General features: G+C 38.5%; 2 protein-coding genes across 3 annotated transcripts; both read left to right on the top strand.

The window, feature by feature from the left end:
* The first annotated feature begins 4440 nt into the window (after window positions 1-4440).
* Window positions 4441-33488, top strand: NUP155 (nucleoporin 155). Of its 2 annotated transcripts, XM_062615407.1 has the most exons (36): window positions 4441-4619; window positions 6026-6163; window positions 6517-6613; window positions 7734-7804; window positions 8393-8485; window positions 9280-9446; window positions 9900-10005; window positions 10534-10607; window positions 10909-11000; window positions 11141-11238; window positions 11326-11478; window positions 12223-12323; window positions 13340-13510; window positions 14626-14736; window positions 15595-15689; window positions 16653-16732; window positions 18099-18161; window positions 19250-19312; window positions 19418-19559; window positions 20193-20259; window positions 21096-21214; window positions 21412-21515; window positions 22165-22298; window positions 23445-23636; window positions 24877-25015; window positions 25673-25808; window positions 26235-26388; window positions 26655-26759; window positions 26895-27049; window positions 27139-27268; window positions 27572-27685; window positions 28144-28264; window positions 29181-29291; window positions 30444-30580; window positions 31297-31397; window positions 32632-33488. In XM_062615407.1, exons 1-36 carry the CDS (start codon window positions 4484-4486, stop codon window positions 32768-32770), a joined length of 4209 nt encoding a protein of 1402 aa, XP_062471391.1. In that variant the 5' UTR covers window positions 4441-4483; the 3' UTR covers window positions 32771-33488. The 2 variants fall into 2 exon arrangements, with proteins under 2 accessions (XP_062471391.1, XP_062471392.1); XM_062615408.1 differs by lacking the exon at window positions 18099-18161.
* Window positions 33489-36540: 3052 nt separating this feature from the next.
* On the top strand, window positions 36541-99851 carry CPLANE1 (ciliogenesis and planar polarity effector complex subunit 1). Its single transcript, XM_062615406.1, has 52 exons — window positions 36541-36672; window positions 37531-37663; window positions 37877-37996; window positions 38853-39082; window positions 39491-39597; window positions 40776-40932; window positions 41698-41801; window positions 41925-42107; window positions 43524-43773; window positions 48149-48301; window positions 49590-50350; window positions 52866-53050; window positions 55124-55204; window positions 55924-56088; window positions 56763-56936; window positions 59847-60075; window positions 60301-60434; window positions 63065-63282; window positions 63560-63724; window positions 64661-64799; window positions 65215-65324; window positions 69103-69261; window positions 69423-69531; window positions 69888-70191; window positions 70672-71605; window positions 72784-72947; window positions 73775-73905; window positions 74465-74625; window positions 75235-75317; window positions 76732-76800; window positions 78301-78493; window positions 79077-79334; window positions 79529-80278; window positions 81169-81332; window positions 81957-82086; window positions 82952-83006; window positions 84112-84216; window positions 84697-84789; window positions 85863-85975; window positions 86214-86412; window positions 86726-86964; window positions 87763-87856; window positions 88926-89048; window positions 90456-90474; window positions 91520-91651; window positions 93459-93624; window positions 95241-95302; window positions 95724-95888; window positions 96937-97049; window positions 97392-97475; window positions 98441-98610; window positions 99298-99851. The coding sequence occupies exons 1-52, from the start codon at window positions 36592-36594 to the stop codon at window positions 99436-99438; spliced, it is 9561 nt and encodes a 3186-aa protein (XP_062471390.1). The 5' UTR covers window positions 36541-36591; the 3' UTR covers window positions 99439-99851.
* Window positions 99852-103497: the final 3646 nt, after the last annotated feature.

Genomic DNA, 103497 nt, shown 5'->3' with positions numbered 1-103497 from the left:
AGGACATCAAGACATCTACTTCCAACCCCCTCTGCCATGGGCAGGGATGCCTCACACTAAACCATTCTACCCAAGGCTCTGCCCAACCTGGCCTTGAACTCTGCCAGGGATGGAGCATTCACAACTTCCTTGGACAACCCACTCCAGTGCCTCACCACCCTCACAGTAAAGAACTTCTTCCTCACATCCAATCTTAACTTCCCCTGTTTACTACTTGTCCTATCACTACAGTCCCTAATGAATAGTCCCTCCCCAGTATCCTTATAACCCCCCTTCAGATACGGGAAGGCTGCTATGAGGTATCCATGCAGCCTTTGACATGCGGATAGATTCCACAACTCATTAAAGATGTAAAGTAGGTATGCGTTTATTCAGCGCTGAGGCACATGGGGGATAGCTCCTCCGAAGGCATGCTCACCTCAGCGACATTTCCCATTTACATTTATCCTCTAAAGTTATACATATGCATGAGGTTACACAACACGACTATACATATTCATGTCCTATCCTTGCTTCGAATTATAATGAGCTAAGAAGTCCTTTGCATCTGCACAGTGCCTCCTAGTGGTCGTGGGCAAGGGTCTCAAAATGAAGTAAATGAGTCTTCCTCAAGCGTGAACTTTTCACCTCCAGTCGTTATGCATGCTCCCTGGAGGCTTGGTCATTGTCCAAAGTGCAGAGCCAATTTCAGCTGGCCTAGGCGTCCAAAGGACTGGAATCAAGTCATGGTCCTTACTTCTTAACAATAGCTATGTCCTTATATCTTGTTCTAGCATACATGGCAAGTACTGTAAGCATGAATGAGCAGTGATATTGTTAAGTAAGTGGCTTGATTTACCCTCTTGTATATTGCAAGTACGATGAGCATGAGCAAGCAGTAACACTTAAGCAAGCAGCTTGACCTATCCCCCCGTACATCGGTTAACCCTTCGCATCACCTTCTCTTCTCCAGGCTGAACAGCCCCAACTTTCTCAGCCTGTCTTCATATGGGAGGTGCTGCAGTCCCCTGATCATCATCATGGTCCTCCTCTGGACTTGGTCCAACAGTTCCACATCCTTTTTATGTTGAGGATACCAGAATTGCACACAATACTCCAAGTGAGGTCTCACAATAGCAGAGTAGAGGGGCAGGATTACCTCATTCGACTTGCTGGTCATGCTCCTTTTGATGAAGCCCAGGATATGGTTGGGTTTCTGGGCTGTGAGCGCACACTGCCGGCTCATGTTCATTTTCTCATTGACCAACATCCCCAAGTCCTTCTCCTCAGGGCTGCTCTGAATCTCTTCTCTGCCCACCCTGTAGCTGTGCCTGGGATTGCTCCAACCCAGGTGTAGGACCTTGTGCATGGTTAAACTTCATGAGGTTGGCATCAGCCCATCTCACAAGCGTGTCAAGGTCCCTCTGGATGGCATTCCTTCCCTCCATCATATCAACTGAAACACACAGCTTGGTGCTATTGGCAAACTTGCTGAGGGCGCACTCAATCCCACTGTCCATGTCAGTGACAAAGATGTTGAACAAGACCGGTCCCACCACCGATCCCTGAGGAACACCACTTGTTACTGGTCTCCAGCCGGACATTGAGCCATTGTCCACAACTCTTTGCATGCGACCATCCAGCCAGTTCTTTACCCACCGAGTGGTCCACCTATCAAATTGATGTCTCTCCAATTTAGAGACAAGGATGTTGTGTGAGACAGTGTTGAACACTTTGCACAAGTCCAGGCAGACAACGTCAACTGCTCTACCCTGTCCATCGGTTCTGTAGCCCCATCATAGAAGGCCACCAACATCCCAGACAACATCCCCGTATTCTTCCCAGGCCGCCTGTCCTTGCTTCCACCTTTTAGAAGCCTCTTTTTTTCCTTCGAAATTTCCTTAGCAGCTCCTTATCCATCCAAGGAGGTCTCCTGGCCCTGCTGCTGCACTTCCTTCTAGTTGGGATGCAACACTCCTGAGCTTGTAGCAGGTGATCCTTGAATATCAACCAAGAGTCTTGGGCCCCCCTGCCCTCTAGGGCTGTATCTCATGGAACCTTACTAAGCAGGTTCCTGAAGAGGCCAAAGTCTGCTCTCTTGAAGTCCAGGGCAGTGCGATTGCTGCACACTCTTCCCACTGTCTCGAAGATCTCAAACTTGACCATCTCATGATCACTACAGCCAAGGCTGCCCTGGAGCGTCACATTTCCAATGAGCCCTTCCCTGTTGGTGAGCACAAGGTCAAGCATGGCACCTCTCATTGTCGGCTCCTCTATTTCTTGCAGAAGGAAGTTGTCTTCCACACAATCGAGGAACCTCCTGGATTGCTTGTGCTGGGCTGTACAGTTCCTCCAATAGGTGTGGGGGTGGTTGAAATCGCCCATGAGAACAAGGGCCTGCAAGCATGGGGTTGCTCCTATCTGTCTGTAGAGTGCTTTATCCACAGAGTCCTCTTGATCAGGCGGTCTGTAACAAATCCGCGCAGTAATGTCCCCCATAGCTGTTCTCCCTTTAACCCTGACACGCAAACTCTCTGTTGACTTCTCACCTGTCCCCAGACAGAGTTCCATACTCTTCAGCCTATCCCTACCATAAATAGCAACTCTCCCTCCCTGCCTGCCCGTCCTGTCTTTTCTAAAGCGCCTGTAGCCTTCCATTCCAACACTCCAGTCATAGGAGCCATCCCACCATGTTTCTGTGATGCCTATTTTATCATACCCCTGTAGATGTGCACACATCTCTAATTCCTCTTGTTTGTTCTCCATGCTATGTGTGTTTGTATAGAGGCATCTGAGCTGAGCTCCAAATGAAGCCTGCTCATTGGCTGGAGCAGCTGTAATATCTCTACATTGCTCCTAGCATTTATTATAGGTACTAGCAACTGACTGGGTGTGTTTTGGATGGAATGATACCCCCTTCCCCCAACACATCTAGTTTAAAGCTTCCTTGACCAGTCTGACAAGCCTCCTACCAAAACCGCTAATGGTAATATAAGCATTGGGCAAGAATTGGTGAGAACTGACCAGGTGGTTACTGACATGACAATGATCCTAAAACGAAATGACAAAGGTGTGGTACGATGTTGTATGATGTACTGTATAAGTAACTGTCCTGGTTTAAACCCTGCCAGCAACCTAGAACCACACAGCCACTTGCTCACTCCCCCCTTCCTCCCCCTGCTCTCCGAGGGTTGGGGAGGAGAATCAGAAGAATGTAACTTCCATAGGTTGAGAGAAGAACAGTTCAGTAACTAAGGTATAACACAAACCACTACTGCTACCACCAATAATAATAATGATAAGGGAAGTAAGGGAAGAGAATACAGCCGCTCACCACCCGCCAACCCATACCAGTCCGACCCGAGCAGTGATCTAACCTGTCCAGGTAACTGCCCCCAGTTTATATACTGGGCATGATGTGCTGTGGTATGGAATACGCCTTTGGCTAATTTGAGTCAGGTGTTCTGTCTCTGCTTCCTCCCAGCTTCCCTCCTCCCTGGCAGAGCATGAGACTCACAAAGTCCTTGGTCAAACCAAACCTTACTTAGCAGCAACTAAAAACATCGGTGTTATCAACACTGTTCCCAGGCTGAAAGTCAAAAACACAGCACTGCACCAGCTACTAAGAAGGAGAAAAATGACTGCTACTGCTGAATCCAGGACAATAAGTCAATGAATGTATATGTAATCAAATGAATGTGTATGTTTAGGGACAATATAATCACAGCCTGGTTGATGCTTGAGAGAGAACTGCTACGAGGAGCTATCCCCCCTGTCTCCCTGCGCCACAATAAAGAATACCTGCTTGTCAACTTGAACCTTTGTTAGCGAGTTCCTGGAGATTTTTCTGAACAACTCATCACACTTGTACTCCAGACTCCTCACCAGCTCTGTTGCCTTTCTCTGGATCAGTTCAAGCACCTTAATGTCTCTTTTGCACTGAGGGGCCCACAAGTGAACATGCGTGCCTGTGAAGGCCTGTCTCCTCAGTTTAAGCTGACATCACTACACTTAAAATCAGCGCATGTTCGAGTAAGTTTAATAGATGCAGTTTCGCCACAGTACCACAGCGTGCTCGCGGTGTCTCTGGCTGCACTGCCAAGCGCTCCCCGCAAGAGCGCAGTGACTGCCGGGCAGACAACAGGCTACACAAGGCTGACGGGAGCAGCTTCCCGCCCCTCTCCTCGGGGCCGTCCCGCGCATTTGAGGCCCGCCACAGCAGCCCGGGCTGGTCCGCAGGGATGGCGCCAAGGCACGTGACGCGCCCACGAGCCAGCGCAGCCACGAGGCGGCAGCCCGCCCCCGACTCTTCTTTCAGCCCGCCCCGTCGCTGTTCCCGCCGGCGGAAGCAGCCGTGGGCGCAGTGGAAGGACGTCATGCGCGCAGGGGCTGCCGGGATTTGGCGGGCGGTAGAGCAGCAGGTGGGCCGGTCGCGCCTTGTCTCTGTGCGCGGAGCCCGGGCCCCGGTCTCGCCGTTGTTGCCGCCGCCGCCGCCGCCATCGCCATGCCTACAGCCATGATCCCCGCGGCGCCCACCCCTCAGGAGGCCCTGGAGATCGCGGGCCGCATCATCGATCGGCAGATCCAGGATGATCGCTGCTACCCGGACCTGTCTGAGCTGCTGGCCGTGCCGGCGCCTGGTGAGCAGCGCTCGCCTGCCCGTTGGCTCTGGCACTAGGCGTCGGAGCCTCCCTGCTTCCCAGGCCGAGCCGAGACCTCCTGTAGGGCGACCTTGGCCGGCGCTGTCCGGCCGGACGCGCGGCATCTCTCCGTCTCCTGGGCGGCTACCGGCCGCCCTGGCAGAACCCGGGGCCGGCAGCCGCGGGCCCTGCGTTCTCCGGGAGCGCGTCAAGGCTGAGCCCGCGGATCCTGAGGCTTGAAGGGTGGAGGGAAGAGAGCGTGTAGTGAGCGCTTTGGCGCGGAGTGGAAGTGGTGGGTGTGAGATCTTTCCGTGGCAGGTTCTGCGCTGCAGCAGCAGTGTGCTTGGGTTGGCTCCGCAGTCCCGTTTCTCTCCAGCAAGTGAATAAAATAGCTCTTATTTTATGTCTATTCTGGCGACTATTCAGAATGTTCTTAGGGTCACTAAATGTCCAGCACCATCCTTAAATTACAAGCAGCCTCAAAAACTCTCTTAAGCCTCCTTAACTGGTTTTAATTTTTCTATAGCTGTATGTCACACGTAGTTACAGTGTAAGGTATATCTCAAACATTGGTTTTGTTTTCCTTAAAACATGCCAATATTTCCTACTTCATTGGTGCCTACTGTCTGGCAAAGTGGGCTGTGAAGAGCTGCTCCAGAGCTGTATGTGACCTAATGAATACAGGTGTAGGAATGCCAGGTTGCAACAAAGAGTATGTTTTCTGTTATGATACAATGTGATGCGAATGGCCAAAGAGTAACTGCCTTAGCAGCCTCATGGATGCACATCAAATAAAGTAATGGGCATATATGGGTACTTTAAATTGTACTGGGAGTACAGATTAGCTCTTAGGTGAAGGAATTTGCCTTGTTGATACGCATATTTAATGTCTGGCCGCATGAATGCCTTGGGTGACATAGTTTAGTTTGACGCGTCCCTGCCATGGCAGGGGTGTTGCAACTAGATCATCTTAAAGTCCTTTCTAACCCTAACCATTTTATGATTCTATGTTTCACAGTAAAAAAGGGGTAAAGAGTAGGTTGGAATCCAAATGAGTTACTGTAAGAGTTTGCAAATCTGTTTGCTCACATCTGATTTGAGATACAGGTTTATTGTTGAGGGCCCTGCGCCTACACAATATCACATATCTTGTGAATAGTGGTATTTATATGTTTAAAGTCTCTTCAGATTAAGGCTTTTATCTTTTTTTTTTTTTTTAATAAAAGTTTGAAGGTGTGTCCAATTTACCTGGAGTAAATTGAGAAATATGATTAGTCTAATTTGGATTTCACAGGTTCAGGAGCAGTTGGGTTAAGACAGAGAACAGAACCTTTTGGGGGGGGAGGGGGAAGAATTTCTCATTCTTTATAAGAAGCCTGATCTTTTTTTATTGTCATTACTTGCAGGTAGCCCTACTGTTTCTGGTATGTCAGATATGGATTATCCTTTGCAAGGACCAGGTTTGCTGTCAATACCTAATCTTCCAGAAATCAGTGCAGTCCGCAGAGTCCCACTTCCCCCAGAGCTAGTAGAGCAGTTTGGACGTATCCTTGTGAAAAATAATGTTAGATTGCCTAAGTGGTAATGTTAGAATCAAACCTTTTTTTTTTTTTTTTTTCCCTCCAGAATTTTCTTTCATGTTATTTCTGTCAGAGTCCCATAGTGAACTTTGATATTGTTCACTTTCCCTTTTTAACACTCTAAAGTGACAACAAGATCCACTTTCGTAGAGTTGCTGGTGGAACTAGTTTCTGTATGAAGAACTTCCAATGTTTATGGTAACAAGTTTGTGTACTACTGCATGTAAAGTAATACTGTTTCTTTTCTAAATGCTCCAAAGGGCATTTTGCCTTTCCTAGCCAAAATACATTTAGTCCTTACATCAGCAGAACTTCAGATATGCAGTGCAATTGCATGATGGGAGTATTTCCAGAAATCAGTAGAGCTTGGCTGACTATTGACAGTGACATCTTTATGTGGAACTATGAAGACGGGTATGTAAAGAACGCATTCTTGGCGGGCTTATGGTATCATTGGTATTATCGTGGAATTAAGTGACTGCAGTAAGGAGACATTGTTTACTGGTAGCTCAGAGGTGTGGCAGTCAGTTTACCTGATTTCTTTCAGATTTTACTAAAAGTTTTAAGTAGTAAGGGTTTAAGGATTTTTAAGAGTTAGTAATATTGCTGCGAAATCATCTTGAGGTAAAAGAAAGGGGTTTGCTTAGGGTTAGACATAGCTAACCCTAAACTTATTGCTATATTTATGCTGTGACTTTGCTTATTCAAAGAAAAAAAAAGTAGAAAAACATTACACTAATTGCCTAAGTTTTCTAAGTAGATTTAGTAAGTACTCTGATGCACGTACAGTTGCTGATCATTTCCACAATGGTAAGTAATAAAGCATTAGTACTTAGAAGTATTGTGATTGAGGCTCTCCTGCCTAGCTTATTTTAAAGATGTATAAAACTAAAAATAACTTGATTATATTTTCAAATGGCAGTGATATGTTTGTAATTTGCAGGTTTTCTTCTTTCTTTGCCTATGTAGTAAGAATTCTTTTAGTAAGAATTGCTTTCTACATATTGTTGAATTTCCTGAAAAGACTAAGGTTCATGTTGTGGCTCACATAGCTCCTATCCATGCATTTACATTGTGTCACAGTGTATCAAATACGTTCCCCAAATAAAACAACACTGGATGTTGTTACTCGTAAGGTGCTGGGTAGTAGGTTAGGAATTCTTCATTTGGGTAATTTTAGTGAGGGAGGATCTTTCTCCGTCTTGATGTGAATCCATATTGCAAATGAAGCACTGTGTAATTCATAGTATGAATTAACAAAATCAAAAACTCCAAAAAAATGCAGCTGGGCATCAGTTTTGACACTCAGCTATAGGCACGCCAAGCAGCTCAAATGATTGCCTATATAGTTTTGTTGTGAAACTTCTCTGTCATTCCATTCTGCTAGACCTTTCATTCAAAGCAAAACATGTAGATGGCTTCAGAGTGTTAAAGTAATTCTTGTTTAAATATACAGAATCTGATTTACTTTATGTGATACTGTACGACAAGTTTTATGCAAGTTGGTTTGTTTGCTTTTCTTGTTTGTTGACAGTGGAGATCTGGCTTATTTTGATGGACTTAGTGAAACTATTCTTGCAGTGGGTCTTGTAAAGCCAAAGGGAGGTAAGAAGTACATGACAGTGACTAGAATTAGGCAGTTACTGCACCTTCTATATGCGTTTTATATATGTATATACACACATATGTAAAAATCTGGTTTGTGTGTATATATGTAAACACGATACATGGGTTTGTTTTGGGTTTAAAAACATTAAATCAATCACAAGCAAAAAATAATACATAGTTTATCAATCATTTCTTTTCCACATCATACTCTAATATTGTGTTGCTCATAAATTTACACATTCAGGTGATGATTTCCATGAGATCCTGGTTTCTAGGTGTTCCAGTTCTTTTGGTAGCTAATGCCCAGATAACATTGAAGTCACAGCTGAATTGGCAATAGGACTGAGTTTAGAAGAAGTATGTTTATTAGAAAAATGTAATTTTTAAAGAGCCTTTATTTCATGAACTGGAAGCTGAACCAATGACTGAAACGCCTTCCTCATTCTAGAGTTTTGCAGCTCATTCTGTCTTGAATATGATGTATTTCCTTTAATCAGTCTGTGTGTCTTTCTCCTGGACACATTGGATATGACATTTGATCTGAGAGGATGACTGCATACCAATATTTTGTTTCCTCTTTTTTAGGTATCTTCCAACCACATGTACGACACTTACTTGTTCTGGCTACCCCTGTGGATATTGTGATTTTAGGGCTCAGTTGTGCTAATATACAAGGAGGTAATTCTCTCTTCTTCCTGTTATCCCATCTCAACTATCAGTGCAGTTGTGCATTAACAAATATACAATATTTTTTTATTAGCAACCATTTTAAAGTAATAACAATAAAGAAAATGACCAAATGACCATGTGTGAATCACCTTGCTAATTTTTAAATTGTATTATGGACAGGGGAAGTAGTTTTCATGGGGCATGCACTTGGCTGAAACTTGGACTCCCATAGGAGCACTGAATTGCATTATTCACCTGTTTAACATAAAAAGAGTTTTTAAAAAACAGGTACTCCTGTTAATTAAGCAGCATATTTGAGAGACAGAGAAGAGATGGAGCATGAATCTTCAAGGTGGTGAATGCAGGTCATTAAGCTGGTTGGCATTTGTATAAGACTTTTTTTTTTTATGCCGTATATATTAATAGAAAAAATACAAAATTGTTTCAAGAAAGTAAGAGGATTACAATCTTTTGCTCTATCTTTATACTATCTTGATGTGAAAAAAGTAGAAATCTGTGGTATGGACTTTTTGCGATTTAGAGGAGATGACAAAGTATAGAAATCAAAAACATTGCATTTTCTTATTTGGAAACTTACAAAGAGAATTTGCTGTCCTTTTTTTTTTTTTTTTTTTTAACCAAATTTGTTACTCTGCAATTCACTTTGGCGAACACCTATTCCAGAACATGTTCAGTATTTATGAAAATTACTCTTCTGTTTTCTGAAATCCTTCTTATCACAGACCCATAATATTTATTACAGCAACTTAGAATCTTAAAGAGGATTTATTGATTTATTTAAGGTGCTGGATCGCTCAATGACAGTATGTCTGGTGGAATGCAGCTGCTACCAGATCCTCTCTATTCACTCCCAACTGACAACACTTGTGTTATGGCAATAACATCCAGTGATAACGGGCGTATCTTTTTGGCTGGAAAAGATGGCTGCTTATATGAAGTAGCATATCAGGTGACTATATTTTTCATTATTTCATGGTTGTGGCATCTAGGCACTAAAAGTTCTAAACCAGTCAGGTTTGCCATCTTTTTTCTTACAAAATTGTGCATGGCTTGGTTGTACAACAGTTCTGACAACTTAGTGTAGATGCATTTTCTTTGGAGGAGTAGTAATTACATGAGGAATAGCAATGTAGCTTTGGTCAACTTCAGAAATAAAATTGTGACATCCTCCACCCTTTTTCATGTAAAATTTTCCTTTTGATGGTCACCTTTAATGATCACCTGTTTCTTTCACTTGAATAATACATACTTTTTCAATTAAGTCAATGGTGTGTAGTTAGATTTTTGCTTGCTTCCATACTTGTCCTGCTAGTAACTTGTAACTACTGTGTTTTTTGGGGGTGGAGGTTGTGTGTGTGTTTCTTTGTTTTTCTTTCAACACAATGTTAATTTTAAATTGTAGGCTGAAGCAGGCTGGTTTAGCCAACGCTGTAGAAAAATTAATCATTCAAAGAGTGCGCTGTCTTTCCTTATTCCTTCATTGCTACAGTTCACATTCTCAGAGGACGGTAAGTACTGATATTAAAGCCATAGCTAATAATTTTATGTAACCTTTTAAAATAATACTACCACGAAGTCAGACTGAATGGTTTCCTCATTTGAAGCATTTAGTTACTGCCAATGACACTTGCAGTGGTTGATGGTTATAAAAATCAGGTCACCTGTGTATGTAGTTCCAGATATAGACACAAAAGCCTGGAAAGTTTGACATTTATAACTAAAGTTAGTGTTCTCTAGTACAAAACTAGTATGTGCCTAATGGGATCACTGCAAACAGTAGAATCTGTGAGTAATGATTTTATTCTGTCTCACTGCTCAGTGAAAGATTAATGTGAAAATATATATTTTTTTTTTTTAGTTTACTAATGGTTTGTGAAATTGATCGTATTTTAAATCACTTCTGGTGGAAGTCCTGTGTGCAACTTCTGAAGTTTTTGTTAACTTATGATTAATTATTTTATATTCTGTCTTAAACTTGTTTTCACCAAATTCTGTGTTGATTTGCTGGTTCTCCCCTTTTCCGGCTCCCTCACCAGATCCTGTAGTTCAAATCGCCATTGACAATTCTCGAAATATCTTATACACCCGCTCAGAAAAAGGAGTGCTGCAGGTATGTGCCTTCTTCTAATGAATATTGGCTGTGTTAATAATGTGAATGTAACTCACAAGTTTTCCTCAATACTCAGGAATTCCCTGTAAGTCAGGATAATAATCCAGTTTATGTTTCTGTAAAAAGTGTGCTGAAGACCTAAAATACTTCCTTCTGAGGAAAGAGTGGCCTTTTGGTCTTACCCTCAATTTTATGTTAATGTGAGGATTAAGTAAAAGCAGAGTTTGAATTGTTGTTTGATTGGCGAGGCTGTATTAATTAATTCACCTGTAAATCGCTAAGCTGTATTATTGAATTGCAGGTTTATGATCTGGGACAAGATGGTGAAGGGATGACCAGGGTTACTTCTCTTTCACAAAACGCTATAGTGTCTGCTGCTGGGAGCATTGCCAGGTATGTTTATGACAATAGTAAGGTCGGAGGTTCTCTTTAAGGCCAATAGTTTCATGCTGTATTTTTGAAGACTTTTGTTTGCTTATTTCTTTGCATGGAGAGTATATCTTTTTTTTTTGTGGTTTGCTTTTGTTTTTTAGAACAATAGATCGTTCTGTATTTAAGCCTATTGTTCAAATAGCAGCAATTGAAAATTCTGAATCCATAGACTGTCAACTATTAGCAGTCACACATGCAGGTAAGAAAAAAATGCTAATTGCCCCCCTTTTGAGCTGATAAATGGCATTTGCATAGAAAAATTGTGACCTGTTTTTCTTTTGTTCAGGCATACGACTGTACTTTAGTACTTCACAATTTAAACATCCAGCAGCTCGTCCCTCCATGTTAACCTTGGTTCACATCCGTTTGCCACCTGGATTTTCAGCTTCTTCTAATGTGGAGAAGCCCTCAAAGGTTCACAGAGCTCTTTATAGCAAAGGTAAGTAGTGGGGCACAGCTCAGGTGAGACTGACTTTTCTCTGTGTATGTGTGTGTCACAGTCATTACCACACTGATTTTACATTAATGGAAGATTTTTTGAAGTGGAAGGTTGTCATGCAAAGAACTCTGTTCATGTGTTATTCAACCTTTTTTTCTTCTAATCTCCCCCTAAAGTAGACTTAATGTGTTCAAAATTCGACTACATGTCCTCCCTAGCCATGTGTGGTTAGTTCTTGAACTAGTGCCTTTCATGCTGAGTTTAGCATTTGCTGGTTATTTTTTAACTGATTTAGCTAACATTACCATGTAAGATGCCAAACAGATGCTAGATGGTTCCAGTTTTGAGTCACTTCTGATTGTAAGCTGCTTTTTAAAGAGTGCTGCAGAAATTGGAGGGGACTTTGTGTCTCTGTGTTGCTGACCCTTTTAATCATATGTAGTGATTTTTATCCTTTAAGTCATTTCCAGGTATTTTTTCCTCCATGATCAGTTCAAACATCTCATTTTTGAGTCAAGTTCCACCTATTATAGCCTCATTTTTGTTTATACCTGTTAGAGTAGATGGCAAGTAATGTTAAAAGTGACTTTCTGGAGAACCCTGTGACATACAAACTCAGGAGATAACATTGTATCATTAGGACTTAATGATTGATTTTTACTAAATGAGGAATGAATAAATGGATTTGGATCTAATGCATGATTACTGCTTCTAATGCAAGCTTAATATTTCTCTTCTTGCTAGGAGTCCTTCTGATGGCAGCTTCAGAAAATGAAGATAATGACATCCTGTGGTGTATTAATCATGATTCTTTCCCTTTTCAAAAGCCAATGATGGAAACACAGGTACTAAAGTGAACTTTTGTACAGTTTTGATGGAATCTAGATACTATTTTTTTTCTTTCTGATAACAGATACTTGAATAATGCTATCTGCATGAAATGGGTAGTTCATAGAGAACTTTCATGAGGGGTTTGGAAACATTTACAAAGCTACTAATTGATACAATGCAAAGGAAAAAAAAAGGCAGTTTTGTCAGTGAATGATATCTTAATAGGAATTCCTAGTTCATCCATACTTTCTAGCTTTATGCAAGCAAGCTGTGTATCAAAAGTAACTGCCTTGACTTCTAAGACTTCTAATTAATATATTTGAAAGTACTGTTATCTGTAATATGCTGCGTATTTTGTTCAAGCTCGGGAAGACAAGGATCACAGTCCATAGTGGTGTTTGCTCATTATAAAATTTGGCAGAAATTGTTTAAAATGTAGGTGGTAGAGACTTCGGGTTTCTTTATTTAAACTAATACGCTACATCTTTGTTAAATTTCAGACAGATTTGGGGGGTTTTAATTTATTTATTTATTCCCCCTTCTGTTTTTCCTAATTGTTACATTAGTAGGTTTGTAAGAGGTGGCTGAAGCTGGGTAGTTGCCCTCTACATCAGTTCAGGGAGAACATTTCATGTACTGCAGCTCTGAAGGAAGCTTGAAGTCTTGTGCTGAAGTAAAGGAGTAGTGTCAAAAATAGTATTATGGGAGGAGCAGTGATGGAGTGAATGGGGAGAATGTGCAAGTTAAGTTTCAAGGTCAGGAGAGAATATGCAAGTTAAGTTTCAAGGTCAAGTTTTTATTGGCTGTTAGGAGTAACTTACAAAAGAGTTTTATAGTTAGTCCAAATCCCTTTCCTGCAAAAGCTTACCCCTCTCTTTTTACCAAGGCAATTGCTTATTTTCTTTTGGTTTCCTCATGTCAAGAGTAGTTTCTATTCTGAGTGAATTCAAATGTAAATAGTAAAACATAACCATGGATGTACAAAATCTATGTCTGCTACCAAACTTTTGATAATATATCTGTTGTTCAGATGACCACCCGTGTTGATGGACATTCTTGGGCTCTTTCTGCTATTGATGAATTTAAAGCTCAGAAGATAGTAACACCACTAAATAAAGACATTATTCCAATAACTGATTCACCTGTAGTTGTGCAGCAACACATGCTGCCATCTAAGAAGTTTGTTCTGCTTTCAGCTCAGGTGAGTATTAATTTTCTAATATAGGGAATCAGTAAAGGAAATACGAAGTTGGAAGTCTGACTTAAACCTGTAAATGGTTTTTCATTTTGAATATGTTTTAAGGATTATATTCTGAACATAAAAAGAATTACGGAAGAAGACTGCTGAAACCGGTTGGAACTAGGCATAAGATCCTTTCCAACCTTAACCGTTCCATGATTCTACTTAAATTTATTCAAAGCTTTTGGGCCAGCTCCCTTTGTGCAGTGTATCAATAGGTTTTACTGGTCTCCAGAGACTGTTGCATCTGAGAAGTTATTACAACCTTGGTTATGCTCTGGATTATATGAAGTTGAAACAGACATTTGGCTGCCCAGAAAAAATAGCTTGAGTAATACTGTTGGCAGTTGGAATTTCAATAAATAATTTTTGTCTTTGTCATAGAAAAAGTCCTAAAGTTTTTGTTTTGTTTTGGGCTTTTTTTTTTCAAAGGGCTTTTAAAAAACAAAACCCACAAAAAGAAAAAAGATATTAACTTGCCTAATTCTCTTTTCTGATTACATTGAGCAATATTTTAGGTCATTTAAGTATCTTAACTAACAGGCAAATTTAAAAAAAAAAAAGCTTAATCATTAATGTCTTGTAATTTCTAGACTTAAATCTGCCTTTTTTTAGAGGCAGCTGTTTTGTTAAAGGCACTAATTGGACCTTCTACAGTTGCTAGTATAGATGCAGGCAAGATGATTGAGTCTAGAGTCTTGCCATGAGTTTGATCCTTAGTTTTTCAAGCATATTTTCCAGACAGTTTTGAGGATTTGCAAGACATATACAGCTTTGATGTCATGTCTATACTTCCTGTGTGTTACATTGCATGCTTCATGTTAGGCTAAGAACCTCAAAATTAATTCCATTTATGGAAGTTCATAACCTTTGCAGTGTTTTTCCAGCCTTCCCTGGACTCACTAGAGAATTTTCCACGTACAAATGGGGACTGGGCTTTAGGCACCGCTCATGTTATACTTTGATCTGCTGTGAAAGAAAATTCAGAATGCTAAAGATAAGCATTGTGGGAAGCGGATGTTGGGATGGCCAGAGTAAAGACAGCTTCATTCTGACTTATTCTGGGTTACTTTTAGGGGAGCTTTATGTTTCATAAGCTCAGACCTGTTGATCAGCTGCGCCATCTGCTTGTTAGCAATATAGGTGGAGATGGAGAAGAGATTGAAAGATTTTTCAAGTTGCATCAGGTAAATCTATGTAAATCTAATCACTTTCTTTAGCTTTTTTTTGTTGTTGCTATAAACATCTAGTTAATATTTCCTTCATTGGTTAAAGTATCAGGTTTTTCTCCTGTATTGTCTATGTAAGATTGTATAATAAGAATAACTTCTCATTTTATGGTAGCTAAGAATGCAAGTCTAATTCACTTTTCCTAAAATTCCCGTGTCTTGTATGCAGAAGTATAATGTAGTTCTTGGTTTCAGAAAAGCATGCATCTAAGAGTAGGGGGGGAGGAGTTTCTAGAAAGGCTAAATTCCTGCCACTGCAAGATGTTTTTACATTTTGAAGGCCAGTAAGATGTGTAGTATTGGTCTGGTTTTCTTTTTTTGTTTATGGCGAATAATAAATAAGCAGGAAGGAAGCTGTCATGGGTTAGAGTTTTGACTAGTACTGGTTAGTATTTGCAGTGAATGTTCACTGTAATCTACTCTCTTGTACTTTGATAGGATATACTTAGTGATATTTTAACATGCCATTAGAATATACAATCCATTATTTGTCTAGTTGTTTTCTTAATATATGTTGATGTAGAAAATGCATGAGTCTTAAGTCATATGTAGTTGACAGGCATGGGGAAGGAATGTTTTCTACCAGTAGGCATACTGAGTTTTCAAAAGCTGTGTAACTGATACTTACCTGCTATGATGGCATGCCTCACTATAATTCACTTCCTGTCTGTATTAATTGGGAAGAGCTGATTTCTTTGCCTTCTAAATAAAATGATGCAAAAAGTATTTACTGTTTAATTATTGAGCAACATAACTCCTATATATTTCTCACCAACTTGATAAAAGCTCTTACACTAGTAATATAATATGCTCTAGGAAGATCAAGCCTGTGCCACTTGCCTTATCTTGGCATGCTCTAATGCTGCCTGTGATAGAGAAGTATCTGCCTGGGCCACTCGAGCTTTCTTCAGGTAAGTTTCAATTCTGGGGGTTGTTCTGAATATTGTACCCACTAAGTAATTGTACGGGCTTTTTAACATACTGCCTGAGGCAGCACTGTTTCAAAATAAGCATAGACTTGCTAAACCTGGTAGCATACGCTTTTGCGCTAACTTAGGGCTCATAAACAAAGGAAGCTTCCTATAATGATTTCTGCTTAATACTCCTCTTGGATACTTGCATTCCACATGTAGAGGAGGCTACTGAAAATGTTTAATCTGTTTGAACTGCAGTTATCTATACTTCACAGTACCTCTGATCATTGAAATGCAATGTGTAGAAGTGTCTTTAATGAGATCAACTGACTACAGACTGAGTGAAGAAATAGTGGTCTCCATTCTGGAGGATTCATTTGTAATCTATTATATTAAGTACTGCATATTTTAGGTATGATGCAGACTATGTATTTTAATTAGCTGCCTTAAACAACTTGGTATATTGTAGGTATCTTGGCTGTCCTCACAGGGCATGTAGTCTGGAGGAAAAGAGGGTTTTGATAAGAAACAGCTGTTGAGAGTGATGATAAAATGTACAGCTTTGACTGTATGCTTGTGCAAGAGTTTGAATGTTGTGTTCACAAAAGCTTGCTTGTTCTTTTGCGGAACTTGTGCCTTTGTTATAACCAGTCATCTGTTCTCAGTAGGCTGCGAAAATTTGCTCTTTGTTATCTGAGGGAAAATGTGGGTAACTAGGAAGATGGGTGTTAGCAAGGAAAGATACTACAAAGTGTGCATGTAGCACTGTTGGAGAGAGGTGAATAGAAATTATATTCTTCTGACAAAAGTATCACACAGAATATTTCTGAAATGTTATGCTAATGGGTTTTTATTCCCCATTTTAAAAGACCCTCAAAACTATTAATCCTCAAACACATGAAAATAAAATGAAGTCTGTATGAAGTGTGAGGAATTTTTGTCTTTTCACATAAACTTTAGGTATGGTGGAGAAGCACAAATGAGATTTTCATCAGCTTCAAGCAACATCCCACCTATTCCTGGTTCTCCTGTTCCTATGAGTAAGTAGCAACCATTTCGTGGTTTGGACAGGGTTTTTTTTCCTCCTTAAGTATGCTGTATTTTGTCTCCTCACAAGTACCTGTGTTCTTACTGTCTGAAATGGTCCTTAATTTTCCACTTATTGTCTACTACATGGCCTTTTTCAATTTCTCTTGACTGATTTTTGGCGTCGGTGATAGGGTGATGTGATCTCAAAATACGTCTGAATGTTGCATTTAATCTGTTAAGATTATGTGAAGAAGGTATGCATTTGTTGCTGCCAGAGGTACTTCATCAGCCAAAGATCAATTCATCAATGAAGTTCAAAAAGTTCAAACTTTACAAAGATTGTTCTGTGGCTGTAACAGTGTATCTTCTGACAGTGTCATTGTCATACCTCTGCAAATACTGCTTATGACAGGAAAACAAAAGTTTTGGTCAAGAAATGGGTTAGTCATTTGGAGTGATTTCTTCCTGTAAAAGCTTCAGCGTTTGGTATCTGCTTGAGTTGTCAGTGCTACCTACAGATGAAGGTCTGCTGTTTCTCCTCAGAATTTGATGCTAATTGGAGTGGAGGTCTTTCTGTATTACTCAGGTTCATTTAAATTTCTACATTGATTCAGGATTTACTCAATTCCAGATCTTAAGGTTTTTTTAAAATAGAAATTATGAATTTGGAACTTGTAATTTTGAATTACCAAATTTAATGGTTTTTTTTTTTTTTATCAATCAGGATCTCATTGATTTCCAAGCTCTTAACCCTTACTTGATACGTAGCATTCCATTTTACACATCAGACTTGGGGAAAAAACTTGATTGCCTAGAATAAAAAGAAATTCTATTTCAATCAATTTTTGACATATATCCAAATTCCTCAGTTCTGGAGCAAGGTATGCTGAACTGGGATGGAGTTCTGAAAAAACAGTTGACCCGGTTTTGGTGGGGTTTTTTTTGTTTGTTTTTTGTTTGTTTTTTTTTTTTTGTTGGAGTTTTGGTTGTTTTGTTGTTTTTTTTTCAGAATGCTTAGCTAGTATTAAAACACCAGAGGGAGTGGCTATTTTTAATGCATCAGTGGCATCACTTTCCAAGCCTGATATTGTGGAACAGTAGCAATATGGGCAGGAGCTGAGGCAGGGCATAAGAATGTAAAATGAAATCTGATTTGGAGAGGACAGCAGCTATGGGAAGAGCAGGTGCTAGAAGCAGAATGAGAATGAAAGTAATGTCTGAGGGAAGTTATAAGAAGCTCTGTAATCAACATAGTGACTCCTTTTATAAGTAAATGTATTTTTCCCAAGTCTAAATGTTTGAATTATTTTTATCATTTGCTGTTACACATGCCTTTTGAAATTAAGTATCAAACCACATTTTTCCATTTCGCTTCAGTGTCAGCTCCACATGGAAGATGGCACCATTCTTCTGCAACTCCTTACTCTGTTTGCTCAAAGGGTAGAGAACAGTCATGTGAAATTAAGATTCGGATATTGTGGTGTCCTGTGTGGTGGGTCAGACAGCACTGACAGGAATTGATTAAAACACCTTGAAGTTTTGCATGTGATACTACATTACAGTAATGTTAGCATTAAAAAGCCAGGCACCTTTAACTTGGTTCCCTCTTATTCTCACTGTTAAAAGTCTAGCTGTGCATTCGCATGCTGCTTTTCTGCAAGTTGATGGTTTGGCACACAGGAGAATGTGCTCTGAGAATGCATTTGCACTGTTTAGGGAAGGACTTTGTTATCCTTCATGCAATTATGTGTTGCCAGGTTGAGAGAACTGCAGTGACTAAGGCAAGAGAGACAGATTCACTGATGAAAGCCAGACGTCCAGAGATGCTTTTCTTGCCCTTTTGTTGTGTATCATCCTATGTGCTGGTAGTACACCAATGTTTCTGTAGATGACCACATGTGTTCCTGATATTTTGGGGTTTTAAGTTAGGTATTCAGACTTAATTTACAGAAGGGTTGAGTATTCACTTCAGCTGAATCTGTGGACAGTCTCAAACTGAATATTCTAAGTTAACAGTGTTGCTGTGGTATTTGATCAACTGCCCTATGTAACAATTAAGAACAATAATACCAGTTTCTTTGAGCTGAGTGCTTTCACGGTAAAATTCATACTCTTTTGGAAAGATGTAAATGACTGAAAGTGAGTGCTTTGAGAATATGTGCCCATATCAGGAATGGGAACAGTCAAAATGTACTGAACAAGAAGTAGTATATGGACAGTACTGTATTGACTGCAGGAAACAGATGGTGTGCAATAAAATGTGAATATTGGGAGAGAAAAAAAAAATGCTTTAATAACTGCTCTTGAAGGAAGCATATCCATTTGGTTCACTTACGGAGTACTGGGTTGACAAAGTGAGTGCAGTCTGGTGCTTAACTGTAAAAAAGCCCTGTTGGAATAGTTCTAACTTTAAAGTACTTGATTTAACACTTTTGCTGCTCTTGCACAGGGATTTTATGGGTTATACTTTGGTTCAGTTTTGGTTGGTTATTTTAAACAAACTTACCTTTACTTCTTTCTCCTTTTAGGTTCCTCCTTGTCTGTTGATACTCCCTGTCCTAATCTTAGCTTTCTGACAACACCTGGGCAAGGTAACAACTTTGCTGGCCAAATGAAGAAAAAAAAATTTTTTTTTTTTTAACCTAGGCTTTCGTATTTGCATTCATATGAGTGATATATACCTGCTTTTACCCTAGGTTTACAACCTCGTAGTATGTCAACTCCCATATATCCTTCTGGGAATTCCATGTCTCACCCTGCTGCTGGAATGATGAGCCCTGAGATAGTATTTTCTGGAAGGCACAATGGCATCTGCATATACTTTGCACGGATTATAGGGTGAGGTGTTTGTGTATAAAGCGGTTCTGTCACTCAATTTGTTCCATAGCTTTTCTTTCCCTTAATGCTTGTATGTGGTGAGTCCTATCTTAATAGCATTTAAATTTGAAATCAGTAAAGTGCATTTTGATGTTGTGTTTGAAGTACCCATTGATATAATATGTTCTCTTCTTCGCTGTCTTAATAATACATTCAGTGAATAGCTGGGACAGGAAATTTGCTTAAATGTTGATGCAGCAATTGAGTGTATATGCACAAATCAGTGCAATGTAGTGAGACTAAAGAGGATTCTGTTGAGTCCTGGGTTGCTAAACACCCCAAGCAAGAACAGAGCTCTTCACATGTTAGTCATCTTTTTGCATGCTCCCTACATTATTATGTCCAGAGAATAATACCAGCCTATATTTAAAGTATGATTAAAGTTTTAAAATTTGAAACTTTCTCAATTATCTGGATCTGTACCGTTCAGAAATGTATAATGATAACTTCTTTTATTGTTGGCATTCAAATTAAATCCTTGTTTTACACCTTGTAGTAAAAAAATTACGATTTCTTTCTGAAGAAGTTATATATTACTTAAATTAATTGGCATTTAACACATCATTAACACAGTACTTTTTTTTTGTGTTGCAGAAATATTTGGGATGGCAGTATAGTTGTGGAGAGAGTTTTCAAAAGTGGCAGTCGAGAAGTTGTTGCAGTATGTAAAAGATAATTTTGTATTTTTAAAAGTTCCTTACAGTATATGTCTGAAACCCTGTTATACTTATGTTCCCAACTGTAGATCAATGAGAAAAAAAAAATTGTCATTTCAATGTTTTCTTAAGTTCTGTGCTCTTTTTAAGGTAATTTTAGGTTTTAATTATTTTTAAGCTACTATTTTAAATTTTACTTTTTAGGAAACCTGTCTGTAATTTGATCTTTGTTGTTAATTGGCAATGGCCAGTCTTCTCCATGTTCAGTGATTGTACTTCTGTCGTTTATGCTTACCCCCTCCAGACAAAGCCTGAAATTTAAATGGGTTACAGAAGCATTGCAGTTACGTGACAGTATAAAAAAAATGTCAGCATCTTCCTAACATAACCTCTTAGTGTTTCACTTTTTGTCCATGTCAAAATAACAATATCTTTTCTGGCTGAGTAATTTCAGCAATGCAAATTAACTACTACATGAGCTTTCCTCCTCCAGTTATAAGGTAACTGGGAGATTCTGGAAGATGTTGACAGTCATACACTGCAATGCTCAGTCATTGTTTCAGTTCAGAGTTGGATATAGTAGAACACAGCTTATTTAGGTATCAGAAGAGCAAAGAAGGTGACAGCTTGAATACTGTGTACCTTCAGTGGACTATTGCCTCTTCACCTGTGTCCCCCCACCTTAGTGACTGGGGTATAACAATGTTGTGCTCTAGTGGCAGTATTACTATTCTTCTAGTTAATTGCTGAAACCTCTGTTTGTATTTTTAGTGGCTTTAGCTTAAAATTGTAAATGTTTGGAAACTACACTTTCTGTAAAGAAGTCTGTTTTCTTTTGCAGGTAGAAAGCAGTGTTCCATCCCATGTGCTCGAATGTGTACTACAGGAACTAAAAGGTTTACAAGAATTTCTGGATAGAAATTCTCAGTTTGCTACAGTGGGAGCCCTTGGAAACCCAAGGTATTATTAACTCTGTTATGTTTAGCAGTGGTATTTCATATTCAGCTCTTGAAAGAATATACCATGAGTGTCTGTGTTGAAGGTGTATATATGGTCTCCAGCTTCAAGTATTCGGATGCTAAAAATGAGTGTTAGACTTCGCCTTTAAAAGATTCAGTATTTCTAATCATAGTAACATCTTTTTATTTGAATTGCAGTTTTGGCACACCAGCTGATCTACAGCAGAGGTTCCTGGGTTTTATATGGCCTGATGGTGGAAGTTCTCAGCAACTCCAGCAAGAACTCCAGAGGAAATACCATGGTATGCAGTTACTTCTGAACAGGAAGTATGAGGGAATGGTGCATTTGGATGTTGCTTTTCTCACCCTTTTTGTTAAAACCTCTAAGTAAAAATACGTATTTTTTTTTTCAATACAAATTTGACATTAATCAATGTAATGTTCACTTTCAATAGTGGGAAGGTTTTCTGCTTTGTTTTTTTTTGGCAGGGGCTGTGAAAGTGTTAAGTCATCAGTCATTATGTAGAATTTGGTAGATGCTTAATTTTTTTCCCCTTTTTTATGTATTCCAAAGCCCATAAACCTTTTTGGATTGCTAAATGACACGATATAATCATTGCTGCCTTATTTCTGAACTGCAAGCACTCAAAAGTAAATACATGAATTGTTGCAATTCTGTTTCACTCAAGTAATAAGTGTGCCCATACTATTCTGTCAGTGAATATAAAACATCTTGCTACACTTAAGTGTTAACAGATACTGTATGTCTTGAAGAAATTTTAATGTGGCACTTTCCTCCAGAGAGAGCTAAACAGCATTAATCAAGAACAGCAGAGGGAAAAAAAAAAAAAGGAAATTTAAGGCAATTGTTATTGTAAAACCTCAAAAATTTCCATGCTACTTTAAAATGCATAAAATGGTTACTTATTGACAATCTCTTTGTTTTTCCAGCTGAGGCACAGCTAACTGAGAAGACCTCACTTCAAGGCATCCAGCAGCTTGTTCGCAAAACCTGCCAGGCATTGGCTTTATGGAAGTTGCTGTGTGAGCACCAATTCAGTGTTGTAGTAGGTGAGCTTCAGAAGGTACGAGCTGAATCATACAATTTCAATTTGTTTGTATATGACATCTGACTTTCTTCTGATACCTAAATATTCCCAAAGAAGTATTACTTTAATTCATTGGGAAATATATAATTAATTTTAAACTACATACAGATTTTTACTTGGATTATGTTTATTTTTAAGAGACTGACTTGAAGTATTGACCTCATCACCAAATTATGAAGTGTCACCATAGATTTTATTGTACTTTTGTTGACAGTTGATAATGAGTATGGTTTTATAATCACTTTGTGCACAACGTGCAAATTGTGCTAAAATTTATAGACCAGTGTTGTCAGCCGAGAGGAATTCACTCTTTTCCTTACTGTTGGTAACCCTTCAACTACTGTTGAAACCCTTGCACTTTTGTGTAAGTAAGGGTCTAGAATGTATCTCATAACAGCTGAGGCTGGAAGGGACCTCTGGAGATTATGTGTCCCCCCCTGCTCAAAGCAAGGTCACCTAGAACAGGTGTCATGGTTTAAGCCCAGCTGGTAGCACAGTACCATGCAGTCTTTTCTTCTATCACCAGTAGTTTCAGAGCTTTTGTAATATTTTTGTAATAGTATTTTCTCGATTCTAGTGAACATCCATAGACACTACACAGCCACTACTGGCAATTCTATGTAAGCAAATACTCCTAATAAGACAAAAAGAAAAATCAATGTAATTTAATATAAAAAACATAAAGAGCACAGACTTCAAACTCTTAAGATTCCTCCTTTTTATGTATCTGTATTTTCACCTATGACAGTACACAAATTATTAAAATCTGTGATACACTCATTTTATAGGGTGTGCATTCTGACAGTGCCCTGTGAAGTAAGGGGGACTGCTAATTTCATTCGTACAGATAACTGAAAATGGTACATAGGGAAGATGTGTCTGCTGAGAGAAGTTCTTGCTGTCCTTTGGCATCCCAGAGTCCCCCCTCACTGACAGGGCTTGCTTTATTATTTCCATTTTGATATTTAATGTGCATTTTAAATAATTTATTTAAATCATTTTTGTGCTGTGCACATTGGCGTTTCTATTCACTGGAAAACAATTTTGCTGCCACATGGTGATGTTTCTAAACAGAATAAAGTAAAAGCTTTGGTAAACTAATGAAATTCTGTCTGTCTTCAGGAACTTCAAGAGCATCTAAAGATTACTGCTTTTAAAGACTTGGTAATTAGAGACAGGGAGTTGACTGGAGCACTGATTGCTTCTCTTGTAAACTGCTACATCAGAGATAACGCTGCTGTGGATGGCATCATTGCCCATTTGCAAGATATCTGTCCTCTTCTTTATAGCACTGATGATGCTGTGTGTTCCAAGGTAAGCGCGCTTCCAGATTTGACAGCACCAAACCATACTTTAGAACATGTTCAAATGAGATGACTTGGGGAGCTAGTAAACAGTTATGCTCAAGTAGTTTCAGGAGCACAAGAACTAAGGAAGGCAGGTTATGTGCATATTTGTGTCTTGTAGTTGATTAATGCTGAAAATTATGTGAACTCTGGTTTAAAGCATTTGCAGTTATTTGTAGTGTTCATAGGGTCTTTATCTCAAGTGTTATGTCTAATAAAACTGTCGTCCTGATGTCATCCAGGCTTTCCTCAGCATAGTCTTGTTTTCTGTGTTTCCTGATCTCATGGAATTTCACAGAATCAGAGAACTGTTTGAGTTGGAAGGGATCTTAAAGATCACCTTGTTGTAAGCTCCCTGCCATGAGCAGGGTCACCTTCCACTCGACCAGTTTGCTCAAAGCCCTGTTCAGCCTCACCTTGAATACTTCCAGAGACAGAAGTTTCAGCCATAACTTCTCTGGGCAACCTTGTGCCAACGTCTAACCACCCTCACAGTAAAGAACTTCTTCCTAACATCTAATCTAAATCTCCACTCTTTCACCTTATTGAAGCCATTCCCCCTTGTCCTATCCCTACATGACCTTTCCAGTTTTCTTACAGACCCCTTCAGGTACTGGAAGGCTGCTCTAAGGTCTCCTCTGAGCCTTCTCCTCTTCAGGCTGAACAACCTCAATTCTCTCAGCCTGTCCTCAAAGGAGAGGTGCTCCAACCCTCAGAGCATCTTTGTGGACTCACTCCAACATGTCCACATCCCTCTTGTGCTGTTGCCCCTAGAATTCAGTGCTGCACGTAGGTCTCACCAGAGCAGAGGAGCAGGATCACCTCCTTCGACCTACTGGTCGTACTCCTTTTGATGCAGCTCTGGACACGGATGGCACACTGCCAGCTCATACTGAGCTTTTCAATTTTATCAAAAGATAGCTGTGCTAAAGAACTGCAGTCTTAGAAGCTTTTCAAATAAATTTGAAAAACTAACTGGTGAGGGGAGAATGGGGAACCACTTGGTTAAGTCTTAAGCCCTTCTTTCTACTGCTGTTCTTGAGTCCTTTCTGCTGGAAATTTAATGTTACCAAGTGATGATGGAGTGTTTTTGAGAGGATGTATTCTCTGTTGTTCCAGCTTTGAAGTTTGGTATGGTAACCACTTGTTAACAGTATCTGTGTTTTGTTCATGTGAATAATTTCCATTTTCCCAATACCTGACTTTAGGCAAATGAACTGCTTCAGCGCTCTCGACAGGCTCAAAGCAGAATGGAGAAAGAGAAGATGCTAAGAGAGTCACTGAAAGAGTACCAGAAAATCAGCAATCAAGTAGACCTTGCTAATGTTTGTGCACAGTATAGGCAAGGTAAGAGGAAATCACTGGTCATGTTCTGGCAAATACTATCTGTAGTATCCTTTTGGGTCATCTTATTTTTTGTTTGATTTGTTTACCAACTTTCAACTCATTTTATAGTGTTTTACCATAAACAGTTTTTAATAACACTTGCAATTAGTATTTGTTATCTGTGTTTAAAGCCTTTCTAGATTTCACCAACCAGAAAAACACTTCTGTGTAAAAATATTCTCTCCCACTTATTTCATATTGCACTGTCCCATTTTTTTTATTTCATATATATGTGGTGAAAATATTTTTTGGAAAATTGTTGGGCTGTATGTAAGCAGGAGTTAAATGACTATTTTGCAGATAAGGTTTCATACCAAATATGCTGTTTGAAAGATGGTTCAGAATCCTGTTTTATGCATTAGAAGCTAGTACATGATTTAGATATGGATATAAGTACTGTAACAGTCAAGATTTTAGCCTCTACAAATACGTAACTTCAAACTTGCACAGAATCCCACAGGTTAGGTACAGGTGTAAACTTCTATATGATACAGACTCAAGTGAATAGGGTTTATATGTTCTTGCTTGCTAAAATGGGAAGTGTTTGATGTCACCATTTTGTCATAGGTTTCATAGCTAATGGTGATATTGTTTTGTTTTTTTTTCCGTTTTCCCTAGTGCGTTTCTATGAGGGAGTAGTGGAGCTTTCTCTCACAGCTGCTGAGAAGAAGGATCCCCAAGGTCTTGGCCTTCATTTCTATAAAAATGGAGAACCAGAAGAGGATATTGTTGGACTTCAAGCTTTTCAAGAGAGGCAAGTATTCAGGATACTTTACTGCCATTATATGAGGTGCTTTTTTCCCAACTGATAGAAAAAGTACCTTGGAGAAGGTACACACAGTAATGACAAACAAAACCTTTCATAATGTGAGATACAATAAACATGGTTTTGCCCAGCATGCTCTTCTTGATTATTGTTAATATGGTACCATTAATAGGAAACAGAGGGTAAACTAACAGATGCAGAAAATGCTGTGATCTGAACATTACAGAAATACTTGTTTGAGACATGGTTGAGAACAAACTAGATTGCAGCAACTAGCTGACAATAATTTGTGACCTTTTGAGATTTCAGAAATTGTGTTTGGAAGGCATAAAATAATAATATTTGAGAAGAGTATTTTATAGATAACTGCAATGGCAGTTGTAAGGCTTGTATTTTCTTTTGCTCTGTTCACAGATTGAACAGCTACAAGTGTATCACTGACACCCTTCAAGAGTTAGTGAATCAAAGTAAAGCTGCTCCTCAGTCTCCCAGCGTACCCAAAAAGCCAGGTCCTCCAGTGCTGTCATCTGACCCCAATATGCTAAGCAATGAAGAAGCAGGGCACCATGTAAGAAACTCAAAATTACTACTGCCCTCCATAAAAAAGTGTTATTTGAAGGGGTGTAGAATTTATTATTAAAAAAACAATACGGAGTAGTTTAGCAAAGTAGATACAAGTCCAGCTTTGCCATGAATTGGCAGCTTTATGTACTGAGTGTTCACAGAAATGATGACATGCAAATAATGTGAACTTAAGCATTGTCACATACATTATTCAGTGCTTGATGTAATTAACCACTTTGGAATAACAGCTTTGGCATTTTCTTCCTTTAGTTTGAACAAATGCTAAAGCTCGCTCAGCGTTCCACAGATGAACTCTTCAGTACTGCACTTTACAACTGGTTGATACAAGTTGACTTGACAGACAAATTATTACAGGTGAGCTCATCTCTTTACAATTAATTAATTTGTCAGAAGGTTCCACTGAACTGGAAGAGTAAATTGTAATAATGCTGATGCTTTAAAAAAGAGAAGAGAGCAAGAATATAAATATTATCTTTACAACTTCTGCAGGTTACTGCCCCCTTTTTGGAGCCCTACCTTGTGCGGATGGCCAAACTTGACCAAAACAAAGTCCGTTACATGGATTTACTGTGGAGATACTTTGAAAAGAACAGAAATTTTAATAATGCAGCCAGAATCTTGGCTAAGTTGGCTGACCTGCATAGGTATGGATTATATGAGACCTATTGCATATACTGTGGTAATTGGGGGTGGGGGAGGAAATAAACTAATATTTTGAATATTTGTTTTGCAGCACAGAAATTTCACTTCAGCAGCGTCTTGAATACATTGCACGTGCCATTTTGAGTGCCAAAAGTTCCACTGCTATGTCCTGTGTAGCTGCAGATGGTGAATTCCTACATGAATTAGAAGAGAAAATGGATGTAAGGAAACTATTAATCTAAGCTATACCGTGAATGCATTATTTCACGTTGACTTACTGGCACATGATGTTTTTATTACCAATTCTGTAGAAAGTTTTGTTTTTATTACCAATTCTGTAGAAAGTTTTCTGTGTTTTCCTCCTGATGCGGCAAAGTTATGCAGTTGATAGGAGACTCTGTTGATGCGCAGTTGATAGGAGACAGTAATGTTTCTACATTAAATAAGGTAAAATTAAGCCTGGGTGTATTTGTAAACTTAAATTAATCTGGGTTTGAAATACTGTATTTTTCTTTTTAAACAAGGTTGCAAGGATTCAGCTTCAAATACAAGAAACATTACAACGGCAGTATTCCCATCATTCTTCAGTGCAAGAAGCTATCTCCCAGCTTGATGCTGAGCTGATGGATATAACCAGGGTAATGAAAATTTGCATTAGAAATCAACTTATCACATTTTTGGGGGGAGGGTTTTTTTTGCAGAGGATGAGCATATGCAGACTAGCAAAAATAAGTTACGCATTCCTGGTATAAGAATGTCTGCCACCTTATACTTTGTCTTTTTCTGTACTTCGATACTCCTTCAATCTACAGTACTTTAATTTATTCCACGTGTTTATCTTCTTTAATAAGTCTCTCACATTTATTAATTTATTGGGAAAATTGTTAGAAAGTTAACAGTATTAACTGAACTTCTAATAAGTTTGGGGATTGTATTTAAGAAGGGAAACTAAATGTAGTAAAAAAAAATCTAGTGTTTGACAACAGTTATTGAAGTTGCATCTTTGCTAGTCCGATGTCTACCATACAAAATAAAGAAAAGCTCATTTCCTTTTCATCCTGCTTGCAATGTAAACCTGCTAAATTTTTTTTTTCAGCTGTATGGAGAATTTGCTGACCCTTTTAAGCTCTCAGAGTGTAAGCTTGCAATTATACATTGTGCAGGTCATTCTGATCCTATCTTGGTACAAACTCTCTGGCAAGAAATTGTTGAGAAAGGTAGGTCTTAATGGACTGGCAGTAGTACAATCTAGAGCTGTAGGAAAATGGTATAATTAAAGCTATTAAGATTGACTGTGTGCTGTTACTGATACGCTGTCCAAGTTAGATGCATCTTTTTCTGATCTATTCTGTAATGTATTTGTTAAATGTAGTTACCTAGTAGTTCTTTAATGTTACTAGCTTTTTATTTGTGTGCTTGAAGGACAGAAAAGTAATATTTTTATACATATGTTGGAGTATATTGCATGTATGGATTGAAGAATCACATTTCAGGTAACATTTAAGTCATTTCATCTCTTGTTCTTAGATGCCATTATATATGGACTGTAGAACATTTTAAAATTTTGTGCAAAGGTTTCATGAGTAGGAAATTTCAAAAAAAAAAGTTAATTTTTCTGTGACAAAGATTAAAGAATCTTTAGGGAGATCAGAATTTTTATAATGTTGACAGGAGTGGAAATGCAAGAGCTTTATTTATAAAGCAGAACAGTAGTGGGCACAGCTGTACAAGCCTAGCCACTTAATATGATCGTCTGCCCCATCCTTTACCATGAGTTGGTCATTCAGTCTTTTCCTGCACAACCCCCCCCCCCTTTTTTTTTTTTTTGTGGTGGTGGTTTGTTTACTTTGATTTTGTGCTGGAGTTTTCCACTATACAAACAGTGATTGTCAGTTGCTGTTGGGTTTGATGGTCAGGTTTTAGGGGGCTGGTTTGTTTTAAGTAGATTTGCCTTGAACATCAAGGAAACAAAAATTTGTGAGCATACATATACATACACACCAGAAAAAGCTGTATTTTCACTTCCACATGCTGATTTTTTTTCACTGACAATAGCATAACATTTTAACGTGTTAGTACCTCAGTATAGTTGTATATAAATGTGCAACTTCCATGATTTCTTTTCACTTTCAGAATTGAGTGATAGTTTGTCCCTGAGCCCCGATGACAGAATGCAAGCACTTAGTCTGAAGATGGTATTGCTTGGAAAGATATATGCTGGCACACCTCGTTACTTCCCTTTAGGCAAGTTGTTTCGCCTGCATAGTAAATAAACATGAACCTTATGTGAATGGGTCTCAGCTTTCTTTTTAGCCTCTTAAAAGAAGTTTTAACCTAAGAAATGTCTAATTTTTAAATCCTAAAGGAAAGAATATTGATAATTTTGTGATATGTAATTACATGCTTATGATACGTAATTACTGTAGTAATTTGTTGCTTCAGCTATGGTGAAAAAATTCACCAATAATTTAAACTGTCAATAGTGATGGAGTTGATCATGAGGTATGATTACAAAACCATTACAGTTTTTACATGTGCAGTTTTTTTCTAGAATGTATCTAGGGATTTAACCAGGAGTTACAGTTTTTCACCCTGAACAGGGAAGTGAAGCTTAGAAGGCAGCAACAGTTATTTTTGGATAGCTCTGCAGATCCCATTTTCAAAAGTGATACAGTTTGTTTGTATCAAAGTACAAAGTAAAAATGTGTATTTATACATATAGTAAGATTTTAGTCCGCTGTCACTTCAAGTTATCTAATGTTATCTGCAGGGGCTGATTTTAAAGAATTCAGGAGGTTTTTGAGTCCTTTTTGAAGTTTCTTTCCGCTTTTAAGATACCTTTTTTATTTTGACAATTTGGTGTTATATAAACGCCTGGAAAATATATTGTTCAGCACTAAATGTTCTTTTATAGTACTAAAATATCATGAAAAAATAGTGCTGAACAATGTATTTTTAGTATTGTAAAAACATTTTGTGGTGAAAAATACACTGTTAATGGTTACTGACACTTCAGCATGATAAAAGATGCAGTAGCGTTGCTGGCTATTCTAGCAAATGAAATGACATATTCTTTTCTGCTGAAACATAAGTTAGTAAGTTTTTCTGAACTGCACAGTTGCATAGCACAATTGTAATAAGGTACTTAATATAAGTAGTCCTTCTCCATGCATTTATACTGCCAAAGATAGCACTAAGCTATGGTTTGCATATCTTTCTCTCAGCGGGGAAACTCTTACATGTGTTTCACAGGAGAAAGCTGTGTGGAAGACAGAAAATTAAACTTGGAGTAAATAGGTTTTAAATGCTAGATATAAAAAGCTTTTAAATAGCTTTCCTCGCTATGCTCCTATTAACAAGTTGGAATCTGAACATCCCATTATTTTCATCCTGCAGATTTTTTAGTGCAGTTTCTAGAGCAACAGGTCTGCACTTTGAACTGGGATGTAGGTTTTGTAACATACACCATGCAAGAAATTGGAACACCATTGCCAAGGCTGCTTGAAGTATATGACCAGTTGTTTAAAGCACGGGTAAGGAAAATATCCACAAAATAAAGATTTTTGTTTTCAACTGCTATTAAGATCTCTCTGTAACAGGAAATATAATGTAACATAAGGTGTGATACGTCAAAATACTAGCCTCATCACTTTTGCTCTTTTTTTTCTTTTTTTTTTTCTCAGATGCTCTTATTGCATTTCCCCTCCCTGTTGATTTTATTCACTTCAATCCTAAAGTATGAAGAAACTTGTTAATTCTCTTATTTTACGTAAAGGTGATTTTGGATTAAATAGGATTAGAATTGTCATGTTGCAGAAGAAACAGTGTATCTTGATTATATTAATTTTATTTGATTCCTATTAATGATTAAAATTTGCTATATTACTGCATCTAATCTGTTGATGCAATAAGTATAAAGAGTAAGAAGTCATATTTTTTAACTTTTGGTTTGTAGAACAGGTTTATAGAATTAACAGAAATTCTTTTTACCCAGATACCTTAGAGTGTAAGGAGTTCAGATCTTCCTAAAAATCTATTATTTTATGGACTGTAAGGTAATGGAAAACTAAGTTAAATTCACATACGGTTTTAGTAGTCAAAATAGTACTTAAATATAGACATAATACAGATTACAGTAGGATTCCCATTTCTCTTATGTTTTTGTTACAATGTATAAGTAATTATGTCAGCTGGCAACTTTTTCCTTGTCTCATTATTTGCCTCCTTAATGTTTTGGAATCTTTCTTAGGACCCTTATTGGAGTAGAATGAAAAAGCCGTTACACCTTTTAGAGTGTATTCATGTATTATTATCAGCATATGTACATGATCCAAGCAGAGTTCTTCTGAGGTAAGAAATGCAACTATGCCCTAATAACTACTGACAGAGGTAAAAAATCCTAAAGCACAGCACTTCAGCAATCCCCAAAGCTTTTCTTCTTTTCTTTTGAATGAATTAAGTATTTCTTTCCTAGCAGTGGCTACTGAGATACTTCATTCAAAACAAGTTGGTGGAAATTTGTAGGGTCCTGTCTATAAAGTGCTTCAATATATATAATTTTCTCCGCTGCACTGAAGATTCATAAGGGAATAAGAGGATTATTTTGTAAATTTTGGCAACGTACTTTAAGGAGTAGTACAGACAAATTTGAGGGAATCAGAGGAAGTCGGGAAGAATGAGAATTAGGCATTTTGTGAATGAAATAGTGAACTGCTTAATGAAGAAAGCCTAGAAGCACTGAGTTCTTGTATTGTGGAAAAGAGAAGACTAAACATGGGAGTAGATCTTCCAAGTTGTTTGGAAAAGGTTGCTGCATGAATCACTCTCCAAGATTTAAATTCTGCTTAGTCTGCAGCAGGGAAGAATTCAGTTGTAGTAACAAAAAAAGCTTCTACCTGGAAGTACAGCTATGTACTTGAGTAAGTTGCCTGCATATTATGGAACCTCTAGCTTCAGCAACTTTTGTGAACAGACTATACAAACTTCAGTCAGAACTGTCTTGTCTCAGAAGCAGTGTCTCAGAAGCAGTGAGCTGGACTAGACAAATTCTTGGTAACTCGCCTTACCGTATTTTTTTCTGAATCTCTTGAAGATACACATGTAAATAGCCCCTGTTCACATGCAGAGTTTATATCTATTTTTTCTCACTTTGTTGATCTCTTATAGTTAGCTGATTTAAAGTTCTAGTAACTTCATGAATGTTGTCTAATAATCTACTTAAGATATTAATACCTAAATTTTTGAGACTGAGGAATTTAAAATTACTATCTAAATTAACATATTTATTCTATTCATAAAGTAGTATATAAATATTAAATATTTCACATTGTTATTAAGCATCATGTTTTATTGTTTATAATTAATACCAGATAAACAGTACTGATGATTTTCCCATTATACCATAGTCACAAGCATTAGATTTCAAAAATCTATTTTTCTAAGTTGGATACTTCAAAGTAGCTGATAGATGTCTTGCTGATATGTTATTCCATTAAAACTCAAAGAGTGCTCACTCTCTGTTTCAGATTAATTCTAATATACAGGAGCAAAAAGGAACTCATCGTTATTCTATGTTTCTTTACAGGCGACAATTCACAAATGTTTGCTTAGACGCAGTTAGTTGCTACCTGGTTGAACTTCAGTCTATGACCCCAACACTAATGGTGCAGACCACAGTTGGGAATTTTAAATCGCTACAGGCTAAATTAGAACGGCTCCACTAATTGACTAATACACTAACACAGGCAGTATCTCAAATAAAATGAATTGTGACATGAAAGTTCAAACGTCTGCAGTGAATCTCTGGAAGAAGAGATCATCAGAAATTCTGAGAAAGTTGTATCCCCTGCTGCAGTTACAGATTGCGTGGCCTATATTCTTGTTATTCTAAAGGTATCTACAAATTGTAGAATGTAAATGTCACAGATTTTCTTTTACTGCTACAAAATTTTTTTAACAATGGAAAGCGTTTTTATACTCTTGGAATAAAACACATTGTGTGACCTTTCCCTTGAGGATTAAACACTTTGGAAAATATTCTTTTTTACCTGAAGTAATGGAGAAAAGTAGGATGCAAATCTAATTGATCGCTCGTTTTACAAGTATCAAAACAGTGACAACTGCAGAAGGCAAGATGATGATAAAAGCACATGTAGATGAGTCAGGCTGTAAACATGGCCATACCAGGGAGCAGTGATGTAATCATAACTCCGCATGATTGTATTTCCAGGTCTTCCAGTAACAAAGAATCATTATTTCAAAAATCTTACTTGAAACAGGGACTGCTTCTGCAGGTAGAATATTTGGGATGAAGTTGCAGACACTAGCAGTCTAATTTGTATTGCAAGTGAAATAACAGTATTGAAAGCCCATCGACTTACTTTCTGTATTCCATTTTAATGAATATGTTGTATCTATTGAAATAAAGTACACAAAACGTGACTTCTGTCTGCTTCCATTGCATGCACACAAGCACCAAATCATGTATATTCCTTAAAAGGAGCAAAGTCTATACATGCTTCCTAAGATTTTAAAATCTTGTCCTAGAAGGAAATCTTTTTTGTCTTGTTTACTGCTGTGCATTCTGTACATATTCGACAACATAAGCTCTGTATGGCATGCACAAGAAATTACCAGTTCATGCTAGTCTTACGTCTTTCTCAAGTATCTTCTTCACATATGCAAATAATCAGAGAACTTTCTAATGGGGGAAGAAGCAAATTATGCCTACAGAGTAGATGAAGGTATTCTTGTTTTTTTTTTCCCAGGAGAATTAGCAGTTGATATACACATCAGAGGTGTTAAAAAAATGGGGAAATAAACAGATTGACATTTACATGCAAGTTATCCACTTAAAACCTTTACTACCAGATGTGATTACTATGCTCTGAAGTTTTATTTACAGTATAGTAGTATTCTCTCTGAACTTTCAGGTACATTATGATGGTTTCCAGCCAGAGAATGCACTTAATGAAGTAATATGTAAATTATATTTCTTTTTTACCTTGTTAGATGAAAATAGAGCTGCAATCTTAATATTGGCTTTTCTCTTTTGTTAGTGTTGAAATTCCTTCACAGAGTATTTGAATGAAGGAATTGCTGTATGTCCTGGGAAAAATATTTGTATCTTTCTATATAAAAGTACATTCATTTTAGTTAGTACAAGTTACTTTATGCTGTTGTCGTGGTTTAAACCCAGTCAGGCAACTTGTTCACTCACTCCCAGTGAGTGGTGCTGGGCTGACAACAATCAAGCCCCCCCCCCAGGGCTCTCCCCTTCCCCGCTCCCAGAGGAACGGGGAGGAGGATCGAAAGAGTGCAACTCCTACGGGTTGAGACAAGAACAGTCCAGCAACCAGTGTACAACACAAATCACCACCGCTACCACCAACGACAGCAATGATAAGGGAAAATAACAAGGGAAGAGAATACGATACCACCGGCCAAGAAACGAGTCCCACCCGGAAACCCATGTCCTTCCGGGTAACTCCCAGTTACCCCCCACCCCGGGCATGACGTGCTGTGGTATGGAATACCTCCCTGGCTAGCCTGGGTCAGGCGCCCCATCTCTCCTTCCTCACAGCTTCCCCTCCTCCCTGGCAGAGCATGAGCCTCACAAAGTCCTTCATCAGGGTAAACATCACTTAGCAACAACCGAAACCATCGGCTTCACCAACACTGTTCCCAGGCTGGAAGTCAAAACACAGCACTGCACCAGCTACCACAAAGGAGAAACATGACTGCTACTGCTGAACCCAGGACAGCTGTTAGGTGTGTTTCACACCAAGGATGCCATGTACATATACCCAGGTCTTGTTCTTACGGTTCAGTTCATACCCCATACAAGTGATGTCCCAAGTCTTACCTGATGTATTTGTTTCTAAATTTTAATGTTTGCATGTAAGTGGAGCAAATGTTGTGTTGAGCTATATTCTGTAATCTGATTTCTAGTTTTAGATCTGAAGAAATGTCTGAAGAGTTGGGAACAGGTTCAAGACACAAATATGAGTTTCAGCTTTTTTTTTGTTTTCCAGTTAATAGAATAAGAATGCCTCTGGCAATATTACAAGGTTTCCAAAGAGTATCACAAGTTATCTTTGATATTTTTCATCCAATTTCAGGTAATTACACGGTAGACATTGCCTTACGTTTTCACAGCACTTGCTTTGCTCTCAGGTGGAGAAAGGGTGGGTTCAGTTTCCCGATTTCAGTTTGGAGCAATACGGAAGTCTGAGATCGGAGGAGAGGAGAGGGATGGGTGGATTAATGCAGTAGGTGAAACTTGTGATGAGTACAAGGAAGTAACTGACAACATGGATATGAATCTCACTAAAATGGTTATCAACAAGTTGGATAATTGCTTTTGTTGTTTTTTTTTTTTTTCTTCTTTTACCCCAGTGTTACTCATTCTCGATGAAGACTGGTTAAGGCAGGGAAGGAAAGAGGTTTGGTACAAGGTGGTTTCGGGAACAAGCACCAGTTTGAGAGAGTAGCTACTTTAAGGGAATCAAAGGCATTCTGCAAGGGAATGAAAGGCAGCGATCATCTGCTCACCTCACCTCCTTGTACACCACCTGAATTCCTGTATCTGATAGCGCTGATACCTTTAGCTGCGTCACTCAGCTCCCGCCACCTCCTAAGCCCGATGCCCGCCCGTGAGCCTCCGACCCTGACAGAGGACCGGACCCGCAAACGCAGCGAGGACCAGCGCCTCCGCTGACGGAAGTTGCCCTCGCTGCGAGACTCCGCGCATGCGCGCTGCGAGCTCCTCCGCCCGCGCTCCGCTCGAGGCCGTTGGTGGCAGCCGGCGCGGCGGCAGGTGAGTGCGGCCTGCGCGGCGCTGGGTGTAGTGGGCTGTACGGTCCGAGCAGGAGTCAGCCTGCGGGGCCGCATCCGCTCCTCCTCGGGCAGAAGTGGCAGTGGCGTTATTGTGAAGTCTTCCCCACCACTTCGGTCCCAAAGCGGTCTGCGCTCCGCTTCGGGGGCTGCTCCACCTACCCCGAGTGACTCTCACAGAGGTGAGGCAGCTGCCTGGCGGCCGCCGCCGCTCTTCCCCTTCATTAGGGGGTGTCCGGCGCGCCGTCGGCGCGCGGCCTGAGGCGGCCCCGAGGCTGCGTTGAGCGGGCGCGCTCCTCCGGTACCCGAGGATCGCTGCCAATGTCGTGCTCCGGCCGTGATCTCTCGCGGTTAGGAGGTTTTATGTGTTCTCGATTTCTTTCTCGTTCTTATTAGAGCTTTCAGTAAAGCTGTTGGTCTTACGACGTCTTTCTCTCACTTCTGGAGCAATGTAATCTGAACTGCAAATGGCCTCCACGAAAGTAAGACAGTTCAGTTTGGAAATACAGGTAAGTATCAGTTCTGTTTGTGTTTAGCAGGAAGCTGCTGTAGTTGAAGAGTTTGTGTCTGGATTCTCACCTTGTACTCCCAACCATCAAATAATAAAAACCTATTGTATTTGTTTTTCCTTTGTTTCTTCAAATTTTCTATGGATACGTGAAAATGCCACTATTTTTCTTTGTAATGGCCACCTAGAAGTTAAATAAGAATGGAGTTTAAGCTAGATGTACTCATCTCTACCTCTATAAAGCAGAGAAAGCCATGGCCTCGCATCTCATGGATTGGACAGGTAAATGTAATGAGCTCTTTTTTTTTTATTTAAATAAAAATATGCAAAGAGTGGTGTTTTAATTATGTAACAGTTTGCACTTCTGTGTAGTGGGGGTGAGTGAGTGTGCGTAAAAAAACCCCAACAAAACAAAAACAAACCTCAGGAAGTGTTTGAATGTAGGAGTTATTGAAATAAAAGGCTTATTCTTCTGTCTTATTGACTGGAGGCAGGAGATTAAAAAATTCTCAGATAAACAATTGAGATTAATTTGGTTTGGTTTTCCAAAAGAGCTGTTCCTTATATGGTATTGTTGTTTTGATGCTTCTAGCTTTTCATAACCATTTTTACAGTACATTGTTGGAAATTGTGAACAGAAATTTTTTTCCATACTATCTTGCACTTGTTGAGGGACGTGCTTTCTTAAGCTTTTTTGATAATCTTTTTTTTTCTTCTGCAGTATGATTTCCGTTGCAGTAGCTAACCACTTAAGATCAATTCCTTCTTCTGTTGAAATCACTGACAAAAATTTCCTTAAATTAAACTCTACAACAGGAGATAACTAGTGTCTAATTTGTTGTTGTGTTGTCATTTCTTGGCAGGTAGTTAAGTTGAGATTCTTTGAATGATTGCAAAATTAGTTAGTTTGAAACCTGTGAACCATCCTACCAGTGTAGAATGATGCTAGGTGTGATGTACTGTAAAGCAAATATACCATAGAATGAAATTGATAACGGTAATTGCAGCTGTAACATGTTTTTACTTACCCTTTTTTAAATTATTTTTCGCTAATATTTTTTATTGCTGCATTGTTTTCTAGGCTTAGGTAGAAAATACTATTTTAGAAACTGAAATGCTCTTATTTTTTTCTTTCAACAGGAGAAAGAGGCTGTTTTTCTTCTAGATGATAAACGTATAAATGAAATTAACCTGGCATCGGGGAAGACGAAGAAAATCCCTCAGTTGCAGTCATTGCTGAAAAATGTAGTTGTTTTGACAACATCAAGAAATTGTTAAGTACAATATCTTACTTTTAAAAACTCATGTAGTTTTAAGAGTTTAGAAAGTATATCTAAAGGATCAGTCAGTTAACTGACAGATAACTGTCAGCTTTAGAACTGACAGATAAATGTGAGCTTTGGAACTGTGACTAAGATGGAAGGGAAGTAATTCTAAGGACTTCGAAATAATATCCTTGAAAACATCTCTTTTCTGATGAACGCAGGTGCTTGGTTGGCAGGAATACTTTCAACAGGAGATCTGTTTCTTTGGAATAAAGATCAGGACTGCTTGAAAATTGTGCCAGCAGTTGAAGAGTCTAGGAAAGTAGTTGCATCAGCACAAGGTAGTTTTTTTTTCCAGATGGTCTTTTGACAATTAGAATAGAGCAGCAGTGGTTTTCTTATTGTTAAGTGTTAGTGTACAAGTAAAAGCTGTATTTTCCCATTGGTTTGCATTTATATAATTTGTATGCTGGCTAAGCTTTGACAAATGTCCGAAATATTACTTGAATGGTACAGTTTTCTGTGTTTAGTTATCTCCTGTAAGTAGTAATTAATTTTTAAAACCACTGAGTATTTTATTTTTTAATGGTTAGTTTTTAACTGTACAGAAACAGTCCTTGCTAGGCTTTGAATAGCTGAGAACAAACATACATTAGATGTAAACCCTGTATGCATAATTTAAATGTATTCTGTAGGTAGATTTTTATAACAAATGCTAACTGAAGAGAATAATATAAAGGCACGTATTTGCATACTAAGTATAAAATAATCTCACTGATACCAGATTGAAAAGTGAAGTACTGTATAAGCAACTATGTCATTTCTGGGATGATCAGTAGTGCATTTAGGTACTGAAAATAATAGATAGTAGAGCATTTGAGCATTTTCATGAAAGATAGATTTCAAGAAAAATGATCTTTAGAAACAACTCTATTGGTTGAGTCTTGTGGGGAAGATAATTAATAAAATGCATAAAAGTGTGTGTCCTGTCTGACATCCCTGCTGTCCAAGGTCTGTTGTCAATGACGAAGCTGAAAATGAAAGACACTTAAGGGCAGCAGCTTGGATTTTGTGTGATAGAGAAGAAATCTCCTTTATCTATGATTCATTTTAAATCTCAATCTAACAGAGGAGCAGCAACTATTCTGGCACATTGTTCTATTTGTTGTGGTGGTGTTGCTTTTTTTTTTCCCCCAGAGTGTTTAATGAGATTGTACTTGTATGTGTCCGGAGATGGCAGAAAAGCACTATTAACTACTCCTACAGCATGTGTTTTTTTATGGGAAAGCATAGAACATGAAAATACATCCTCTTGTAAAAATTCTTCTCCTGGGCGTTGGACACAGATTTTGCCTGATGAATCAGTCATGTTGCCTTCTGCTGAAGAAAAAGAAATTGGAGTGCATGCTGCTTTCATACAAAATGAGGTAAAATAAATAAGCCCTAAAATGATCACTCAGTCTCTTTTTTTAAATTAGAACCACAGAAGCTACAGTGAATTTGAGCGCAACATCTGCCTCTTCACCTCTTTGGTGTTGTATGTAGGCTTATTAGTTCAGTTCATATTGGATATAATGAAAACATATTGGATATAATGAAAACATAAGAACAGCTATACTGCATCAGACAAAAGTTTATCTGGCCTAGTAATATTCTTGAAAACCTTTATTTTTTTGAATGACATTGTTATTTAATCTGAATTGTAATGGCAAGTTATCTAAATATGTAAACAATTACAGACAAAATTGTGTGTTACCAGGTTTTTGGTTTTGTTCTGGTTTTTGGTTGTATTGGGTTTTTTTGTTGTTTGGATTTATTTTTTTTTTTCTCCACAGGTTCTGGGTGATTGCTGCTTGTGCTCATTTGTGTTCTACTCTGGAGAACACCTGGTACTCACATTTTCAATTATTCGATGGCATGAAAATAGCTTTAAATATGTTAGGTAAGTTCACAGATATTTGAAGTTAATTAGCTTGAGCAAGATTTTTGTTATGAAGTGCTTTCGAGTTGGGATTTTGTTTCCTGTTCCCCTTTTTGTCATGTGTGCCTAGACAAGAGTGTGTGTCTCTTTTTCTTTATCTGGGCCATGGCCATATACTGAAATAGTTGAACTGATATAACTTCTTAAAAATGCAGTTGAACAGTAATCCTGAGTCCATTCTGTGTATAGTCCATTCTTCTTTCTTAAGTGAGATACGATTATATATGAAGTGAAATAGATACGTTCTTTGCAAGTATAACTTGAGTAACTTGTTAGAAATTTGCCCTCCACTTGATGTGGTACAACTGCTTTTGTTAATGATACTCTTGATACTGATGTCCTTCTTGTCCTCTTAAGCTGCATTACTCTGCACTCAGTTTGTCAGTAGGATGCTAATGCCTTTCTATTAATACAAAAAATGAAATATAGCATAACATTCCTACTGCAGAAGTGCATATATATACACTATAATACTTGCAGCCTGAAATTAGCTGTGTTACTCATGACTTCTTTGTGGCAACTATGGCTCGTTTTTGTTTACTATTGTTTAATATCCTTTTTCATGGTACTGCTTCATTTTTTTGTGTTGGTTGGCATGCTTCCAAATGGAATCTTTCTTGTGTTTTCTACCATGTTAAGAATCTTTCTAGGTTCTTGGGGTGGTTTGGGTTGGAAGGGACCTCTAACGATCATCTAGTTCCCCCCCCCCCGCCATGAGCAAGAACAACTTCCCCTAGATCAGTTTAGTGGAAGCCAAATACAGCCTCGCTTTCTACTCCTTAACAATGAGGTGTCCACAGCTTCTTTGTTCATTGCAGCATACTGTTGATTTTCATTTTTGAATTCAGAAATCCTCTGTTGGAGGACATTATACTGTCCGAGGAAGCTATTGGCTAGAATGCAAGCACCTTAATTATATGGCATACATCTATATTTATTTGCATGTTCTATACATATAGCTCAAATTCCCATCCCATAAAAATAATTCTCAGTGCTCAGACATAATTTTTAAACTTGTGTAAATATATTTTTCATTTGTAAGGCTTTTGAAGAAAAATATGCTTGTTTTTTTTTCTACATATCATCTCATTAAGCATAACTGAGTAACATTTTTTTCTTGTCTTTGTTTTCGTACTCAGTTCTTTGCCATACCAGGTCCACTGGGTACAACAGACTTGTTCGCTTCTTAATTTGGTTCCTCAGTGTGTGTCTATAAAGTCAAGAGGAGCTTTGCTGTGTGCATTTGCAAGAGATGGACTTCTACTTGCAGTAGCTGTTAATCAAACCGATCCAAAGGTATATGAGTGATAGACAGAAGTCACTAGTTCAGTTTAAATGAAACGGTAACAGAGATTTAATAACACATTTGTAGGAATGATTTTTCAGCATTCCTATTCATACATGTGATTATATTCAAATTGATGATCCATAGCTAAAATATTCTGCTACAATCTGCAATATTTTAAACGCTGTTGTTCAGTTAAGAAACCCATATAAGACCCTCTGACATTTCCAATCTCCAGGAAATACAGTAATGGATTAGCTTCAGATATTGCATGTTATCTGCAAAGGTTTGAGATGATTCTTAGGCTGAGGCATGATTAACATGTCTTGGAAGTTGTATTCCCACTTCATATTGTTATTCCTTCCAACATCTTGGAGGCCAAATCTTAATGTTGTTTTTAGTGCTAATCATGACAGGGGCGGAATACAGGCCAGCTTATTTAGTGTACTAGGATGGGATGATGCAGTCCTTCAAAGCTCCAGGTTTTATTTATCGGCAAAACTGGAAAAGAGTGATCTTGCATTTTTTTGAGGGTTTTAGAAAAAGCTGTGTTAAAAAAGCAATTGATTTATATAGAGTATACATTAAATGTAGAAATAGGTACAGAAATTAGTCAGTACTCAATATCAGTCAGAAAAATATCAAAGTGTCATGTCATTTTCATATATAATAATGTTTCCAGTACATCAAATGTACTGCTAGTAGAAATTGATTTTTACAACAGTGACAGTTTGATACAAATGTATATTTTTTTTACATTTACTCTTTCTTTCTAGGCAACTCAGATTTTGTTTTTAAACACGTTGAATTTTGTAACTGTTTCGGGTAGCCTTAAAGGCTGTAGTAGCAAGAATAGCACGGTTCCATCCAAGTTCATCAGGTCAGTAACTGATGTTTTTGCTGCTGTTGTGGATTTTTTTTTTTTAATTATTTTTGTTTTTAACTTAACATTTTGATACGGAAATTTGACAGAGAAAAGTATTTTTTTTCTTGCCCAATTTAGATCTTACTGGGTTGGTGATATGAGTTGGACTCCTGATAGCCTTTTCTTGGCTTGCATGTTAAAACGTGGATCTTTGATTTTATTGACATGCATGGGTGAATTGCTGACCTTGATTACTTCTGGCTGCTCTTTAGAGTTTGGACCAGCAGAGTTTATTCCATTTCATCCTCTAATAACATACAGGTAAAAGGATTTGAAAATGTTTATACATTTTTGTCATATGATCATATCTTACTCATTTTTTACAATTTCACATAAACCTCCTATCTCAGATTCACTCCTGCTTTTTATGTGCCTTCTCAATATCTGTTCTCATTCATAGTTCTTTCTATTTCTTGTAATGGGTTTGTTTTGATGAAAATTGGCATAATGACACTAAGTATACATGAAGTGATTTGATTTTTAGAAGTATTTGGATTTAGTAGTAACTAAAAATGGCATGATTTTATGATACAAGAAGAAATAGAACTTACAAAATTACTGAAAGTGCAGATTTATTTTAATCCAGTGGCATTTCTCTGCTCAATATTAGATTTTACTTACAGAAGTTTCTATCATAGTCATATGTCTTATAAATAACAGATTTGTATGACAAAAGCTAGTTAGCTTTTTTATTGTTTTTTTGTGGGGGTACTCCTGATCTAATTTTAGAAATTATGCTACTGGGTGTATGGGGAAATAGAAGGATCTCTAACACTGTCTAGCATCAACTCAAAGTTACAAAAAGTAAAATAGTTTGAATAATTAGAGGAAACAAAATAAAAATCAAACTTTAATTTTTTCTTGTCCTATTAGTTCTGAATAACTAAAGCTGGATAGTGCATAAATGTTAACATCTGATGAAAACATTCAAAGCAGCCTAATACCTTCTTACACTGGTTGAAAAATCAGATACTAAAATACCTCAATTACAATTATTTATTGAATGTACGTAGCTACTTTTTTCACCTTATCTACTAACTTTTGGAATATAAAGAAATAATTAAAAAAACCAAACTCAGCAACATTATGTCAGAGTATTATGGGGCTACATGCACAACACAGATTTCTGGATCTCAGTAAGGAGTGATTTCTTTGTAAGGATAGACTTTGTAAGCCCTCTTTTGTGAGAGAAGACTTGAGTGTTGATACAAAATTTTTCTGTGGAATGTCAAGTGATTCTGAAATACTGAGATTCAGAACTTGATAGGGTTTTTTTCTTTTTCATGCATGACTTTTAGCATCTGATTAAAATTCCATCTTCAAGCACTTTAGTCATAGACACTAAAAGCTAGGTAAGAGAGTATGATACAGAAATTTGAAGTCAAATTGTGAAAAATATGTATAATACTTGTTAATGAAGAAGAGGATAGTAAGAGCCACTTCTTGTTTAAATTAAAAAAACTGCAACTCGGCAAAATACCAGTATCTTGCAAGCAGAAATAGTGTTATTTGCAGTGCTCATCCTAAAAAACGTAGAAGCTTCTTTAAAATTCTGAATGGACCTATAAGGACAGTAATGTCAGTGGTATTAAACTTTCATATGTTATTTTTTTCTCTAATCTGTTGATGATTATTACATGTGATAGTTGCTTAAATGTTGATGTATCTTTATTTTAGACAGCAGCACTCTTTTTGTCAAGATTCTAGCCAGTCTGTTGGTTCTTCAGCTTCTGAAAGTGACCTTATCAGACAGAGATTTTCGGTTGCGTCACATTCAAGATTACCCTACCTCATTGTCTCCGATGGATACATGATAACAGTGGTTAGATTTCCTAATAACCTTTCACCATCAGGATTCATAAGAACTCTTTTGCTTGATTCAACCCAACGGGTTGAAAGTATCCGCTCGAATTTGCTGAACTCCAAGGTAGGTTTATGAATTATTTTGAAGGTTTTATGCAAAAAAAACAACAGTGTACAAAAATGTGGATTTTTTTAAATTGAGGACCTCAATTTAGTTTACTTTAGAATCATAGAATCATAGAATAGTTAGGGTTGGAAAGGACCTTAAGATCATCTAGTTCCAACCCCCCTGCCATGGGTAGGGACACCTCACACTAAACCATGCCACCCAAGGCTCTGTCCAACCTGGCCTTGAACACCGCCAGGGATGGAGCATTCACAGCCTCCCTGGCCAACCCATTCCAGTGCCTCACCACCCTAACAGTAAAGAATTTCTTCCTTATATCGAATCTAAACTTCCCCTGTTTAAGTTTTAACCCATTGCCCTTTGTCCTGTCACTACACTCCCTAATGAATAGTCCATCCCCAGCATCCCTATACCCTTCAGATACTGGAAGGCTGCTATGAGGTCTCCACGCAGCCTTCTCTTTGCCTGGCTGAACAGCCCCAATTTTCTCAGCCTGTCTTCATACGGGAGGTGCTCCAGTCCCCTGATCATCCTCCTGACCCTCCTCTGGACTTGTTCCAACAGTTCCATGCCCTTTTTATGTTGAGGACACCAGAACTGCACACAATACTCCAGGTGAGGTCTCACGAGAGCAGAGTAGAGTGTCAGGATCACCTCCTTTGACTTGCTGGTCACGCTCCTTTTGAGGCAGCCCAGGATACGCTTGGGTTTCTGGGCTGGTAGCGCACACTGCCGGCTCATGTTCATTTTCTCATTGACCAGGTTCTTCCCTGCAGGGCTGCTCTGGATCTCTTCTCTGCCCATCCTGTAGCTGTGCCTGGGATTGCTCCAACCCAGCTGTAGGACCTTGCACTTGGCATGGTTAAACTTCATAAGGTTGGCATCTGCCCACCTTACAAGAGTGTCGAGGTCCCTCTGGATGGCATTCCTTCCCTCCAGCATATCAACTGAACCACACAGCTTGGTGTCATCAGCAAACTTGCTGAGGGTGCACTCAATCCCACTGTCCATGTCAGCGACAAAGATGTTGAACAAGACCGGTCCCAACCCCGATCCCTGAGGGACACCACTCGTTACTGGACATTGAGCCATTGACTACAACTCTTTGCGTGAGGCCGTCCAGCTAGTTCTTTATCCACCGAGTGGTCCACCTATCAAATTGATGTCTCTCCAGTTTAGAGGCAAGGATGTCATGTGGGACAGTTTTGAACATTTTACACAATTCCAGCCAGATGATGTCAACTGCTCTACCCCTGTCCATCAGTTCCGTAGCCCCATCATAGAAGGCCACCAAATTGGTCAGGCAGGATTTCCCCTTAGTGAAGCCATGCTGGCTGTAACCAACCACCTTGTTGTATTTCATGTGCCTTAGCATGCCTTCCAGGAGAACCTGCTCCAAGATTTTGCCAGGCACAGAGGTGAGACTGACTGGTCTGTAATTCCCCGGCTCATCCATTTTCCCCTTCTTAAAAATGGGGGTTATATTTCCATTTTTCTAGTCATCAGACACTTCACCTGAGTGCCATGATTTTCAAATATGATGGACAGTGGCTTAACAAGTTCATTTGCAAGCTGCTTCAGGGCCCTTGATGGATTTCATCAGGTCCGCTGTACTTATGCATGTTCAGGTTCTTAAGATGGCCTCGAACCAGATCCTCTCCTACAGTGGGCCCAGGTTCATCATTCTCACAGTTCCTGCATCTGCCTTCCAAGATTTGGGTGGTGCAGTCAGAGCATTTGCCAGTGAAGACCAAGTCAAAAAAGTCGTTCAGATTGTCAGCCTTCTTCAAATCCAGGGTAGCCACTTCTCCCGATAGCTGCTGGAGCGGGCCCATGTTGTCCGTAGTCTGTCTTTTATTTGCTACGTACCTATAGAATCCCTTCCTGTTATCTTTCACATCCCTAGCCAAGTTTAATTCTAATTGGGCCTTAGCTTTCCTAACCTGGTCCCTAGCTTCCTGGACAATATCTCTGTATTCTTCCCAGGCCACCTGTCCTTGCTTCCACCTTTTATAAGCCTCTTTTTTCCTTCAGAGTTTCCTCAGCAGCTCCTTATCCATCCAAGGAGGTCTCCTGGCCCTCCTGCTGCACTTCCTTCTAGTTGGGATGCGACACTCCTGAGCTTGCAGTACCTGATCCTTGAATACTAACCAGCAGTCTTGGGCCCCTCTGCCCTCTAGGGCTATATCCCATGGAACCTTACTAAGCAGGTTCCTGAAGAAGCCAAAGTCTGCTCTCTCGAAGTCCAGGGCATTGAGATTGCTGCACACTCTTCTCACTGTCCTGGGGATCTCGAATTCGACCATCTCATGATTGCTACAACCAAGGCTGCCCTGGAGTGTCACATTTCCAACCAGCCCTTCCCTGTTGGTGAGCAGAATGTCAAGCATGGCACCTCTCCTTGTCGGCTCCTCTGTTACTTGCAGAAGGAAGCTGTCTTCCACACAATCGAGGAACCTCCTGGGTTGCTTGTGCTGGGCTGTACTGTCCCTCCAACAGATGTCGGGGTGGTTGAGTTCATCCATGAGAACAAGGGCCTGCAAGTGTGAGGCTGCTCCTATCTGTCTATAGAGTGCTTCATCCAGAGAGTCTTCTTGATCAGGTGGTCTGTAACAGATCCCCATAGTAATGTCCCCCATAGCTGTTCTCCCTTTAACCCTGATGTACAAACTCTCTTGACTTCTCACCTGTCCCCAGACAGAGTTCCATACTCTTCAGCCTATCCCTAACATAAATAGCAAATCTCCCTCCCCGCCTGCCCGTCCTGTCTTTTCTAAAGCGCCTGTAGCCTTCCATTCCAGCACTGCAGTCACAGGAGCCATCCCACCATGTTTCTGTGATGCCTGTTATATCATACCCTCGTAGCCGTGCACACATCTCTAATTCCTCTTATTTGTTCCCTTTGCTACAAGCATTTGTATAGAGGCATCTGAGCTGAGCTCCAGATGAAGCCGGCTCATTGGCTGGAGCGGCTGGAATATCTCTACATTGCTCCAAGCATTTATTACTGGTGCTGGCAACTGACTGGGTGTGTTGGGATGGAATGATACCCCCCTCCCACAGCGCATCTAGTTTAAAGCTTCCTTGACCAGTCTGGCAAGCCTTCTACGAAAACCGCTCTTCCCCTTATCGAGCAGCTCCACCAGCCCCTACTAGACCTGGCCTACAAACTCGATTCCCGTATTCAAGACACCCAAACCCCTGACTATGACACTACCATTCTAACCATTTGTTAACCTGGCCAATCTTCCTAGCGTTTTTTAGGGTTCTCCCCTGTATCCTGGAGAATTGACAAAAAGACTATCTGAACTCCAGGGCCCCTAACCACCTCTCCCAGGGCTCTGTAGTCCTTCTTTGTGTTTTCTAGAGTCCTTCTTTATGTTCTGCATAATACTTTGATACTTGTAGGTACTTTGATATTTTTATGAATTTTTTTTAATTATAAAGTTGTTTTGAGATTAGTGTTGATCTGGAAAACAATGAATACACGTCTTTTTCCTGAAATTTTATTCCTTTGTTTGTATGATGTTTAAGTTAAATGTAGTAAAGCGGTCAGTGTTACCTGTCACTAAATGTTCTTTGTGTAACTGTAAAAGAAAGTGGTTTTTCTCTATCTATAGAGTTTGTTCAGATCACTGAAAGGTATTATGCTACTCTGACTAACTTACCCTTTCAGAATGATTCAGAAAGGATTCTATAAAACTTATCTTAGGCTGCTGCTGTTTTAGTGTGATCAGTAACAGTCCCAATGGTGCTCTGTGCATGTCTACTACGTCCTCAGCTGAGGTTGTCAATTAAAGCTTGCTTAAAGCATTTGGTTTTTATTTTTCTGTCTCTTCAAGTTGACCTATGTTTGAGAGACAGGAAGCCTTTGGAAAAAGAGGTCCCACAGCTGTTGGCAACCACATAAGATCTAATAGATACTAAATTCAGATTTTTTTCATTTGCTGATGGAATACAACTTCTCTTCCTATTCAGTTTGTATTTCTGATCTTTGGAGAAGGGAGTTATGATGGTATTCATGTATAAGCTAGAAGAGCAGGCAAAGGTTTGACAACTTAAAAAGACATGTTACTAGTAAGAAGGCAATAAAGTCTTACATACTGATAAAATTGTAAGATCATTTCAGTGATCAGGAAAGCATGAAGGAGAGTAGAGTTGTCTGGTGTTGAGAAAATTCTGCCTTCCTGAAGCATAGTCAAAACATTGTTTCTGTGCAACATACGCCTGCTGATCTGTTCTCTCTTTCTGCCTGGGACTTTTAAACTGAAGCTTTTTACAGAAGAAACCAATTTCTTTGTATTGTGTAGGAAGTATCTGGTTTGATCTTGCTAGAGACACGTAATATGTTTTGTGATGTTGTTTCTTTTAGTCTAAAGGGAGACTGCTGTGTTTACAGTCATTGTTGTCGTTAAAAGCTAGTCTTTTGAAACATGCTCAAAACCGGAGTTCCATCTTTTCCACCATTCCAAAATTCCTTGAAGAGGACACAGCAGAAGTTAGAGAGAAAACCATGGATTTACTGGTACTTAATAGCATTTTTCCACTTAAAGCTATGCAGATGATATGATTTGATTTTAAATTATTCAAAATGTAAACGGTTGTTTGTTTTTTTTTTCCAAATATATTTTCTCTTACTAGCTGTATTTGAGCTAATTCAGTATTGGTTAAAATTCTAATCTTTTTAAAGAGATATGGTTATTTTTCTCAACTGAAACTTGATTTTTTCCTTTTCAAACATCATTTCTTGTAGCAGTGAGTTAACTTTTTGAAAAATGTGTACTGATCTACTTGCACATGAGTTTATTGTTTCATAGTTTAACTTCACTTTATAATAAAATGTAACATTACAGCACTAAGTATACTCAGGCTCTAAAGTATAATGATAACTACAATATTACTATCCTTAGTAAATAAAATATTAATCCTCAATGTTTAGAGGATTCTTCCATTAGTTCCAAAATTTCATAGAACCATAGGATGATTTGGGTTGGAAAGGACCTTAAGATTATCTAGTTCCCACCCCCTGCCATGGGCAGGGGCACCTCATACTAGATCATGTCACTCAAGGCTCTGTCCGACCTGGCCTTGAACACCACCAGGGATGAAGCATTCTTGACTTCCTTGGACAACCTGCTCCAGTGCCTCACCACCCTCACAGTAAAGAACTTCTTCCTTATATCCAACCTAAATCTCCCCTGTTTAAGTTTAAACCCATTCCCCCTTGTCCTGTCACGATAGTCCCTGATGAAGAGTGTCTCTCCAGCATCCTTGTAGGCCCCCTTCAGATACTGGAAGGCTGCTATGAAGTCTCTACACAGCCTTCTCTTTGCCTGGCTGAACAGCCCCAGCTTTCCCCTTTCTGGCTTTTGTGATCAAAGTCATTGTGCAGCCTTTCCCAGTGCTTTTCTTGCTTTCAGGTTTTGACTTGTTTGTTGACATTTCTGAGGTTTCGTTGAATGGATTTCAGATCTTATCAGTATCTAGCAAAAACTCTTCCTCGTGGTCTGTGCTTTATGAAAGGCAGGGTTTCACTTCCTGGTATAAAAACTACTGCTGTGTTTGTGATTTTGTTGTTGCTGTTAGGTAATTTAATTTCTTTCTGCACAGCTATTCCAAATAGCCACATTTAGTTCTAGATCTAGATGAAACTGCTGTGAATGAAACTTACTAGCAATTAAGCATATTAATTGAGAATAAAAATTATATTTGTGGGACTGACTAGTGATGATGCTCACGGACTATGCTCTCGCTCAATAGACTTAATTAAACTGTTGTTTGTTTTTTTGTTTTTGTTTTTTTTTCTGATCTAGGGTTATGAAGAAGAATCGGATGATGAAAAGCAGTTTTGCAATAGCCTGTCCAGCTTCTATAGCCAAAGAATCCATTCATTTGTTAGTAAAGCTGATCAAGGCCACTTAGAATTTGCATCAGTGTTTGATACTATCCATGCAAAAGACAATACTGAAGAGAAAGATAAGTTATCAGTGGAACTATATTCCATTCAGAAAAACCTTCTTGCTGCATGGCAGATAGGGATTTCAAAAAATGTGGAAGAGAAAGATAAGATGCTGAACTACATAGTGAATTGCATTACCCATTTTTTCAACATTCTTCAGTTTGTCAAATGCTCTCTGCTAAACCAGGATGCATCTTTAAACAAGTCTGCAGAGAATACTCACTGGATACATTGTGTCCTAAAATATTTTCAGCAGTTTTTAACAATCTTATGCTGGCATTCAAGAGCCAGTCCAACTGGGCATGTGGCAAAGCTGACACTACAAACTTTAAAACTGATGCTTATACAGCAACAAGATCAGTTGTTCTCAAAAAACCTTCTGGCATGTTTCTGGCTTTTGAAAATGGTTTCTCACACTTTAAGTAATGTGTGCATACTACAGTATGAGAATTTTTTTTCATCTCCTCATGGTAATAGTCTGACAGATCTTGACTCCCTCACTGTGCCTGTTTTCCTAGTTCTTGATGAGAGTACTACTCAGCAATTCAGCTCACTGAAATCTCTGCTTAGAGAGCCTCCTCGAGCAGTAAACCATGATGCAAAAACAGAAAAAAGGTATGAATGATCTTTATGTGGGGAAAAAAAACGCACAGGACAAGCAGGTGGTCCGGCCCAGGCAGCATGGCTTTATAAAAGGCACATCCTGCTTGACTAACCTCATCACTTTCTATGACAAGGTGGGCCACTTAGTGTCCCTCTGGACTCAGGACTGGGGCCAGTTCTGCATATTACTTTTATCAATGATCTGGACAAGGAGATTGAGTGCACCCCCTCAGTAAGTCTGTGGGCTACACACCATGTTCGGTGAGAGTGTTGACATGCTGCAGAGTAGGAAGGCTCTAGGGGCTGAGCTGGACTGATTGCATCAATGGGCCAAGGTCAATTGTATGAGGCTCAACAAAGATCAGTGCCAGGTCCTGCAATTGGGCCACAACGATGCCATGCAGTGCTACAGCCTTGGGGAAGAGTGAGTGGAAAGCTGCTCAGCAGAAAAGGACTTGGGGGTGCTGATTGACAGAGCTCAATTGTGCCCAGGCAGACAAGAAGGCCACTGTTATCTTGGTCTATATCAGCAAGTGTGGCCGCAGGGCCAGGGTAGTGATCGTCCCCTGCACTGGGCACTGGTGAGGCTGCACCTTGAATCCTGTGTTCAGTTCTGGGCCCCTCACTACAAGAGAGACATTGAGATGCTGTTGCTGGTCCAGAGGAGGGCAACAAAGCTGGTGAAGGGTCTGGAGCACAATTATGATGAGGAATGGCTGAGGGAATTGGGCTTGTTTTATGTGGAGAAAAAGAGGCTTGGGGGACCTTATTGCTCTTTCCAGCTACCTGAAAGGAGATTCAGTGACGTGGGGGTTGGTGTTTTCTCCAAGTGACAAGTGATAGGACAAGACGTAAGGGCCACAACCTCCACCAGGGAAGGTTTTGATTCGGTATTATGAAACATTTCTCCATGGGAAGGGTTGTCAAGCACTGAAACATGCTTCCCAGGGAAGTGGTAGAGTCACCATCCCTGGAGGTATTTAAAGACATGTAGATGTGCTACTTAGGGACATGGTTTAGTGATGCACTTGGCAGTGTTTTGTTAATGGTTGGACTCAATGATATTGAAGGTTCTTTCCAGCCTAAATGATTCTATGATTCTTTATGTTAGAACAACATTTTTATTTTTCAATAATATGGTAATTACAACGTCCTTTTGTTTCTTTTCTGTGTCATATTCTATAGAAAAAGTGTGGTAATCTACTGAAGCATGCAGATTAGGTTTTAGATCTATGGTTGAATATAGTTGTTGATTTAACTAATTACTGCCAATCAGTTCAGAGATAATTGGTGGATTAACAGCTCACACCTGGTGTGGTAGTGCAGCATCAATCCCGGTATTAAGTTTCAAAAGCTTTTACTGCCTCTTGCTAATCCTGCTCTTTCCCATGTAGAAGTTTGGTGGACCCGAGCGGCTGCTCATATGCAATATATCTGCAATGTCAGTTTAGTCAGCAAAGTTTGCACTTGATTATGGATGTGGAGTCCTGGAGCAAAAAGAAAAACCCCACTGTGTGGAAACTTTATTAAATCAGTGGAGATATTTGTTCTTTGCAGATACATAAAATTGAAAGAAGCTTAAACTGAAGTGTGCTATCCAACTATTTAGAAAATCCATTAGTATCACTGGTGTGTTTTTCTGCTGCAGAACTCAGATTAATCCAAGTGTGTTAACATAGGAGCAAGCTGTTCCTTCCCAGAGATTGAGAATCTAAGAAGATTGAGAACCTTGAGAACCTAAATTTGTGAGAAGAAACTCATGAAACTTTGTGAGAAGAAACTCACAAATTTAATCTTACTGCAGTAACGTTTATTTCTTTGATAAGCTTAAAATACTGTGCTCACTGTGAATTTGATAGGCAAATTTCAGTGTCCTCTGAGAAGATAATCCACACTTTAGATTAACTTGTGCTTCAGGTTCTGAGCACTGTGAATTTGATTGAGTATGTGTGTATAAATAATGAAAGCAGTAATGCTAGAGATAGAGAAGAGGCTGCAGATGTGTTGCAGTTTTGTGTGAGCTTTTTCAAGTCCCTGGCAATGTATATTTCCTTGTATTGGTAAGCTTATTATGTATCTGAGCTGGTATATCTAATAGCATTGTGCTGGGCATCAGGGACTTGTGAGCCCTAAAAACATGCTCTGCAGTTTTTTGTTTCCCTGTCTTTGCTTTTCTGTGTTACGCTTTCATTGTATTTTTAATCAGTCTTGTTTGTAAAGACACTGATATGTGTTTTGAAGTTTATCTAGGTTATTTCATTTCCCCACATTTTAGATAGCAAAGGGGTATTTTTGGGTGTGTTTCAGTGCTTGACATAGGTTGCTTTTTTTATGCAAGTTCAGGAGAATCAATGTTTGTTGGTCAAAATACAAAAACTGAGGCAGAAAGTGTATTTTTCCCCCTCATTGAAATCAAGAAAGTTGTTGCTAGCATAAAATAAAATCTAGTTTTGAGATACGTAATGCAGAACATAAGAAAAAAAATGTGTAAGTAACTGTTAATTTTTGATGATTTTCTTAACTACAGGTTGATAGTTCTATGGCGATTATTGTATAAGAAAGTGGTTTGGTATCAGGTGCAGCTGAAGAGAAAAGTAAACAGGAATGTGGAAGAAGAATCTGTTGCCTCATCGCTTTTATGTCATATAGAAGCCACCCTCCAGTCTTCAGGAGTGACCTTAGAACAACATCTGAAGATTAATTCTGTAGCTGGTTAGTACTTTGGAAAGAACTACAGCTATTAGGTAGTTGCATGGGTAACTGAGTAATAGGAAAATTAGGTCAAACTTAAGGACAATCAATAACCACCAGATTTAAGAAATATTACAAGTGGAACTTTTCTTAAAATTCTGATTGAAACTCTCTGTACTTCATGTTCTAGTACATCTGTGGATTGTATTATAATCTTGAGCTGAATAAGAAGACTAGTGACTTTAGTTTGCTTTGAATTGACTGTTGGAACAAGTCCAGAGAAGGGCCACAAGGATGATCAGGGGACTGGAGCACTTCCTGTATGAAGATAGGCTGAGAAAGTTGGGGCTGTTCAGCCTGGAGAAGAGAAGGCTGCGTGGAGACCTCATAGCAGCCTTCCAGTATCTGAAGGGGGCCTGTAGGGATGCTGAAGAGGGACTCTTCATTAGGGGACTGTAGTGATAGGACAAGGGGTAACGGGTTAAAACTTGAGCAGGGGAAGTTTAGATTGGGTATAAGGAGGAAATTCTTTCCCGTTAGGATGGTGAGGCACTGGAATGGGTTGCCCAGGGAGGTTGTGAATGCTCCATCCCTGGCAGTGTTCAAGACCAGGTTGGACAAAGCCTTGGGTTGAGATGGTTTAGTGTGAGGTGTCTCTACCCATGGCAGGGGGTTTGGAACTTGATGATCTTAAGGTCCTTTCCAACCCTAACTATTCCATGATTCTATGAATCATGTCCTAGAGAATCTGAATGCAGGATATGAATTCTGATCTCTTGCACTGTGTTACTTCCTCTGAAGTAGATGGGCAATACAGTGTGTCTCTTACTGAATTTCTGTGCAGAAGTCCTGTTCACGTCGTGTGATCACCACTGGCATGAGCATGTCATGGATGTAAATGTAGTCAGTCTCAACTAAGCATCAAATTTAGCATAACAATGTACTAGACTTAATCCAGTGTCTTTATTTTGCAAATGGTGCATGGTTGTAGCCTAATTTCCTACACTTGTCCTATGCTCTGTCTTGCTTTCCCCTTCGACACTAATAAGCCTCGCTTCCTATTTATGTCTCCCACAGAAATTGTTTCCTCTCCATATTCTTGGTATCTCTCTCTCTATTAAAAGTTACTTTTATCTTCTCTTTCTACATCACTCCATACATTAGCTGATTTATGTCTCTTTCATTCATCCTAACAATACATGGAGCTTTCTACCCATTCGTTATGTTCTTTGTTTACATTCAGTTTGCCAAATAGGTACAGTATGGTTTATGGATGAGCTAGAGTAACACATATGCTGATGGGCCAGCCAATACCTGCACTGGCTAGCTACTGATAAGCAGGATAGAGTGAGAAATTTGTCCTTGGCTTTTCTTCTGCAGTAGTACTATCTGGTTTGGTTTGGTTGTCGGGTTCGGTATTTTTTTTTTTTCCCCTTCTTCTCCTTTGCCTAGGAACTCTACTCTTTTACAGTTACCTTTCTGTCAAAGTATTTAGGAATTGACCAATTTATTAAAAATCAGAATAAGCAGAGGCGGAGAGATACACATTTCATTTCTCTAAATGTTAACAGTCCTCAGACCTGTTGTTTGAAAGTGCTTTTACACTGAAAAAGAATATATGTATTCAACTTGCTAAATAATTTTATAACTACTTTTTATAATGAAAAAATATCTTCCTTATCATAGGAAAAATGAAAGCATAAGATGAAATGCTTTTCCATATAAACCATTATAAACTATTGCAGGTGTTGAATGCTGAAGTTTGTAAGTATAGTTAATGTTTATAACCTTGTTTAATCTAAACAAACAAACAAACTTAATTACTGAAAGCCTTGTAGGAGTGATTATAACTTTTTTTTTTTTTTTCCCCACAGTGATTTAGCAATTAAATAAAAGGCAGGGGAGGGGTATTGAAAGTCAGCTTCATTCAGATGTTCAACACAGATTTAGCTCTGAGAACAGAAATTTGCTGGAGACTCACATATTTCATTGTGCTTTTCATAAATCTGTAATACTGAGGTAAATGCATGTGTGTTTGCACATGTAAAACTAACTGTGAAGCACTTCTAATTTGTAATATGTGTGACTTTGTAGGTGAGGAGAAGTTCCTTTTAGGCTCATACAAAGAATCTCTGGACATTTGGAAAAGATCTCTTTGTGAAATCAAGGGTAAAGGTAAGGGATACATTCTTTTTTGGGCCTGGAGGCGTTAAGTTGTAGAATCACTTTATATAGTTATTTATGGGTCTTTGCCCTTCAAAAAAAGGGGGCAAGACATAAATGATGCATGTATGAAATTAAGCTGGGATTTAAATAGAGACAAGGCAAAACATAGGTCTGATTGTTCCCTGGTAAAAAAAGCAGATAACAAAAATTAATTCCCTTAGGAGCTGTAAAAACATAGGTCTTTAGTGTTCGGGGAGAAACAAAATAATTTGTAACAGGAGTTGATTTAGGAGGGCATTTGAAACAGATATTCCAGAGTGTATTCCCATACATCATGAGAAATGCTTTTTGCTGGTTAGTATAATGAGGAGTACCTCATGCAGAATTCAGGATACTGGAAGCATGGTGGATGTCTAAGCAATTTCATTGTTGTTTAGGCATTCCTTCTTTGAAGACTAGCCTCTCAAGCTCTCCTGGAATAATTATACACTGTATTGTTTGAAAACTGCCAAATATCCAGAAGTAAAACTTGTGGATGAGCATTAACTCGCTAGTAACTTAGAGGTTGTAGAAGGATCCTATCTCTGAAAATAGCTGGTGCTCATTGCTACTTCTCAGAGTATATATTTACATAGATTTGTTTCTGAAGAGGGAGGAACTTGTATTTTCAAACCTGCTGTGTCTGTCTTTGTGTTTGTTATTTTTTTTTTTTTCCTGTTTTAATGCAGGGGGAAAACGAATATGTTTTCTTCAGAGTAGATATTATCTTGCAATACTATTTTGCCACCTGTATCAGTATAACTTGTGTGAGGCTCAGGGACTCTGTGATCATCTGGTAGGAGAGATTCTAAGGCGATCACAGCTGACAGTGGGTCAGATGGAAAAGTTTTCTGGTATGTTTATATTGCATAAAGGTGTGATAAGGTATGTTGATACTGTTTGAATAATCTAGTATCTAGTCTCTGTGCCATCACAGCCATGTTTGGCAGCACGCTTTTCTCTTTATACTGGACTGAAGTCTGTTTTCAGTGACTTTAAAGATCTTTTTCTGATCCTCAGATGTTCTTTCAGCTGCCCTTGTAGTGTTTAGACAACTTTTAACTGTATAACTAATAGTGAAATCATGGCCCATTAGATGATCTTAGATTTAAATCTGCTCAAGGAAAGACTTTGGATTAGAAAAATAAGGATTAAATTATCTGATTTCATTTTATATTGATCTAACATTTTTCTTATGATAAAACATGATAGATTGGTCACCAGTCCTGAATTGACGGTTGGTGTGTTTGGTTTCGTTTTCTTTTGCAGATGCTTGTATATAATTTTTTTCTCTGCTGAGTCAGAGCATGATCTCTTTATTTCCGAATTTAAAGATTTTTGACTCAGCACTGATCTAAATTTAGGTACTAGAAGTCCAGCTCTCGTCATTAACAACATAGTATAAAAGTTTTATAATATTAATATAATGTGTAATGAGCTCTCTAAGTCCTGAAAGCTTGTCAAGAAGCATTCAAAATTAAAATAATTTCCATAATGTTTTAATTTGATGTCTGTTTTTTTTTTTTAGATACCAGGTATTTTCAGCATGAACTATGGATGATAACAGACATTCATACAGAAACTGCTATGGCTGTGATTCGGTCCATGGCACGATTCATGGCCGCTTATTTCACAAATCAGCTGCTCTATATCTTTCCCCCACACAATGTAGACATCCTGCATCCACTTCACATCAAGCAAGGTATTTTCTCTAAAAGCAGTTTGACTTGCTGTGCTTAACTCTTTTTTTTTTTTTTTTTTTTTCCCCTGTATATCAGTGCTGTCTGTTATGTTTTAACATCGTGATTTATTTCACCACCATTCATTATAAATTTTGGGTGAGGAGTGTGTGTGCCTCTGTATGGTATTAATGTTTTGCAGCTCTTCATTATTGAAAATATTTTTGGTGTCAATTCAGTTACACACATCAAACTATTATGTCATCCATACAATGCAATCATAAAATCATTTAGGTTGGAAAAAAACTTTTTAAGAACATGAAGTCCGAGTGTTAACTTAGCACTGACAAGTCCACCACTAAACCTTGTTCAGATGATTAATGACAGTAAACAGAACTGGCCCCAGTACTGAGCTCTGGGGAACATCAGTTGTGACCAGCCACCAGTTTCATTTACCACGACTCTCTGGGCTTAGCTGTCCAGCTGTTTTGTTTACCCGCTGAACCATACACCCATCCAAGCCATGAGCAGCCAATTTCTTCAGGAGAATGCTGTGAGAAACGCTGTCAGAGGCTTTACTGAGATCTGGGTACACAACATCCAGAGCCTTTCTCTCATCCAGTAAGTGGTTCACCTTGTCATAGAAGGTGATGCGGTTAGTCAAGCAGGATGTGCCTTTTATAAAAGCCATGCTGCCTGGGCCAGATCACCTGCTTGTCTTGTATATGCCATGTGGTAGCACTCCGGACATGCTCCGTAACCTTTCCTGGCACCAAGGTGAGAGTAACAACCCTACAATTCTCTGGATCCTCCTTCCATCCCTTCTTTGTAGATGAGTGTCACATTTGTTAACCACCCATCAACTGGGACCTCCGCAGTTAGCCAGGACTGCAGATACATGTTGGAAAGTGGCTCAGTGAACGTTCCACCAACTCTGTCAGTATCCATTGTAGATCCAATCCAGCTCCAGAGACTTTTGTGTGCTGAAGTGGTGGAGCAGCTCACTAGCCTTTTTCTTTTGGATCATGGGGCCTTAATTCTGGTCCCCATCCCTGTCTCCTAGCTCAGGTGTCTGGGTATGCTGAGAACAATTGGTCTTACTATTAAAGACTGAGGCAAAGAAGGCTTCAAGTACATCACTGTCACTGTTCTCCACTGCATCAAAGAAAGGATGGAGATTGTCCTTTGTGCTCCTTATTTATATAGACATTTTTTATTGTCTTTTACAGCAGTAACCAGAGTAAGTTCTAGTTGGGCTTTGGCCCTTCTGATTTTCCCCATGCATAACCTCATTACATCCGTGTAGTCCTCCAGACTTGGCTGCCCCTTCTTCCAAAGGTCATCAACTTTTTTTTTTTTTCCTGAGTTCCAGCCACAGCTCTCTGTCCAGACAGGCTGGTTTTCTCCCCTGTTGGCTCATCTTTCAGCATATGTGATGGCCTGCCCCTGCATCTTTAAGAATATCCAATCTTCCTGGAGACTTTTGTCCTTCAGAACTGCCTCTCAATATATAGACTTACGTTTTTTTTTCCTGGAGTTCATGGGTTGGTTGTTTTTTTGTTTTGTTTTGTTTTTTTTTCTTTTTCCAACACTTTGAGGTTAGTGATCTGGATTTGATATTCAGGTAAAAGGATGATTTAGGTTTTTTGCCTAAATTAAGTAACGTTAGAATTTGTGGTTCATGCACTACTTTTGCCTGAAGTTGTGGCTCTGAGTGACTCTGATCCTCCCAAAAGTGAGAGAAAAGCAGTGCTTTACGGATAGTTGAATTGGATTCATGATGTGGTGTGACCCAAACTGAAGAGCCAGAGGAAACTGGTTTTTGGAAGCCAAAATGCTTCAGACACCGTATCATCAGACCGAGTGGGAATGTCAGCTTAGTTTCTTGTTGAACCCAAGTACTACATGTTGCTTTTAAGTCCTGTTTTTCAGCATTTTTTTGAGAATTAGTATTCATCACAGTGGGTAGTTTATCTGTTTTCTGCAAGAGATTCTGTTTTAAAGACTTCCCTTGTTAGGAAATTTTTAGTTTCAGAGTTAATTTTCAAAGTGATTTAATGTCCACAGAAATGAAGAGTTAGTTGGAAGTATTGTAAGTACTCTACTGGTATAATGCCAGCTATTTCTCTACCATATTAACTTATTTTGATTGATTAGATTTTCTGCAGTATTCATGCATTTGAATACATGAACTATTTCTAACATTTCTGTACTACAGCGCTAGTATATATGTCTTCATGGTCTTTTGGATGTTTTAATCAGCCAGTTTTCCAGATAAAACCTAGAAAATGTGACCTTGATTTTAATACTTGCATTTGTCAAAGATACATGTACATGGTGAGACAGTCTTGGAAAAATTGTGTTGCATAAGTTCAATTAGTGTGAATATTTCCCTAAATAATTGTCATTGCATTGACAGTAAACAGAAACTGTAAGAGCACCAAGTAACTTCTTAATGTTGGTCAGCACCTCTCCAGGAAACCCAGAAAGTAAAGCCTTAGAAAACAAATCTAATCCTCAAGAAACGAGGAGATACTTAAATGCACTGTAACTTTTTGTCTTCTGCAGTAAGCAGCACTTGGAAAACTCACCATTGGCATTTATCTCAAGTGTAATCTCTGAAATATCCTGAGCATGTGGTAGCATACTTGCAAATGTCCCATCAGTGTGATTAGATCTTTAAAGTAAGAATAACCCACAGGTTTTGCACCTGTTTGCATATCCCACATTATTAAGCAGCCTCCTTTGACCTCACTGTTGTACCATAGCAGAGCTGCATCTCCCTGCTGCAGATAAACCCTTTAGTGTGTGCCTCTGATAAAGAGCAGTTGTGCGCTGCAGCGACTCCAAAAACAGTGTGAACATATGAATTCTAGATAGTTCATCTGATAGCATGTATTTAATCTTTAAAATGTGTTTTTTTTTTGTCACAGACATATCTCCTCGTATTATTCCACTGCAACACTGTTTGGTTACCAGAGCTGTCAGGGAACAGAAACTTTCATCTGTGTGGACAGCTGAATACGCTCTTGATTTGTTCTTTATTGGTGGACTTATTCCAGAGGCTGTGTGGTTAACACACAGACTTGGGGACTGGAAACTCTCTGTTTCAATTGGAGTTGCCTACCAGCTGTATTGTCAGAACTCTGATGAATTCTCAAGGTAAATTTGTGCTTGGAATTTAGTACGCTGTATCTTTTTATTAATGTTATTTGCTGAAGTTCATTGTAACAAGGCATACCCTTTGCATCAAAAGTTCATATTCCAGACTCAAGTAGGATCTAACATGTTAAGATTAGTTATTTTATCTTAGATACTGATTTAACAGACCTTCATTAGATTATCTATGGGTTTATCTTTGTTATTAAGAGGTTTTTATACTTTCAGACTGAAAAACAGAGAGTGTCACCTGCCATTAAGCTTATCACCAATGCAGACTTTTCAGGAAAAGTTACAATCTTTGTTAGGACAGCCAGTTACTTCTGAAACATCAGGATGTCTTAAATATGAGCGGTTTACAGGTATGTAAAATTATAAATAGGTATGTTTATTTTTCATGTTATTTCACTGCATATACTGTGTCATACACTGTCTTAAAAAGAAACAATTACCTTGTCTTTTCCAATGCATGTGTTACTGTTACAACGTATTAAAATACTTCAGTTTTATAGGCATTATGGTTTTGGCTTTCATAATTAGAAAAATGGACTGTATTATCAATCTTGTCTTCTTTGTGCATATCAGCCAAAACCTTATTTGACTGGTCTTAGTATTATCTGAAAGTTAACTGAAGTTTCATTAAAACAAAAAAAATGCCCTGAAGCAAATGTAAACATATAAACAATATGGAAAGTATCGTCCTACTTAAAATTTGTTACATGACGGTGTTTAAGTTTTGCCTTTCTTTTCTGTTAATGGTGAAAGGGAGTTGTGTCTCATAGCCTGACAGCTCCATTCATGCAGGTCCAACAGGCAGCAAAACTCAGAATGTATTCCCAGTAGGCACGCACACAGACATATATGCTATACGTGTATACAGGTAACTACACAGGTCAGCACCTGCAGACATGTTCAACGCTTGTACAAACAGCACCAAAAATCCCATCCCATTTCCCTCTCTTGCTAGTCAGAATGAAGGTCTGCATATAGATGCCTAAAAGTACAATGTGGATCCCTCCAGTAGCTAGGTTTAGAGCTGGTAGCTGAGTCTCCCAAGTTGCTGGTGTCTGCACATATGCCCTAGCCCCACTGCATTTTCTGGTACAGACTTTTTCAGAAATACCTTCCTCTTCTCACGCACACACTGTCTACTCACCCCCACAGTAGATGGCCTTGAATATACCGTCCACCCAGGAGCTCAGTCCTCAGTCTTTCCATGTGCCTCACTCTTGCAGACACACACCTATGGGCACACTGTCTTTCTGGCACGTGGTCACAACCTACTTGGTCCCTCCAGTATGCAAATTCCCTTTTCTTGCCCTTGGGGACATGCAGTCACACAAGCTGAGCTCTGCATCATCTCTGGCAGTTGGCCAGGTCTTCGCTGGTCCCTCTAATCACTGCCAGCTCCTATGCTCTGTCTTGCATGAGCGAGATGCACACACCCCTTAGGTCCTAGGGCACTTCACTTGGTCTGAGTTGATACTTGATAGCACTCGTGCAGTCACTTAACATAGCCCCACTTTCTTTGGTTGCTGGTACTATGGAAATGTGGGTACTCTGACCTGTAGTCCCACTTCACTTGCAGGCACTTGATTTTACCTGACTCCAGTCTGCAGATCCCAGATACACGGGGTTTCTGATCTATGGTCTCACTCCAGTTGCTGGCGTTTAAATTCCTCTACATGGACACACAGAATAGAAAACCCTTCACTCAAGAAAACAGACATATGCTAACAGGAGCTAGTGGAAGAAAGTGAGGCTGCCACAGCTCCATATCATATCTTTGATTTCTATCTTAAAGATCCCATAATGAGCCTTTTACAATTCCAGAAAACTCTTACCCTGTATTCTCTGCATGTCGTATCCTTCTTGACAGTGACACCCCAAGCCAAAAAGTCCTGAAGAGAGACATTCCCATTGTCTCTTCCTGATGGGTTTCATACCTGAACACAGGGGATGATGTCTTCCCTGGGAAGATCCTGGACAGGGTGTCCATTTGTCTGAGTACTTAATTTGCTGTTGTACGTCTCTGGGCTTGTGGAGATGATCCTTTCATAAGCTGATTTTTCTGCTGTGAGTGGATGGGTCTAGGTGGTGTTCAGGTTCCTGCTATTGTCTTCTGCTCCTTTGTATGTGTGTATATAATCTTTTTATCATACAACCTAACTTAATACCTTACAGGTGTAATTCCCTCAGCTAGCTAGATCAACCTGTCCTTGTTTACATTTTACAGAAATCGTACTGGCATGATCTCTATTCCTTACTCTCTTTTTTTTGTGTGCATGTTTGGAAAAAACACATTTCAAGTTCCTTTCAGGAGGTGGATGTTAATCTTTACAGTGTTTCGGATATGGCTTAACCTCTTCTTTTGTACCAATTTCCAAGTTTTTTATTTCAAACAGAAACACATACGTCCATGTTATATATAACACTCTTTAAGTATGATAGGTAGTGAAAAGATTTGGTAGCCCATATTTTATAACAAATGGAGTAGAAATGAAAGTAGAACAGCATAGAATTATGTGAATTTCATGGTCCAATTAATGAATAATTTCAGCATTCTCCTACTTCTAGGAGATGAGAAAAAATCTAATAATATGTAAAAGAGATCAAACAAATACATTGGCCTTTCCTTGATAATCATGCTTACTGATAAAAAGAGTTGGTTTTATTAATAATTATAAATAGTATACCTAGTTTATGCCTGCTTGGCGAGAAAGATTTGCCAGAATTTTATGCCAAGCAGGTACATGGCTGAAAAGTTAAATTTGCTACCTAGAAAGGCAGTATCTTTCCCCTTAACAGGGCAGAAGCAAAAATTAATAATACTGTTTTGAAACATAAGAGATCTTATCCTAAAACAAATAGAGCTGTTGTACACATTGTAAGAGGTAAATGCAAATTCTGAAAATGTAGCTTTGTAATTTCAGAATGAAGGCCACGTATTAAGACAATTGACTTAGTGTTTTCTGTGGTTAATATTTTATAGATCCCCTTGAAGAGGAAGATGCAGATGTTCTTTATAGTTCCATACAGGAACTACTTAAAGCAGCTGCTATGGCAGATACTGATATTCTCTCGGAGACATTTCAGGTTTTGATGGATTCTGCCAAGGAACTTAGCAGAAAATTGTACGGTTTAGTTCCAGATGGGCTTTATCTTCCAGCACCACCATTGTACTGTCCTCAGCCAGCTTCTCTCAGTGAAGTAAGCATGCATGATGGAAGTTTCTTGGGTCTTCCTGGGTTCTAAATGTTTTTATGAAATAATAGTGATCTTTATTCTAGTCCCTTCCAGCTCATTTTTCATCTGTTTCTTCCATGGCTATTCATTTACTTAACCAGAACTGTAGTGACTGTTTTTTCCACAAAGGGTCTAAATGGAAATACTCTTGGAGCAGACACAGTCTTTGGGTTAGATTCTTATTGTGTATGTCCTTTCTGATTTTGGGTCTTGTTTTTGTCTTGGAATTTACATTTTTCAGGAGGACTGCAATGACATTCTTCTAAAAATTGAGAGAGAAAGTCGTCAGAAAGTGTCAGGAATTCTTCAGCGAATAATCTTGCTCTTCCGGGCTGCTCATTGTTCCTGCCCTGCAGCACAGTGGTATATCACAAAACTGAAGCGGGCAAGAAAAGTTATGCAAAAAGTAAGCATTTAACTTGTTTTTTTTGTAATTTGATTACCGGTCATAAATGTTACTGACAAGCTTCCAGTTGCATTGGAGAAGCATTCAATCCCATGCGGACTTTGATGTTATGTTGTTACATGTAGTCTTCCAGTTTTACAGTTCCTGTTAAGTTCTTTCAGGAAACCAGAGTTCACTTAGTGTGGAATATGTAACAGAGAAGGTGATACTCACTTCAGCAGGTCACGTGGTCAATCCTTGTGCACAGAGCATGGGATTGTAAGGTCTTGTTCTACTCATGCGTTTTGTTTGCACAGAACCAAACTTGGATGTATAGATTAAAATTCAAATTTTGTGTGAACTCTGGCTTTTCTTAGGTCATCATTACACAGCTACTTAAAAGAATGTTGGTTTGCTACAGAAGGGGGTGTGTGCGACTGTCTGCCTTTCCTCAGCTCCCCTGCACCAGTGTTCATGTAGTGATACAGATCAGGAACTGGCCTGACTGACAAATATTTCCTTCTGTTTGCTCATTGGATGATTACATGCTTAATGCTGGCACAGAGAGGTGATCAGAAGTACCAGCTGAAACAAGAGGGAAAACTAGTCTGCCTTGGTTGGCAGCAGCTTGGGCTGTGTTGGATTAAACTTTTTTTCCTAATCTTGATCTCAGTGCCTCTTACATTTTGTTGCTCTTGTATTTCATGGTAATCATGAGTATCATGAATACTGTGCAAACAGAAGTACTTGTTGTGCCATAGCTCATACTAAACATATTCCTTAAGATGAATTTTCAGAATACTGATTGGAAGAAAATTGAAAGCAAGCTAAACGGAATTTTACTGATCTTGGCAGTATTCTGCTAATAACTGAGAGGCTGCATGTTTAATAGTGATACACAAAAACTGATTTTTATATCAATTTTGATTATTTATTTATTTTTTATGGTATGTGTAGATTCGAACGAAAGGATCTCTTCATTCACTGAGTCCATTCCCAGAGACTTTGCTTCGTTACTGCAATTTCCACCCTGTTTTCTATAGAGCTACAACTTCTGGTGACCATCAGTTTGATGATATTACCTGCAAAATTTTAGGTCTGTATACAAAAAAACAGGATAATTTAGAACTGAAAAAAAAAAACACAAGAAAGAGAATTTACAGATGCAAAAAACTCAAGTTTTTTGAGAGTACACTCCCCTGTGGGTACTGTGATGTGTACAGAAACATGTTCTATTTTCAGGTTTTACATTAGTTATCAAAACTTCTAATTTGAAAGTTGCTGTTAAAGATTGTTGTGTGTGTTATGGATCTGACAAATGTGAAGGAACATGAACACTAAGTGGAACTAAAGAACTCTAGCTGGAGAGCATTATTAAAAGCTCAAGAGCGAGTAATTTTTTTCTTGAACTACTATTACACTAATGTAAGTTACTTCTAGCTAAAAATATCAAGCTGTTTTATTTAATTCATTTAAATAGAATCTCACCACATTGCATGTTTGTGTTGTAGGTTGGTTCAGAGAGCTGTGTGCATTGTGCTGGATGTTTCATGTTCGTGAAAGATTATCTGACAACTGTAGGCGGTACCAAACTGCAAGGGAAAATATTAACAATCACAAGGTAATTACATTGCTAGTATATTAAAGATACAGTTTAATTGCATAGAGCTATAAGAAGAATTTTAAAGGTCTGCTGTATATTTCTGTGAGAACTTTTATTTGCCTAGTAGGACAAAATTAACACAGTGCTGCAATGTGCAATATTTGATGCTACAGAACAGTGTTGTCCATGTGAACTACTATTTTCTAATAGTACTTCTTTTGTGCTTTTGCTTGGTATTTAATGCAAATAATTAACCAACAAGAAAAGGAAGAAGAGGACAATTAAAAGCAAGGGGCTTCCTCCTAAATCTGTTGTCCCCACCCAGAACCGCTTTGCAGTTCTGCACGGGGCTAATGAGGAAACACACTCACAACATGATCAATCAGCTGATGCACCAGTAAAGAAGATCACTACTGATGCTGCCAGAAAAAAGTGGGGGGTCGTAGTGTTAGGGGCTCTACTTTGAAGGACACAGAGGCACCCATCTGTCGGCCTGACCCAGTCTCAAGGGAGGTGAGTTGCCTACCAGGGGCGCAGATCAGGGATGTTGAAGAGAGGCTGCCTGGTCTAGTAGGTCCTACTATTACCACTTCTAGTGATCCATGTGGGTGCTAGTGATACAGATAGCAGTAGCCCAGAGAACATAAGGACTACAGAGCACTGGGGGAGGTGGTTAGGGGTGCTGGAGCTCAGATAGCCTTTTCATCAATACTCCAGGATAAAGGGGAGGACCTTAAAAGGGCAAGGCGGATTTGGCAGGTTAATAAATAGTTAGAACAGTGGTGCCATAGTCAGGGGTTTGGGTATTTAGAACATGGAACTCAATTCAGGAGGCCAGGTCTACTGAGGGCTGCTGGAGCTGATCAGCAAGGGGAAGAGCGGCTTTGGTAGGAGGCTTGCCAGACTGGTCAAGGAAGCTTTAAACTAGATGTGTTGGGGGAAGGGGGCATCATTCCATCCAAACACACCCAGTGAGTTGCTAGCACCAGTAATAAATGCTCAGAGCAGTGTGGAGATATTCTAGCTGCTCCAGCCAGTGAGCTGGCTTCATTTGGAGCTCAGCTCAGATGGCTCTATACAAACACCTGTAGCATGGGGAACAATAGAGATGTGTGCACGTCTATGGGGGTATGATATAATAGGCATCACAGAAACATGGTGGGATGGCTCCTATGACTGGAGTGTTGGAATGAAATGTTGCAGGCTCTTTAGAAAAGACAGGCAAGGCAGGCAGGGAGGGGGAATTGCTATTTATGTCAGTGATAGGCTGGAGAGTATGGAACTCTGGGGGCAGGTGAGAAGTCAAGAGAGTTTGTACATCAGGGTTAAAGGGAGAACAGCTATGGGGGACATTACTATGGGGATCTGTTACCGACCGCCTGATCAAGAAGACTCTCTGGATGAAGCACTCTACAGACAGATAGGAGCAGCCTCACACTTGCAGGCCCTTGTTCTCATGGGGGATTTCAACCACCCCGACATCTGTTGGAGGGACAGTACAGCCCAGCGCAAGCAACCCAGGAGGTTCCTCGATTGTGTGGAAGACAGCTTCCTTCTGCAAGTAACAGAGGAGCTGACAAGGAGAGGTGCCATGCTTGACCTGCTCACCAACAGGGAAGGGCTGGTTGGAAATGTGACGCTCCAGGACAGCCTTGGTTGTAGCAATTATGAGATGGTCGAGTTTGAGATCCTCAGGACAGTGAGAAGAGTGTGCAGCAATCTCACTGCCCTGGACTTCGAGAGAGCAGACTTTGGCCTCTTCAGGAACCTGCTTAGTAATGTTCCATGGGATATAGCCCTAGAGGGCAGAGGGGCCCAAGACTGCTGGTTAGTATTCAAGGATCACATACTGCAAGCTCAGGAGTGTTGCATCCCAACTAGAAGGAAGTGCAGCAGGAGGGCCAGGAGACCTCCTTGGATGGATAAGGAGCTGCTGAGGAAACTCTGAAGGAAAAAAGAGGCTTATAAAAGTTGGAAGCAAGGACAGGTGGCCTGGGAAGAATACAGAGATGTTGTCCAGGAAGCTAGGAACCAGGTTAGGAAAGCTAAGGCCCAGTTAGAATTAAACTTGGCTAGGGATGTGAAAGATAACAGGAAGGGATTCTATAGGTACGTAGCAAATAAAAGACAGACTACGGACAACATGGGCCCCCTGCAGAAGCTTTCAGGTGAACTGGCTACCCTGGATTTGGAGAAGGCTGAGGTTCTTAAAGACTTCTTTGCGTTGGTCTTCACTGACAAATGCTCTGAGCACACCACCCAAGTCTTGGAATGCTGATGCAGGAACTGTGAGAATGAAGACGTTAGGCCCACTGTAGGAGAGGATCTAGTTCGAGGCCATCTTAAGAACCTGAACATGCATAGGTACAGCGGACCTGATGAAATCCATCCATGGGTCCTGAAGGAGCTGGCAAATGAAGTTGCTAAGCCACTGTCCATCATATTTGAGAAATCATGGCAGTCAGGTGAAGTTTCCAGTGTCTGGAAAAAGGGAAATATAACCCCCATTTTCAAGAAGGGGAAAATGGATGAGCCGGGGAATTACAGACCAGTCAGTGTCAGCTCTGTGCCTGGCAAAATCTTGGAGCAGATTCTCCTGGAAGGCATGCTAAGGCACATGAAAAACAACAAGGTGCTTGGTGACAGCCAGCATGGCTTCACTAAGGGGAAATCCTGCCTGACCAATTTGGTGGCCTTCTATGATGGTTCCATGGAACTGATGGACAGGGGTAAAGCAGTTGACGTCATCTGGCTGGACTTGTGCAAAGTGTTCGACACTGTCCCACATGACATCCTTGCCTTTAAATTGGAGAGACATCAATTTGGTGGATGGACCAAGCCTTGTATGACATGGTTTACCGTGAGGTGTCCCTGCCCATGGCAGGGGGTTGGAACTATCTGATCTTAAGGTCCTTTCCAGCCCTAACTATTCTATGATCCTATGATTCTAATTGAAAATATATTATCAGAAGAGCAATAGTTTCTACACTTGTTGTCTACCTAAGTTTACTTTTTTTTTTCTAATTAGCTGAAAATAATTTGGGTGTTACCTGATGGATGTGTATTCAACACACCAAAAATGTTAAATAGATATTTTATAAAAAAGAATAATAAAAATGTTAAAATTTAATCATGTTTTCTCTACTTATACCCTCATCAGTTGTTGTCGGTGATCATGGAAGAAAAAGAAAGAAACTGCTAGCATGATATTTGTCATATAATCTGTATCAGTACAGAATCTGTCTTAGCAACTCAGCTATCTTAGCCAAGGTTGCTTCCTTTTTAAAACAGGTTCAGCACTTCTCTTAACCAGAAAAAACAAGATTTAAAGAAACAGAAAGGCTCTGTTTTAACTAATAGATATTCTGTTTTTTTTCTGTGCTGAAACAGTGACAAATGAGATAGAGACTACTGACTGTTTCAAAATAAATTGTTCCATCTTAAAAGCAAATTTATGATCACTTTAAAGCACGGTAAAAATATTTACTTTCAGTATGTTAGTTAAATTCTCAAGTTCTAAATGATTGCAAACAGAGTCTGTAGCAGAGTGTTAATAAGATTGTTTCTTAAACTGGTTTAAAAAAGCTTGCTCTTTTTTTAATACGTAAGTTATGGTTTACAGCAACCTTGATCTGCCTCCTAGCATCACATACTTCTCTATTTGGCAGTTAAACTAGAGATGTTTATCTTCTGTTGGCTAGGAAAGAATCGTTACTATTTGCAGTGCATGAATAATGTAGCTGAAATACATTGTTCATATCAGTTAATGTTTCTGTAGCAAGGTATTTTTTTTTAGGATCTGAAGAGTGAATATGATGCCTCCAGAATTGAGCATTGTCTGAGCGCAGTGGAGTGGGCTTGTCGAATGCTTCCTTTCTCCAGATTCATGAATGCTGAAGAATTAGTTCAGGATGTAATTTTGAGTCTGCTTGGAGAATTGCCACCAGTCAAAAAGGTAAACGACATTAAAGCTAGAACAAAAGCAATGGAGATTATCACAAATATTTCTTCTCCTTGTAAAATCTACTAGTTAGACTTCCTAGTGGTATAAATTCTGTTGGAAATGACACCTTATTTGTATTTTTGCTACTTTAAAAGACACTTTATTTTGTACAGGTGGCAGAGATTTTTGTAAAAGCATTTCCTAATCCTGAAGATATAAGGGTTCCACTAAGAGATAAATATCATGGACTTCAGCAGCAACTGAGACACAGTATTATTAAAGGTAGTGTGCATCCTTCTTCACAAAATATTAAACAAACTTTCCTTTTTTCACCTGAAGTATTAACTTATGACAATACCTTCTGTCATACCATCCATGTAAAACAATTACAGTTTTCAGTTAGACAACTTTGAGAGAGTTCTGTGGCAGATTCTGCATTTTCTTTCTGATATGTCTGTGCCAATAGCAGAATATCATGACTTCCAACTTGGTGATGTTTCTTCACTTTATCAGTTTCTGTCTGTATTTCTAAATGGCTATAATCTATGACAATTCGAAGTTCATTCTTCTCAACTTGAGAGAATTACTGCGCTGTGGAAGCTTGCATTTAAAATATCTTGGCTTTTTTCTTTTGGTAGGTTCTGAAAGTGAAGAAATTATGTCTGTTGTTATACAAGCTACTGAAAAAGCGAGAATGAAGGCCTTGAAACAGGTAATAAAGAGCATAGGCCCTATAGAAATTAATATTTGGGAGCCAGCAGAAGAGGAAGCAGCAAACGATGAACACTGTTATGACAGATTCTCATTAGGCACTAGTCTAAGCAGAAGCACACTTACTGATCTTGGGAATCCTCAGGTATATAGTGATGCTGACACAGCAGATACGCTTTCTGATGCCTTGTTTGCTGAAGAAATGAGAGCTCAAACACCTTCACTCCAAAGGTATGCACAGAATTGCAGCAGAGATCTTCCTATTTAAATTAAAAAAAAAAAAAACAAATGAGAAAAAGTTGTCTCTTCGTGTTTAACTAATCTTTTCACTGAACTGGATAATTGTCACATTGAGTAATTTATCAAATAAAGAATTAAAAAGTTATCAAATCTTAGAAATGCCAGTGTTACATCAGTTACTCTGTGACTAGTACATTCTTGAAGTGTAATATTATCAGCTATGACCATGTTCATGTATGATAGATACTACTGAGTTACTGTCTGTGTAAAAACTGTGGATTTTGAATTTGATCGATTTGCCACCTTAATTAGTAATGTATTAATACATAAAATGCTAATGTAAATTTGGGGTTGTTCCCATTTTTAGCAGTGGGAAGTAAAGGAGCTAATGTAGTATTTACTTTTTTTTTTCATGTAATTCTTCTAACAATGGATTTTGGTGTTAACAGTACTTACATTTGTTGTTTACAGGGATAATGAACATCAGAGACAAGGTGAAATAGGCAGTAAAAATACCTCATGCAAGATAAAAGCCTTTAACTGCAAAACAAAGCCTGAAGACAACGTATGTGAAGAAGATATGCATAATCAATCTATTATGCCTGTGGTTGGTGCATGGGAATTTGAACGTGATGATGATGAATATGTAATTTTTTTAGAACTCTTCTTGAGTTACATTCTTGAGAGAGACCTGGTGAACTACAGTGACCTTGGAATTCCATTTCTTAATAGCTTTTCTGGACTTCTTCAAGAGCATGAGTTAAACTCTCTCTTCTTTGATGTTCATACAACACTAAAACGTCGGCAAGGCAAAACTAGGAGCCAGAGAGTGTTTAGAGCAGGTTCCTCCTATACTGTCACCCTGGCATCTTGTGATCCTGAAGCAGCATCTGTCTGTAATGAAAACCAAAATAATTTTGAAAATCAAGCCATTTTACGGTCCGCTCTACAGATAACAGAACCTCCTGTGTGTATCCTAATGAAAGGATTTAATGATGGACTATTTGGTTTAAAACGCAAATCCATTTACAGAGCTCAGAGTGACAATCAAGAAGTCACTGTTGCATCAGCAAGCCAGACGTTTCCTAACCATACATTCTCAAGCCTGCAAACTCAGGCAACTTCTAAGTACGTTTACAAAACTGTTGGTATGGTTGATATTGTACCAGGAGAGCAACTACCTGTAGAATTGACGGGTAAGTTGAGCAATATTGCAAAATTGCTTGAGTGGATGATAAGATGGTCTGAAAAAAGACTGCTCTGCGGTTCCAATAAACAAGATTCCTTACAAGAAGTTCTCCCAATAATACATGTGAAAACTTCAGCGGCTGCTGTCCTTACTTCTTTGTGGCTGTTAGAACAGTTATATGGAGATGAATCTCACAAAAAGAGCATAAAATTTAAGGTAAGAAAGAGGATAAGTGTGTCAGTGAAATGGTGAGTTATTTATGACAGTAAAGAAAATCACGCACATCTTTTACTGAATAGTTCTGTTCTTAGCAAAACCTGGAATATTGATTACTAGCCTTTCCTTTAAGCGTTGCTAGGAAAAGGAATACTGGAATTCTGTATGTAGGAAGACTGTTTGGAGATGAAAGTCTCTTTGGAAGTCCTGTTCAAAAACTGATGCATTTATCTAGCTACCACATTATTTGACCAAATTCCTAGAAATTTAGCGTCTGTGTCTAGTTTTAGACATTATCTTTGAAAAATCCCAGTACTGGAGATAGGGGTGTGGTAAAACAAGACAAATAATTAGTTTTTCTGGGGTTAATTGAGTTTAGATTCGCTCATCTTTGAGGACACAGCAGATACAGTCTGACTTGAGTACTTAAGCTAGTTAGGTTGGTGAAAAGTGAATTCTGAATTTCTATCTAGCACTATTGCAAAGAGTTGGAGGATGTGTGTTAATGTAAAAGATCTGCAGAAGAACCTGATGAGTATGGCTTTGTATTTAGGTACACCTAGATCATTGATCCTCTAATTAACTTTGCATGAAAGGCTTTGAGGGGAGAGGGTTCTGAAGGGTTTTTTTGAGGAGGTTTTTCTCCCAGTTAAGAGATTTTTGTCTTGGTTTGGGGGTGTATTTTCTGTTTTCTGAGAAGTGCCACCTGTATCTTACTTAGAATTTACTGCCGAAATTCTGTGTGTGCATCTAAGTGCATGGTGATGTATGGCTTTTTGCCACTTATACTGCCTTCAGTGATAATTTTAGAGTTTTGTATTGAGTGTGATGAAGGCCAAATCTAATTATATATCTTTGTATAGAGAGTATTGTCACACAATGTCTTTGACAACTTATGCTAAATTGACAGTGGCAGATCTCTAATTTTATGTTTCTTTCAGATAATTCAGAGGACTATGCCTTCAGTTAATGCAAAAAGGGGTGACGCTTAGGTTCCATAGCAACTGTAAATCCAGAATTTCTGAGCTCTGTAAGAGAGAAAAGGGGTGAAGTTAAACATAAACATACTGTATGAAATTGTTGAGTTTTTTGAGAGTATTAGGGTTTTTTTTGGTTGGTTGGTTGGTTGTTGTTTTGTTGTTTTTTTTTTAACGAATTTTGTTTGTCATTATTAATAGAGTCCGGATAATCAAAATCTAAAAGAATTTGCATCTCTGTCAGAAGCACAGTCTAGGACAGAGAAAGAAAGTAGTATGGATGAAGGCTCTTCCATACTGGCCAATCCTTCTGTTGATGTCCAGAGCATACAAGCCTATGATGATCTTTGTGAAACTGGTTTGGGGTAACTTACCTTTGTTTAACCTGAGAACTGTAATTGGTCGTAATTCCTGAGCTAAGCAGCATGTCATCAGCATGAAGAGTTCTACTGTTAATACATGTTACATGTTTATTTTTTAGTGCAAATTTAAATTCATGTATATTGTTTACAGCTGCATGAAGCATATTAAATATTCTTCATCAGCAGATGTACCTCTAGCTAGAAAACAATGTGGCTGTTGCATATGAAGTGAATTGTACACGGTTGTTTGTAAACTTGGTGATGTGGAAATAGGACGTAAATTCCTGATAAAATGGATATCATGGTTTTCTCAAAGGATTCATAAAACTTTCACTCTTTAGTAACTAATTTTCTTCATTTTGAGAAGAGAGTTCACGGTGTTAGTTTATTTTAACCTGGATCTGTAATCTAGCTATGCTCATATGCATACTGTTGGAAAGACAGTAAATATTTTGCTAATACCTGACACAGTTTGATGTTGGAAATGTCCTTTGTGGCATTTCTCTTTATCTTCTGCTACACTGAAGAGGCAAAAAAATCTTTGGCATTAGTATTCAGAGATATTATTGTGTATCCTCTGTCACAAGATTTTTTTTTTATTTGTTTTATAAAGGAAGTTTCAGTGAGGGAAATAAATGTAATCTAAAAATAGTGTTAGTCTCGGTTTAAGTGAAATTCAGACAGAAAATTTAGATGAATATTGATTATTTCACAGTAGTGTTTATTTTATTACTATGCATTAGCCTGCAGTTTGAGATGAACAGCATACCTGAACTAAGATACTTACATTATTTCTATTGTTAATTATCTTTTGTAATTCAAATTACCAGGATGTCTGCAAAGTCAAAATATTTTAATAACAAGGAACTTAAATATGGGAATTATTCTGTACCTCATGTGACTGAAGATCATAATGAAGTGGGACTATTTGTTCAGAAGAAAGAGATAGCATCAGATATAGGTTTGTTTTTATGGTAGATCATTTTACCATGCTTTGACATTTAAGACAGTAGGAGTTTTGCCTGAATAGGGGTATATGTCCCTTTGGTTATTTAATCAAAAAATTGAAAGAAGTTTTTATTGTTCTGTTGAAATTATTATTATATAGATTTTATAACTAAATTTTAAACAATTGCTTTCTCAAGACTGATGTTTTATACTATAACGTCTATTTGCTGTAGAGATAAGACAATATATATTAATGTATGTCATTCTTTCTTTTCATTCAGAAGTACCAATGCAACTGTGTAAAATATGATTTGAAAATTTTAAGAGCTGAGTATGCATAGGTTATCATATTCCTACTGTGAAAATAAGCTTTTTTTGTCTTTTTTTTCCTTCTGATGTCTTTATCATCACTAGTTAGAACAGAAGCTTTGAATTTTCTGAGACACTGCTCAGTCCCTTTCTCTTTGTGGGAAAGGAAAATGTAGGCTCATTTGATCAGTTGATAGAAATCACGTAACAGTGCTGTATGTCATGTGGTTTTCTGACTTAGAGTAATTGTGTTTATTTTATAGAGTTCTTTGACGAGCCATATGAAACTCCAAAGAGCTCCACCAGCTCTGTCAAAATCAAACCTATAGAACACCAAAGAGAAAAGGCAAGTTACTGTCTCTTGCATGGAATATCAGATTATTATGAATGCTCTTTTCAAAATACCCTGTATTCCTCAATGCAAGTAAGAAATTGAAGACTTAAAGCATTTAGGATTGGTTCTTTTTTTCCCTGCTTCAATCAGTGATAAAAGTCACAAGTAATTAAATAGTAGTAAAGTGAGATCTGCTGTGAGCCCTTTTGAAAACAAATTCACTGTTTGTAAAACCACATGTATGCTTAGATACACAGTACATACACTTACATGTAAATTATATTAAATCAATATAGTGTATAACACCACAAATAAATATATAAGATTATATATGCATACACATATAAAAAAGCAGGTAAATAAAAAAATAAATCGGGTTTTCTGCATTTTCATCTTTATCTAAGGGGTGTGAGATTAGCAGAGTGTTTTTCCAGGGTACTTTATGGATATGAATTTCAAAATGAAAAATCATAATAATGACTCAGAAAGAAAGATTCCCAGGTGGATCATTAGGCTATCTCTTTATTTCTGATCTGTAGCTGTGCTCTGACAAGTATGTAATTTTGGTTATTTTTCAGTCATATTTTTTCGAGTGGCTGATCAAGCAAAAGTATGTCTGCCTTAGGCTAGTAATACTTCATTGAAGCAGAAGGTCAATATAAAAATTTACAAGTCCATATGCATGTTTTTATATTCTAGCAGATCTCCTTTTCAGAAGTAGATAATCCCCAGGAAGATCAAAATACGGCAAAAACAACAGAAGGGAAGGCTGAAGAGAATGTGTGAGAGAATTTTTATTTTTTTTAGTTTCTCTTTTAACTTTAACAAAACTACTTTAAATTTTTAGGCAAAACTCAACAAACACAAAAACTGAAGTCATCTATTTCACATATTGGAATACAAATTTCACAATACAAAATGCTGGCTGGATGAGCAATTATTTAACAGTGATCAAATACAAGAGGCATGGTTTGGGGAATGTGTATGTTATATCTGGGGAAACGATAGAGAATAACTGGAAGAGCTTTCACATACACAGTTCATTCTCCAGAGCTGGAATAGGGGCAGCATCTTCAGGCTAAAGACAGGTGGGGATCTCTTACTCTAATTAACAGTTAATTTGTTACATGTTACAGAAGAAAGAGAGATTGGTGTCTAGGAGCAGAAGGTGAGATAAAAATGGATATGGGTGGTAAACTTGTTAGCTCCTGAAAGGAGGAAGGAGGTATTTTGTACAATCTAAAAATTTAAAATTTTGTTCTGAAATATATCTACATTTATAAAGGTGTATTAAGTTATGGGAAACGTCCATAAACTTGTTAGACAAATCATCTTTTGAACAGAATACTGTTCACATGATTTCTCTGAAGTTTTTCAAGGGAAGAAACTTTGTATTCTGTAAACATGGCGTCCATTATGTTTACCATACAGAATCTTGGTCTTTAGAAATTTTTTCATATGTTTTAATGACAGAAAAGTATCAACCTATTTTTATCATTTCAGTTAGCTTTCTTCTTGATTCCTCTAAATTTGTAGTAGTGAAAACTTTTCCTCTGATATACAGTGCCTGAGTGTTTTAAGGTTTAGAAAATCTGAGTAATTGTGATGGCACATAAGTAAAAATTCCTGTATATACATAATGTTTATGAAAACATTTTAAATGGAAGGACTTATTGTCCTGTACTGTTTTAAAATGGTGTATTTTTTGAGAGAAACAAAAATAACTGCGCATATGATACCCAAGGATTTCTTGCGATACTGGCTTTTGGTTTTTAGGAAGGCAGATTGTAATGATACTAACAGCATTGCTTAAATTGGATTTTTCTCTTCTTTTGCCAACTCAGATCAACCTGTTTTTTCCCTCATGTTTGTGTTGAATAGAACCTTTTCAGTGCTTTTGTTTGAGTTGGTTTCTTATTGCTAGGGAGATAAAGCACAGATGTCAATATTTGCTAGGTCAAATTGCAGTATAACATGGTAGTTGAAGCAATGCAGATCAGTATAGCTCTGATGTAGCTTTCAGGTATTCTATCTCATACAAATTCTTTTTTGGGGAGGTTTTATATATATATATATATATATATATATATATATATATATACACCCCCATATGTATATAAATGTACATGAAATGAAAATAAACAGCGTAACAAATTATTGTAGTATTTACAGCACTCATTTTTTCTTTCTTTGTAGCATGACTGAGGTTGTCAATGGCACCATTTCTCACTTGTTTTCTTTAGAAGAAGATGCAGAATTTCCCAGGTAAGATAAAACTGTAATATTTTATATAAATTTTCAGGCTAAAGTAACATGATACATAGGTTTCATTACAAAGTATTTGCAAATATAGTATGTTGTACCTTCAAGTGGTAGTATTAAGTGGCATTTGCTGAAACATTTTTGTACTGTAATCATTGAGGATAATATACTCATAGTTCTTGTGCAGACTATCAAATGAATCAAACAGGTTAACTCAGAACTACCAGATTTTGAGGGAATACTTTTGTTTCCTAGTTCCAGACAGAATCATTGTATGTATAGAAGGTACATTGTTGTGTAAAACACTGAAACAGTAGCATAATAGACCTATTCATATTTTAATTAAATTATTAAAATATGTATCTGTCCTACAGTAACTGCTAGATACACATAAATATATATTACATTTCTGTAAACAGAGAATGTTGGAATCGGGAGAAGGAATCAGGAGTTAATCTCAGACTTCCGCTTCTGGAATGGTCTTCTATGAGCTCTTTCCATTTAGAGGAAGATCTTGACTATATGTCACTTTGGATTCCATTTACATGTCTCTAATCTCATCTCATTCTTAAGTTTTTCATGTCAGCTTGAAAAAAAAGTAAAATTCTCAAAGTTTTAGGCTTTGGGACCATGTTTACACATTCTGTCTTCCAGAAGATTTCCTGTGCCTATTCGCGCGCATTACATACCCAAAACCTTTTCAGTATTATTCATTAGCCACTGCTTTATGCTTATGTTTCTTCACATGATTGGAAGCCATCCTGTTCAATTGCAGAAAAATACTCCGAAAGTTGCCTGTAACGTAGCAATGACAGCATTTTTCTTAAATAGAGAAATGTCTTTTGGATCAATTTCTGTTGATGTAGGTAAAGTCATTCAGTTTCTTTGTAACTTAATGTAAATTCTAACAATTTCTTCTTCACTTAAGGACTTCACTACTTAATAGTCTTTGCCTACTGAAATATCTAATTATCTCTGAAAAAATACAATATATTGTATTGTCTGGTACAAGTTATTTCAGTTGTTTTCTCATCTTAAATTTTGTTACGATTTTCAATTCCAAATATATAAAGCCACATTCAATTATTTAAGTAAAAGTTAATGTGCTGTTTCTCTTACTCCAGTTAATAATGTCCTTCTCCATTTTCCATCAGATGTTTGGATTTTTGACTAACCTGTTGTCTTTCTGTCATATCATTGTTTTCTGCCTGTATATCTAGTGAAGATAACATTTCAGGTAGCCTCGTGACTAAAATATTGGGTAGAATTTACATCTTTACTACTGGTTTTCATTCAGTATATTAGGAAGTATTAGGAAGAAGATATCGTACATGCTGTCCAGTCAAGATTGTGCAGTGTTAATTACTAAATTATTCCTAGAGATTAATTATGCTTTAGAAAAATTAAGGTATCTTTAAAATTTTCTGGGTCAGCTTAAGGCAGCCTCATATAGGTGTTCTGCCTATGAATGCTTTTCATAGTTTTTTTCTTTTCCTTCTTAAGTAATACAGATATTTGTTTAAGTGATGATCAGCCTTCTCAGACTGTTGTGTCAACTATGTCAAGTGTTGCCTCTGCTACTTCCATTTTTGCAAAGAAGCAAGAAGTCAAGGAAGAAGTCCCTACAGAAGAGAAACTAAGCACATCAGGAACTGTCAGGCAGATGCTCCAAGATGAAATGTTTAAGTTAGTTCAGGTGAGAGAATCTTGTTATTGAAAATAGTTTTTACAGTATACAAACTATGTTATTTAAAGCAACGGAGAGGATGACTGGTTTAAAGGTATTCTGTGCGTAGTTCTTCAGAACTTATGAGTTCCACATAAACTACTATGAACTTATTTCAGACTGTTACTTTTGACTCGAGAAAATAAGTAATATAATAATAAAAATTTGAGTGTGTTTTATTTCACAGAATTCAGTGTGCTCTAATTAGGAAAATTCTGAAGCTGTGATAACTTTGCAGCTATACTAAGATTTAATTTTTTTTTAGTACCTTGGAACAGTTTTATGTGACCTTGAACTTACTCAAACTTCACAAAAAGGTGAAGGAATTTGTCTTACTTTAGCAGGTAATTAATGTCTTAAAGTCCAGTGCAATAAACAATCATACAAGTGGATCATTATTAAAACTTCAGGATGTTTCTTATTTTGTTACCTATGTTTCTTATTTTGTTACCTATACTAATAGGATGATTAACAGGTTATAACATAGCCTAGACAGAATATTTTCCTAATATTCCTGTTGTTTACAGTGTTAACTTTGTGTGTGTTTATCCAGCTACAACAAATCAACTTCCTGAGTTTAATGCAAATAGTGCAGTCATCCTTTGCCAGCCTGCCAAATGTGCAACAAATTTTGCAACAGCATCAGTCTGTTCCCCTGGAAGGAGGCCAACCTGCACACACTGCAGAAAGCAATGGCTCTCTGAAAACACAAGTGCCTGCTCAAGAAGATAAAGGAAAACCTGGTCAAAAGAGCTCTGATTTTCAACTAAGGAGTAGTTCAAGTGATGAAAGCCACAATAGCTATATGAAAGTAGGTATATCATAGTGTTGTTTATGAAGACTGTTTTGTATGTCTGACATGTTATCTGTCCTGCTAAATTATGAAATATTTTTGTAGTGATTGCTATAGGCCAAAAAGATGTATAAAATTCTTGTTCATATTTAGTGCATGGTTGCTACATCAAGGCACTTGTAAATGCTGTTTTGTTCCTTTTCCTGATTTAGAATCATCTGGATGCGAATGTTTCTTCAGGCCTGTTAGAAAATCACAGCAAAGAAATGGGATTTATGCCACCATTTCAAGGTTTTCATTCTTCAGCACCTACTAAACCACTTCATCTCCTAGCTCCTTCCACAGACATCCAGAAAAGACCAAAGTTTTTCCCTGTTGAAAAAAACCTGCATCACTCAAATGGATTTCCTTTGCTTAAGCTTGAATCAGGTTATCATTGCAAACCAGCATTTCTACGTCCAATTGAAATGTCACCAGCTTTTGCAGGACCACCGCCAGTACCACAAGTGGCTTGGAGTTCACCAGATTCCTTATGGAATCATCAGTCGGCAATCACACCAAGAAGGAGTAAGGCAAAAGAAGGTTTCAGTATGGATAGATACGACCCTGAGATCCCAAGGCAAATGCTTGGGGGAGAGAAAAGATGGGCAAAAGCAGTGCATGAGGCACCTCACAAACATCTGAATCTAGATCAGTTTGAAGGACAGCAAGAAGTTTCACCTCAGCAGCAATTCTCTGCAGATGTAAATATGGGCAAAGCACTGAACACTCAGAACCTGGCTGGTATTCCACTGTTGCACTTGCAACTTGACCCAGTACCTAGAGTTCTACCAGTTGTAAGGCAGCCAATCCCTACTACTTTATTACCTTTTAAACTTGCAACAAAGCAGACTGACTGCAGAGAAACACTACAGCACACAGGAATATCACTACTCCATGCTAATTTACCTCAAAAAAATAAGGTACTGGATTTAATGTTTTTCTAAACTGTAGGGGGGTTTATAGTTTTCTGGGTTTTTATTCATCAAAAATAAGTTAATGTTTCCAGACTGTGGAATTTGGAAGCATTTGACACAGCTGCCAGAAGGGATCTGTAACTGAGGTACCTGTTTATTGGCATGTCAATATTGGGCATGGTGCAAGCTTGGAAATATTTTTAATGATGTTAGATTGAGTCCACATTCCATCATTCATCAACAGTCACCTGAATTAGTACTGAATATAGGAATTTAGTGTCTAAAAAACTGCATAATACTTACATGACAAAACGCAGTTCTGTTGTTGCAGAAATATAAATAGAATTATTTCCAGAAATACAAAGAATGCAGTAAGGAATTCTCTTTTTTTTAAGGGCAGAAATGGAATGCTAAAAAGATAACCTTACCTTCAGGTTCAAAATTTGATGTTTTGGGAAATGTTCTAATAGACATATGCATTCCAGTTGAAAGGAGTGGAAGTGATTTTCCTTGACAGGTGCTCCTTCAGTCCTTGTCTGCATCGCATGGTTCCTGCCGTCATCCTCAACTACATACATTAGATATGCAAATATTAGTGAAATATGTTCTGTGAAGAAAATTCATGTAAAAACATAGAATAGTTTGGGTTGAAAGGGACCTTTGAAGGTCATCTAGTCCAACCCTTTTTTTTGCTTACTTTCAGAATATAGTTCACACACATACACATTCATTGAGATTCTGGTCTGATGCTGTTCATGTTACATTTTCACTTTCTAAAACAGCTATGGGGGTGATGTTTGTATAACTGAGATCCAAAATTTTCATCCAGTCTGACTGGTGTCCCCCTCCTGTTTTGTGGATTGTTTCATTTTGCTTCTTTCTCTTAATATTTTCAGGCACCAAAACTCATTCCACTTCAAGATCTCATTGCATTTGAGCAATGCCACCAGCATAATACTGTGCCCAGTACTTCCTTTGGACAAGACCGAAGTGAACCTATCCTGTTACTAAAAACTGACGTTGAACCATTTGAACTAAGAATGCAGAATAATAGAAAAAGGCAAGCTAACTTTTAAAGTGGGTCTTTATTTTGAAAGACTTACTGGTAACCTATATGTTCTAGCTTTGAAATCAGTGGGAGTTTTTACAGAAGCTTCAAATAAAGTAGAAGAAAAAAAAAAAGTATTAATAATGACTCGGCAGGAGAAGGATATGAAGGGGCTGTTGCTGCTATCAGGCTGATAGGAAGAAGTTTCGAGAGGGAATGATTTACATGCTGGTACCTGTGGTTTGTGGCTGTTTGCTGTATACTGTTTATGAAGTGCTTTGCTGCTTACCCAGTGAATCCTAACGAGCTACCATCTGCACGGAGTGTCATCACTGTAGTAATTTTTGACAAGGGTTATCCTCTTTCAGTATAAAGATATAGGCTTTGTTTCTGAATTGGTTATGTTTGTCTTTTCCATCTTTATAGAATCGTAGAATAGTTAGGGTTGGAAAGGACCTTAAGATCATCTAGTTCCAACCCTCTTGCCATGGGCAGGGACACCTCATGCAAAATCATATCACCCAAGGCCTCGTCCATTTCATTATATATTTCTTAACAGTAATATTTCTTAGAAAATGATAGGTACTTTTATTGTTTCAGTGCTGTTATTTTTATTTGTATTTAATATGTTGACAGACAAAAGAGGCGTGATAAGATACACATGAAAGAGAAGGAGGAAAAGAAGAAACAGAGTGTGTCCTTCCGTCCAGATGATTCTATCATCGGTATCAGTGATTCAGTGATGGCTGTTGAAACAGGGACTGTGGTATACAAATATTTTTTTAATTTTCCATTCAAGTATTAAGTAGAAAGAAAGAAGCAGGAAGCTGTAAACCAAAACAGTTGTGTAAATCTCCTTCAGGCTGTAGCCTAGAAACACTGTATGTCTTGCATTTCCTGTAAAGAAGAGATTTGTTTTTATAAAGTATTCCAAGGTTGCTCTTGTTTTGCCTGGGACATGAACATGGCTATTTTGGTAGAATATTGGAGTGTATGTACATTTAAAATGAATATATACACAAACACTAATTGCTTAAATAAATAAATATTTAGCCTAGTAGTGCTAGGGCAGATGACCCAGATGTTACTCTTTTCACATGATGCTAAATTGTGACAGTACAGGAGTGAGTATGGGGAGCATGAGTTCTCGGCTTTCTCTCAGCCAAGAAACTCAGAAGGTCTTCATCAAGCAGGGTTTTGATTTATGGAGTTCTACTGTTTGCCTAGGCATTTCTGCTGTCTTTTCACATATTTAGGGATTAACCTTTCAAGTATCAGATTTCAAACTGGAACACTACCAGATTAAAACCTAGATCAGTACTCAGGAGCATCAGGCTCTATTTCTCAGAGCCTCATCAGACGTGGGAGATGTTAATTATAGTACAACAGATAAATTTATTACTGCACATGACTCCCAAGGTACATATGGGGAAGAATGTTACATAATCAGTAATTCCACTAAGTTGGAATGGATCAGAAGTATTTAAAAAGGGGTTAAGAAAAGTACATTATAATGATCCTCCCCTAGTCTTTATTCAAACGGGGTATATTGGAAAGTTAACAGCATCAAGAAAGCCTTTAATTGGCATTGGAACTATTTTTTAAGATAATTATTTTTCTTCTTATATTAGGATCAAGAAGCAAAATCTGCCTCTTACCTTCAAGATGCTTCTTTCATTTCAACGGGCAAGTACAATTCTTCTTAATGCTTTGTGTGCTTAAATAAACTAAGTCAAGGAACAGAAGTTTAATTTCAAAGCAAAACTCTGCAGTCATCAAGTTGTGCAGTTGGTGGGTAATACAGTGTGATGGCTTATGAGATCTTTCCCCAGAACATGAGCAAAACCTTTCAGGATGTATAACAGATACTCAGATTTTTGGTGGGATAGTCAATTTTTGAGTTACTGGTGTGGAGAGAGATGCATGCAAATTTAAGATCTTCTGTCAATTATCTGTAAGTTCAGAAAAATTCTCATGAACGTTATAGAAGTATGTTAGGTTCTTTTAAAAATCAGTGATAATCTTGCATTTATGTTTATAAACAACAGACTTCACAAAATAGTAACAGTATGCTGAGTGAATTTCAGTAACTATGGCTCACAGTGACTTAGGTTCATGTGATTTATGTTAATGCGATTTATTAGAAGAATGCTTTAAATGATTTTAAATTCTAAATAATTTGGTTTTGAAATATATTTATTTTATTATAATTTTGTCTACTTACACAAAATATAAGGCTCTTTTGAAAGAAACTGAATGTTTACAATATTTCTAGCTTGCAAAATAAAAACAGTGCCTATAGAAAGATTTGCTTCTTTTTAGTACATTAATTCAGCACAATATTTAGTTCCGTCAGAGGACAAAATGCAAGCCATTCTCTGAAATCTGGCATTAGAAGAAATACTGGCTGGCAAATCTCTATAGAAACACCAATAAAGAAAGAAAGATATTAATGTCAAATATTTCTCCCTTTTAAAAATATGGACCAAATTGTTATTGTACAACATACTAAAATATCTAATTTAAAAATCACATGTCCAGACTAAGCCTTGATATTAATTCAGCATAACATTGTAGGTTTTAGTACAGCTGCATATTCACACAAAGCAGGTAGTACAGACTTTTCTTAAAATCGTTCATGAAATATGCTTAGGGAAGGGTTAAAATTGTCTGTCAGAAATGCAAAGAAAAATCTGTTGGAGCCCTTAGTGTTGAGTCGGTATTACTGGTTTTATAGATTTATAGTACTTGCATTATTTGTAGATGCCTATTGTGTATTATCACATTTTAGACACCAAGGGGGAAGCAATTACTGTTTCAGCGGATCTTCATTACGTGGCTTCTACAGGAAAAAAACCAGCAGAAACTCAAGATGCAAGTACAAGTACTGACCCATGTAAGTGTTACCTGTGTGGCCTGCAGCAACCAACTATTTCTGGTATTGCTTCTTGTTAATTGAAGTATTTGCTCAGTTTCCAAAGTGAAGTTTTTAAAGGGAAAAGTAGTTTTTCATGCTCCTTTTTGTTTCAAAAAGTCTTAAACCAGAAGATACTGATAAATCACACAATTTTACGTTAAAATTACGAGAAATAAATATATTACTGATGTACTCATGTAAGAGTCTCCACATGCTTTCTCTAAGTCAGTTCTGCTGTGACTTTTTCTGAAAGCTCATTGTACCTCAGATGGAGTTTTATCTTTGCATTTCAGACAGTATGTCACTGAAATTATTCCCCTGCCTCTTTCCCCCCAACTTTGGTTGTGAGCTAGGAAGTTAGGAATGTCCATTCAGGTAATGCCATCTGTGTCTTTACTTTCTTTAAATTCATGGTTTTTTTTGTGTTTGTTTTGTTTTGTTTTTTTTACTCTTATCCAGTGCTCAAATCGTATCAGGATGTTGGAGTCAGTGCTGGAAATGAAATTTCTGAATCTCAAAACAATGAGTCAGTCATGTCTCTTCCTGTGTCAGGTGTGGCTTCAGTCTTTCTCTACTTCATTTAGTTTTGTGGAATTATGCAAAAATACTGCTATTTTAACATGGGTTTTGATAATGAGATAGCTTAATGCAGGATATAGATAAGAGTATGATAATTTATCTACTTCTCAAAACCAACTGTGAAATAACTATAATACAGACTATGAAAAGTTTGGCTGGAATTTTTCATGGAGCACTGTACCTGTGCTTTTGTTTTCCTTTATGAGGAATTACATTTGTGGATTTTAGCTTGGTTTTAGTGCTGGTTCATCTTGGGGAGTTGGTGTTATGTAGTCCAAATGGCTTGATAAGTGGGATGTTGAGACAGATCGCTGCTCCACATGAAATTGAGCTGTAGTAGCTCAGCTAATTAAACAGTTGTTCCATGCATATGGTAAATTGTGTAATAGCTATATGCCAGGTAACAATGTTCCAGTCTCAAATAGGAATTTTATTCCCAACTAGTCATCTTTTGGGTCAGTTTGTAGAACAAAAAATAGAAGGTAAGTTTGATTTGGGGCTAAGAAAGATTTATTTTGGTTTTGGTTTTCTCCCCCGTTTTATAAATCTTTGATGAATTGTACTACACGTAATTCAGTAGCTAAGTATTTTTCCTATAATACCAAGTGAGCATATTAACTTTTCCTTTCTTTTAGAATTCAAGTGTTGTTCCATTTGGAAGAATATTTTACTACATCACATGACTTCTTTGCAGATAGTTTATTGGAGATCTTTCTTGCCAAGTAGTATCATTTATTTGGATCAAATAAAAATACACTTTTTTAGTATATTCATGAGGGAATTGGAAATGAAAAGCAATTGAGACTGCAGTATGTTGCTCTGGTTTTAATCTTTTGAGTATTTTTCTGCTAATTTGTCACCAAAGAATTTACTGATTTATTGTTAGAAGTGAACATTAAATCTATTAAGGTACATTGTCTGTTTTTTAAAAGAAATACTTACCAAGCTTTTCTTACCATTTAGAATGTGGACCTGTTTCCAAATAGTTTGTCTGAAATTTTGTGGCTTTTACTCTAAATATGACATGACTTATTCTTTTCTCATAGAAATGTCTAGTGTCCCTGAGATACCAGTACAAGACATGTATTTAAACCAGAGATTCCCCACGGAAGTGAATGAGACGCCTTTGCCATGCTTTCTGTCAGATGCACCTGATTTGGTTAGTGGTCCAATGTACATAATAATTGAAAAAAATTTTAAGTGTACTGTTTGTCTTACCTCATAAATTGACTGATCCGAATGAGTCAGCTGTATAATACTGTAAGGAAGATTGTAGTTATTTTGCCTGCAAAACAAAAAGCCTTTCAATTCAGTCTGGTAAGAAGTAATCACAGGAGGTGGTTAATGTATGCAAGACGCATACCACATAATTCTTCATAAACTTTTTTCTTTTTTAGAGTGAACATGAATATATCAGTGTGATTGATATTAAAGACAATGATATACTTAACAATTTGCCTGTAATACCCAACTCTGCAGAAGAGACAGCTACTGCACAGCAAAATGATAAGCTTGAAATTCCACCTGCTGAAAAACTTCATCACATGATAGCATCTGTTGCTAATGCAATTCCACCCCAGGGGCTTCAGAAGAAAGGTAAACCATTTCATTTTTAAATCAGAAAAAAAGAGATATATACTTTCATTGTAACACCGTTATCTGCCACAGAAAGCCTGCAGCCTTTCTCCAACTCACCTCCTGCTTTTTTAGCCTTATATGTAAAAACGTTTACACATTTAAATTCTTTTGCAATGGTTCCTGCTTCCTAAAACATGCTATTAGGTGTAGCACAGCTATGCCTAGTCGCTTAAATGGTTGCAGGTTTCCACCAACAGTGAAGTTAATTTGGTGCAGTTTTTGCACCAGCATTCAAAAATGTCAGTGCATTCTTTTTCTTTCTTTTTCCAAGACAATCATCTGAAAAATTTACCAAGCCAAGTGCAAAAGGAAGATAAGCCAGGTTCTGCAATAGATAGTGTAACCTGGAACATACTACATGAAGATGACAGAGCTCCCTCTTCAGGGCTTCCATCCAAAGTAACTGGTAAAGAATACTTTTCCACAAATCAGCAAGAAATGGATATGCAATTACAGAGATTACAGAGCATTACAGAAAATATGGAGGAGGATTTCAGAAATACCAAACAGGTGAGTTCTGACTGCTAACTCTTGTGTCTGAAACAATTTATTTTGTAACTTCTTTCAGCTAAAGGCAAAATCTGAATCTTGGAATGATATACGTTTACATCTGATTAGCCTTTGTTGAGAGAAATCAAGAGGAATACACAGTTCTTTCACCTGTTGTGCTGTATCTGCTGGCTGACATGGTTACATACAGTGCTGTCCAGGATTGTGATTATCTCAGCGAATGCGTAGAATACTGAGTGAATGGATAGAATACTTAGTTTCTCTGCAACTGGGAAAATGGAACAGCACAAAAGTTCAATCTGAGCAGTAGATCTTCTTGGCAAAGATTTCTGCAGTTGTACCTCTGCAGTATATGTAACTGTTTCTGGAACCTGTTCCTATTTATTTCATAAAATGAGACCCCACCTGCAGTACTACATTCAGCTCTGGGGCCCCCAAAACAAGAGAGATACAGAGCTGCTCGAGCAAGTCCAGAGGGGGGCCAAGAATATGATCAGAGGACTGGAGCACCCCTCCTGTGAAGAGAGGCTGAAAGCGCTGGGGTTGTTCTGAGTGGTGAAGAGAAGGAGTAAGGATCCAAGTTAAAATCTTCAGATGAAGTGAATGTACTTTGAGCTACTTTGATCCCTGAACAATTTTATTTGTTTTGAACCAAAATAGGGTACTCCATTATATTATGTGTAAGATTCTGAGGAAAAAAAATGTATTAAAAGTGAACTTTACATGAATGTCTGAGGTGCAAGTCTCAGAAATACCATGCAAAAGTATCATTACCTAGTTTTTGGGTTTCATTTATAGCTAGTGAAGATGATAGAAGATTTTGAAATGGCTGCCAGTTCAGACCTTGGTGCTCATCCTTCACTCTCTGAAGATGCTAGAATCAACAAAGATGGTATGTGTTCAGTTAACAGAAGGATAGTAAACTTGCAATTGAATATTAAAGTTGATTAACTTTTAATTACACTTAAATTTAATGCAGTCCCAAAAGGCATTATTGAAATATGCACCAAAAATCAGAAAGTTGAGAAAGAAAATCAAAGGTAGAGAATATGATTATTATGGGTACTGCTTCAACAAAAATGCATTTGGAAATATCTGTGTATTTTGATGTTTTCCAAAACCATAATTCGGCACTTGGTTAACAGGTTTTAAACATAAGTACCTATTTCTATTGTATCATAAAATCAAATCATGGTGCTTATAAGTGCTTTGCTTGTTGATATTAAATGACATGAAAGTTATCTTCAGTTTTCGTTGTGTATATAAAGAAACTTTCTTCATGAATCTTCAGTGACTATTTAGTTGTAAAATCTGCTGATTTTAATAAAAGCTTACAGAAGCTGAAGTGTTTGCTAGAGCTGATGTATTGAGTAGTTTATTGTTTGTGTAACAATTGACTGTATAGGACCTATTTTCTTATAGCTTTTGTACTGTGCCAAGGAGGAGCATAGAAGGGGTACCTACGTGAGGTCCATTTTACATTCGTACCAAAACATAGTCTAATCTACTTACAGAGTTAATACAAAGCCAAGTGGTAGAACCAACTCATGGCTGTGATTTATATGTAGGACTGTTTAAGATACTCATTAGCCTCACACAGATCAACTTAAGATTTTAGTCTTTTTGTTTCTTTATATGGGACGGGTGCATGCATCACAGCTCTGGTAGTGCCCTGTCATAGTGAAGCACAACTCACCTTGGTTCAGGTTGTTAAGATAAACTAACTATGCCACTAACAAATGTGAGGAATAGTTTATGTGTTGTAGTAGGGTTTTATTGCTTGGATTTTTTGATTTATTTTTTTTTAGGGGGGAGTTTGGTTTGTTTTTTTGTGTTTTTTTTTTTTTCCATTGGTTTACATTAATTACTGTTTGGTTTGGGTTCTTTGATTTTTATATTTTTATATTTTTTGACATAATCTGAGCATTATTTGAGGGGCATGATTTTTGCCGATGTTACAGGTCATGACAAGGAGGGCTTAAACCTGCAATATCCTGGACCCAGTTATACTGCATTGGAAGCACACTCCCCTGCCTCTGCAGCTTCTGCTTCTAGATTTCACAGTAGTACAAAGTCATCTTCTGGTATAATCTTCAGTGTTTATTTTTGCCTTTTTCTCCCTTTAAAAATAAGTAAAGCTTTTCTTCCCAATGTAATACTTTCTCATTGCTGTTATACGCAATGCTAGTGAGCTCATAAAAATCAGTTGTCTTTTAGAATGGCTTCATGGATGTATATTGATAATGTGTTCATATGTTCCATGGCAGAGCAGTATCACTTCAGCTTTTAAAACAGTTAAGCCATGAATTATACTTGCACTCAAATTAACCATCATTGAGGAAAAAATAATAACTTTGAGCCTATTTCTGAAACCCATCACGGTGCTGATATGTAATTATTTCTGAAGTCTACCTGAATATAAACAGGCACTGTGCCACAAAACACTCATAGCTTCTTCACGAAGCTGTTTTTGTCATCTCTTGTCACCATTGTGCCTTCCTCCTGTGTCTAGAGAGGTGAAATCTCAACTAAATTCAACCCACATCAGCAAATAAATTATTTTATATCACTATACAGTAACTGCTGGTTGTGTCCTAAGGCATTATTTTTTGTGGTCTCATCTCATTTTGCAAACTGACAGTAAATTGATTTTTGCAATTATGAAGACTGCAGTAGCATTAATCGTCACTATGCAAGCAACCTGTTGCCTGTGTTTAAAAATGTAGTGTGTTGTCTTTTGTCTGCACGTTGCCTGCATTGCTTACATTTAAGTTCTAAGTGATGCGTACTTTGTACAGGTGAACATACATTTTCCACTCACATTTGCAGCAATCTATCTTAAAAGGTGTTAAAACACAACTCCTATATCTGCATACAGCAGAAGTGACTCTCAAATGGCATGCGCGCACAGATGAATTTTATAAACAGTAATACACTTAGTTCTCTCTTGAAGTATAAACTTGTTACTTGCAAGCTAAAAAATTGTAGGTGATACTGATTTGCAACTATAATATTTTCAGAGTGGAATTTGGGTTAAGAAGGATAATAATGCTCTTCCTTCCAAGACATCCATACTGCTCTTCAGCTGCACTTCCTGAATTCCAGGAGTTTGCAGTCTGGCTTCTTCAAGTAAATGGCAATTGTTAATTTGCCATAGAACATGGTATAGCTTATTGGAGCCTATAATTTCCAATCAGTTGGAACTGATAACCTTAGTTTGATTGTGGCAGAAGACTAACAAGAGTGATCTTCCTAACAAAACTATCCATGTCAGTCAGGGAGCTGTTAACGTTCTCTGAAGACTACATATTAACCTAGCACTTGATGACGTGCTCTCTTGGGTCATTAAACTTATGTTCAATATTAATTTATTTTTAATGTTAGCATATTCAGATTGATATATTTCTGTATTTTATCCTATAGGCTGCTTAACTTGTGTTACTAATTTGTAAGTGCAAAACTTTTAATAACAAAGGCTGTTTCTGTTTCAGGCAAAGATCTATGTGATAGGTATGTATTTTGATACTGGCTTTGTTGAAACTTTGTTTACTTTAAACTCCTACCAAAAAGCAGACGTCAAGGTGGAACCATCACTTACGTAAAAACCTAGGCATTCATTTTCAGACTGAATGGAAGCCTTTTTATTAATTAATTTCAGGCATTTACTCTGACTTCTGTAGTGCCTGTTAAATTTACTTCATGCAAATGCTGTGTTAGCATTCAAAGTTGCTTTCTAATTACAAGTAACAGAGCTGTTAATATAGATGCTGCTATTGTCTGTGTGCATGTGTTATTTCTTGTACGTGCAAAGCACTAGTTTTTGAGCAAGGATATGTAACGGCTGCTAATAGTCATCTACTGTGGCCAGCTATCACCAGAAAGTTTTGGAGGTGTTACCATATGAACAGGGTAGAACAATAGACTGAAGCATTCTGTGGATGCTCCTGGTCTTCTGGCCTGCCAGGCTCACCCTCCTCTGGGCCAGCCATGTTCACGCACCCCAGTGGAGGTCAGGCATTTCAGCTCTGGATGGGGCCATGTTTCTGGCTGGTTTACTTAAAGCCATTTTGTTGCAGTACCCCTGATGTTAGTTAGAGCTCACTCGTTCTGTCCCATTCACACTTGTGAGGCTAATTGTTGGCTGAAGTGTACAGGATGACAGGAAAGCTAAGGTGGTGGCTGGTAACTTTTTTAAGACAGCTACACACATACCCAGGTTTTGCTTGTGTGTATTAGCATAGTGAGATGTAGGGGAAAGAATATTCAGGCCAAAGGCTTCTCTTTAAATGACATGAATATTCTCCTGTTAAGCATAAAACTTTCCTCTGTCCAGCTCATGGCAAGGCTTGACAAACTTCGCAGGCAGTCGCCCTGGACCTGTAGGCAGGAGGACACAAGTATACCCCCTCCTCCAGGTTAATCCAGAAATAGACAGGTTAAACTGCACATTGTTAACAGTCGAGGAGTTTGCTGCATCAGGAAAGATTTTAGCTTGTTCTTCTTACAGCCATGTTCTACTTTAAATTTGTAACAATTTTTTTCTCCTGACTTTAAGCCCTTTAGAAGATCCTCTACAAATTACTGGTCTGAGTGGTGTTACTGATATCATTACTGATCTTGTAGTAAAAGGTGATGTCCCTCCTTTGGAGTTGGGCTTTACGAAACTACAAGCTGAGAAAATCTCCAGGTAAACCATGGCTGCTTTTTGTTATATGTTAGTTAAATAATTTTAACCCTGTTTCTTCTTCTCATAGTTCACACCCTGTAAACAATGGAAACAAGCACGTAATTTAACTTGATGTTAATTAGAGTAGTATTAAAACTGTTTAATAGCTATTTTACAGCTATTATTGTCAAATGTACTAGTTACATTTTTATTATTTTGGTTTTGAAATTCTTTCCTTCCTACTTGCTTGTTCATCTTTTACCAGGTATAGGCTAGAGCAGAGCTCTCTATATACAGGAAATTCAGTTCAGCCAAGGTGACTGGAGACTTCTAAAAGATAAAATAGAAATTCCCTGTCAGTGGCAAAGCAGCTTCAGAACCTTCTAGCCCCAGTCTCCAGCTTGTCACGCTCCCTTCCCTGCTGGAGGTTTCTACACCTTCCTGACTGTCAGTTACAAAGTCAGCTGTGTTCTTTCCTGAGATAGGTTGAAATTACAGCTGTTTCCTACTGTTGTTTGTGGTATCAGTTGCTTACAAGACAAAAATACAGCTGTTTAGGATGCCAAACAGTCTGTTGCATTAGTGCAACAGTTCACACCAGTTTAAGATACCTATTTCAGGATGTTCTAATGACTTGATTTGAGTAGAATGTAGTGCTCTGGTTTACATGTTCTAAGATTTATTCAGATTGGTGAAGGAGCTCAAGAGCTTCACATTTTAATCTCTGCACAGATCAATATATCCTTGCTATCCTTTGAGAATTACAAACACGATAGTAATGACTACATCAACATTTAAATGTTGCTAGCTGTTTTGTGCAAGTATATGAATATTTTCAAAATCACTAAATATTTCAGAAATGTGTTCAAGTTGTATTTAATCAAACCTGACCAAAGACCTAAATGCAACTCAGTTTCACCTACTGACTTTCATACATGACTGTGAACACTTCTGATAATGACACTTCCCATTGCCATAAAGTAAATCACATTCAGATGTGTCAAAAGTTGTAATTCCCTGAGGACTTTAATGCTTCAATCCATAAGCTTTCAGTTGAACTTACAGCTACTAAAGATACCTTATTTTTCTACAATTATATCTTCTTTTGTTTCTGGAATTATTAGTACCTGCCAGCCTTGAAAGTGAGAGAAGTTTAAAAATGAGACGTTTATAATTGAAACACTTGTCTTGAAAAATCTGTAAATTTGGGGGGCAGTACTTCCAGTTTTGCAGTGAAGAAAACATGTATTTCCCAGCTGCTTATTTTAAAGACAATTGCAAGATGAATTCGTAAATATTTCTGAAGAACTCTGAGAATACAGTTATGTTAGCATTTCTTACTGGCTGTGCTTTTCTGTTGTTAATATTCTGAGTTAGTGTTTTTAAAATTACATTGAACAGATAGACATGTGAAGGAGCTCATAGATTGACAGGAGGGAGCAAAAAGGATGACAATCTCACTGGTTGTCTTTTCTTCTTAGATACTTGTATGTGCTTAAAACTAAAGATCAAAGCACAGTGACTTGCAGGGGTTTTGTCCCATTAATCCTATAAAGGCAATAACAGATGGTGCACTTTAAAGCTTTGGTCCTGTTATCTGAATGTAGTTGACAAATAAAAAACGGGAAAAATCTTGGAAATTACTTGTGTGGCAGGATTTTGTAAAGTAAAGTTTTGCAAAAGAAAATTTCTCCATTTTTCATTACTTATGCTTTCAGCTGAATTAGAATTGTAAAGGAATTGCAATATTCTTATTATTATGTGTAGCTGCAATTGCTTGCAGTTTAGAGAATGAGCTAGATTATTTCCCATTTACATTTGCTCTCAGGGTTCATGATTCTGCTGCTGGACATTCTCAAAAAACAGAAAAGGAGAAGAAAGAGATACAAGCATGGATGAAAAGAAAGCGAAAGGAAAGAATGAGAGAATATGTGAAGAAACTGGATGAACAAAGACAGAAAGAGCATAATCCATTCCGTCCAAGAAAGAATGGGGTAGGAATAATGGGTATCTTGAAGAGTAATCGTTCTGTATTTTACAAGTATTGATTGTTCAGGTTAGAAAATACGAAAGTTGTTGGTGATTTTTTTTTTTTCCTATTTTAATGTTGGTTTTATTGGAACCATCTTTAGTTGTCTCAGAAGTGATCAGTAAGCAAATATACGAGGTTGTGGTAATGACAATTCACTGCAGGTGGCAAATACAACCTGTTCCCCAGCTCTAGATTCAGGAAGTACAGTCCGTTGACTGTAATGGATAAAGCTGTAACATATAATGGATAAAAGCTGTATTTTGTCAGGGAGTGGTAACTACAAGGGTTATAAAGATGTGTTTACATCTTGTTTCAACTGCCCTTGCACCTCCCTAAAACCCTCAATGAATTTAAAAGGTGAAGTTCAGATGCCAACATCCTTTACAAATGCAACAGGATACTGAGAGCAGCCATCCTTGTCATTCACACAGACGTAAGTGTATGCACTTACCAGAGTGTCAGCAGAGATGTTAGAATTGAAGGCTGGTTTCAATACAGGCTCAGCAAACAATGCCTTCCCTCCAAGAATTATTTTAGTTTTAAGTATAATTAGTAAAAATATGTTTGTGGCCTAATGTATTTCTTCTGATCTACACTGTGCTGGAAGTAACCCAAGGTGGGGGGGAGTGGAAGTACAAATGTAGTTCAGAAATATTTTCCCAATCAGTGTGAAGTCTTAAAATATGCATTTGTCACCTGGATATCTTTCGGAACCAGAAAAGACGCTGCTGAGTCAGGGAAAGCTTCAGGGGTACAGGACGTGAGACCTAGCAACAGCAAATACGTCCCTGTACTTTCTGATCATCAGCAGAATGCAGGGTATGCTGTAAATTCTTTCATGATGAAGCTATGCCGGTTTTGACTCCCAGGCAACAAGCATGTAACATGCAAAAGTTTTCTGTTATTAAGTAATATAATTGTATTCACTTTAGAAAGAGTAACAGATCTCATCTATGGAATACAGCCTTTCTCCTGGCATTAAACAGTCTTTTAGAGTTGAACCTGGCTGCTCTTCTGTACATGTTTAGAGAGAAGTGATTCAGGAAAAATGTGTCCTGCTTCTCTCCCTCTCCTTTGTTGCCAACTCATATATATATTTGATGCTTTTGTTACAAGCTTTTCTTCTGGAAATCATTAGATGGATTCTCAGCTTTTGGTAGTTTTTATTTATTTCATTTTTAGAAGAAAGCATTAAAAAAATGGTACACTATCAAACACAGGTCAAAGTGTAACCTTACCCTCTTTTTTTTAAATTAGTTACTGTTAGGAATGTCACTGATTTTTAGGAAACTGAAGGTGAGGCCATTGGAAACTGAGCTTGACATCTCCTTAGGAATGTTAGTGTTAATGAGCTATGGAAGGTGTGGCTGCAAGCTTTCAGTATATTTTTGGAGACTGAAAAGTTATAGAGACAGTCTTACCTGAATTTCGTGATAGGACCATGTGCTTTCATATTGTTGCTCATTCAGGAGAGTGTCTTAAACAGTAATTGTCAAGTCGAATAGGTGTACATTCTAGGAGTGAGAGATTGCAATGAAATACCTGATAAGTTAATGATTATTATTCTTTCTTGCACAGCATTGTAGTCTTACTTCTAAGGATATTAAATGCTTCCAGAAGATGAAAGAAGAAAAACACAAGTAAGTTTCTATAAATGTAACTTGTTGTATTCTTGTTTCTTTATTAATATTCCAGGTTAGCTATCTATGATACTTCAGCTATAAATGACATTTCAATCAGAAGCATAAATAATCCATATTTGCTTTATGATTTAAGAAAACTCGGAACAGATTTCATCCTTTGACTTTATTTTTCACTTCCTGGATATGATTTTTTTCTTTATTTTTTTTATTCCCCCAACATTGACTTACTCATACTGACAAACCCATTGTTAATAAATGTTTTAGCTTTTTGCTGATGAGCTTAGAAGAATTAGGATATCTCCTCTGAAAGTGCAAAAATGTGTTCTATTCTGATTAGCATATAACCTTACAAGAGTCACAAGTCATCTGCAATTAACTGACGGCATAAGGTAATCTGTAATACTTTTTTTCTCCACAGAGCCCTGTTAACTGAACATCACAATGTAAGAATATCACAAGCACTTTCACTGATGAATGAAATGTTATCTGAAACAGTGGTGGTAACTGCAAATGAACATAGAACACTGTCAAAGACAAGATCACCTCAAGAGTACAAAAAAAGGTGTATGGCACCTGCTAAAAGGTAACAACTTTAAGTGTTAAACCTGCTCTAATGTATTGCTGTCGTTACCACACTTCAAGTCAGTCTGCAATTTGAAGCTGATAGGTACAGGATTAGCTTGAGAGAGGCTTTATATTCTGGCAGAATCAAAGATACACTTTGTATCACAGGTGTCTTAAGTTCCTGTACCAGTCTTCTTCCATCCACTGGTATAGTCTTGGAGGGAACCTTAAAAATGCTTTTCAGAGCCAACTTGGGTCAGAGCTGTAATCAGTGTCCTAACCCATTCCACTCAAAAGCAATTGCCCTGGGCTATAGCCAGGAACATAGTTAATGATCTGAAGAGCATCTAGTAACAAGTAAGAAGCAAATAAGAATACTGTTGTCCATGCATACAGACTAATTTGAGTTCAGCAAACGCTAGGTTTACTGTCTTCCTTTTTAGTTTTTTTTTCATTACCTAGAAATTGTTCTTTCTTTTGCACTTTGGTGCTTATTGCCTTTTGAGGAGATGATATTACAAGTATTATAAATTGGTAGATGTATTCTGTTTGATGGCATTAATGTCATGTGTGTATATGTAAGCCAGGTGTATACTGCAGTTTCCTCTTCTACATACTATTTTATGTTTTCCAGAATAATAGGAAAACAAATAATCCTGTAACTTCCAAACTTAAGTATTTCTTCATCTGTGTTTAATAATTGAAGTTACAGAGCAGAACTTTGTGAGGGCAGTTTAAGTACATCAGCCCTGCCAGAATCAGAAGCACTAGGGAATGTCATTGCAGGAAGCTACCTTAGGAATGGCAATAACTTTTAAGTTTTGTGGGCTGCTTGTTTGTAAAGCCAATTTGGTATGTCTTCACTGTGATTGCGAGCAGTTCTGATTCTGGTGGGACTTACTGGCCCCACAGGCAGCGTGTTTTGCTGATCCTCAGCTAAGTGGGCTGAAGGAGGTTTCTGTGTTCTTTTTGCCTCATCTGAATAAAACCTGTTAGATCTAAGTTGTGTGGGAGAATGCTCTGTGGTAGACAGTAGTAAGTATTTGGGCTTTGTTTTTTTCTTGTAGAGGGCATCCAAACAGTTCTGTTGTGTCAGAAAGGAACAGAATTGCTGCCAAACTCAGCTTTGGGCAAAAAGTATGCTGTTTCACTCCATCTCTTGGTTTAACACATTCCAGGGGTAAGTACAGAACTTCATTAAAAAAGCACAAACTGGAGATAATCTTTAATTTACTGCAGGATTTTGGGAGGGAGGAGCTTTAATACCTATGTAGAAAGTCAGATTAATAATCCTGGAGACTTCCTGTCTTTGAGACTTTTGTCACAGTGCTGTCATCGGTCTGCTAGGTTATGAGTTAACCTTTCCTTATCATCTCTTTCTAAATCCAGAGTAGCTTAATTTGCATAGTAAGAGTACTGTATAATCCAGGAAGCAAGTTCACAAATGAATATTCTGAAGCATCTTTTGTGTAGTTTCAATCTGATGTACCTAATAGAGGAAACGCTTTCTTTATCTTTCCAGGAAAAGCTTGTACTCTCCTTCAGAAAAGTGCTTCCAGAGGAAGAATGAAAACTGCTGCAAATTGTCCTGTTAATTCTAGACACTGTAAGTTACATAGAGCAATGACATACTGCTGTTCAGCTACATAGGACAGGGGGAAAACAAGACAGCGAACACATTTCAGAAAACATCCTGGGTAGAATTTATGCAATGTAGACCTTAGAATACTGAAACAGGCATTATGATGTCATGAGGGACAGAGGACTTTTCCTTTGTTCAGCTGAAACACACAGAGAAAGTTAATTAGCAGTACAGTACACAAATATTCTGCCTCTCTGTTACCTTTCTAGCAGTGCTTACTTTCTGAGTTTCACTTTGTAGAGTATTTGTTTAAGACGTAATTTTGTCACAGAGTGGAAAAATCTATGACTGAACTTTTTAAAAAAAATTTGTGATTTTAGTAATCTTTTTTTTCCCTGTGCCTATCTCCATAGGTCTGGATCCACAAAAATTTGTTCGCATAAAATGTTTATTCCTAATCATATTCTTGAAGAGATGTGAGATTTTCACACCTCTACAGGTGTGAAAAAGTCATTCTTCTCCTTTCCATATATTCTGTTTTTAAGCTCTAAATGCAGGGTGTCCTTTTCTGATTTAACATCACCTTCTTGTATCAGATCCTCCGGTATATACCATCACTGCTAAGGGTATCACTGAAGTTCCATGTCTTCTAAGAGGCACTAATCCAGAATTTACATAGTTTTATTCCTCTGTCAAATAATGTATCAATATCCCTTTTTGAGGACTGCACTACAGAGCCTGCATGCTGTAGGCACTGTGGATAGTCCTGTTCCACTTCATGTTCTGTATTCCATGTGTCCACTTGTCTGGAAGACAGTTCAGAGCATGAAGCATTAGTTCAAGACAACAGATCATGCTGGTCTTCACATGTTTTCACACCGCTTCAGTTCTTAGAACTCGGAGCTTCTGTTCTTGAAGAAATTTCAAGACATGCAGAAGTAAACAGCAAGAAATGTTACAGTGCCATGGTTGGCTTGTTTTCTCCTCAGCTGCTGAATACAGAGTCAGCAGAACATCAAAACAAAGGCATCCACACCTTGCCGCCACAGTTCAGACAGAAAATCTTGATCAAGAGACTGATCGAGACATAGTAAGCCCTTGGACTGTGCCTGATGATATCCAAAGAATACTTCGAGATACTCATGACTCCCTGTTTCAGGTAGAATGTCTGCTTGTTCTGGGAATGATCTGATACTTGCCATTTAATACTTTGTTTACTTCTGCTTTATTTAAAACGTGGATCTCTGTTCAAAACCTGTGGATGGGGTAGATACAGGGGCATATAAACGGTGGTGATTCAACAGAACTACATTTTGTCTTTACAAGCAAAATCAGGTCTTTTGAGCCTTGAAAATGAATGTTCTTTGTAACAACTGTAGAGGCATGTTGTCTGTCCAGGCAACAGATGGCTAGTGGGAGTGCATAAACAGGAAAATATATTTGTTGCGGAATAATCACAGAATGGTTTGGGGTGGAAGAGACCTTAAAGATCATGTAGTTCCAATCCCCAGTCATGGGCAGTGACATGCTCCACTAGACCAGGTTGCTCAAAGCCCTGTCCAGCCTGGTCTTGAGCACTGCCAGGGATGTAGCAGCCACAGCTTCTCTGGGCAACTTCTGCCAGTGCCTCGCCACCATCAGAGCAAAGAATTAACCCTTGTCCTATGCCTGTATGCCCTGGTACAAAGTCCCTTTCCAGATTTCTTGTAGGCCCTACACATAAATGCAGATACATAACTTGTTTAGGACGTTTCTGAAAAGAATGAGATTGTTTTTGCTGGCTATGCAGAGGCATTGTCCATAAATGATATGCAGTGATTCAGCTAATGTTCTTTTCCTCCAATAGGCCTCTTCGTTGCATCCTGTGAGTTTCTCTCCTCTTGGCACTGTTCACACCGATGATGTTTCTGAAAGCACAGGAAGTATCCTCAGCAAACTGGACTGGGATGCGGTTGAAGCTATGGTAGCAGATGTGGAAGACAAGTGAAAAAAATGTCTCAGCAGTTGTTGGAGTTTGGTTTCTGAACAGTTGCTGGAGTTTGGTTTCATTGTTCTACTTAAAATGGATTTGAGGCTTGCATTAGTGATGTTCTTAAGCAGCACAGAAACTCTCACTGCTTTCAGTCTTGCCTACGTGAAATTCAGTTCTTTAACATGTAGTTTGCTTTCTGTATGTCTTCCACTCGCAAGAACTAAATATCATTGATAAATGCAGACCAGCAGTCTCAAACAAAAACTTCTGTGTCAGCTACTTACACATAAAAAGTTCTATTCTATTTTAAGAGCACTATATAACTGGTTTACCTTTGTATTTAATATTTAACATCATTACAGATGAACTTATTTTTGTTACTTAATGTTTTGTGATAAACTGGTTTAATAAAAATTAGTTTCTGCTGATTCCTGTTGATTTACAAACCAAGTGCAATTATTGCGTACCCATATGATTGCACACGTGCACATGCATTACCCTGGTATTTTAAACCCAGCTTACTTGTACAATATTTCAGAAAAATCTCAAGATTTTGAATGACTGGTAGACATACAAGAAGTCATGCAGCAGTAAATGAGATACAGACTTCTGCTAGGGAAACAGACACCGGTATAAGACACTAAGGACAAGTACTTACTGAGGTAAAGAAAAATGTTGCTGTAATGCTGTTGTATTAGAGCTCCTCTGGCATCCCCCAGATGTTGGTAGAAAATTTTCCCATATGTTCAGTGCCCAGCAACTAGTTGTGGTAGCCTAAACAGATGTATTCACGGTGACTTTCCCAACAACAGTAGTTTTTATCTTTTCATAGTAAATAAATTTGACTTTTTTGTGGAAGTCAAAAGTGTGAAGGAAGAAAAAACTGCAAATGAGCAGTTCATTTAATAGTGCTGAGGAATCCTTTCTTCAAGTGCCTGATGATCCATACTGTCATGAGTCACTATACAAGGGCAGAGAGGCAGTTTGAAGACCACGGGGTCAGCGCTAAACTCACACTTTGCTTGAGCTGTGACTGAAGATGGTGCCCAGGCAGACCTGCACTGCAGCCAGTGTACAGAAGCACTCAGACACAAGGAAGTAGGATGATGAGGAGATACCTGTCAACACTGCTGCTTCCACAGACTCAGGCTTTCTTTGCTATGACACCTTTCTGGTGCCAGAGATCAAACTTTTTCATATGTCTCCTCAGAGGACCAGATAGGGCTTTTATCTCTGCCGGTCTCTAAATGAAATTTTGAAATACACAACAAGAAATACCACCAGATGTCATCTATCTTAGAAGTTATGAGGATCAAACAAGTCAAAACCCAGTAACTCTTAACACCATTGCATTCTTTTAGAAAAGAAAAAAATTGCTAACTGCAAGTTTTACACTTTAGTTGCTCTATTTCATAATATTTCAGAATCAAAGTCTTGCAGAGTTGAATGCTCGTGCTCGAAGGCAAGAATCTCTGCAACCACGCAGCCACAGAAGCTGAAACTTTGCAAAAGGAGAAAGATGGTGCATACCATTTCCTTCTTTAACCAACTCACATTCTTTCTCCTGATTTTGTTTTACAGTCTGCTTTGCATTTGCCACCCTTTTTTTTTGGTCATAGACTCTTCAGATCATTGAATAGAACCATACAGTGGTTTGGGTTGGAAGAGACACTTAAACGCTATCTGGTCCAAACCCCCTGCAATGAGGAGGAACGTCTTCAACTAGATCTAGTTGCTAAAAGCCCCATGCAGCCTGACCTTACTTGCATGGCATGCACTCTGCAGAGTGATGCAGATCTCCATCCAGGATTGCATATCAAGAGCTCCCTACTCCAGAGTTCAGTGATCCTACTGAGCAACAGAAATAGACCAAAATACCATTTTAGCCCAATAAGATGTGGAATTGTTTCGATGTGTGTAGTTTATGTGTGACTTTGTTGTTCAGGTTTTCAGCAGAAAATGTAAAGAGTTTCACACAGAAGACTTACTAATCACTCTGTCAGATACAGTGTCCATACAGTGAATCCTTCCTTCCTTTTTTTTTTCCTTCATTTCCTTCCTTTCCTTCCTCTCCCTCATTGGTTTAATGACTGATTATCTTTGCCGGATATTTAGTACCTGTGCCACACAAACCACGACACAAAGAGCAGTGCAGGGACATCTTAACGATTTGTAGCAGAACTGCATTGGAGTACTGCCTTTAATCAGCCCTTGCAGGGCATTCTGTGCTGCCTTGGCTTGAAAGCCAGGGTTCTGTGTTCTTCACAGTTTGGCTTTGGGAAGGGCACAGAGAAAAAGGGCCACAGCTGAAGTGAACAAGAGCCCAGTGCCGCCAGTGGGTGCAGCCCCTGGGCTCCTGAGGCTCAGCAGCACATGGCTTGGGCAGTGGGGACACGAAGGCCCCACAGTGGCTGAAGTACTCTCCCAGACAGCAGCAAAGCAGCGTACAGGAGGATGGCACAGCCCCTTCCTACCACATGTTGCTGGGCCTCGTGGTGCTGGGAGAGAGCACTATGTAGCCTATAGGTGAACAGGCAAGTTCATCTGCCTGCCCCATGCCAGACCTAATGAACACCACCAGAGGGGCAGAGCTAGGCAGACATCTTCATGACCAAAACCACAAGGGAGAGGGAGTGCCTCGACACCACCTGCTCCCCCCAGCTTACTGCAGCCAAAGGAGAGCATGGCAACAGAGCTGGAGGACTGCTGTCAAATGTATCCATGGCCCTACAGCACAACAGCCACGGGTTTGGAGAAAGCTTGTGGGCCTTTCTCCTGATGCCTTCTGTGGGCTGGATGAGGAGTCTCTGATCCAGCTGCTGCAGCCCTCGCTGGGCAGGCGCACGAGGAGCTTCGTCCACCAGCTCATCGACACCGTCGTGCGCCGGTGCGGCGAGGAGGCCCGACACCGCGTGGGCCTTGGGAACGCCCGTGCTGCTGGGGCTCCTCCCCGCTCCTCTGCCTCCCGAGGGCGTTCTGCCCGCAGAGCAGAACTTCGTGGGCGTCCCGGCAGCTCCCCCAGTGCCCCCGTCGGCACCCACAGGGAGCAAGCAGAGCCCCAGGAGGACCCGCAGGAGCCTGTGGCCGGGTCCTCCACTCCCAGCCGCAGCAGCCAGAGCTGCCCTGGGAGGCCCCGGAGAGCCCTGAGGAGGAGGGCTGGCAGCCCCGAGCACCCCTCCCAGCCCCCCAAGAAGCCATCCTACCGTCGGTGACGCTGGGAGGCTGCCTCAGTGCCCGGGCAACGCACAGCCAGGCTGCCAGCAGGGGCTCGAGCCCATCTTCAAAAGATCCGGCATCCGGCCCCGTTATCATTATCATCGTTATTTTTCTTATTTTTAATTACTTATTATTATTATTCAGTAAATAAAGAACATCATAAAAACTGCAGAAGAAGTGTCAGCGGTACTGGCAATGCCGGTGGCGTTGCTATCCCCAGCCGTGCCGCTTTCTCCCGCACTTCCCGGTGCTAAGCACTTTGTTTCCTGACGTGCCCGCTGGGTCTTTCACCTCCTCCACCCAGAACCCTCTCAAAGTCGCACAGAGCCTGCAGTGCAGGATGAGCCTCGGCGGCGCCATGCTCCTGAGCTACGGGACTCAAGGGATGGGGTGCACCCACGGTGGGTCTTGTTACTTCGTGTTGCTCAGGAACATTGGCACGAGATGTGGCGAGGCTCAGTCCCATGGAGGAGCCGAATCACAAGCCTCTCGCCTTTGGTTCCCTGGCAACGGTGGGAATGTCTTGCACCAGCATTTTCCTCAGGGTTGCTGTGCTCGAAGCAGAGCTGCTGTTCCCTGGAAACACCACAGCCTGGCGTGATCCAGGGGCTTACAGCTGCCCCGGGGAGCTCTGTGTGGTGCTAAGGTGTGGATTCTGTTTGCAACGCACAGGGAGCCAGCACTCTGGGTAAGGGACGCAGCAGGGCAAGAAATCTGGAGTCTGCTCTTGTCCTTGGTTTCCAAAACCAACGTCTGTGGGGATAAACGAAATGCTGGGGGGCTTCTTGTGTCTGGCCATGGAAAAGCTGCCCAGTTTAGAGCTAGCAAGGAGACCCATCGGCAATCAGGAGGCGTCTA

The sequence above is a fragment of the Pezoporus occidentalis genome, unplaced genomic scaffold (assembly GCF_034315485.1).
Source record: "Pezoporus occidentalis ecotype Australia unplaced genomic scaffold, CSIRO_AGI_Poc_V1 ctg181, whole genome shotgun sequence".
NCBI lineage: Eukaryota > Metazoa > Chordata > Aves > Psittaciformes > Psittacidae > Pezoporus > Pezoporus occidentalis.
Note: the sequence above shows the minus strand (reverse complement) of the source record. Positions and strands in the feature narration are given on the sequence as shown.

Bases quoted from the DNA above. Each gene is read 5' to 3' on its own strand.
- NUP155 (XM_062615407.1), top strand. From the start codon at position 4,484: ATGCCTACAGCCATGATCCCCGCGGCGCCCACCCCTCAGGAGGCCCTG. The intron at 15,690-16,652 runs GTAAGTTTCAAT...CATAAACTTTAG, and splicing joins GCCACTCGAGCTTTCTTCAG to GTATGGTGGAGAAGCACAAA. The intron at 29,292-30,443 runs GCAAGTTGTTTC...TTCATCCTGCAG, and splicing joins ACCTCGTTACTTCCCTTTAG to ATTTTTTAGTGCAGTTTCTA.
- CPLANE1 (XM_062615406.1), top strand. From the start codon at position 36,592: ATGGAGTTTAAGCTAGATGTACTCATCTCTACCTCTATAAAGCAGAGA. The intron at 93,625-95,240 runs GTAGGAATAATG...TTTCTTGCACAG, and splicing joins TCCGTCCAAGAAAGAATGGG to CATTGTAGTCTTACTTCTAA. The intron at 95,303-95,723 runs GTAAGTTTCTAT...TTTTCTCCACAG, and splicing joins ATGAAAGAAGAAAAACACAA to AGCCCTGTTAACTGAACATC.